Source organism: Anoplopoma fimbria, chromosome 8 (genome assembly GCF_027596085.1).
Source record: "Anoplopoma fimbria isolate UVic2021 breed Golden Eagle Sablefish chromosome 8, Afim_UVic_2022, whole genome shotgun sequence".
Lineage (NCBI taxonomy): Eukaryota > Metazoa > Chordata > Actinopteri > Perciformes > Anoplopomatidae > Anoplopoma > Anoplopoma fimbria.
Window position 1 is genome coordinate 5,557,464 of NC_072456.1, and position 144,179 is coordinate 5,701,642.

Sequence of the window (144,179 nt, forward strand, 5' to 3'; positions counted from 1 at the left end):
TTACTGAAAGTACAGAAACACATTCACTTCAGCGCTGACTGCACCCTGCAGGTGGCTTTGGTCATCTCCCGCAAGCATCACGTTGCTCTCTCTTTTCACCCGAAGGACCCCCAAGCTGCCCGAAGCGCCAGAATGAGCTCCACTCACTGCAACCCAACATTAACCCATTACTCACTGTAGTTGCCATGCCGGTGAACACATGCCCGGTGATGACCAACAAATCAATCAGCAAACAAAAGCAAAAATAATAAATACATCAGAATATGGGGGTGTCATGTCCAACATTACTGTGGGCCCCACACTAAGAATCATATTGTTTTATTTAGCTTAGAAATAGACATTTAAATCTAATTAGGAAGCAGGACCTTATCCACGTTAACGCTTGTTAATGTTACTGCAACAAAACATTAGCAAGTAAAAAGCCAATATTTTATCGAAACATCTGTTCAACAACCACTAACATGTAAACAAAAGTGAAACCTAATTCAATTGGGCGCTAATATTATATCAAAATTATAAGTGACTTCGAATCCTGTTCTGAATTTATCTGTTTTTAAAATTCTATATATGTTTTAAAAGCAATAGTTTGTCATGAAATAGAACTTTAAAGAGTATTGATAAAAGTAGCTCCTTGCAGTAATAAAATCCTTAAGGTACATATCCCTACCTGAAGGCAACCATAGCCCTGATTGGTCAGCCAGCCCGCTCTGTTGTGATTGGTTAACGTTTCACATTTAAAAAAAAAAAACTCTCCCTACACAGAATGACAAATAAACAACAGTTCACAGCAGGATATGAACTCAGGCCTCCCAGGTGAGAGACTGCTGTCTTAACCACTACACCATGGTAGATGTGATATTTAGCTCTATCTTTTTCTTTTATGTTTGAGGGCGGGCCAAACTAGCCAGAGAGTTTTACGACACTTCTGTTACATTGTGACCTCATAAAGTTACAGAAGTGAAGGAGAGAATTCAATGAAGCCGTTTCAGGCAGCTCAGGAGCAACGCTTCTGTACAAGACTGGGACTCAGATGCAGAAGGAAGCAACGGAGACAAAATAAGGTTCAAAATAAAACTTTACTTAAACTCCAGATGTCATACAAGGCAGTCAGAGAAAGCGACAAAGTCCATTCATGGAAAAGGCACAAAATCCATAATCCAGGCAGAGTCAAAAACCAGGCAAGCAAACACAAGGAAATTAAGACAAGAAAGCATGTGCACACTAAGGAGACAACGACAATGTGGCAGAGGGTAAGTGCACACACAGGGTATAAATAGGGCAAGCTTAATTACAAACAAGGTACAGGTGTGTGGGGAAACCTACAGGAAGTGAAACTAGACCCCCTACACAAGAACCGTGAAAACAAAATAAAACAGGAAGTGAATACAAAAATATATTAAAACAAAAATATATTAAAACACATCACTAGGTCAATATAATATGCTCTAATAATAGTAATGATTGTTAAGAATAAGGAATAATAAGAAGGAAATATTATTTTTAACCCTGTGGCGCTGACTGAAAGGGAAGAAGGAAGAAACAAAGGAGATATAAAAGTAGTATTGCCTGAAGACTGGAAAAGGAAGGACCCAAAATCAGACTGAACAGCAGAGTTTGAATACATCATCAATGACTTGAAGATCCATATTGTTAATAATGTTTGGCTCTAGGACACAGTGATGAGATATTAAATAAATCATAATGATACTAATTATTTACTCCAACAAAAATATGAAATGCAGAAACAGCTACTCACCTCATCATTCAGCTGTTTCCTCAACTCTGTAGTTCTCTAAGTTAGGGTTGGTTTTTGCTGCTGCTTTGTCTTCGCTGGCATATAAATGATATGACGTTGTTGAGCACGCAGCTTTAAATGTTCATTATCAAGTCGAGGCGTGGCACTTCTGTATAAAATCTTGTGTTCCTTGACTTTCGTTTCCCGTGAATGGAAACCTACAGCCATGTCTGATAAAACTAAAACAGATTTTATTCTCTCTTAAATTGATGTTGAGTATGAAACTGTTTTTGTTTTCTTCTTCTAGCATAACATGAAGCCCCACTGAGTGAAATATTCACATCCAAGATAGCACATTATTATGGCTGCACCTTCCCGTCCGACTGAAATATTGACGCGTTGAGAAAGCTTTTTTGAGCTTTCACTTTCGTTTCCCACGATTGAAAACCTAAAGCCACATCTGATAAAACTGAGGCATAACTCATCAACAGAGGTGACTCAACTTATAAGTTGTGCGATACTTCTTCTCGCATAACATGAGGCCCCACTGAGTGAAATATTCACATCCAAGATAGCACAAGACAAATATAAGATAACAATCTGAAAATACTGCAGTAATAGCAGCTTGAATCTGATTAACTGTATCTGAAATTGCATTAATGAATTGATAGCATTCCATTTTTTTTCCATTTCATTTTCAGATCTAATTTTAAAAATAGTGTTAAGATCCTTCTTTGTTGACTGGAACCGTTTGGTGTAACCCAGTTAGTTACTGTTAGGGGACCATCCAGCAGAAAAACACCAATTAAAAGCTCATATGAGATTTTCACACATTCACCCATCACCGTGGCGATATTGTTGTACAGTTGTATTTGTATAATCAATTGATTTGAAAGTTTATTTTATCTATAAACGGTTTTATTTTGATATTTATTTTATTCTAATCTAAGCATGTATATCAAGGCTACTGTATGATGCATGTGTGTGTAGTTTTTGCTTCAACTTATATTTCATTGTCGAAACCTATGTTGTAAAATGACAAATAAATGAACCTTTTAACTTTGTATATGAGTCGATTTTGTTAACTCAAACCGCAATCTACGTTGACAACCTGCGCATCTTACGTAAACCACGTACGACAGAACATATCCTGCGTATGTTGCTGTAGTTAGCAATGGCGGAGCTCAAAGAAGCAGACGCTGCTCAGCTTCACCAGGAGGACGTCGATATCAAACGTAAGTAAGCTGCGCCCGTTTGTTGTTTGAACGCCAAATTTTGGACCGTAAAGTGGAGAATAAACTAAAGCACAGTCATCATCAGTGCTGTGCAGTGAATTCACAGAGAATCTGAGTTTGTAACTGCTTAACTAAACGAGGGCCTCACCACGGAGCTCCGCCATAGGACCTAAACAGTCAACAATAACAGCGTCAAAGGCGCTGGAGCTAACATGAGCTAACCTGTTGTCGTTAACAATAACTTCCAATAGTGTGTCTCTTCGCAGAGGCCTCGTTAGAGTGTGGGTTTGGGGTTGTACTACAGTTTACGATGACACGGTCTCATCATGGAGCTGCACTCCAGGACCGCTCAGTTTGGACATCAGCTGTCCGGTTGTTATCCTCTTATTGACGGGTGGATGTCCAGCGAGCCGTTGTGGCCCAAGACGTTGGTTCTGGTTCCAGAACAGAGAAAACAACTCCACTCAATTAGCGTTAGATACATTTAAGAGGATGGCACGATATAGAGATTACGAGAATGTGCTGTTTGGTTACAATTTATGTTGTGTCAACAAAGAGTGGGGTCATATCTGTAGCAACTATATAAGACATATAATATAGGCCTAGCGTTATATATCATAAGTATATTAGAAATACTGAGGGCATGAGACAAATGAGACTCAGAAGTTGACATGCATACATAGTTTAAGACTATAGTCTTGGCCTTAGACTGGTCTTAGATGGTCTGTTGCATTAATAATAGTTTGGGGAGGAATGTTATCCATGTAACTAATGGTTACCCCCTCTCCCCCCTGGCTAAACCTGAAGGGATAACTCTGTTACTATGGCAACGATCTGTTAAAAGGTCAGTTAAGTGAGCTGGATAACTATTTCAACTGTTTATCCATTACTTGTAGCTAACTTTAAGCAAACATTACGGTTTTTGCTTACTATTTCAACTGTTTTTACATTACTTTTCGGTAACTATTTAAAACGTTTATCCATGACCTTTACTTGTAACAATTTTTTAGAGTATACTGTTTTAGCCGGTTTACATAAAACATTTTGGATACTTGTTTCGTTAACATATTCTTAAATAGTTTTTGAACATCTTTAACGCTTCCAACGACTATAGAGCTGTTTTCCTTTTCTGTTATTCTCTCCCATATCTGGAGCCTGTCGTGGTGTCGCTGTTGCATTCGCATTAATTAGTATGTCTGTTTTTTTTTTTATGAACAGTGTACCTCCCAATTCCAGCTGGTGCACTCAAAGAAATAATTGAAATAGCTAAAAGAAACATTTTCTTTCCCTTTCCGTCTGTCTGTGAAGGTGGAGATTGTGGAGATGCACCGTCAGTTGGTGACCAACCTGCAGAACAGGCAGTGAAGACTGAATCTGCTGAAGACAACGATGCCAAACCCTCAACCACAACACCTGGTGAATTAATAAAAGCTCTTCTTGTGATTTGATTGGTTGACTTCAGTGATGGCTTCATAGCATCTATATTCACTGACATTAAGGATGAAACTTTATTGTCATGAACTAAAACATTATGGAGGTTTTCTGACTCAAAACCTCAAATATTGTCCTTTTCTACAAACAGAGAGACACATCTCCATCCAAACTAAATTGGAGGGACTAGAGGTGCTGGTTGACCTCAATGGTGGTAAGTTCAGTTCTCCAATAATCTGCATCATCCCTCTCTTTTCCCCTGTTTATCTTATTTTTATAAAAGAAATCAGGTAACATAAAGAAGAATTGGATACAGTTATTTGACATTCATAGAGCAAAAAATCAAGCAGCCCTGCTTATTGATTTTGTGTTTTCGCTCCTCAGCGGGACGTAAATCGTGTCCTCTGTGTCCTGAGGAGAAGTTTAAAGCCTGCTACAGCCACAAGCTCCGCCGACATCTGCAGAACCTCCACTGGAAAGTCTATGTGGAGTTTGAAGGTAGGAATGTAATCAGGTCTGGCTCACAGTCGGCATCCCAGAGATGTTGGATGGGGTTGGAGTCATTGCTCTCTACAGGCCAGTCCAGTTCTTCTACATGGAGCTGGCTATTTGTATGAGGACATTGTCATGTGGAAATAGGAAAGAGACAAACACAAACATTTTTGACACAAAGTTGCAAGAACACTGTTGTCCAAAGGTTTTGTACATTTTCTGTTTTAAAAAAAAAAAAGAGAACGACAATTAACAACACCTGTATCCAACAAATTCTGTCAGTGGCAGTTAGTGTTGAAATATCGAGTAAAAATATATTTATTGTATTTTGTGCTTTTAATTGTTTCACATTGTTCTGAATGTAATTCCATTGGCAGTTTTTCATTTTTTATTTCCATAGATTTTAGAACAGATAACAGCTCACGAAAAACATCACCATATATTGTTAAGTGTTTGCCCAGGTCTGGAATATCTGAAAAAGTAAACAAAGCAAAGAAACTTTAATGATTTCCAGAAACATACATAACATTTGTGCGAAAGTGACATCTGATATCTTGGTCTCAGGAAATCATCAAGTCGTAATTCCTTGTAGTTGACATTTGACCCTTTGACCTTTAACAGGCCAGAGAATGTGCATCTGCCACCTGCCCTGCAGAAACCTGAAGCCCAGCCTCAGCGGAGATCAGGTGAGAACTAAGACACACGAACTGTCTGCGGCTCAAGTTCCCTTCAGTTTGGAACAATAGAAACACGGTGGCTTGAAACTGCAACACCACAGATCGACTCATTCATGTCCATCACTTTATACTTCTCACCTAACTCATAGTGGCTCTTTATGTTAAGAGTTCTGTAATTTCTTTTTTTTTTTTTTATGTAAATGAGCAGACCGAGCAGACACCTTTGTGAGCTCGGTTTTGTTTTGGCAAAATTGTATGAAATGTCTTGCGCCATTACTCGCAGTAAATTGCCTGCATACATCGCTGCTTGTTTTTGAGTTTGAACGCCTAGCAGCCCATTGGTGTCTGAAGAGGGGTTAGCCAGTTGTTGGTTTTATTCATTCACTCACACAATACTGCAGTGGTTGTTGCCCCTGGCGGAGATCTGCACTCTACTGAGTGCACCTTTAGTTACCTAGTTACTTAAGAGTTTCAGAGGTAATTGGGTGCAAATTTTGAATCAGTAATTAATCAATTGATGGCCACTTCCCTTATTCCTCCTGCCACTTGGCAATACAATTAAGTATCAGCAGTTATTTTCTTCTTTCACCTCTAAATTTAAAATCCTTTGACCGACACTTTGTGTCCAGGCATCGGGCAGACACGTGGCTCACTACCACTGTGTGGTGTGTTCTGTGACCATCGCCCGCAAGACGGACATGATCAGCCACCTGAAGCGACACGTCAACAAAGGAGAGACGGAAGCCAGCTACTCCGGGAGCTCAGACGTCCCGTTTGAGGAGCCGGGTAATAAGCACTGATACCATCTCGGCACGACGTGCTCCATTGGGTGGACTTGGGGCGACGTTGGGACTCGCAAGAGACAGATTAAAAATTATTTGAAGCACACATTTAGTCCCCCTTTTTGGGTAAAGCTCCAAAAATACTGGATCCTACACTTCCCATAATGCAGCTCTTTATTGTGTCTTTGTTGGACCTTCCCTTGCTGGCTTTAACGCCCAGATCATTCAAACTCCTTGCATATCTCCAGCCAATGCCATGTTGCTTCATGATATATATATATATCATAGAAATCACCAAACTTGCAAGGAAACAATGTTTAAAAATAAATGAAAACAAAAATGTTTACTTCACATATGTGCTGTGGCATAAACCAGAACATTCCATCCTATAAGAGACAGCCATTAGATTTGTGCAGGTGTTTCAACATCTACACTGCCACTGTCTCCTTCTTGCCCTTTGATAAAAAGCTCATATTATAATCACATGCTTTAGATCTCTTATTCCAGGTCCTGCCTCAGTGGTCCTCTTGTTCCCGGTCCCAGTTTGAGTTTTTATTCCCAAGCGATTACGTTATCCTTACTGTATGAAACAAAACTCTTTCTGCCTGAACTTAATGTGTTAAATGTGTCCGGCAGCTCCGTCTGGTCAGGCATATGAAATCATGAAAGAACTTGGAACCAACGTCCAGCTCCTCCCAAACCACACCACCCCTCAGAAGAGCGACACCTACTTCAACCGCAAGATGAAGACCAACAGGTCGGCACGCGCATGAGACATGATGCCTTACAAAAATACACATGCAGCTTTTTTTGCTTTACAGCGTTGTGAAAACTCTGATTATGATCATCCATTAAAGCAGAGCTTGTTTGTGTGTTTCAGGCAGCTGGTGTTTTGTTCCCTTGCGGTTCTGGCGGAGGAGAGAAACCCTCTCGAGTGTCTGGATGCTTTTGGGGCCACAGGTGAGACTGTGAAGAAAAGATAAAATAAGATAATCCTTTATTAGTCCCATAGCGGGGACATTTACAGGATTACAGCAGCAGAGAGGATAGTGCAAAAAGAGACAGAAGTAAAAAAACAAGATCAAAACAAATATAAGAAATTACACAGTAGAGAATAATAAATAAGTAAAAAAACATTAAAATCAACAATAACTAAAATATTATATAAACAGACAGAATGATTGTTAGTATTGCACAATGGATTGCACAGATTATATTTATATATTTAAATTTGCACGGTGGGAACAGCGTTAAATCCAAAAGGTAATACCACAAAACATCTCTTTTTTTAAATCTTATTTTGAAGTGCGTTTTGGAAAAAATAGTTTTAGCAAAATGGGGGCTGCTTTTTATATGTAAAATCTCATGCTTAAGTTTGTGCAGGTTGTCTGATGTTCCTCCACTTTTTCGCATCTCCCGTGTCACAGTTAGGGCTGTACTCAAACCTACTGTGACACAAATGACAGCTGGGTTTTGCAGTAATTAAACCTGTTTCATAAAATGAAAAAGACTTAAGCTGTTAAGAGATCATTTCATCCATTTCCACCACAAATTTAATTATAGTGGAGTGATATACTGTTTCAAAAATCTGTTAATAAGACGAATTATTTTAAGCTATTGGCTGAGTTTGGAGCTGAAACAAAGGGATTAGTCAATCAGTCAATCAACATTTTTTAAACAGAAATAATCACCAGTTTAATTTTCTCACATGAGACTATTTCCTGCTTTTTTTAGTCGTCCTTGAAAGTAAACTATTTGTCTTTGCTTTTTAGACTGTAGTTCGGACCAGGCAAGTAATCTGTATATGTATAGTACAATATATTATATTTTGGAAATTGACTTTGACATTTTTTTCCTATTCATTTCTGAAATTTAAGGAGCAAAAGAGTAACTGATTATTGAGAAAAGTGAAAATACTTTTGTCGCAGCCTTAGTTTAAAACATGAATCTGAGACTGATCAGGATTGATTATCAAGTTTAAACACATCAGAATCAGCATGTGGTTAATTACAGAATAGGTTTTCAATATGAAAGGATGTTACGGTGAATAATGTTCACCATAAACATTATAAGAGAAATGACAAAGGAACAAGCACTGCAAGTCAAGAATCTTATATATGAAATAGAAACAATTAGAATTATGTCAAATATAACTGTCTTAAAATTAAAATCGATGTGCAAGAAGCAGATTATCCTAATTTACATGATGCCATGGAAGTATTTGTCGATAAATTGTTCCCAGTCCGTCGCTTTAACATTAAACCTCTGTATGTTTGCTCTCTCTCAGGGATTATGGGCCTCCAGTGGGCGAAGCACCTCCGAAACGCCGTCAAAGTCACCATAACCGATATCAGCGACACGTGCATCAAAATGATCAAGGAGAACTGCGAGCTAAACCACATCCGGGTCGATGGCAGCCCCAGAGGCTCACGAGGCCCCCGGGGGCCCGACGGGGCCAGCAGCGAAGTCGAGGGAGCGCCCATCGCTACGGTGGAGGTCGTCAAGATGGACGCCAACGTCACTATGCACCTGTGGCCTTTTGACTACATGTGAGTAGGAAGGGTTTGATCAAGTTGGTGATTGATTTAGCTTATTGGTCAGATTATTATATGCAGTCATGTATTAATACTTTCAGAAAATAGTTTAGAAGACAGTTAATTAGCCTTTAGTCTGCAAGAACTTGTAACATGTTCCCTTATTACCCAATAAATGCACTATTTCCTACAGTTTTTTTGATAAAAAGTACATTGACCAGCTGTCCAAGGAAATTACTGAACCTTTTTTTTAATGCAGCGTTATATTTGTGAGGTTTTTTTAAAGATGTACGTCTCCAGTATGAACCAATGGGCTTGGAGCTAGAAGGCACAGACAGGAAGTCAGTCAGTACTGAGAGGTGGACGAACACGTTGTTGGTTTGATGTTGAACGTGACTTTGTTTTTTTACGAATATAAGACAAGTATAAGATAACAATCTGAAAATACTGCAGTAATAGCAGCTTGAATCTGATTAACTGTATCTGAAATTGCATTAATGAATTGATAGCATTCCATTTTTTTTACATTTCATTTTCAGATGTAATGTTAAAAATAGTGTTAAGATCCTTCTTTGTTGACTGGAACCATCAACTCTTTCATTTTTAAATTGAAATTACTTAAAGTGTTTAGACACAGCTCAGGAGCAGTGATTCTGAGGGGGAGGGTAACTCCTTTTAGGCGAGGACTTCAGGTTTTACTCTCTACGGACCTTTCACTTGTATAAAAAATAACACACTAAAGGAGAGGGAAAAAGTGGAAAAGCATAATAGGGCCACTTTTACACTAACAGGGTTCGGTTTAACTGAAATATTATATTCAATATGGCAGTAGCATTCAAGAGCTGTAGTTTGATTTACATCCACCAGCGCCCTGTGTAGAGTACTGCAAGATTCAAGAATTTCTTGTATAGTAACCAGCAAAAAAAAATACAACTTGAAAATCATGGTATATTTAATAGTATAAGTAGGCAATACTCAGTACTACTGATACACAGTTTGAAATACTTTCGATACATACAATCAGTTGCATCTGGCTGTTACAGGCTCCATCAAATTAACTATAACATTATTACATAATTTTATATTTCCATACACTACTCGATTTAATATAGTGCCTTATGTTCTTACATAAACTTAAAAATAATGTGCTTAGAGGAGAGAAACACACAACAGGAATATAATAAAAAGAACATCTCATACAAATCTAATGTAATAAACAAGTGATTTTGAATTATGGTAATGACATTTAGACATGTCCACAGTGGATGTTATTCAAAAGACCAGCGTTATTGAATGGCTCAGCCTGTCATGCTAATTGAGTTTACTTATTCAGAAAGATATATAGATTTTTAGATATTATTTTTATTAAAGCCTTTGTCTTCCATTAACTACTTAAGTGTAAAAACTGGCAGACAACCTCCCTTTAAAGGATAAAGCTCAATTAATAAGTATTTACAGTTTTTTTAAGGTAATGCAATACCTTTAATTTTTTTACAGATTTAAGACAAGTAGGAGTTCAAACCCACTATGGCTCTTGAAGGTTTTCCAGAAACACCTCTATTTCTTTACACATTTGGTTGCTGCTTCTACTTTTAATCTTCTCCAGAACTTTGATGCTGTTCCCACGATAGAAGGATTTTAGCGGTATCGCTGCCGCCTTCATGTGATATTGTACTGACTTGTTGCGATCCTGTAGATCAAAGTTTAAATATTTTGCGTAGTTGTTGTACAGCAGCTGTTTCTCTGCCGGTTCCAGATCACTTTTTAGCAGTTCCTGGTACATCTGCTGAGCTTTAGCCTGGCTGTGATTGGACTTTGCGTACATATTTGCGAGGTCTACTTTTTTCATAAGCGAAGAATTAGGGTAAAGAGAAATCACCTCCTTGTGGAGAACGATCGCTCTGTCAACAGTGCTTTGCTTTGGGCGATTGTCGCTGAAAAAAAGGATTTTCCATTTGAGACAGAGTGCAACACATCTCTTCAGATAACGCTCATCTGGATGGTTTTTCAGAGCCTGCTCTGCCAAATCAATGGCGTCATCAACAGATACGTAGTTTCTGTAAACACATAGTATTGCTTTCATACCACTGTAGCTGCTGACGGGATTTCTCATAATCTTCCCGGCTAACTCACGTGCTTCATACTGAACTACTTCTCCTTTCTTTGCACGTTGCTCAAGGTAGAAAGCAGCGAGGTACAAGTCCTCTGGATCCTGTTCCTTGGCGGCTCTCATTTTCTCCAAGATGTCGGCCTCCAGCCCTGTGTTGCTGTGCTTAAAAGCACTCACTAACCCTATGACGTGACTGGTGTTCCACTCCACCATGTCCGGCTGCATCCTGATGGCTTTCTGGAAGTAATCTGCAACCAGCTCTCTGTCTGTGCTGAAGTTCCTCTGGGTCCAGGCTTTTTCAGCGTAGATCTCTGCATGGAGCTCGTCCTGAGATGGAGCCGGGTATTTCTTCATCAGGGCGTTGACCTTTGACAGTTAAGCCTCGCTCTCTGCTTGGTCTCCCAGGTGGTGGTGCAGCCAAGCCAGGTTCCCGTAGTTCACCACTAGCCAGGGACCGTCATCTGCTTTTCTCATCTGGCGGAAGGCCTCTGCAGCCTTTTTGAAGAAACTCTGGGCGTCTTCATTGGCCCCGAGCTGGTACTGAATGAAGCCCCGCAGGTTGTAAATGGAACCCAGCCAGCTGTTACCCTCCTCCGTGCCGATATCCACCAGCTTGTCCCTGAGATGTAAGAGTTTGGTCTTGCTGGGGTCCAGACCCCAGGTGAAGTGGCACTGCAGGGCCTCCAGTTTTGACATCAGTGTTGTTTGACTCTTAGCAGCACTGATGGAGAGTAAAAATGACAAATATTAAAACACATCACTAGGTCAATATAATATGCTCTACGGTGTGCTATGTTTGGATAATAACTGTTCATTTCATGTGGAGGAAGAGAGGAAGATTTAAATGGAGGAAGAGCATTTAATTCCCAGGAAAGGAAATAATTTTATCTGTTAGTTGTTTCCTTGATCTAGGCACAAAATAATTGAATTACACGCACTGTGTATGGTTGTGTATGTGACAAACAAACATGGTTTGATGTGAAAGGCAACAAGGAAAAGTAAGGGGAAAGTAAGGAAGTTAGGAAGGATGGGAGGGGGAAATGAAAAATGGAGTAGGGAGCATTGAACGGACAGGAAGGAAATAAGAAAGGAGTTATGGAAGAAGGAATGGATAAGGAAAGAGGTATGAGAGGATAGGAAGATGAGGATATAAGGAAGGCAAATGAGTGGACAGAGAGGAAGGAATTAAGGAAATGGGACAATGGAGGAAAGGAATGGTATGAAAACTTAAAAATATAAAACCAGAGAGGGCAAGGATAAACAAAGGCTGAACGAAAACACAAAAGGTGAAAGAAGTGTGCAATAAATAAATACATTGGTAAAGAAAGATGGCATGATGCCTGTGAGGAAGGAAGAAACAGTGTAAGGCAGGAAGAGAGGGGGGGCAGAAGGAAAGAAGGGAGAAAGAAAAGAAGGCTGAAAGAGGTAAGGAAGGGGAGGCACATAAGGAAGAAAGGAAAGGAACGTGTGAGCCACAGAGGAGAACAAGTAAGAGAAATGGAGGAGGTATGGTAGCATTTCTCCACCAGAATTATATTCCAGAAAGTCTGGGATCAAACTGAAATAAAACTGATCATTAATAATTGTTAAAAATAAGGAATAATAATAAGGAAAATATTATTTTTAACCCTGTGGCGCTGACTGAAAGGGAAGAAGGAAGAAACATAGGAGATATTAAAGTAGTCTTGCCTGAAGAAAGAAAGGAGGGATTGGAAAAGGAAGGACCCAAAATCAGACTGAACAGCAGAGTTTGAATACATCATCAATGACTTGAAGATCCATATTGTTAATAATGTTTGGCTCTAGGACACAGTGATCTATTAAATAAATCATAATGATACTAATTATTTACTCCAACAAAAATATGAAACGCAGAAACAGCTACTCACCTCATCATTCAGCTGTTTCCTCAACTCTGTAGTTCTCTAAGTTAGGGTTGGTTTTTGCTGCTGCTTTGTCTTCGCTGGCATATAAATGACATGACGTTGTTGAGCACGCAGCTTTAAATGTTCACAATCATGTGGAAGCAGATTGTGGAGGCGTGGCACTTGTTTATAAAATCTTTTGTTCCTTGACTTTCGTTTCCTGGGAATGAAATCCTACAGCCACGTCTGATAACACTAAAACATGACTCGTCAAATGTGATTTTATTCTCTCTCAAGATGATGTTGAGTATGCAGCTGTTTTTGTTTTCTTCTTCTCGCATAACATGAGGCCCCATTGAGTGAAATATTCACATCCAAGATAGCACATTATTATGGCTGCACCTTCCCGTCCGACTGAAATATTGACGCGTTGAGAAAGCTTTTTTGATCTTTCACCTAAAGCCACATCTGATAAAACTGAATCATAACTCATGAACAGTGGTGACTCAACTTATAAATTGTGCGTTACTGTATTGTGATAACAAGATAAGGACTCAAAATATGAGATTACGAGATCCAGATTTCATAATTATGAGAAAAGTTAAGGTAGCCTTGTTCGGTAAAGTCGGAAGACATTCATATTCGGATTTCCCAGAACAGTAACTCATCTGGGAAGCGAAACGTATTTCAAACAATAAGAAAAGAGCACACGAGTGCGCAGTGATGATCTACAAGGTGCAATGGTTAAAAAAAAGATATATCACAAAAATATTCAATAACAGTGACCAAAAACCCTTCATACAGCAATGCTCCCAGCCTGTACTGTCGTTTCACAGGAATGGAAAACCTTCAGCAACATCTTAAAGAACTCAAGCATGACTCATCATATTTTCTCCTAATATTTTCTCTCAAATCGTTGGTTAGAAAATTATCTATTTTTTTCTCCTTGAAGATATAATAGCCTATGATAATGCAACACTGAGATAAATATTCAAACTCAATATGCCACATTTTTATGGCTGCACCTTCTCATCAAATAAACATATTAAGATATAATGGGCATTATCTTAAACACATTGACATACAGAGTAAATGTGTTTACACTCTGAGCAGCTACCGTCAGCTGAGTGTCGGTATGAGCAGAGAATGTCTAATATGAGGAGAACTGGCACTCGCGGGTTAGTTCCGGGTTTCCGGACTGGTTGCAGTAATAATCTTTGACCATGCGGGGCGCTCGTAGGCGAGTCCAGAATGAATGGGAGCCAACGGGGTTTTATCCTCAGAATCCACTTTTCTCACGATGTAATTTTTTGTCAAGTAATTTGAAAGTTGCTATCAAAGGGTGGGGCTAAAATAATAAACTCAGCTGAATATTGCATTTTTTAAGGTCACGTATCTGTTCTAAAAAGGTGTTCAAAAAATGCGATGACGTCACACTGTCAGAGGTACTGCTTTACGGCAGTTTCTGAATCACTTCGGCACTTCCTTTTATTAACATATAATAGTATAATATATATATATATATAATATAAATACAGTACGCAAAAATAACTTCGACGGAAAGTCCTCCTTAAGATAATGTTTCCGATGCGCTTCAGCTTCAGATGCCGTCAAGAGGGGTCTCTGGTCGTAATCAGTCGCAAGTCCGTCCCTGACCAATCAGCATTCATTAGCAGAATGCTAGCGTATACGGCCAACAACGGCCCAAACTGTAAGAAATCGAAAGGACATAAGTACTCACTCATTTGACTTTTGAACCATAATCTATATTGAACTTGCGGAATCTACAATAAAATTTGCGATATTTCAACGACAAGCAGGTGAAAGAGGCATAATTAGCCGTTTAGCCCGATAGACTCCCATTCAATCTGGACTCGCCCGCGATCACCCCCAGTGGATGTCTCATGGAACTACAACCAAAATCGGTACAATGGGGCGTATAGGGAGTGCCCAGGCTCTTCGTAGACGGGCTCTGGTATGAGGAGCTGTTCCACTGGTCACCATGAAACACCTTCATTACGACGCTCTGCTGCCACCTCCTGGTTTAACCCAGAACCGTTTGGTGTAACCCAGTTAGCTACTGTTAGGGGACCATCCAGCAGAAAAACACCAATTAAAAGCTCATATGACATTGTCACACATTCACCCATCACCGTGGCGATATTGTTTTACAGTTGTATTTGTTTATTCAATTAATTTGAAAGAAACAAAGGGATTAGTCAATCAGTCAATCATCTTTTTTTAAACTTAGAGTTAAAAAAACATCCCCAGTTTGAGTTTCTCACATGTGAATATTTCCTGCTTTTTTTAGTCGTCGTTGATAGTAAACTATTTGTCTTTGTTTTTTAGACTGTACTTCGGACCAGGCAATAAATCTGTATATTTACAGTACAATATGTACAATTTTGGGAATTTCCATTGACATTTTTTCCCACTCATTTCTGTCATTTTAAAAAGCGAAAGAGTAATTGATTATTGAGAAAAGTGAAAATACTTTTGTCGCAGGCTTAGTTTAAAACATGAATCTGAGACTGATCAGGATCAGGATTGATTATCAAGTTTAAACACATCAGAATCAGCATGTGGTTAATTACAGAATAGGTTTTCAATATGAAAGGATGTTACGGTGAATAATGTTCACAATGAACATTATAAGAGAAATGACAAAGGAACAAGCACTACAAGTCAAGAATCCTGTATATGAAATAGAAACATTAGAAATATGTCAAATATAACTGTCTTTATTTAAAATTGATGTGCAAGAAACAGATTATCCTAATTTACATGATGCCATGGAAGTATTTGTCGATAAATTGTTCCCAGTCCGTCGCTTTAACATTAAACCTCTGTATGTTTGCTCTCTCTCAGGGATTATGGGCCTCCAGTGGGCGAAGCACCTCCGTAACGCCGTCAAAGTCACCATAACCGATATCAGCGACACGTGCATCAAAATGATCAAGGAGAACTGCGAGCTAAACCACATCCGGGACGATGGCAGCCCCAGAGGCTCACGAGGCCCCCGGGGGCCCTACGGGGCCAGCAGCGAATTCGAGGGAGAGCCCATCGCTACGGTGGAGGTCGTCAAGATGGACGCCAACGTCACTATGGACCTGTGGCCTTTTGACTACATGTGAGTAGGAAGGGTTTGATCAAGTTGGTGATTGATTTAGCTTATTGGTCAGATTATTATATGCAGTCATGTATTAATACTTTCAGAAAATAGTTTGGGTGGAAAAGAGTGAAGACAGTTAATTAGCCTTTAGTCTGCAAAAAACTTGCAACATGTTCCCTTATTACTCAATAAATGCACTATTTCCTACAGTTGGTTTGATAAAAAAGTACATTGACCAGCTGTCCAAGGAAATTACTGAAACTTTTTTTTAATGCAGCGTTATATTTCTGAGGTTTTTTTTAAAGATGTACGCCTCCAGTATGAACCAATGGGCTTGGAGCTAGAAGGCACAGACAGGAAGTTAGTCAGTACTGAGAGGTGGACGAACACGTTGTTGGTTTGATGCTGAACATGAATTTGTTTTTTTACGAATATAAGACAAATATAAGATAACAATCTGAAAATACTGCAGTAATAGCAGCTTGAATCTGATTAACTGTATCTGAAATTGCATTAATGAATTGATAGCATTCCATTTTTTTTACATTTCATTTTCAGATCTAATGTTAAAAATAGTGTTAACATCCTTCTTTGTTGACCGGAACCATCAACTCTTTCATTTTTAAATTGAAATTACTTAAAGTGTTTAGACACAGCTCAGGAGCAGTGATTCTGAGGGGGAGGGTAACTCCTTTTAGTCGAGGACTTCAGGTTTTACTCTCTACGGACCTTTCACTTGTAAAAAAATAACACACTAAAGGAGAGGGAAAAAGTGGAAAAGCATAATAGGACCACTTTTACACTGACAGGGTTCGGTTTAACTGAAAACCAAACATTAAATATGGCAGTAGCATTCAAGAGCTGTAGTTTGATTTACATCCATCAGCGCCCTGTGTAGAGTACTGCAAGATTCTGTAGAGTACAAGAATTTCTTGTATAGTAACCAGCAAAAAAAAAACACAACTTGAAAATCATGGTATATTTAATAGTATAAGTAGGCAATACTCAGTACTACTGATACACAGTTTGAAATACTTTCGATACATACAATCAGTTGCATCTGGCTGTTACAGGCTCCATCAAATTAACTATAACATCATTACATAATTTTATATTTCCATACACTACTCGATTTAATATAGTGCCTTATGTTCTTACATAAACTTAAAAATAATGTGCTTAGAGGAGAGAAACACACAACAGGAATATAATAAAAAGAACATCTAATACAAATCTAACGTAATAAACAAGTGATTTTGAATTATGGTAATGACATTTAGACATGTCCACAGTGGATGTTATTTAAAAGACCAGCGTTATTGAATGGCTCAGCCTGTCATACAAATTGAGTTTACTTATTCAGACAAATATATAGGTTTTTAGATATAATTTTTTTTACAAGCCTTTATCTTCCATTAACTACTTAAGTGTAAAAACTGGCAGACAATCTCCCTTTAAAGGATAAAGTTAAATTAATAAGTATTTACAATTTTCTTAAGGTAATGCAATACCTTTATTTTTTTCCAGATTAAGGATAAGTAGGAGTCCAAACCCACTATGGCTCTTGAAGGTTTTCCAGAAACACCTCTATCTTTCTACACATTTGGTTCCTGCTTCTACTTTTAATCTTCTCCAGAACTTTGATGCTGTTCCCACGACATAAGGATTTTAGCGGTATCTCTGCCGCCTTCATGTGATATTGTACTGACTTGATGCGATCATGTAGATCAAAGTTTAAATATTTTGCGTAGTTGTTGTACAGCAGCTGTTTCTCTGCAGGTTCCAGATCACTATTTAACAGTTCCTGGTACATCTGCTGAGCTTTAGCCTGGCTGTGATTGGACTTTGCGTATATATTTGCGAGGTCTATTTTCTTTACAAATGAAGAATGCGGGTAAAGAGAAATCACCTCTTGGTGGTGAACAATCGCTCTGTCAACAGTGCTTTGCTTTGGGCGATTGTCGCTGAAAAAAAAGATTTTCCATTTGAGACAGAGTGCAACACATCTCTTCAGATAACGCTCATCTGGATGGTTTTTCAGAGCCTGCTCTGCCAAATCAATGGCCACATCAATAGAAACGTAGTTTCTGTAAACCCTTAGTATTGCTTTCATACCACTGTAGCTGCTGACGGGATTTCATAGCCCTGATTGGTCAGCCAGCCCGCTCTGTTGTGATTGGTTAACGTTTCACATTTAAAAAAAAAAAAAAAACTCTCCCTACACAGAATGACAAATGAACAACAGTTCACAGCAGGATATCAACTCAGGCCTCCCAGGTGAGAGACTGCTGTCTTAACCACTACACCATGGTAGATGTGATATTTAGCTCTATCTTTTTCTTTTATGTTTGAGGGCGGGCCAAACTAGCCAGAGAGTTTTACGACACTTCTGTTACATTGTGACCTCATAAAGTTACAGAAGTTAAGGAGAGAATTCAATGAAGCCGTTTCAGGCAGCTCAGGAGCAACGCTTCTGTACAAGACTGGGACTCAGACGCAGAAGGAAGCAACAGAGACAAAATAAGGTTCAAAATAAAACTTTACTTAAACTCCAGATGTCATACAAGGCAGTCAGAGAAAGCGACAAAGTCCATTCATGGAAAAGGCACAAAATCCAAAATCCGTAAACCAGGCAAGCAAACACAAGGAAATTAAGACAAGAAAGCATGTGCACACTAAGGAGACGACAACAATCTGGCAGAGGGTAAGTGCAAACACAGGGTATAAATAGGGCAAGCTTAATTACAAACAAGGTACAGGTGTGTGGGGAAACCTACAGGAAGTGAAACTAGACCCCCTACACAAGAACCGTGAAAACAAAATAAAACAGGAAGTGAATACAAACAAAAACAGACTGAACAGATTATCACAGAGAAAAACTCCTTTTAGGCGTGGACTTCAGGTTTTACTCTCTACGGACCTTTCACATGTAAAAAAAATAATATATAAAACACACTAAAGGAGAGGGAAAAAGTGGAAAAGCATAATACTGAAAACCAAACTGAAAACCAAACATTCAATATGGCAGTTGCATTGAGTTTACTTATTCAGACAAATATATAGGTTTTTAAAAGCCTTTGTCTTCCATTAACTACTTAAGTGTAAAAACTGGCAGACAACTGCCTTTTAAAGGATAAAGCTCAATTAATAAGTACTTACAGTTTTCTTAGGGTAATGCAATACCTTTATGTTTTTTCTCCAGATTTAGGACAAGTAGGAGTCCAAACCCACTATGGCTCTTGAAGGTTTTCCAGAAACACCTCTATTTCTCTAGACATTCGGTCCCTGCCTCTACTTTTAATCTTCTCCAGAACTTTGATGCTGTTCCCACGACAGAAGGATTTTAGCGGTATCGCTACCGCCTTCATGTGATATTGTACTGACTTGTTGCGATCCTTTAGATCAAAGTTTGAATATCTTGCGTAGTTGTTGTACAGCAGCTGTTTCTCTATAGGTTCCAGATCACTTTTTAGCAGTTCCTGGTACATCTGCTGAGCTTTAGCCTGGCTGTGATTGGACTTTGCGTACATATTTGCGAGGTCTATTTTCTTTACAAATGAAGAATGAGGGTAAAGAGAAATCACCTCCTTGTGGAGACTGATAGCTCTGTCAACAGTGCTTTGCTTTGGGCGATTGTCGCTGAAAATAATTATTTTCCATTTGAGACAGACTGCAACACATCTCTTCAGATAACGCACATCTGGATGTTTTTTCAGAGCCTGCTCTGCCAAATCAATGGCCTCATCAATAGAAACATAGTTTCTGTAAACCCTTAGTATTGTTCTCATACCACTGTAGCTGCTGACGGGATTTCTCATAATCTTCCCGGCTAATTCACGTGCTTCATCCTTAACTTCTTCTCCTTTCTTTGCACGTTGATCAAGGTAGAAAGCAGCGAGGTACAAGTTCTCAGGATCCTGTTCCTTGGCAGCTCTCACTTTCTCCAAGATGTCGGCCTCCAGCCCTGTGTCGCTGTGCTTAAAAGTACTCACTAACACTATGACGTGAGTGGTGTTCCACTCCACCATGTCCGGCTGCATCCTGATGGCTTTCTGGAAGTAATCTGCAACCAGCTCTTTGTCTGTGCTGAAGTTCATCAGGGTCCAGGCTTTTTCAGCATAGATCTCTGCATGGAGCTCATCCTGAGATGGAGCCGGGTATTTCTTCATCAGGGCGTCGACCTTTGACAGGTAAACCTCGCTCTCTGCTTGGTCTCCCAGGTGGTGGTGCAGCCAAGCCAGGTTCCCGTAGTTCACCACTAGCCAGGGACCGTCATCTGCTTTTCTCATCTGGCGGAAGACCTCTGCAGCCTTGTTGAAGAAACTCTGGGCGTCTTCATTGGCCCCGAGCTGGTACTGAATGAAGCCCCGCAGGTTGTAAATGGAACCCAGCCAGCTGTTACCCTCCTCCGTGCCGATGTCCACCAGCTTGTCCCTGAGACATAAGAGTTTGGTCTTGCTGGGGTCAAGACCCCAGGTGAAGTGGCACTGCAGGGCTTCCAGTTTTGACACCAGTGTTGTTTGACTCGTAGCAGCACTGATGGAGAGTAAAAATATTATAGAATATATTAATATATATCAAAACACATCACTAGGTCAATATAATATGCTCTAATAACAGTAATAATTGTTAAGAATAATGAATAATAATAAGGAAATATTATTTTTAACCCGGTGGCGCTGACTGAAAGGGAAGAAGGAAGAAATAGGAGATATTAAAGTAGTATTGCCTGAAGAAAGAAAGGAGGGACTGGAAAAGGAAGGACCCAAAATCAGACTGAACAGCAGAGATTGAATACATCATCAATGACTTGAAGATCCATATTGTTAATAATGTTTGGCTCTAGGACACAGTGATGATCTATTAAATAAATCATAATGATACTAATTATTTACTCCAACAAAAATATGAAATGCAGAAACAGCTACTCACCTCATCATCCAGCTGTTTCCTCAACTCTGTAGTTCTCTAAGTTAGGGTTGGTTTTTGCTGCTGCTTTGTCTTCGCTGGCATATAAATGATATGACGTTGTTGAGCACACAGCTTTAAATGTTCACAATCACGTGGAAGCAGATTCCCGGAAATAGAAACCTACAGCCAGGTCTGATAAAACTAAAACAGATTTTATTCTCTCTTAAATTGATGTTGAGTATGAAACTGTTTTTGTTTTCTTCTTCTAGCATAACATGAAGCCCCACTGAGTGAAATATTCACATCCAAGATAGCAAATTATTATGGCTGCACCTTCCCGTCCGACTGAAATATTGACGCGTTGAGAAAGCTTTTTTGAGCTTTCACTTTCGTTTCCCACGATTGAAAACCTAAAGCCACATCTGATAAAACTGAAGCATAACTCATCAACAGTGGTGACTCAACTTATGAGTTGTGCGATACTTCTTCTCGCATAACATGAGGCCCCACTGAGTGAAATATTCACATCCAAGATAGCACAAGACAAATATAAGATAACAATCTGAAAATACTGCAGTAATAGCAGCTTGAATCTGATTAACTGTATCTGAAATTGCATTAATGAATTGATAGCATTCCATTATTTTTCCATTTCATTTTCAGATCTAATTTTAAAAATAGTGTTAAGATCCTTCTTTGTTGACTGGAACCATCAACTCTTTCATTTTTAAATCGAAATTACTTAAAGTGTTTTAGACACAGCTCAGGAGCAGTGATTCTGAGGGGGAGGGTAACTCCACCATGAAACACCTTCATTACGACGCTCTGCTGCCACCTCCTGGTTTAACCCAGAACCGTTTGGTGTAACCCAGTTAGTTACTGTTAGGGGACCATCCAGCAGAAAAACACCAATTAAAAGCTCATATGAGATTTTCACACATTCACCCATCACCGTGGCGACATTGTTGTACAGTTGTATTTGTATAATCAATTAATTTGAAAGTTTATTTTATCTATAAACGGTTTTATTTTGATATTTATTTTATTCTAATCTAAGCATGTATATCAAGGCTACTGTATGATGCATGTGTGTGTAGTTTTTGCTTCAACTTATATTTCATTGTCGAAACCTATGTTGTAAAATGACAAATAAATGAACCTTTTAACTTTGTATATGAGTCGATTTTGTTAACTCAAACCGCAATCTACGTTGACAACCTGCGCATCTTACGTAAACCACGTACGACAGAACATATCCTGCGTATGTTGCTGTAGTTAGCAATGGCGGAGCTCAAAGAAGCAGACGCTGCTCAGCTTCACCAGGAGGACGTCGATATCAAACGTAAGTAAGCTGCGCCCGTTTGTTGTTTGAACGCCAAATTTTGGACCGTAAAGTGGAGAATAAACTAAAGCACAGTCATCATCAGTGCTGTGCAGTGAATTCACAGAGAATTTGAGTTTGTAACTGCTTAACTAAACGAGGGCCTCACCACGGAGCTCCGCCATAGGACCTAAACAGTCAACAATAACAGCGTCAAAGGCGCTGGAGCTAACATGAGCTAACCTGTTGTCGTTAACAATAACTTCCAATAGTGTGTCTCTTCGCAGAGGCCTCGTTAGAGTGTGGGTTTGGGGTTGTACTACAGTTTACGATGACACGGTCTCATCATGGAGCTGCACTCCAGGACCGCTCAGTTTGGACATCAGCTGTCCGGTTGTTATCCTCTTATTGACGGGTGGATGTCCAGCGAGCCGTTGTGGCCCAAGACGTTGGTTCTGGTTCCAGAACAGAGAAAACAACTCCACTCAATTAGCGTTAGATACATTTAAGAGGATGGCACGATATAGAGATTACGAGAATGTGCTGTTTGGTTACAATTTATGTTGTGTCAACAAAGAGTGGGGTCATATCTGTAGCAACTATATAAGACATATAATATAGGCCTAGCGTTATATATCATAAGTATATTAGAAATACTGAGGGCATGAGACAAATGAGACTCAGAAGTTGACATGCATACATAGTTTAAGACTATAGTCTTGGCCTTAGACTGGTCTTAGATGGTCTGTTGCATTAATAATAGTTTGGGGGAGGAATGTTATCCATGTAACTAATGGTTACCCCCTCTCCCCCCTGGCTAAACCTGAAGGGATAACTCTGTTACTATGGCAACGATCTGTTAAAAGGTCAGTTAAGTGAGCTGGATAACTATTTCAACTGTTTATCCATTACTTGTAGCTAACTTTAAGCAAACATTACGGTTTTTGCTTACTATTTCAACTGTTTTTACATTACTTTTCGGTAACTATTTAAAACGTTTATCCATGACCTTTACTTGTAACAATTTTTTAGAGTATACTGTTTTAGCCGGTTTACATAAAACATTTTGGATACTTGTTTCGTTAACATATTCTTAAATAGTTTTTGAACATCTTTAACGCTTCCAACGACTATAGAGCTGTTTTCCTTTTCTGTTATTCTCTCCCATATCTGGAGCCTGTCGTGGTGTCGCTGTTGCATTCGCATTAATTAGTATGTCTGTTTTTTTTTTTATGAACAGTGTACCTCCCAATTCCAGCTGGTGCACTCAAAGAAATAATTGAAATAGCTAAAAGAAACATTTTCTTTCCCTTTCCGTCTGTCTGTGAAGGTGGAGATTGTGGAGATGCACCGTCAGTTGGTGACCAACCTGCAGAACAGGCAGTGAAGACTGAATCTGCTGAAGACAACGATGCCAAACCCTCAACCACAACACCTGGTGAATTAATAAAAGCTCTTCTTGTGATTTGATTGGTTGACTTCAGTGATGGCTTCATAGCATCTATATTCACTGACATTAAGGATGAAACTTTATTGTCATGAACTAAAACATTATGGAGGTTTTCTGACTCAAAACCTCAAATATTGTCCTTTTCTACAAACAGAGAGACACATCTCCATCCAAACTAAATTGGAGGGACTAGAGGTGCTGGTTGACCTCAATGGTGGTAAGTTCAGTTCTCCAATAATCTGCATCATCCCTCTCTTTTCCCCTGTTTATCTTATTTTTATAAAAGAAATCAGGTAACATAAAGAAGAATTGGATACAGTTATTTGACATTCATAGAGCAAAAAATCAAGCAGCCCTGCTTATTGATTTTGTGTTTTCGCTCCTCAGCGGGACGTAAATCGTGTCCTCTGTGTCCTGAGGAGAAGTTTAAAGCCTGCTACAGCCACAAGCTCCGCCGACATCTGCAGAACCTCCACTGGAAAGTCTATGTGGAGTTTGAAGGTAGGAATGTAATCAGGTCTGGCTCACAGTCGGCATCCCAGAGATGTTGGATGGGGTTGGAGTCATTGCTCTCTACAGGCCAGTCCAGTTCTTCTACATGGAGCTGGCTATTTGTATGAGGACATTGTCATGTGGAAATAGGAAAGAGACAAACACAAACATTTTTGACACAAAGTTGCAAGAACACTGTTGTCCAAAGGTTTTGTACATTTTCTGTTTTAAAAAAAAAAAGAGAACGACAATTAACAACACCTGTATCCAACAAATTCTGTCAGTGGCAGTTAGTGTTGAAATATCGAGTAAAAATATATTTATTGTATTTTGTGCTTTTAATTGTTTCACATTGTTCTGAATGTAATTCCATTGGCAGTTTTTCATTTTTTATTTCCATAGATTTTAGAACAGATAACAGCTCACGAAAAACATCACCATATATTGTTAAGTGTTTGCCCAGGTCTGGAATATCTGAAAAAGTAAACAAAGCAAAGAAACTTTAATGATTTCCAGAAACATACATAACATTTGTGCGAAAGTGACATCTGATATCTTGGTCTCAGGAAATCATCAAGTCGTAATTCCTTGTAGTTGACATTTGACCCTTTGACCTTTAACAGGCCAGAGAATGTGCATCTGCCACCTGCCCTGCAGAAACCTGAAGCCCAGCCTCAGCGGAGATCAGGTGAGAACTAAGACACACGAACTGTCTGCGGCTCAAGTTCCCTTCAGTTTGGAACAATAGAAACACGGTGGCTTGAAACTGCAACACCACAGATCGACTCATTCATGTCCATCACTTTATACTTCTCACCTAACTCATAGTGGCTCTTTATGTTAAGAGTTCTGTAATTTCCGTTTTTTTTTTTATGTAAATGAGCAGACCGAGCAGACACCTTTGTGAGCTCGGTTTTGTTTTTGGCAAAATTGTATGAAATGTCTTGCGCCATTACTCGCAGTAAATTGCCTGCATACATCGCTGCTTGTTTTTGAGTTTGAACGCCTAGCAGCCCATTGGTGTCTGAAGAGGGGTTAGCCAGTTGTTGGTTTTATTCATTCACTCACACAATACTGCAGTGGTTGTTGCCCCTGGCGGAGATCTGCACTCTACTGAGTGCACCTTTAGTTACCTAGTTACTTAAGAGTTTCAGAGGTAATTGGGTGCAAATTTTGAATCAGTAATTAATCAATTGATGGCCACTTCCCTTATTCCTCCTGCCACTTGGCAATACAATTAAGTATCAGCAGTTATTTTCTTCTTTCACCTCTAAATTTAAAATCCTTTGACCGACACTTTGTGTCCAGGCATCGGGCAGACACGTGGCTCACTACCACTGTGTGGTGTGTTCTGTGACCATCGCCCGCAAGACGGACATGATCAGCCACCTGAAGCGACACGTCAACAAAGGAGAGACGGAAGCCAGCTACTCCGGGAGCTCAGACGTCCCGTTTGAGGAGCCGGGTAATAAGCACTGATACCATCTCGGCACGACGTGCTCCATTGGGTGGACTTGGGGCGACGTTGGGACTCGCAAGAGACAGATTAAAAATTATTTGAAGCACACATTTAGTCCCCCTTTTTGGGTAAAGCTCCAAAAATACTGGATCCTACACTTCCCATAATGCAGCTCTTTATTGTGTCTTTGTTGGACCTTCCCTTGCTGGCTTTAACGCCCAGATCATTCAAACTCCTTGCATATCTCCAGCCAATGCCATGTTGCTTCATGATATATATATATATCATAGAAATCACCAAACTTGCAAGGAAACAATGTTTAAAAATAAATGAAAACAAAAATGTTTACTTCACATATGTGCTGTGGCATAAACCAGAACATTCCATCCTATAAGAGACAGCCATTAGATTTGTGCAGGTGTTTCAACATCTACACTGCCACTGTCTCCTTCTTGCCCTTTGATAAAAAGCTCATATTATAATCACATGCTTTAGATCTCTTATTCCAGGTCCTGCCTCAGTGGTCCTCTTGTTCCCGGTCCCAGTTTGAGTTTTTATTCCCAAGCGATTACGTTATCCTTACTGTATGAAACAAAACTCTTTCTGCCTGAACTTAATGTGTTAAATGTGTCCGGCAGCTCCGTCTGGTCAGGCATATGAAATCATGAAAGAACTTGGAACCAACGTCCAGCTCCTCCCAAACCACACCACCCCTCAGAAGAGCGACACCTACTTCAACCGCAAGATGAAGACCAACAGGTCGGCACGCGCATGAGACATGATGCCTTACAAAAATACACATGCAGCTTTTTTGCTTTACAGCGTTGTGAAAACTCTGATTATGATCATCCATTAAAGCAGAGCTTGTTTGTGTGTTTCAGGCAGCTGGTGTTTTGTTCCCTTGCGGTTCTGGCGGAGGAGAGAAACCCTCTCGAGTGTCTGGATGCTTTTGGGGCCACAGGTGAGACTGTGAAGAAAAGATAAAATAAGATAATCCTTTATTAGTCCCATAGCGGGGACATTTACAGGATTACAGCAGCAGAGAGGATAGTGCAAAAAGAGACAGAAGTAAAAAAACAAGATCAAAACAAATATAAGAAATAAGAAATTACACAGTAGAGAATAATAAATAAGTAAAAAAACATTAAAATCAACAATAACTAAAATATTATATAAACAGACAGAATGATTGTTAGTATTGCACAATGGATTGCACAGATATATTTATATATTTAAATTTGCACGGTGGGAACAGCGTTAAATCCAAAAGGTAATACCACAAAACATCTCTTTTTTTAAATCTTATTTTGAAGTGCGTTTTGGAAAAAATAGTTTTAGCAAAATGGGGGCTGCTTTTTATATGTAAAATCTCATGCTTAAGTTTGTGCAGGTTGTCTGATGTTCCTCCACTTTTTCGCATCTCCCGTGTCACAGTTAGGGCTGTACTCAAACCTACTGTGACACAAATGACAGCTGGGTTTTGCAGTAATTAAACCTGTTTCATAAAATGAAAAAGACTTAAGCTGTTAAGAGATCATTTCATCCATTTCCACCACAAATTTAATTATAGTGGAGTGATATACTGTTTCAAAAATCTGTTAATAAGACGAATTATTTTAAGCTATTGGCTGAGTTTGGAGCTGAAACAAAGGGATTAGTCAATCAGTCAATCAACATTTTTTAAACAGAAATAATCACCAGTTTAATTTTCTCACATGAGAATATTTCCTGCTTTTTTTAGTCGTCCTTGAAAGTAAACTATTTGTCTTTGCTTTTTAGACTGTAGTTCGGACCAGGCAAGTAATCTGTATATGTATAGTACAATATATTATATTTTGGAAATTGACTTTGACATTTTTTTCCTATTCATTTCTGAAATTTAAGGAGCAAAAGAGTAACTGATTATTGAGAAAAGTGAAAATACTTTTGTCGCAGCCTTAGTTTAAAACATGAATCTGAGACTGATCAGGATTGATTATCAAGTTTAAACACATCAGAATCAGCATGTGGTTAATTACAGAATAGGTTTTCAATATGAAAGGATGTTACGGTGAATAATGTTCACCATAAACATTATAAGAGAAATGACAAAGGAACAAGCACTGCAAGTCAAGAATCTTATATATGAAATAGAAACAATTAGAATTATGTCAAATATAACTGTCTTAAAATTAAAATCGATGTGCAAGAAGCAGATTATCCTAATTTACATGATGCCATGGAAGTATTTGTCGATAAATTGTTCCCAGTCCGTCGCTTTAACATTAAACCTCTGTATGTTTGCTCTCTCTCAGGGATTATGGGCCTCCAGTGGGCGAAGCACCTCCGAAACGCCGTCAAAGTCACCATAACCGATATCAGCGACACGTGCATCAAAATGATCAAGGAGAACTGCGAGCTAAACCACATCCGGGTCGATGGCAGCCCCAGAGGCTCACGAGGCCCCCGGGGCCCGACGGGGCCAGCAGCGAAGTCGAGGAGCGCCCATCGCTACGGTGGAGGTCGTCAAGATGGACGCCAACGTCACTATGCACCTGTGGCCTTTTGACTACATGTGAGTAGGAAGGGTTTGATCAAGTTGGTGATTGATTTAGCTTATTGGTCAGATTATTATATGCAGTCATGTATTAATACTTTCAGAAAATAGTTTGGGTGGAAAACAGTGAAGACAGTTAATTAGCCTTTAGTCTGCAAGAACTTGTAACATGTTCCCTTATTACCCAATAAATGCACTATTTCCTACAGTTTTTTTGATAAAAAGTACATTGACCAGCTGTCCAAGGAAATTACTGAACCTTTTTTTTAATGCAGCGTTATATTTGTGAGGTTTTTTTAAAGATGTACGTCTCCAGTATGAACCAATGGGCTTGGAGCTAGAAGGCACAGACAGGAAGTCAGTCAGTACTGAGAGGTGGACGAACACGTTGGTGTGTTTTACAATAAGACAAATATAAGATAAAAACCTGAAAATACTGCAATAATAGCAGCTTGAATCTGATTAACTGTATCTGAAATTGAATTAATTAATTGATAACATCCATTTCAGTGTTTTTTATTTATTTTTATTCAAGAAAACCAAATCACCTGCTGAGGCTGCCGATGTGGATCTAATGTTCAGATCCTTTTTTGTAGACCAGACCCATCAACTCTTTCATTTTGAAGTTGAAATTACTTAAAGTGTTTTGACACATTTTCTTGTCTATAAAAGGGGATGAGCCTGGATGCATGAAAGTTGTATTTCTAAAAACTGCAGAGTTAAAGAAAGTAATGCTTCCTAAATATAAAGACTCAGTCACTGTATGCCTTGAATGTTTCAGTCACTTGGATCCGTTCGGGACAGCAGTGAACTACCTGGACGCCGCCTTCAGAAACGTCCGAAACCTTGGCATCATCTCTGTGACGTCCACAGACACGGGCTCCCTGTACTCCATGTCCCCCAACGTCACCCTGCGTCACTACGGCTGTCACATCGTACGCACCGAGTACTACAAAGAGCTGGCCGCACGCATGGTGGTGGCCACTATGGCCAGGTAGGACTTTGACTCGTAGTGTGTTTGTCTGTCCCTGATGTCAAACTTGGGCTGAAGAAAAAAACGTAATCCTCACTTTTCTTTTGTAGAGCGGCGGCCCGCTGTAACAAAGGCATCGAGGTCCTGCTGGCGGTGGCGTTGGAGCACTTCGTCCTAGTGGTGGTGAGAGTCCTCAGAGGTCCCACGCAAGCTGACGAGTCGACGAAAAAGTTGCGGAAACTGGTCCACTGTCAGTGGTGTGAGGAGAGAGTCTTCCTCAAACAGGGAAACATGGTGGACGGTGAGTTCAAGAACAGAGCTGCCTGTTTATAGAATGCTGAGTATTTCTGTGTTATGCAACTAAATACTTCATACTACTCCATGACCTCTCAGAGGGAAATATGGAATTTTTTTACTGCACTACATTTGGCTTAAGTTACTTTTCAGATTACACTTTTTCATCACCTTGCTGTCCAGTAAAAGCCATGTATCTCCAGGTGTGGTGATGATAAACTTTAGGATGACGTGTCACTTTATGTGTTGAGCGAATTACCACGGATGGTGTGTTCACTTCTAGTTTCACAGTATAGTGTTAAAAATTGCTTTCACATTAAAATACATATATTATGAAGGACATGCAGGAAGTAGAGAGTAACAGCAGTAGCTTCATGCATTAAAGGGTCCGGCCGACACCCAAACCACTTATAAAGGTCAGTATCAGGGTGCATCGTCAGTTCTTGTATCGCGGTCGCCATGATTGTAATTATAACTTCTAACTTATTGACAATGTTTCTGGTTTCCTCACCATCTATTAAGACAGCTGTCTCTGGCTTTAGGCAACTGTCGGTCATTGTTGGCCTAAATCGGATTGCATCTATTGGCTGTTGTCTGCTCAATATGTTTTTTGTCCTGCTGTTGTTATGAGTACAGGAAGCTGCAGTAGATATAGAAAGTAAATCATTTCCTTTTTTGTATTTCCTCCAGACACGCTGCCCTGTAACTGTCATGGAAGTCTGCCGGGAAAGACAGCAGTGCAGCTGGGACCGTTATGGTAAACCTCCCTCAGCATCCCTGCACAAAGCAGCATTAGTCACAGACAGACACATAAACCTCCCTGAGCTGTATGAAAGGTCACTTGATACTGCATCTTCTCCAGATATCCTCATTTTGGCACCATCTGTTGCGAACAACAAACGAAAATTAAGATATTGAGATACACTCACGTTGAAAAATGTAATCCCCGGCCACAAAAAAATGATTAGGTCCAGTCTGATGTGTGAGAGTACTACTTTATATGTTTGAATGGTCTTTCATGCTTTTAGCTGAAGAAAGAGTTCTTTACAAGTAGATGTTATTTTCTATGAAGGGTGTGTTTGTACATAGAGAACAAATCGCTGTACAATGGTTCAACCAGGCTGACAATTGAACGGGCAGAAAGAGACAAAGATCCCTCTGAGCAACAGTTGAATAAGAATCACCAGTTATACTGGTAAAAGTAATGTGCACAATAATGCAGCCTATAACAAGTTGAACTAAAATGGAAGTCCAGCTTGGTTAGATAAAACATTTGGTGTCTGAATTATGCTGTTCTTATCTCTGTTGAAATATTGTCATATTATTGAAGGAAAGAAGAAGAATTTATTCCAAGGTTTTCAATGGTTGTGTTTGTTTGTGTGTCTGTGTGTCTGTGTGCGTCCAGGTCTGGTCCTCTGTTTAACACGGGCTTCCTGAGGAGGATGCTGTCAGCGGCGGTGCACCACAGCATGGACGACATCCAGACGCTCGTCAAGAATCTCATCTGCGAGTCCGAATGCACCACCCTCAAGTCTTTAGTCCACGGGCCGTCCGCTCTCGCCAACCAGGGTGAAGCATTCCCACCTCTCATTTGTTACGCGTGTCTCATGTTTGCATGACGAAACCCCTCGCTTACAGAACATTGTGTGTCTCCTCTCTGCAGTGGAGTGTGGAGTCGTCATCAAGACCTTACAGAGCGGAGAGGAGTCGGGTCCTGCTGAGCAGTCTGGTGAGTCATGCACAGGTTTATTTACCTCTGTGAGGCAAGTTTTTACCCATTGGACTCCGCATCAGATCATTTATTTCCGTTGTAAATATTATCACATAGATTCTTGGATTTTTTCCCCCAACATCACATATCGTGTGCAAAACCAGATTTTAGCTGTTGCTCAAAACTGGCTTGTGTGTGTCTCTTTTGGAGTGGAAAGACAAGATAAGAAAGAACTTAAGTTATCGCAAGGGAAATAGTTTTGCAGCAAACCAACTGTAAACAATGCCTGGGACAAAAACGGTTTAAACAGTAAGAATGATACATATGAATCAGAAGTGGCATATAGCTATGCTTGTACAATATCTAAGTACAGGTAAGTGTTTACAGTTCATTCAGAATATTCAGTGGCTATGGCCATGATATATGCAAAACGTCAATTGAGCCAAATACCTTGACCCCTCTTCTACAGTGATGTAATATCCAAGACGGTAAGGTTAATTTTGTTGAATCCCTCGACTGCTGCAGCTTCCACATCAAGTATAAAAAGCAGAAAACCAGCTAACGCGCTCTTTTCCACAAAGAATGTAAAGCTTAAATTGTTTCTATTGTCACAGCAGCATCACCACAAATGGAAATATTCTAGATGTCTAGTGCATGAAGTAAAACCATTGCCCAAATTCAGTCTGGCAGATTTGATATCTTTGGAAACTTTGAGATCTCCACTACAATTATAGAATAAAGCTATGATGGTTTGACAAAGTCTGGCCAAGCAACATGAGTTTGTGAAGACGGAGTCACTGCTGGGTTTAGCACATTCTCTCATTAATCTTTCTCAGTTTAGTTTTCAGTTCAGATCCCATTTTCTTTTTTGCTTTCTGCAGGTAAAAGGAAGACGGGAGAAGAGTCGGGGAATGTATTGAAGAAGTTGAAGTCCGATGGGTCTCTGGATCACCCGCCCTTCTACTACAGCATCCACCGCCACAGCATCAGAGGCATGAACATGCCCAAGTAAGGAGCTGTGATATCAGATGTTTTATAGTGTCATTTATCATGTCCACACTCAAACCAACAATGAATGTTTTGGCTAACAAGTATTGTGTTTGTATATATGCCGGATATATCTTCTTCCTCTGTGCCATAGAGCTCCATTGTTGTCCGAAACTATTAAAAACACATCAGTGAGCCAAATGTTGATTAATCCGCCACTGAAAATAGTCCCTAACAAATGCACTCTTTCTTCCTGTTTGATAAAAATTAAAGTGTCCAGCTGTTTCAGAAAATGAAGCCTAAAATTATTAAACTATATATTTGTGAGGTGTTTTCAGAGACGTACTTTTTCAGTAGGAACCAATGGGCTTGGAGCTAAGAGCCACAGACAGGAAGTCAGACAGGAACTTTTATTTATGTTTATTGTTATTATTAAGTATATTTCTCTTCACAGACTGAACAAGTTCCTTCAGTACCTGACGGAGGCTGGCTTCAGAGTGAGTCGGACTCATTTCGACCCGACGGGGGTTCGAACCGACGCCACGCTGGAGCAGTTTAAGTCTGTCCTCACAAAGTACAGCGTCCCCACGTACACCAACGCCACCTCCACGCAGACTTGTGTGAGCACGGAGAAGACTGTGTGAGAGAAACGAGCAGGAATGAGGTTGATTCACACGCAGCTTTCCACGCTTTGATGAACAGAATAGATCTGCTCGTCTCGTTTCTATTCCACATGGTCTGTTTCTATCAACCTAAACAAAGTTCTGACTGCACTGATATCTAAAACAAACCCACCAACTGCTCTCTATATCGACGTGCATATACCAGAACAAAGTAGTAATCTGATGTAATCAAACCAAAACTTTATTAAAACTGCAAACCAAACTTATCCTGCTGCACAAATGAGCCCAACTGATCTACTGTTTCTCTATTTATTTCAGACTTCTCTTGAAAATTCACAAGTTACATAATTTTTTTTCTTCTTTTCTAGATGGTTTTTAGCATCTGTTTTTTGTTTCTCCTGTCTTATAAAGAAAAAATAAAGTTTATCTGCCCAAGCCTGAATTTGCTGAATTCTCATTTATGTGATGTCCTGCATTTCTTTATTGAGTCTGAGAAAGACAAAACACGCACAGATGCATTTCTAAGACTTCTAAGTCTTCTTGGAACTTTAAGGAGAGTACTTCATTAATCCCAATGAGAAATACGGTTTTAATAGCAGGCTAAGACACAATTAAATAAAATCAATTACAAAACAGACATCATAAAGCAAAGCAAGATGATTTGTATAGCACCTTTCAAAAAGGCAATTGAAAGTTATTCAAGATATAAAAGGCATTAAGAAAAGATAGAAGAAACACAAGATAATACAGAAAGACATTATAGTAAGACAGATCTGGCAGAATAAAGTCACAGTGCTGTGCAAGATATGAACAAATAGTCCCAAGTTTAATTTCATCAAATGGCCCTTATTTCAAAGAACAGAGTGTCTGTGAGTGTGTTTCAGATAAGGCCATCATACAAAGTGCAGTGCTGCTTCCGTGTGTTTAGCATGGACTTAATAGTGACGGAAAGCAGACCTGAACCCAGACCATCTGAGACCTGAACCTGAGAGGTCTGGACGGTTTCATAATGGAGCAGCAGATCAGACAAAAGGACACTTAAGAGGTAGAAAATAAACAAATTAACAAATAAGAAAATATGTGAGAGCAAAATGAATTAAGACAAGGACTGTATTGTGGAAACAACCGCTGTATTAAAGTCTTTGTCCTTGTTGTGAAGTGGCATTCAGTTTAACTGTGTTTTTGTTTAGCTGTGTGTGAATGTGTCTCTGTTGGTGCTGGGGATTGATTTTCATTGGTTCTTGCCCTGTTGCCCTGGGTGATACTGGACTTGTCAGTTGGTTCTCAACCTCACAAGAGCATCAACATATACTTTAAGTACTAAAAGCCAAAGTACTCATTATGGAGATTGTCTCAATTCTGTATAATATCAATTATATTATTGGATTATAACCTTTGAGGCTCTTTAAAGTTGCACCTGGTAATGTTGTAGCTCATTTTAATTACTGCTGGCTAACCTAGAACTAAACATCATAATTAATAAGTTACTTTATGATTTGTATTAATAATCTGAGTCAGTAAAGTAGCTAACCTAAAAGTACAATATTTCCCTCTGAGATGAACTGGAGTAGAATATAAAGTAACATGAAATGGAAATACACAAGTTAAGTACAGTACTTTAGTAAATGCACTTAGCTACTTTCCACCACTGCAAAATTATGAATATTTGCCATTAAAAGTGGCCTGATGTCAGAATGTATCGTTCTCAAGCACTTAATGATATTTTATTTGAATGAAATTGAATGGCGTCAAATCCACACGTCGTCATAAGAGCATCATGGGTGACGATCAGGGGGTGAAAAATGTGAGCTGGCTTTTCTGTCTGCGCGTCACTGAATGGCACTGTGTTAGGAGGAGGAACACGCCCGCCTCCCACTTCTCCTCCTCCTCCTCCTCCTCCTCCTCCTCCCTCACTCCCTCACTGCCGCTGCGGATCGATGTGACGGTGCTTGTAGGCTACCTGAGGACTGAACCCTAACCTGTGGATCCTCTACCAGCAGCAGCACCATGGGGATCACCACATCCAGTCTGCTGGATGAGACCAAATCCAACTACATCAAAGGTAAATACACATATATGTATTTGATTAGCATAGTAAATAACAACACAGACGTTCAGGGTTTGGAGCGAGTTTCCTTTAAACACACATCGGGGTCGCCTCCGTTGATTTCTACGGGAAACTTCCACTTCTGTTATCGTTGTGTTCATGTGGAGCTTAATGTCTGAGTGTTAGGGATAGTTGAAATAGGCAAATCAATCAAACAAGTGCGCTTTATTTATTATTTTCATTTGCGCTTCGGGGGAAATCTGTGTATTTCATCTTCTCTCCAGGAATCTGAGTCTCATTCAAATGTGTTAAGGTGTTACTCAGCAGAGAGTTTCCGTGGAAACAAACAGGTGATTAATTTCCCTTGAACTTATTTCCATATATATGAATCTGTCATTCAGGCTGCTGGAACCCGTCTGTCTGGTTTTCTTGAATGTTTCCACAGAAATCTTCTCCTAGACTTAAATCCAACCCTCCTCCGTGCACTCAGTCTTGTCTGACTCTGACAGATGATAAACTCGGGGGGGTTAATGCTGCTGTCAGTGTTTTCAGATCAGTTATCTTAGGGGCTGATCAGGTCAGTCCTGCATTTCCAGTCCTGCAGGCAGAAAAGAAAAGTGAGATGGTACAGAGTGCCAAGCCCTTTTTCCCCCTTTTGTCTTCTGTGTCCTCTGCTGCTGGGTGTGTCCCTGGGTGGATATGTGGAGGTGAACAAAAGGTGCCTCTGTTGTTGTCATTGTTTGTGAATGACAAACAGCGTACGATAAAGAGGCATGGATGCTAACAGGTGTTCATGAAGGGATGCTGCATGTGCCAACATCAAGAGACCAAATATGCTTTTTAATGACGATGATGATGATATTTTAATGCTGCTGATTTATTGGTGACGCCAGTGTTTAAATATGCTTACATAAGATGAATCAGGAGGAGGTTTAGCTGAAGATCTTTCCTACTTTAACAAATGAAAAAATACAGTTGCCTTATTGATTTTGCTCCAAACAAGAACAATATTATTGGGTTTTTTTAATATAACTGATTAGGGCTGTAACTGAGGAATAATTGAAAACATCTTCAAATGTCAATCCTCTCTCAGTTACAAAAGACATCTGCAGAGTTGTTGATGCAGCTCAATGTTGTGTGCAGGTTCTGGTGCTGTGTCAGTGTCAACTGAACATGTTGGCATAACAGAGAGAGGATAGGACAGCCAGCATGTCCCCAGCTGTCCAGCAGAGAACAGCTGAATGGAGACATTTATGTACTTGTATGTTTTTACAGGGGTGAATATAGATCAGGGCTGTAACTGATGATTATTCTCATCAATTTAAATCTCATTTTCTGAATTAATTGGTTAGTCTATATAACATGAGGAAAGGGTAAAACCCATCCAAATTTTCTTGAGCTACGGCAATGTCTAAACATGTCTTGTTTTGTCCAGAAAATGTTAGATTTACTCGAATGTAAGAGAAGTAAAAATAAATCTTCACAGCTGAGCAGCCAAATGTTTGACAGTTATGCTTGAGGAATGACATCATCGATTATCCAAACAGTTGCCAATGAATGTTTTATGAATCGTTGAGTTGTTGCAGCTCTGGTATGGATGCACCTGTGTTCTGTAGGGATGGATGATCCACTCGCTGCGGAGATAAATTTCCCCCCTGGGGCTCGGTAAAGTGGATCATCTGTGTGGCTGAGTGTTGGATGTGCTCTGGCGCATACTGTGCCCTCAGGAGGACTAGAACCTGCTTCTCCAGCTCATGTGCAAGGGCGTTGTTTCAAGACGCTCATAACACATTGAGGTGTGGATCGAGTGTTTGTGTTGAGATGCATCAGGATTTCTCTGGTCCAGCTCAGCAGGCGACAATGACCAGAATGTACGTTCATTTTGTGGAGGGAATCATGAGGCACAGTCAGGTGGAGTTATGAGAGGAAAAAATCACAACTGCAGGTCAGACGGGTCATGTTTTACCCAGCATTCTACATCCAGTTGAAGTCTATGGTTAGATATCAAACAGCTGGACTTGTGTCAGCGTCTTTGTTTGCAACGCTGACTGTGATCAGAGAGTTCCAGCGCTTCATTCACAAGTCTGGAAACTCGGTGTGCAGGCATCGAGGCCATTTTGGCTTCTTGGGTCACATGAACAACAGGCAGGGTCAACGCTCAGTGAAACCGGGTGGTTGTAAACGAACAAAATAAAGGTGAAAAGTCAGGGAAAGCTGAGGAAAAAGGCTGAAGCATAAACAAAAGAGAACAAAGACTTAAATGGCAACAATGATTGTAAAATGGGGAATAATCTGGTCACTCTTTTTAGATATTATTGTACTCAGAAAACAAAAATAATCGTCTGTAATAAACGCCTCCGTGTCTGTTGTTGATATTGACACCGGTTGCCTCTGCTGTTGCCATGGTTACAGAGTATGTTGAAACAGGGGATGGAAAAGTAAAAATATTGATCCTGTGCCACAGTGCCGAGAACAGAAAAACACGGAGGTTGTGTTTTGTATATTTCGTTGTCACTGTTAAGATCCCTTTCTCTGCCTGCTGGGTCTCTCGTGTATGTATGTGGTCAAGGTTGGAGGAAGCCAGCTCTCAGACTCTTGTTTAATGGGGTCCTTCGGGTGCTGTTTGTCTCCTGCAGCCCAGATAGTCTTCTGTGTAGACGCAGCCCAGTCTGCTTGCGCTCCGGGACGAGCCATGTGTTCTCATGGTTACCTCGTCAGTTTTTCCTGGCTGGGCGGTTTAGTGGAGGGCGAACTCAGAGCGGTGACACCGTGCATCCATTTCTCATGGCGAAAAACAATCCTCTCTCTCAGTCTGCAGCAGTGAGATGTGTGTGCGTGTGTGTGTGTGTGTGTGTGTGTGTGTGTGTGTGTGTGTGTGTGTGTGTGTGTGTGTGTGTGTGTGTGTGTGTGTGTGTGTGTGTGTGTGTGTGTGTGTGTGGAGGGTGGGGTGGGTGTGTACGGAATAATTTGTGTTGAATATTTGGTGGCAGTGTACTGGGTTGGGTTGTATGTCTGGTTTTGCTGGGCAGGCTACATGTCATTCATGGGGCCGAATACTCCCAACATTTGTCCTCTTTGAGTTTGGGCTGTGTGATGTTGTAACATGGAACTATTCTCTGATTTCTGACTCTACTCTCTGAAGGTATTCCTCCATCTTCTATACAATACCCGATGGCCTAAACAATGTATTTGGCAAACATAGACTTGCAGTCCTGACTGGATATAAAGATATGAGGAGAGAAAGAGGCCTTGCAATTGTGAAAGACTTGTGCTTGAAATCAAATCTGCAACTCCCACTTTAAATACATGATAATGAGGTTGTGGAGGCCATATTTCACTAATTGCTCCAACATGTGTCTGTGCTTCATGGATTCATGGATATTTTCCATACTTAAATCTCTCAGCAGCAACAGAGTATGCGAGACGAAGTTCAACACTGTTGGACCACAAACATACGGATCCTCAGCAGAGAAATATACCAAACCACTGGTACAGATGTTATGCACAATGATGACGCTTACCAGCATCCTAAACATCTGGCAGAGCGGTGACGCATGTTTATCCCCCACATATTTCACCAAAGAGGAAAAAACAGAGGAGCTCAACAGGGGCGCAACATCTTTCATCTGCTCTGAGGAGGTTCTGCGTTACTCAACAGTTTGAACTGTTTCCCTTAAAACCATTGCTCATCTCATCATGACCACTCAGTGACTCATGTTGTGTTGGGATGGGTGTAGGAGACCAGCCTTGAGCTGGTTCTGGTTCCTGGCTGGTCTGACGAGCCGCTGCAGTGGTCGAGATTGTGAATGCCATTCATTTATTAAACATTCAGTATTTCCAGGTTGTGTATTGCATGATAAACTTATTCTCCTAGCGATGGTAGTGCATCTACTCTGTGGCTGTGTTTACATTCTGTGGAAACTATAGCACGCAGATTGAAACACTCTGCTGGTACTTACTATGTCAAATTGTATGAAAACACTATGTGTATAATAGTTGTATATAAAAGTAATGCTTACATTCAGTGTCGCTCATCGAAACACATTGTGTGTAATGAGCTTTAACAAACACATTGAATGCATTCCCTTCTTCCATTAAACATCTTTCCTCCATTAAGCTTTTTAAATCCAAAATAGTTTACATCAATGTTTACTACGATTCAGTTCAGTTCTTCTCTGCCTTTGTTGGTGCATTGTTGTGTTTCATGGCGTGTTACTGCCACCTGTAATGTAAAACTATTGGTAGGAATGAGCACATGCGTATGCAAACCCATGCTTGTGCATTCAAATAAACAAAATTGGGACCCACTTGTACATAGTGCCAATAAACTTTAACTAAATTTAGTGTCCTGCTGGCAAATATAAGCAGCTCTCTGCTCTTAAATACCATACATTTTCACTTTCACATCTGATGTGTTTCTTTGTTTTTGAAGTAGCTAACTTCCTATGTACAGAGAGTTTATTGAATCACTGTAGATGTTCTGCTGCTGGTGGTCGTCTTATGAGTCTGATGGAAGGGATTCTTTAGTGGAGTAAAACTGTCAAAGTTTTTCTGCCACATGGCTTAAAAAAAAGTCAGCCCAGCTCTATGTGCAGTATTACATCATATGTCAACCAGAAAAAAAGCTCATCATGTGTAATAAAATGTAAGAAAGTTTAGTTCAAGTAAGAAAACATTATTGTAACTTAGAGTTCACTAACATGGCTGAAGTAGTTGTAGAGAGTCTTTGGTTTTGTCGTCAGGCTGCAGTTCTTCATGCTGTGTCACTCCAGCTGCCATTACACAATCCCTCAGATATTCAGAGGATCTGAATTCACTGCTCTCCACAAAGAGAGGAAGCTGCTCTCTGCTGGAAACCCACCTGTTGTTTGCTCGTTCTGACTGAGTGTCCACTGAACACAATGCAAATACTGCAAATCTGCTGTTATTCAAACAACGTTTCACCTTGAAACCAGCGTTGAGTAGCCAAGAAAGTATGTGCTTGTGTATCTGTATGAAAGTAAAGGACAACACCGTAGCCAGAAACTATAAAATAATTGGAGATTGCAGCATCATTATATACAACTTTCATTTATCTAATAATTATTTAGTAAAGGGATTGTTCACCCAAACTACAAAAAAAACACATTTTCTCACTTAAAGAAATGGCTGTTAATATCATGTCTGTGTGTTAAGTATGGAGCTAGAGTCAGGACATGTTTAGCCTAGCCTAGCATAAAGACTGTAAGTAAGGAGGAAACAGCTATAGCTCCAAAACAAAAACAAAATACAGTTAGCAACCACTCTAAAGCTCACTAATTAACAGGTTCTATCTTGTTTGATTAACTCATTAAAAAAATGAAATATATAAATACAGTTTGTGGTTTAAGGGGGAGTTACGTGCTGGAACTATTTCTTGACGGATAACAGTGTATCCATCCATGCAATGCCACCGTGCAAGCTACAGGTTGTCAGATATAGTGGGATATTGTGATTTTTAACAAATGAGATACAATGAGTTAATCAGTGAGCTTTAAAGGTGTTGATGTCTGTAGTTTTCTAACTTTGGAGCAGTCTTTATGCTAAGCTAAGATAACCGCATCCTCCAGCTCAGTCCTTAGCACACACACTGATTCTCATCTCACTCTCGTTTTCCAAAATGTTGCTCTGCCTCATTATGTAAAGCGTCATGGTTGAATGGGGAAGCTCAGGTGTGAAGATTGCTGTCAGTTTTTCTGGTGTTAAATGCAGTTTCATATCAGGCTCTTTTTATCTCGATCTCAGTGCAGATGGAGCTTTTTTCCGTCATTCAGTTCCAGTTTGTATGCATCTTATTTTGAGTGTAAACACGAGGAATGGAGGCAGGGCTGGGCGTCAAGACCTTGACACTCCTACTCCACATCACCCAGGTATGACGGTATGCAAACGCCAAACAGGCTCTGCAGCTCGTGAAGTCGCTAATGGACAGATGAGTTTATTATTGTTTCAGAAAAAGCTCTCACATGGCGACGCCCATCTGATGCTGCTCCGCTGTTCTGATAATAAGGGCAGTAAAACCCTAAGGCTCTGTGAGGGATGATTATTGAGGTAACATTTCCAAGCGCAGCTATCTATCATTATTAACTATTCCCCCTCTGTGCTGTGTTTCTGATGTGATCTCACTGCAAAACAATGCACGAAGCAAAGCATCCATTTGTCTGAGAGATGAATCCCTGACCAGCTGCAAAAAAACAACAAGGTCCTTTTAACAACACTATACACTGAATCATTCTAGAGTCCTCAAAGGCTCTTTAAACTATCAGAAAATATTCTGCTGCACAAACAAAAAGAATTACAACCCTTTCCCCTAACAAACATGGAAGCTTGATTATTTTAGAGCTTTATGAACAATAAATATGTTTATTTTGTTCTACGAAATAAGAAGGGAGTCATGCCCGGGAGAGGACATCCTCTGGTTAACAGATTTGAATGTGTCCAAGACTTTGGTTTATGACCAAATACCTGCAGAACTTAAGGCATTCCCACCAGTCTCGGCTGCAAGCTACTACTAACTAGCTAATGTTAGCATGCTAACACAGTGAACATTTAACTTACTAAACATCAACCTGCTAGCATCGTCACTTGGAGCATGTTAGCATGCTGACATTAAGCTCAAAGCACCACTGTGCATAGCAGGATGTATACTTTTGTAGCTTAATAAATGATATCCTTTGTTGATCGGCTAATTGATTAATTGACTTATCTTTTCAGCTTTTTAATTTGCGGTTGAAAGAGGTTAGTTTGTATACCTGGTATTTCTGGTCATTTTTATACAAAAACAGTAGTAGTCACATGAGTAAAATATGTGCTATGAGCTAACCCGGAGAGGAGATGTGTTTTCCATTTCATGGACATGTATTAAAACTCTCTCTGCTGTTAAAATTAGAAGACCAAAAAGCTAACAAATGCACACACACTCATATTTCTGTCACCGACTCACTGCCCCCTCCTCCTAACACACACACACACACACACACACACACACACACACACACACACACACACACACACACACACACACACACACACACACACACACACACACATTGTGTCTTTGTCCAACATTTTTCTGCCTTGCAGCAACTTGCTTGGTGTCTCGGGTATTTCCTGACTGACAACACAAAGAGTCTCTTCTCTGAGCTCCACAGTTTCATCAACTCCTCTGAGCAGCAGGAGCAGCATCATAATGCCCTCGCACCTACAAAATACATTAATAATTTCTAAGCATTTTATTGATTTCGTTGTACTTCAAACTGCACTTTAAAGCACTTTGGGCCTTTATTAAATATGCTTTATTAGTGAGATCTGACATGTAGTGTTGAGTTCTCGAACTTTAAACTGTTGAAAAGACGTCAGCATCGGTTGTGCATACTTGTTCACTTAGTCATCATGTGTGTTTGCATGTTAGTGTGTGTGAATACATATGACCTGTGCTGACATGTCAATGTCACACACACCCTAGACAACCAAAGGAACTTTCTACCGTTGGGCCTCATGTGATTTACCTGTTGGACATATCAATCTCAGATTTGAATTTGTCTTCTTAATGCAAAAATCATTTTCATAATTTTTTCATAATATTTACATCTAAATCTTACAAAATCCTCAAAGAGTGATATTAATCTTAGAACTATAATATAGAAATACTATATTTCTGTACATCACAATGAAGACACTTTAGAATAGATCTTAACTACATATTAGTGGAAGTTTAATCAGGTGAGATGATTGTATGTGTGTGTATGTGTGATTTTGTGTTTTCGCATCTTACTTGTTTGGCAGTGCCACATCTGCCTTGCATGTGTTCCATATGTTTGCAATGTCTCTCCAAAAATCCCGGATAAGTCAGATAAATGGAGGACATTGAAGTAGAGCTCAGTCCACTTTTTGGGGGGGATATAGATCTTAATGAGACGCTGCCTTCCATCGTCATTTAGTTCATGCTTATCACATGAGCTGTCACCCAGATCAGGTCTTGAAATTCATTTAGTTAGTATGTGATGGCCTGAACAATATATGCATTCATTCAATGTAAAGACATTTCCTGTGTGAAATAACAACTAACCTCTTTCTGGCCTTAAGGTTAAAGGGGTCCACCTCTGTGATAAAACACTGCCTTGGTGGAAGACTTGGCTCTTATGCTTTCTAACATTCACTGATTAAATTGACCTAATTTTTTACTTAAATTCTAAGGCACAGTTTAAGCTTCTCTAGAAGACTCAAACATGAGGTAATGAAACCTGCAGGAGCTCTTGTGTTTCAGTGCATCAACCGTTTTATCTTCTGTGGCATTGTAAATGTTGAAGGTGGGAGAGCAGGTCTCTCCAGTGAACGGGGGGTTTGTTAGTCGCGCTCCTGCTGAATCACTTCACACAACTCTCACTCATTGCTCACATACCAAACACTCGCATACCAGCACGGGTTTCTGTTAGAGGACAGGCTGGCATGTTTTCAAGACTCACATGTCGGTATGTTTGTTTAGAGAGTTACTGGTCAAATTTTGCAGCATTCAAATGCAGCTTTGCAAGATGTAAATCTATTATCAACCATTTTTTAAACAACTATATTCTTACACGGATTCAACAGCATTTATTCTCTGACAAAAGTTGTACAAATCTATTTAGAAAGTAAATCCTTTACGCACCGCAGGATTATTCTGTGTTCACAGTTAAGATGCGCCTTCATCATGGATTAGTCTGCAGGTGTGGCTCTTCATGTTCTTGTTAAAGTGCCAACAGGTGTAACATACTGTGCTGCAGTATTTTAAGTATTCAGTACTCAGTGTGACAAGGTTCCCCCATAGATAAAAGAACCACATATCTGACCAGCAGACTGTCTTTGCACCATCAAGCACTTAGATTGATGTGCAAGTCCCAAAATGTGATAAACTTTATTAACAGAGTCATAGTTGGACGTTTAATACCAGGGATGAATCCCTGACTATATATATTTCTGCAAGTCTGCTGAGAGTGGGGTGTTATGGGATTTCAGCTTCTAAATCTCTACATTGGCAGTGGTGTAGCGGTTACCAATTCCCATGCTAGACCGCCTTCTGTGTGGAGTTTGCATGTTCTCTATGTGTCAGCGTGGGTTCTCTCCGGGTTCTCTCGGCTTCCTCCCACAGTCCAAAGACATGCAGCTAAGTTTCATTGAAGACTCTAAATTGCCCGTAGGTGTGAATGTGAGTGTGAATGGTTGTTTGTCTATATATGTCAGCCCTGTGACAGACTGGCGACCTGTCCAGGGTGTACCCTGCCTTCGCCCATTGACAGCTGAGATCGGCTCCAGCACCCCTGCGACCCTTAACTGGATAAGCAGGTTTATGGAAAATGAATGAATGAATGAATCTCTACATTGTACGGACGTAAGCATCAAGCAAGCTGATTGGTTGATTCCTTTCATGTTATCAGGACTTAAAATAATACAGTATGTAGCGTTAATTGTTTGCCTTCCAATCAAGTTTGAGAGATTTTTTTTTTTTTCTCAATAAGGATAATAAGAATATTTATAACTAAAATCTGGACTGTTGATGTAGCTTTCTTGGGAGAAGATGTCAGAAACTGTTTGGAAACAGCGTAAAGTAGCATTGCGTGCAGCGAGTGAGAATGCGTTCGTGTCTCATCTGAACTCTTGAACTGGTTTCTTTCTCTGCACAGATGGCAGCATTAATTAACAATGCAAACCGTTTTTGATGGATTCCAATTTGCAGCTTGCGAAAAGTTGGGTTCTTCTTGATTGTAGTCTACCTGTCCCTCATTGTGTTTCCCTCAGTCAGTCAACATGTGCTCTTTTCTGACCGTCAAGCCTCAAATACATCTGTCAATGCTGATGAAAATAGGAATTATGTGAGGGGAGTTTAGTCTTTTAGATTTTAGATATGAGAGTGAATGATTCTTTATATATGTTAGGCCTGGGTGTGCTCCAGTGCATGCTGGGATAGGCTCGTGCACGTGATAAGTGACGTACAGACCATGGATCAATGTAATACTAAAGTGGTAAATAATAATAACATCACCATTTGATGCTTCGCTCTGGTTAAAAAGCACCACGTATCAGAAAGAAAGTCACTCCGCATCAATCTGAGCTTTCAAATTATGCTGATATAATGATAATACAACTTCCCACTCCTATGTCTGACTCCAACTGTGAGCATCATATCATCAATTTATAATCACAGTCTGTGGTTAACTTGGCTCCACCACTATATCACTAATGTGTCAGTTGCTGTTGTGTCTGTACACAACACAGTATGTTTAGAGGCGATGTCTGTCTTCTGTGGTTCATTTGCTCTGAATGGCCCAATTAAGTTGCTTTTATGACACTTTTCTCTGTGTCTGTTTTGCTTTATTTTACTGTGTTTTACAGTGGGTGTTCGCCACTTTGCATAATATCCGGTTTAATCTGTGTTGAGGTTGTTCTACTCGTGCCAGGACTTCTGGATAATTTCTACACAGTCCCTAATGAGTGCTTATTTTGTCTGAGCAGCAGTGACTAAAGCCAAAGTTATTAACTTTACTTTATAAAACTCCTCACCTTTAAGAAGCCATAATCAACAGATCTTCTACATTTTAACTTTTTTAAGGCAGTGTGAAGGTTGGTCTGAATATTTCGTCTTTCCTCTGGCCACCTCTCTGTGTTTGCATAACCTCTGTACCTGGAAAAAAAAGGAACATTTTAAACAAACAGCGGCTTGAGCTGTTTTGCATGAACGGCAGCCGTGCAATCAGATGAGGGCCAACTTCACAGCCATTCAAATCAACTCGGGAGCAGCGTGGACCGAGATGAACTCAGAGGTGGAAGAGTCACAGAAGCAGATGTTCATCCTCCACTATGAATGTGTGCTGAAGCGTTCTCAAATTGCAGATAATGAGTCAATTATATCTGGAAACGTGTATGTGTCTCACGGCTGGCAGCCTGAGCAGCTCAAACCTCTAAAGGACTGGACCAGCTCACAAATAAAATAAATTCCTCTCAGGATTTGGAGAATAAAACTACACTTGTGTCTCTAAGACTTTCAGATTTTCTCCCTGGGTGACTCACAGCTTCTCTCTATTGGAAAAAAGGTTAACCTCCAACCTGACAAGATGCTGTTGTGCAGAAGTAGAAGAGCAGGCTGCATTGACAGTCACATAAGCAGAGTCTGTCCTTTCTTGCCAGTACAGTGTGTGAGCTGCCAGGATTTTTACCTTTTCAGAGCTGAATGGACTTTTTCTTGCAGCACATTTTTTTTAGATCCAAACCTCTAACCGAACTGAAAAATATAAAGTTTGTGGTGCTAGACGAGAGGCTTTTAGGGATTATTAATGTGAAAGGGAAAAGTTAGCTTTGCACCAAAACCTTTTATTGTTAATGATGTCCCAACAGGTATTTCATCAAAAATTGCAGCACATTAGACCATACATCCTCCACCCGCATGTCAGCAAGTGTGCATTGGTGACATTCAGAAACATCCCTGTTTCACTTTCATAAAGATTTAGATTATATGACATCATCGTGTCTATTTCGCACCTGGATCAGCCACCTTTTGAGTTAGAGTTAGATATCTCCTGTATAAAGTTGATATTTTGCCCTGACAGAAAGGGTTCATCCTCTGGGCAGCTCTTTGTTTGTACCAATGATGTCGCTACAGAAGAGACCAGGGGTTCAGCAAAACATTTTCATTCTGCCCCCAAATATCCACAATTACTTCCACCATCACTTCCACCATTACTTCCACCAATTACTTCCACCATCCACCAATAAAGGTTGAATCCCTAAATGGAGTGTTCCTAGCCAGGAGATGGAAAAGGCCCACGTCTGGGAGCAGGATATCCACTCTGACTAGCTGATCAGTGGAGGGATAAGCGGGAGGCTGGTCGGGGTCAATGGGGAGATGAGACACAGGGCTAACCTTTTTACATGCTGCATTGTTAAGGACTGAGGAAAAAACAAGGAGGTCCCCTGAGATCCTCCATCCACAGCTCCAAACTGCCGCTTATGATGAAGAAACAGCCTCTGCTCTACTGTGAAGAACCTTTAAAATCCCCGTCATTAATCCTTTACTAAACACTAATCTATCAGAATCTAAATGTGTGACTAAATGTTTGGTCTGGTGGCCAGAAATATGTCTTAAAAACACCTTCATCTCAAGGCTTTCCACAGGTCATAACCTTTATTTACACAATTTGAAACATTTGACATCAATTCAAGATGTTTTTAAGTTGGGAGTTTTGGTTTACATTTGGGCTCTGAAATATTTTCAAATTTAATTTAAGGATACTTTTTTAATGGCGTAATCTGCATTTTTTAGGCGGTTTAAAGAGCTAACGACCCTTACAGTATATGCAATATAAAAATTACAGCTACCCAAAATTTGGACCTTAAAGATAAACTTAATGGAAAATATTTTACTTTTTTTGTTTGTAACATATTAAGGGGTTTTATTGAATTAGCTCCATAGTTAAAGATGTTTTTAAGATTGAAAAATGGAGGTCACTTTAATGTTGAAGGCGCTTAACGAAATTATATATTAATAATAGCTACAAATGTATCCAATAATTATCCTCTTTATCATATCTGGATGTATAATGTGTATAACTAGCCTCTCAAATACCCTAATTACATTTTTGTGATTGAAGAATTGTTTTTCTGCCCTGTAACTGAGCCACGGAAACCCCACTTGTGTTTTAATTTCCTGCGTCTGTTTACTGAATTCATCTCTAACCCAGACATACGGTGTGATGGAGCGCCACAGCTACTGTTACCATAGTGATGTGGAGCCGGGTTGTCGTGGCGCCGTGCCATCATGCTTGCTGTAAAACATCCCATTGAGATAATGACAGAGCACACCGACCATGACATTAACACTGACTGTACAGCGAGGGAGACAATACACAGCAGCCGCCTGTTCAGGCATGTTTATCCATTAAGTGGAGGATGTGTCACTGGGAATTACTGTTAATAGTTTGTGGATATTGAGCATTTGAGGCAGCGTAAATACTCATTGAATGTTTTTTTTGTGTGATGTGGTTTGCAGCCGCGCAGAGAGACGACAGAAAATGGTGAACGCTCTACCGTGACTTTGACAGAGCTTTATTCTTTGTTTTGTTTTTTCCTAAGAAACTGAATCCCTCCGCGCCAGGAATCTGGCCTGGTTCTAACAGGAACGGAGTGAAATCGGAGAGTTTTCCCTTTTTTGTCTCAGTAATCCTGTGCATGTACTGCCAGCTAGTCGTAGGTTGACAGACCACAGGAGGGACCGAGTGAAAAGGCCTCTGGTTGATGTGGTGAGAAACGCCTCAGAGATTTGGACAGAGACACAGAGTCTGATTGGAAGCTTGAAATCTAGATAGAAGTTACTCACACGATCCAGAGAGACACCAACAGCAGCCTCAGCGTCCTGATTACAGTATTCTGCTGAGATCACCTCGGGTACAGCGTGATATCATCTGGTGTTTGTTATCCAGGCTGGAGGAAGACTTTGGCACGTCTAAGCACTGAGGAAGAGATGGAAAATGAGCGTAAAGATGAGCTCAGGATTTGTTTTTAAGAAAGCTCTGTTGTGTGTGTGTGTGTGTGTGTGTGTGTGTGTGTGTGTGTGTGTGTGTGTGTGAAGTTCTTTGGCAAACGCAACACTGCACAAACGTCCAAAACGTTTTGAGCAGTTCTGACAAATGAAGTTCCAACTTCATGTGGTTTGTTTTTAGTTTCAGTTGACTGTCCTTCTTTATATCTAATAAATCTTAGAGAAATATTTCAATGTTTTTTTTTTGGATAGAAAGATGTTTGGATGTCTGTGTTCAGGGCAGAGCTGGAGTCAGGACGTGGTTAGCCTAGCTTAGCATAAAGACTTGAAACAGGTATTCATTAATTGTTCAATGTATGTAAGGTCAAATATAGGGCTGCAACTAATTGATTAATCAACATAACCATTTACAGTAGTCTATAAAATGTCAAGTATTTTATTTTAAGTTCTGAGAAAGAAAAAAAGGGACATCCTTGTATTATGGATTTGAGTGGTGTGTTTTTCTATTCTTCCTGGTCATGCATGACGACAGTTTGTTAATCACTTCTCTGTAGAATCTGGTCTGAGGTGAGTAAAGATATGGCGTCTTTGTCTTTGAGAAGTCTTCACACAGGACTTCCTGGTTCATATTTCATCCTCTACATGAAACAACATGCCCACAGCCGAGCAGCCTCGTTCTTATTGTCTGGCTGAAACCTGACCAGGACTCCAACTATAATGCTCTCGCTCAGTATTCAAAAGCCATCCTCAAATGTAATCTGTGCTTAATTTCCCACCAAAACCAGTCAGTAACCGTTGTTTCTCTCTCTTCCTCTCTTTGTGTTCCTGCAGGCCAGGCCGAGGCCGAGTTGAAGGAGTTCACTCCGTACTACAGGAAGCAATTCTCTCTGGCTCGTTTCGCAGAGGTAGAAGATGACCTGGAGCAGCACAAAGAGAAGATCACACAGCTGCTCAAACAGAGGGTACTTGTCTGCACTGGTGCCAGACCCCCGAGTCAGCATTCACTCTTTAAGAAAGGGTCTCATGAATCAGACGTTTGCTTACGGGTTGGCTGAGTAACTGCAGCAGTGAGCACATGTGCAGGTGTGACTAACAGCTGTGATGTCATCCAGCTGTGTGAGACAGAGAGGAGTCAACTGAATTACAGAGACAGGTCTAGGGATCAGTCTGAAAGCTGTGATGAAAAGCCAACAACTTTATTATATCCAGACGCAATAATGAAAGGACTGATAGAAAAACAATCATCCAGAAATAAGGATCAGAAATTAAAAGTAAACAAAGGTAATTAGCCGCTTTTTGTCCAAGTTATCACCTGGTGAGGAGTTTATAAAATGGTCAAGCTGATGTATTTCAACACAATTATTCTTTAAGAGCAACAGCGTCTTAAGACTTCATGTTTGGGCACAAAACAATCTTTCAGGACTTAAGTTGGAATTATGCCTCTCCGAAGATGCACGTGATCGCCGATTGGTTGATTCAACTTCTGCCGGTTTCCAATGAAGACTAATGTAAATGTACTATAAAGAAGTATAAAAGAAACAGCCACGCAAACATATCCTGGCGTGCACGTTAACCGTCATGCAGCCCTTCACTCTTGCAATATTTCACCGGGCAGCTTTGATTCATCTGTCCAGGTTTTGAGGTATCTGCCTCATTAATGTTCTGCACAAAGTATTGAGAAATTAAATATATATAAAAAAAAAATCAACAACAGCAACTCTCTTACGGTAGAGGTTGGGTCGGAAATCAGAAGTGTTTATAGCTGTTCATAATGGTCACACTCAAATGTACGTATGAGACGTTCCCTGCAGAGAGAATTCCAAGGACAAAATCCAATTCTTGCCACGTTTTGTGTTCATTGTATGTGTGTGTTGACCAGGAGTCTCCGGAGGAGGGCGAGGTGCTGTATGAGGAAAGTGTCCTTTTCTTTGACGAGACCAGGAAGTGGAAGGAGAGATACGTGGTGGTGAGAGCCAACTACTGCCTGGAGTGTCATGATGGCCTGGAGGTGAGCGTGACAGTCAGACATTGATCTATATACACACTCCCATGCAAAAGGACACATCTCATCTCTGTTTTTGTTGTCCCCTTGCCCTCTTTTTTTCCCTTTATCTTCTCTCCTCTTCCACCAGACTTTTGTTAAAGGGATCCCTCCCCGTCAGAAGCTGCTGCCTACAGGGGGCACCGTTCTGACCACAGAGGAGAAGTACATGACCATGGTGGACCAGTGTTTCCCTGATGACACCAGTGAGTAAAATATCTGATACCTATGAGTAACAGATAAAGTGAAATAAAACAATACAGAGCATCAATTACTTGTATGCATAAGATGGAGCAATGCAATTATTCTATTCTAATTCAATCCATATTAAACTAGAAAAGTACATACCGTACATATATACAAGCAATTGAAAGAGGAACCATTCGTAATCCGTAGCAGGAACAAGAGTCCAAACTGAAGCAGTTGTTGATGACGGACCCCTATGGGCCAGATAAGAATAGTCAGAAGTCAGCAGTTATATCAATGAAAATATATCTCCAAAAAGTGTGAATCACTGCAACCTTGAGCACAACCGAATATTACATGATCTTCCGTGGAAAATGATAATGAATATGTTGTCTATTCAGTGTTCCTGTTAGCATCAGCTGTGGTTTAATTAAAGCTTAACCGTATGCAACGTAATGCTACACAACATATATGCTAAAGATAGCCAGTGGTGGAATTTTACCAGGTACATTTTACTACAGTACTGTACTTAAGTACAATTTGTATATACTTGTACTTTACTTGAGTATTTATATGTTGTGCTACTTTATTTATTTCAAAGTTTAACTTGGAATGGAATAATTTTTACACTGTGGTATTTCTACTTTTACTTAATTAAAGGATGTGAGTTCTTCTTACACCACTGATATAAAGCATATTAGATCCTTACAATATCAATGTCAACTAACAGAAATTGCAAAAATTGCCAATTACTTTCAATTTATCCAATAATTGAGTGTGTTGGGTTGCAGTGGACATCACAGTTTCAAAGTGCTAATAATGTGTCTGCAGTCTTCCTGACTATCTGTCCAGAGACATGTATTGGCTTGGAATCAGCAGGTTAATATTTTATAAATTATTCCACATATAGATTTCCAATCTCTCAGACCCAGAGTTTTCTATCTTAATCATCACCTTCCATCAGAAATATTTAAAATACATATCACTTTCCATTCAATAAGGGTATTATTGTTCACGCATTGGAGAAAAAGCAGCTCTTAAACTGGAGCTCACTGTTTTCGCTCCAGATATTTGATCTGATTATATTTTTTAAGCCTTTCTATCTTAATGGAAGAGCAGAGAAACCTGTTTTCCACTGTGATCTTGAAACAACAACCTCCCACCCACGGGTGCTCAACAAAGCTAAAAGCAGCTCAGGTGGGAGTTTGGGGAGCCAAGAAGGATTGAAGAAGTTTAGGAAGAACATTGTTAAAGACACGCAGGCACAAAGCAGCACTTTGATCATGATCACTGATTTAGTTTACTCTAGTTTATACATTTATTTTAAAAAACAAATTGCAGTTTGACTGTGTATTTATTTTAATTATGTAGACTCCCTGGGAATAGTGTCCTCTGGCAGCAGCAAACAGCTGTTATAAGCCATAAAATCAAGTTTAAATTGTTTTGGACAAAAGTGGTGATATTGAACTAAAAAAAATAAATGATGAGCATTAAAGAAATAATGCACCAAAAGAAAAAGCCTGCAGGAATCGACTGTTTGATAACCTGAGTTTACAGTTGAATACTACAGTTGATACTTTAACGGTATCCATCAGTGTGCTGAGTATCCAGCTGTACAACTGATCTCCTGTGTAGAAGCAGGCAGGTTTGGACAGGCTCTGTTCCAGACTGTTTCCAAAGTATTTACTGGGCAGCTTTCCCTAAATAAACAGCCACATAGTGAAGAACTCGATGGCTGACGGAACAGACTCAGAGTACTGCTGCCCTCAGACCACAGGGCTCACCTGGATTGACCTGTGTGGGATCCTAACCGGTTTCACTCGCCTGTTTCTAAACAGTGTGTAACACTCAACTAAAGCCAGCAGGTCTTTAAAAAACACTAATTATCATCCAGTAAAATGTTTTATCGACTAGATAATTTAATAATTATCCATACCCACAATATACTGAGCTCAATTAACTATATAAAATAGGCACAATTTATGTATTTTATGGCTTATACTGAACGGACCAGGCAAATATATTATAAGACAATTAGAGGCTAATGATTGACAAAATGATTCCCCAAATAACATATTGTTATGTTTAAAAAATATTCAAATTGAAAATAGATTAATCATTGTCAACACTGTTTTATTCTCCGTATGTGTTGAAGCTTTTACTGTTGTTGATTTAACTGGAATCTGACTGAATAAACCTTCAGTATAAATGGTGATTTCTTTGACTCAAGTCTCCCTGACTTAAATAGAGCAGGAAGAGATTTTTTTGTTGTTTGGGAAGCTCATACTGTGTGCTGCCATCTGACCTGAGGGCCTTTTATTCTACTCGAAGGAGGTCAAAGTCTCATCTGGTTTAGTGGTTTACAACGTAGAGCAGTCACTGAACCCGTAAGAGCCTAAAACATTATATATGAGGGCTGAGGAGTCATTCATGCATCTTTTTCTTCTCAGTCTGTAACAGGCCTTTGAGGAACAATGATGCGTGATGAAGTGTTGATGCTTAAATGAGCTGAAGACGCGGAGAGCAGGAGTGAAATAACACATTTAATTTCCACACTGCTCCCTTATAAACTCAACCCACAATATCAATACGTATACTTATGTAGTGTAGAAATACCGACAGACCAATTGTACAGCTGCTAGTGCGGCTAAAACAACGGCTTTCTGTTTATTTTTGCTGATCCCCATCAGCTGATCTCCATGTTCTCTGTTTCAGGTGTGAAGGAGGACTTTGCTCCTCCTCTGTCGGGGATGCCGGGACAGTTCCCCGTCTACCTGCGTCTGCCCTACAGGAGAGACTCCTACTTCTGCTTCAGACAGGAGGCCAAACAAGCTGGCTTCCTCTCCATCCTGTCAGACTGCATCAGACACCAGAACCAAGGTGAGACGCTGTGAGAAGATAAGGTTGATCTGAATACTTCAAAGAAGGTTTACCGTCCTCTGTTACAACACAGCCATGGCAGCTGGCTTGTTCTTGTTTAGGGCTGGGTTTTGTTTCTCATTACAGGATTTGATCTTACATTTGAGGATTATAAACTTGTTTTTCCACAAAATCCTTTCTTATTCTAACAAAAGAAGCCAAAGTAATGAAGAACTTCACTAAATTAAATTGAGTCTAACAAACAACAATAGAAACCAAACGAGACACTAGATGACATCTTTCAGTTCTTTAGCGTTTCTGATATTTGGTACTAATGATACATGACAGTCTGTATCAAAGAAGTAATGAGGTTGAAGACTCAGCCACCTTCTCCTTAGTTTGAGTCATACTTGTCAAAAACACATAAAAGGTCCTATTTGCATTTTGATAACATATTACTATTGAGTGATCTGGAATTAAGCTGAAGCAATCTGATTAGTCGATTTACAGAAAATGATTCAGTCACTGTTTTGATTGTCAATTAACTGTTTCAGTAAATTTTTTTACTTTCATTTGCTCCAGATTTTCCTTACACTTATCAAGTATGATAGTAGATTAAATATGTTTGGACTTTCAGACATTGTGATGGACAGTTTCAGTATTATTTGACATTTAACAGCCTATGACTCGACGATGATGATAATAGTTAGTTGCCCTGATATGGAATAAAATGGTTCTACCTACAGTAACATATTGATTAAAAATGTCTAACATTCATTTTTCAACAAATGGTCTCTAATGATCCATTTTACACTCTGCATAAATGTTTTTGAGAAGTAACGGCACTGTATCATCATCGGCAGCATCTGATTGTTCGAGAGATGGATTTAGGTTGCATGGTATTACTTAAACCACTTTCAGCAGTTACCATGGCAACAGACTTGCCACACCACCTCCAAGGAGAAGAGACGGGCCTTTTCATAATCGAGTTGAAGCAGAACATCTCTGCTCTGTGCTGCCGAGCGAGTTGATGAGGCATTTAAGTCACGTCTCGTTTTAGAATGAAGCGAACACACTAGAGACTGATGAAACATTATTTATGTAGGTTTTTGTTAATCTCTCCATCCCTCCCCTCTCTGTCAGACTTCCTGAAGAAGAAGACCTGTGAAGTGCAGGCCTTCCTCAAAGCCATCCAGCTCTACAGACAGGGAAAAGGCAAATACGAGGCCTGGGACATGCTGATAGGAAGTGATGTCAGGGTACGTCCCAAAATTCAAATGTTTTGGTGTTTTCAGATCCTCAGTAGAATTAACATTGGCAACAACTGCTCCTCCTCCGGTCAACAAATGCTTACTGGATTAATCTCCACCAAAGGAAAATCTTAACAATTTGGTCTATTGGTTAAACAAATGAGAAACGAGAATATGTAAATCAGCGAGTTTTAACCATGTCCATTGTTTCCAGGCTTTATGCTAAGCTAGGCTAACCACGCCTTGACTCTGTACTGAACAAACAGACGTGACATTGATATTGCATCTAAATTGCAAAGACACAAAACAAATAATAATTCAGAAACTATAATAGCGCAAAATTACTTTGAAACTCAACACAAGTGTCAGGCATCAAGTCTACAGAGAAGCTTTCTGAGATTGGAAAAGACAAATAGAAGAGAGAAATACTTTAATTTTTCTCTCGTTTCATCTACCCCTCCACCTGCAGTGGAAGTCTCATTGTGAGACTAGAACATTTGTCTGTGGAGCAGCACACTCTGGCTGAACTGTGTCAGTGTTGTTGTAATGATGATGATGATGATGATGATGATGACGATGATGTCTTCGTGTAGACAGAACCACACATTTGTTCCTCCATCAGTTCCTACAGCAGGGGTCAGATGTACTAAACAACACAAAAAAACTTATATTTCCCACACATAACATGACATTTTTCTAAAGCAATCTGGAACTCATACAATATGTGATAGATATTATCTAATACACAAATATTAATCCATGAATATATGAATCCCTTTTTGTAAAAAGATGTATTTCTTGTGCCTGTCAATGACAGTTCTTAAGATTGTGTGTCTCAGTATTGATATGCATAGCAGTCATTAGTAAGTAAGTAGATTTATTTACACAGCACGTTTCAAGAGCAAATTGTCACAATGCGTTTCACCAAAAAAAGTTATCCAACATAAATGCAGACTTAATAAGAATAAAACACCAACAAATAGAAATAAATTTAAATAAGAGTAGGCTAAATAGAAAGTAGAAAAATTGCTCCCCCTTAACTAATCACTGTTCGCTTTTTCAGTACTGTTGCTTACACTGTTAGCACGTTTAGCTTCTAGCTGCCAGCTCAGTTGTCGCCATGTTGAGAGCCGTGGGGAGGCAATACCCCTGCTCTGAATATCAAATTTAGCTTTAAAAGTGTCCTCAGATATTAAGTCAGGTCCGCATCCAAGAAAATGAATGTGTGTATATTTCTGTCTTTGTGCGTGCAAACTTCTTGGGATATCATCTTTAGCTTCCATGTCTTTAAAGGTGAAAGACAGCCCTAAAAACCTCATTGTCACTGTTTCATTTGTGACTGGAGCTCAGAGACACAACGATAAAAAGCTCTCACTGTTTCCTGTTTACAGACTGCAGTGTATCTGCATGAATGAAGGATTCAGGGCGTGTACTCCTCAGAGGCAAGGCTCATTTGAATCCTCTCACTCAGTTTGCTGTAATCTTCCAGTAGCAGAGAAAACACTGAGATCACATGGGAGGAGAGAAGCTTTGGTTCACTCGGACCGTCCTCCTTACTCTCTTTTTCCCTTCCTTCCTCCTCTGTTCCCGAGCTCTCTGCTCTGCCGTTGTGCTTCCTGCTGTTTTCCTCTCCGTTCTCTTTAAAGCAGTGCAGGAATCCTCCCTCATTATAACTGTGTAAAAGTGTAAATGCTCCATTGTGTTGCTGTTCGCTCACATTGTGTTTAGCCACAATTAGTTGGAGGTGAGAGGAAGTGTGACTTGCTGCAGGAAACACACACACACACGCATGCACGCATGCACGCACGCACGCACGCACGCACGCACACACACACACACACACCATTTAAAGTAAATTTGCTTTAGCAATAGGTCATACATTTCCTGTTATCTCTTCTCCGAGTGTGCAGTGTACACGAATAAAGTAAAAATACACACCAAAGTACACAGGCTGGCACTCACTCACCAGCATTTTTTCTTCTTGCACATAGCTCTCGTCTGATGCGCGCGCACACACACACTCACAGAAACACACACAAATGCATTCACAGCCACCAGTAAGAGCTAAGACATGAGAAGAATGAATGAAATGTTCGCAGCAGGAACACGAATAGTTTCACTGAGTTTTATGGCCACAGCATCAAAATCATAAATCAGTCAAGGTCTCAGACTTTATAGTTATTTGGATAGAGAGAGTGTGTGTGTGCATGCGTGAAGACTCACTGTTCACTCATGTTTAGTGATCATGTAAGTCATTTATAAAAAGACTTGAAACTAAGTCAACAGTGAGGTATATAATTTGATTTTATTAATTAAATATGGTTTACGTTGCCTCATCAGGTTTCATACACAGGATATGCCAGAGTGGAGGCATGTTGGCAAAAAGACATGTCCTCAGTGGCGACTACAGCCCTGCCTGCTTGTTCTTCGTATGTTTACTTAGCAGTTAATCTCAGAAACTGTGTGAGGAGATTTCAATGACACTTTGTTGAGATTGAGGATTGGATTTGGTGTGCAGGATTTCTTCACATGAATATTTTCTCATGAACTTCTGCACTTTTGAATGAAGGAAATCTGGCAAATGTATCTCATCGCCATCCGTCTCGATGTGTATTTTGATGTGGATCCAGCTCTTAGTTCTCTCTAGTTTGTGTTTTTTGACCGAGGCTGGATTACCAACTGGGCGAAGCTATTTCAAATATTTAAATGGCAAAAATTTCAGCAGCAAGCACCCATGAAATTTTGGCAGAAAATGTAGCCTTTTCTCGTAAAAATGCATTTTGTAATGTGCACCGCTAAAGAACAATATCAAAGGAAATAATTAGAGTGTTTTAAGGCTCTGCTTGAAGCTGTTTGAAGTCCTTTGATATTTCAAACGTATGCTTACATCGTGCATATTCACAGAGAGAGTGCATAAACGGCTCATTTTTAACCCCCGGCCGCCCCCGAATTTTTGAGGCCGATAAAAAAAATATACAAAATACAAGTATGACACATCTGTGGATAGTGTGTTTTTTTAAAATAAACAAAAACTTTGGATATAGATCCCCTAGATTTTTCTTTACAAGATGTGTGACCAAGATACATTCTAGGTGGGACATTTCATTGTCAAAATGAACATCGTCAGTGCTGTGTGATGAATGCACTGTTTTAAAATGTCTTACAACCTAGTTTGGCTTATCTACAATAACCTGATGGATCTTTTTCTATTTTATTGTGCATATTCTTTATTAAAATGTGTGTTTTATGGCCAAACTAACAAACTAGCGCATAAATAAAGGAACCTCTAGTGGTTGCCGTAAATGGATAATCTTTTTTACCAGATTATGCAAGTTATTGGCCATCACTTTGGGTTTTGGTAACCTGATCTATTTTTAAAAGGCTTAAAGTTTTTTAAAGGCAGTTTAAATGCTTTATGATGTGTTGTGAAAAATCATAATTTCAGTCCCGTTTGTGTGTTTGCAGGTGATGGCCAACGTGGTGATGGAGCAGCTGCTGCCCTCTCTTGAGAAGGACATGCTGCCTTGCCTCAAAGCCAAGAAGACTGAGAAGAAGAGAGTCTGGTTTGCTGTGAGTCACACTGTTAACCTGATACCTTTTATATCCTCTGTGAATGATGATGCAGCTGGTTCCTCGTCAATGCAGATGAAAAAAAATCTGTTTTTATTTGAAAAATTGGCACGAAGAGCATTTTTATCCGTGTAAATTTATGTTTCAGTGTCGTCTTTGAAAGTGTCTGATCACAAATTTAACCCAGTTAAATCTGAAATGATAAATCATGCATTCATGCTAGGAGCTATTCCCTGCATTATACTTCCTCTCTGTAAATCTTCATATGGAGCAATTTCATTTTGTCAAGCAGTAAGAGATGAAGTGAGCTGAAAACTTGGAAAGAATTGACTCTATTTATGTGACCTGTGTTTGATTTATTGACTGATTGCACCCAGACGGTGGAGGCGGCTTACATCCTGGTCCAGGAGCATCTGTTGGAGGGACTCTCAGCACTAAAGGAGGAATGTCGAACGTCGTTCCGGCAGCAGGAGGTGCTCATCCACTCCGACATGGACCAGATCCTCAACTCCAGGAGGCAGCTGGAGGAAAAAGTCCGAGGTAGGATTAAGTCAAACACAGGACGAACTGCATTACTCTGTGATGAATGTGAATGAAACTGGCTCTGGTTGTTTTCTGAGAATAAACATTTGAATTTCCTCCTCCAGCCATAGTGTCGGAGCGAGCAGAGAAGCTGTGCTCCAAGTCCGTCCAGCCGTACCTGGCCTCGGTCCTGGAGGAGCTGATGGAGCCGGTCAGCTCTGGCTTCCAGGAGGGACGGCAGTTGAGCCAACAGGCCATGGACCAGGTGTTTCAGGACGTCCTGCTGCTGGCAGACAACGAGGAACTGAAGAAGGTTTGTCAGTCATCAATATCATCTTTTGCATTTTCTCTCCGTTATAAAAGATGGAAACCTGACTCCATCAGAAATAAATAAGAAATGAGTATATAAACAGGATGGTCATATGAACGGAAACTCTTACTTTCACCTCCAGATTTAGTTTTCTAGTTGCAGAATATATAGCAGAGTTTTACTCATGGGCATGGCCTGGTTTATTTTTCCATAAATGATCTGAAGGTGCAACATATTTTTTCTTGAATTTATAATTTCTGCCCATAAATCACCAGAGCACAACGTTTCAACAATTCTGTTAACGTTGTTTAGAAAAGATGATTAGAAACACAAAACAAAATTACACCACTCTAAAGTATATCCACATTTATAAACAAACCAAAACTGTGGAGCTGAAAGGACTTTTGTAGACTCATTGGTCGGACAAAACAATCTATTTCAGGACGTCGCCCTTAGCTTTAGAAGATAAACGGACATGTGGATAGATAATGAAATTGATTGTTACCTGCAGCACTACAAAATCCAGCCAGCTCATTTAAATCAGATTGTCCACAGTCTGACAACATACACTTTTTATTTTCACTGCATTAGGCTCCAAGCTGCTGTATGTATACTGATAGCCGCCAAAGCTGGCTAATATCGCTGAAACAACACTCCAACATTGCATCACAACTGTATACAAAAGACTGTGAGGGGAAAGAGAGAAACGTAATAACTTTCAGTATTGATTTCAGTATTTTTAGGCACCTCAGTACTCTTTGGGTGTTCTCCCCTTATTGACTAGAAAAAAACATAGAAACATGTAACTTTAGTTACATTTTCTTGACACTAATTTGAACGTAATACCAAATATGTAATTTTTAGGTACATATTTGGTTAGTTTCCCTTTTCTGCAAACCCCTTCAAAATAAGTGTTACCCATAGCTACATGAGCTAAATAGACTGTTCTTTAACCCCCCCCCCCCCGTCTCTCAGACTCTGGCAAACATGGCCAGACCGAACCTGCAGTGCTGCTACCAGAAGATCGGCTCCCTGCAGGAGAAGCTTCAGCACCTGCAGGAAAGATTTGGTTTCTCCAACATCTCAAGAGTGATCCACAGTGCTCAGATCGACCTGCAGCAGGTATACACACACACACACACGCACGCACGCACGCACGCACGCACGCACGCACGCACGCACGCACGCACGCACACACGCACACACGCACACACACAACTGAGTGCACTGAGTATTTTACAAACTTCTTGCTTCTATACTTCCCTCCATTACATTTATTAATGGAGTGTTTAGCCTTAGTTACTGGTTTCTTCTCAGGTCAATTTTTACAGAAAAAAACCCAATGAAAAGGTTACAAAATATACATTGAAAACACATTATTAAAGATTAAACCAGTGGTTCCCAATCCTTTGTTTTGCTTGTGACCTCTTACAACAGCAGTTTGGGCCTCTTGTCATATTTAAGATGTCTCTGAGTTTTCAATTCCACCACACAAAAGCACATTTTAGAGAAAATAAAACACAAATTTGTTTATCACAGATGCATTTGTACTTACTTTACTGCTAATACTTCTGGACTTTAACTAAGAAGGGTTATGAATACATTACTTGTGAGTATGATTACATTGTATTGATGCTTTTAATTAAAGGGACTTAATACTTCTTCACACACAGTATGTTTCATTCGCTCCCCCTCCTTCAGACCACTCAGCTCTCATTTTTCTGCTCAGACAGAGTGGGCGGAGGGTTTTTTGAGTCGTTTTATTGGCCAACATTTATGACACAATTGTGATAGTAATGTATGTTTCTTCAATACATTGACTCAGCACTTCAGTGTGTGAACACAATATGAGTCTGCTGATGATATTTCACACTGATGGGAATTCCAGCTGCTTTTTTCCGCGCTGTGTTTGGGGCATTAAACTGCTGTCTGATCTGATCTCATCCTGTGTGTGTGTGCGTGTGCGTGTGCGTGTGTGTTTTTAGCTAACTGAGAATGCAGCCTACACCTTCGAGCAGCTGCTCCACAAAGCCGTCCAGGACAACCCCGACAACCCCAGCTCTGCCATCGAGAAGGCCAAACACAGAGTTCTCAAGGTCAGATTGTAATTTAAAATACGCATCTCCCATGTTTCTGAACGATTCTTTGTAACAGACTTTTACTGAATTAAGAAACGCATAACTGCCATTACAAATCCAGTTAGAGCGAAAAAGATAAACAAGAGTGGAGAGAGAGATAGACACATAGGACTACAGATGGGGGAGAAGGGACGAGAGAGGGACAAGAGATACTATAGACGGGAGAAAGAGAGGAGATAGAGGGGAGAGGGACAAAAAGGGAGGGAGAGAGGAGGGGAGAAAGGGTAGAGAGAGAGGGACAAGAGACAGGAGGGTTGAGAGAGGCATGGGGTGTAAAAGAGAGTGAGAGAGGGGGATATGCCGGGGGTCCCAGAGAGACAAGGGAGGAAAGGGTGAGAGAGAGAGGGAGAGGAGGGGAGAGAGTGGCGGATGAGAGGAAGAGAGAAGAAAGTGAGAGACATGAGAAGGGGGGAGAGAGAGAGAAGAGAGAGGCTAGACGGGAGTGAGAGATGAAAGTGAAGGAGAGGAAGGGACGGTGAGATGTGAGAGGGAGAGGGGATGAGGGAGGGACTAGCGAGAGAAGAATGAAAAAAGGGAGAGGGAGAGAAGCGAGAGGGAGCAAGAGACAGGGACGAGATGGGAAGGGGGAGATGTGAGATGTGTGAGAAAGATGAAAGAGAGGGAGGGCAGAGGGAGAGATGGGAGAGCGAGAGAGGGAGAGAGGGACGAGAGAGCAAGGGACACGAGAGGAAGGGCAGGGGTTAGAGAGAGGAAGAGACGAGAGAAGGGGGCAAGTAGGAGAAAGACGAGAGAGGGGCAGACATGAGAGAGAGAGAGAGAGAGAGAGAGAGAGAGAGAGAGAGAGAGAGAGAGAGAGAGAAAACAATTAAACCAGACCTCCCCTTTGTGTCCTGCAGCAATACGATTATGATAGCAGCACAGTGAGGAAGAGGATCTCCGGGGAGGCCCTCGTCTCCATCACTCTGCCCTTCATCAAGAAAAATCTGGCCGCCACCTGCAAAACTGTGAGTTTCACACACACGTACACACATACATAGACTTACTAAACTCTCCAAAAACAGCGTCCTCTAACTGTCTGAAATGTAAAAATGTTAAAGCATTTTAAATGATCCACCATTATTCTAAAATCTGGGATGGTTTCAGATCACGACCCATGTGTGTCTCTCTATCTGTACAGGAGCTTCAGGGTCTCGAGCAGTCGGTCTACGCCGACCACTCCAACTACATCGATGTTGAGAACATTTATGAGAGCATCCTCCTGCAATCTCTGGACAAGGAGGTAACCAAAGGTAAGATGCAAGCTACACAGGCGGTGACACACGCACATCCTCCCTCACAGAGACGCCTCTAATCCTGCCCATTTTTCTCCTGCAGTGGTGAAGGAGGCGGCCAGCCTGATGAAGTACAACCTGTTCAACGACAGCAGAGACCTACTCAGTCAGTCCAGCCGCTCCAGCCTCTCCTCCCCGCCCGTCTCCACTCCGGGCAGCCCCGCCCTGGTGCTCGCCTCCCCCTCTAAAACCCCCGTTGAGGCCCAGCCCTTGTCTCCTCTTGTGATCAACGGTCTGTCGTCCAGCCCCGAGAAGGAAGGGCAGCCGGAGAACAGCGTAGACTCGACGGATGCGACCACTATTGAGACGCCCCTGGGGAAAGTGGAACAAAAAGATGCGGCTCAGAGTGTCGCTGTCAATGAGGAGGTGGAGGCATCGGCACTTATAGCAGATGAAGTCTTCCAAACTGTGAACGCAGAAGCAGATACCCATCCTTTAACGGATACATCCAGCCCGAGTGAGACACAGGAAGTTAACCTAGAAGTGTCTCCAGAAGCTGTGATCAAAAAGGAAGAGATTCCTGTCGAAACAGAAACAGTGGAGACGGCCGCTGAGCCTCAGGTGCAGAAGACAGAAGCTCCAAAAGAGGCAGAAATCACTTTGTCAGAAATCCCCACTGTTGTAGAAAGCATAAAGACAGATGTGGAAGAAGCAGCACAGATAGAAGCTCCTGTACCAAGTTCTGATCCTACAAATGAACCAGTAAACACAGCAGAAGAGAGCACTGGTTGCCAAACTGTCGCCAGCTATGAAGGAGAGACAAACTGTGGAGGTTCAGATATTAAGTTAGAGGTGCCCTCTAGCGGTGAAACAGCTGAACTCACATCTGCAGACATCAGCTTGGACATGAAGCAACAGGAGGAAGAACCAGTGACCGTCTCAGAACCCAATTCTCTGGACGTGTCGGTGGGAAGTGAGTCGGCCCCGTCAGATGTGGAGTCCATAGAGGATGTGAAACCAACACAGAGCAGCGAGGACGAAGTCTCAATGACCTCTGACGTCTTGGAGGACAAGGCCAACGTCAGCCAATCACCGGTGAGCTCGGGTGAACTCGCTGGGGACAAAACCACGAGCGAAAAGCCGTCTCCTCAGGCACAGACCGAAGCTGTGACGGGCGGGGTTGAGGCAAGCGTGGAGCCATCAGTGGAGGCGGAAGATGCTACAGCCTCTCAGCCTTCTGAGACCACTGAAGAAGAAGAAAGCCCTGAAGCACAGCCCATCGGCTGCATCAAGGAGATCCGTGACCTGGTGATGGAGGTGATCGAGGTGGAGGAGCTGGTGCAGCGCTACCCCAGCGGAATTCCAAAAGATGAGGAATGAGGCCTCATGACCTATCACAACTGCATTACTGTTTTTTCAGCAAGACGACAGACAAAAATGTATTCACGATGTTCTGCTGAAGGGAACCGAATCATTGGCAGAATAGAACGTTAAGCCTCAAACCTGGAGTCAAAACATTTGTTCTCAAAGCAGAAGCAGGAAAAGACTCCCGAGAAACATTCACAAAAGCTTCCATGAACTAAAAAAAAACCAAAAAACATATGCATGAAATTTTGGTAAATTATTTATACAAATCAATATATCAGTTGGGTCGGGTGTATAAACCAATTTGTCGGTTTCAGTGAACTCCTTTTAACACTACAATTATTTTAGCGCCAAATGTTCTAGATTGAGAACTTTTATGTGAAGTTTGGGAAAAAGTTGCTTTATGCTGTGGTAGATTACAAATCTATTTCAAAGGAATAAACATTTTAAAGAATATTCTCTCTGAGCGTAGGATGTGAAGATGGATATCGATCTCTGTATATAATGTCTGTGTATAAATTGGAGTCAGGACATTGTTAGCTTAGCTTAGCAGGGGAAATAGCTAGCTTGGTTCTGTCAAATACAAAAACACTCCTACAATCACACCGCTGTTTAAACCGTCAGCTCTGTATTACAGGCAGACATGAGATTTGTATCCATCAGAATATCTTATCCGGAAAAAAAGCTAATGAATGAATTCCCTAAAATGCCAAACTATTGCTTCAAACAATAGTTTGAGTTTTTAATCGTTTAGAAATTACTATAACAGATATTTAAATATATTAGACCACATGCCCTCCCACCATGTCCAAATTTCATATACACAAAGGTCTAATTTAAAAGGTGCAAGATACGACATTATGAGCATTTCCATTGCCTCTCAACATGGCGAAGGCGAGCAGGGCGGCACACGGCTAATGTTGCTAACAACGCTAACAGTGCAAACTGCGGCGAAAGTGCTGACAGAGCTGATAGTGTTTACCTAAGAGGGAACTGGGAGGTTTGTGCTATGCTTCCACGACGACGCCGTCGGCCTATACGGCGTTATCTGCATTTTTGAGAGCAGTTCAGAGTGGCGGCTGTTAGCTAGCCAGTGGGGGGCGCTCACATGCACTGAAAGCCACTTAGCAGGAAAACACAGAGAAGCTCAGACAACAACACATACATAGAGGGAGAGGGGCTTCATTCTCTGCTCCAGTAGACTTTCATCCTCCATTTCTTTACATCGCTGTTTGCGTCCCGATTAATGCTCTGAATGTTAAATGCAGCTTCTTTAATGTGATAAATTTTTTACCTACTGAAGGACTTTCTTTTAGCTAAAAAGGAAACTAAAGAAGTAGCTCATCAAAATGCCTTTAACAGTACCTCCATGTTGCCACCTCGTGCCTTACGTCACAAAATGAAGGAAACCAGCTTCTGTCATGTAGAAGCGGTTGCCGTGGAGACTGGTCCGAGTCTCTATACATGTGCCTTTACCTGTGTAAAGCATCTTACACAGACATGGTTAGTGGGACAGTTTACATTGCGAGCACAGGGAGAAACATTTGACCATTTACTGTCAACCAGATGACTGTTTGTTAATGGAAACATTGTGTGGAAATATTAATAAAATCAGATTCTAAAAAACAAACACGCCCTCAAACTATTTCTGTGTGAACTCGACACAAACAATAAATGGTTTTATTTGCCAATAAAACAAATACAGCATGAGGTTTTGATTATTTATTCATGGTCCACAATCACATACACACTGTGCTGAGAAATATCAAAAAACCTGCAAGTTATCCAACATCTGTGACGGATTAAATACTAAATACAGTTTGACTACAATAATACGCCTTCCATTTATGTGATATATTGCACCAAATATTTCAGCGGGCCAGCAGCGCTCCAGGCACATCAACGACAAGATAAAGAATAAAAATAAATTATTTAACAGTTGTTTGTATTTTTCAAGATAAGACATTAAAGGCTGTTCATTTTTCTTCTTAAATTACATTCACATAAATATAGATAAATACCATCTTAATCCAGCGCCTGTATTTTTTTTCTTTTACAGTCTACTGCAGAGCTTCCAGTGAGAGAACAGTGTGTACAAATAGAAGAAAATACAAATACATTTTCTAATATTTTTCTAGGACGTTTCCTGGAAAGAACTGTGTAATTTGGTCCTGATTATAGAGACAATGCTCTGAGACAGTTATATGAAATTTTTGAGTCGTGTGGAGTTTATAATAGGTTGCTGATTTATGGTAAAGCAAATCCATCTGACATGCTGGGCACAGACTGAAAGACTCTCCAGGTTCTACTTCAAATGAAAGCTCAACAACTGAACACTTTGTCTGTCTACAGTATTTTCCCTTTAGCGTGTACAAAATTACACAGCGATTTTCAGCAAACATCCTAGAAAATCAAGAAAATACAGAACCGCAACTTAAAGTGCTACCAAACAGCATGACTCACTGGTTCCAGACATACTTTACTATGTCCCAGTGGACCAAAGTTAAAACTGAGAGGTCACAATATGATTAAAGGGATAAGATAGAGTGAGTTTTCTCAGTTTCTTTATTTTTTCCACTTCCAACTCTTTGGGCCTCAAAAGCCAAAAAACAAACTACGCCAGCCAGTTAACCAGACTGTTTTTAAGTCTATAAGTGTATTATCTCTGTTAAAGGACAGGTCTGGTGAAATTCTGTAAATTTTTCTCTTGTAAATAAATCCAACCAACAGTGAATGCATCTCCTAACAAGTATTGTGTGTGTGTGTGTGTGTGTGTGTGTGTGTGTGTGTGTGTGTGTGTGTGTGTGTGTGTGTGTGTGTGTGTGTGTGTGTGTGTGTGTGTGTGCTCCATTAAAAACACATCAATGAGTCACATTGTTGCACTGGGTGACATGTTCCTTCATTACTATGAAAACACACTGTAGTTTATTTTGACTCAATCCCACATGCACCGTCCCGCTGCCACAAATACTCAGTAGAGCCCCAAATATGGATAAATCTGCCACTGAAAATAGTCCTCAACAAATACACTATTTCCTCTTGTTTATTTGATTAAAAACTACAGTGACTGGTGTTTACTGGGTCTTTTTTATTATTTTTATTAAAATCGTGAGGTGATTTTTAAGAATCATTGGATTTCTTTGGCTCTCAGCTGAGAGCCACAGACAGGAAGTCTAAACGTGACACACCAACACATTGGATGTTTGAGTCTGCACATGAGATTTGTTGACACGAGAAAAAAATAAGAATAACACCAGATTAATCTTTTAAAACGTACTCATTTCTTTCTATGTATTCTCTGAGGTCTTTATGAACGATCACATTAGGCAGGCTGCGGTTACAGAAGAAACATTAAATTGTGTCAAACATGACAGTAAATAATAAAGAAAATGCAGTTCAGTGTTAGATCAACAGCTGCCTAGTTTATCACAATACAGACGTATTAAGCTTTGAATCACAGCATGTGTTCTTAAATCACATAAGCAACATTTAAATATTTACAAATGAATCTGAATAAAAGTTAAATGAAATTTAAGACTGACCTTAATATTTAGGTTTGTTAGGTTTTAAGTGTATAATATTTATATAATAACAATAAATCACATTCTTTCATTTGGAGTCTTTAGGATTTTGTGGGTGGGTTAACTCAACTTATTCTCTGTGCAGTTGCTTGTTTCAGCAGTTTTCCCTGAATGGGTGTCAGTATATTCAACTAAGACAGATTACTTTTTGGTGCTCTAACATCAAGAAAATGCCACTTCTGATTGTTTGCCTCATTAACAGACTGACTGATCGTTATGATGACAACTATTTTGTGGTGACGACTTGTCGAGCACTGAGCAGTTCAAAAAGAAAAGACACGTGTCGATGCTATTCCTCCACAAACGAGATGCAGCTTCAGTGGCACACAGTGGGTATCAGGGGCACAACGCTTGTACAGTATTTACGTGTGAGAGGTTCCAGGTTTACCGGGAGGCAGTGTACAAAAACTGCTCATCGGGGCGGAAGCCGTAGGCGCTGACTGGTCGATCTGCTGGGACAAACTGCTCCGACAAACTGAAAGAATAAACAAAAGAAGGAGGAGATGGGAGAAATTAATACAATCTGATACACAATTACGATAAAGGAATATACTTTCTTTTTTCAAATTACCCTCAACAATAAAACAGCCTTTCACATGGATATGACAGAGATACACACAATTCCTAAACCTTTGACTTGACTATGATAATTACTTGCAAAGTAGGACACAAGCATGAAATTGTCTCAATTAGTGATGCAATTCACTATCCGAGATAATCAGAGAGCAGAGAAGGGAGAGATAGAAACATGCAGTGCTGGTTCTTTTGAGAACCAGGAGTGAGCACCAATGGCCAAGATATGAACTAAAATAAGCCCCTTCGAGTTTTGTGGGCAAAGATAAGAGATAGGACTTTAACCGACAACAAGTACTTTTAAAAGACAAAATAAAATTTAACAAGTTTAAAACTAGTTAAAAAACAACTTCAGATATCTAAAATAGATCATTGTAATTCGTTGTTTTTATATTTGTTATATTTTTTGCAGAGATCCAGATACTTTGTTATTCACAGCCACATTTTATAAGCTTGTGTAAAATCTAAGTTTGTGAAAAGTAACTACAAGTGTCAGATTTATGTAGTGGAGTAAAACGTACAGAGCACAGTGTAACTAAGAGAAAATGAGAATACAGCGATAAAGTGATGGTACCTCAAAACTGTACTTCAGTAAGTCACGACATGTGTTTTCAGTGTGGACACCACTGTCCACATGTCCTTCAGTAGTGAGCCTCCACCATTGTGTCACCAGTTTGTGTTAGTCTCTTTCCTGTTTCGACATGACAAAGCCCCCGTTCACAAAGCCAGCTCCATAGAGAAATAGCTTCCCCAGTTTGATGTGGAAGAACTTGAATGGTCTGCAACCGAGTCCTGAACTCAACCCCATCCAACACTTTTGGGATGAACTGGATCATAGACCGAAAGTCAGACCTGATCAACCAACATCAGCGTTAGACCTTACTGCTGCTCTTGTTTCTAAATGTGAGCGAAGCTTCAAAACATCTGGATGAAAGACTGAAACCAGAAAGCACCAGCACCACCACCAGGTGGAGCTCTGACACCAGACATTTCTATGGAAACCCCCCCCCTCACTCCCACCCCAGGGGCCCGACCAATCACTCAGGGTGAAGAAAAAAGGAAGAAAAAAAAATACTCATAAAAAGTTAATGTAATATTCATCTGCCCTGATGCAGGTGTTGGACATCTACAACGAGTGTGTGAGTTACAGACTGCTAATAGCTGGAGGGGTAAACAGCAGAGCAGCCAAGCCGTAAAAAAGACCCAGAAAAAACGGGGAGATGTCAAAACACAGCGCCGTGACGAGGGCCGAGGCTGACGGCCAAACCTGGAGGACCTGGCTGCCCCTCCGCCTGGCAACAGAGGCCTGTTAAGGGTGGATGATAAAAGGCCTGTATCTGCACCGTATAAATCAGTTACTACGGGGATGTGGATACGGAGGGTGGGGGCCCATTTCACGCTCCATCTTCTGACCAGCTGCTGGGAGTTTGTGTCTGGTGGTGGTGGGGTCACCACGAACAGACCCTGGGCCACCTTGTCGGGATGCAGCGGTTGATGGATAAACTGGGCTCTGATGGATGACACCACATCTCACACGTATCCCCGTCTCTCTCTCTCTCTCTCTCTTCGCTGGCCGGCCCTCCGTCCTCCCTCGGCCTGCTAAAATACGAGCTGTTTGCTTTGCCCCTGCAAGCGCCTATAATGACGTGTTGTTTTTAGCCAAATCACTTCCAGCGATCAGTTACACAGCTTGCAGCATATCCCCACTCTCCCTCCTCTTCCTCCTCCTCCACCTCCTCTCCATTTTGCCTTCGCCCCCTGCCGCCTCCCCCCTTCCCTCTCCACCCCATAACCACCATCTCCTCTCCCTCCTCTCTGGGCAGAAATATGTCTTTTTCCTCTCCGCACGCTACGGCTGTCAGGGGGGATTTGAGAGCCCGGCTAAAGGAGGCTGTAGGAACACTGGAGCTCTGAGTCACACCATCCGCCCGCCTGCCTGCCTGCATGTCTGCCTGTTTCTGTGGCTGACTGACTGGTCACGCCCCAGCCGGGACTTCCAGGATCTGTTCATGACCTGTATGAGTTCTGATGTCCAGACAGGACAGCTTTGATGGTGAATAACAAACTCTGAGCAAATAGTAGATCTTGATCAGGGGCTGATCAAAATAAGTTATTTACCTCCACTGCAATTCATAATCATAAATTATTTCTTATAAATTAAATTAAATTTGAAGATGTGACCTCAGGCCCTGGGAACTTATGGACAAGTGGACTACTTCTGACCTCTGTAAGTCTACTGCTTCTGACCAGTTGAACCACATCGTGACTCTTCCTCTTCAGATTGTTTTATTTCAATATTTTAAGTGGGCTACAGAGGCAACATTATCCAATGTTTCACATGAAAAAGGAGAGGTAAAAGCAAAGCCTAAAAAAACAATGATGTGCCATTTAAGTGTGTTTTTCACACTTAAGTTGCATTCTGTTAGATTTATCCTGCAACCCTTAAAGGGGGTTTGAACGGGTAGATGGCAAATCCTGAGCAAATCATCAACTGTCTGATTGAATAATAATTAGTTCAACTTAAACTGCAAACATCGGCTCAAGACCGGAACATACACCGAGTTTGTTTTCATGTAGAACTTCAGTTACAGTAAAAAAGTAACAGATGTTTTTTCTGGACAAGATATATATATTTAAATATCATTCGACTGCCAATAAATTACAGGGATTTGCTGTTTTTGATACCTTACAGGTGAGTGCTGCGTTGCCTCAAACAACTGTAATAATATGAAGTTCACATTTGAGCCAAACAGTCGGTCGGGAAAGAATAACTGTTTTTCCTTTGTTAAAAAAAAAAGTGCATTTTAACGTCTCTACTATTCTATTTATTTTGGATGTTTGTCAGACTCCTGTTGAAGCTAGCAGTTCAAAAGAGCTAATGATTTATTACAGATAAGGCTTTTCTCGAAAGACATGTAATAAAACTAAACAAATACAATGAAACCCTGTCATCTATTTCCAAAAGAAAGGCTGGAAAATTATTTTAATTTCTATCTTAATTTCACTGGCCCTCAACTAAAACTTGTAAGCAAATCTTGATTTTGGTGTCGACCCAAAAGCTCCAGTCCCAGCTAGAAGCTGATTTAAAAACACTGTAGCTTAGGAAATCGAATTCATCCTGCCGGCAAGTGATGCTTTTTAATCACGCTTTGAATATATTTTTTAAAGCCCAGCAGGTCTCGACGTCAGAAACGACGCCCGAGACAGTTGCTGATATTTCTCATTATGAAACATGCAAATCAACCTGTCTGCCCCTCTTATTCCCTTCATGTGTGTCAGTGTGCGTTGTGACACGCCGGCAAAATGAGGAGAGGGTGGTCAGGGGTCGTCGAGACAAGGGGGCCCGGTGTTCCCATAGATGCCAGTTTGGCCCCAGAGGAGCGTCTGCAGGAGGCGGCGGGGACACGTCCCATCCCGCAGAGAACATTCCTTGGTAGTGAACAGGAAAGGGGGAATCAGGCCTTTTTCCTCCTTTGGCGTGACCCTTCGCCCCCCCCCCAACCTCTACCTCTACATCTGTCTCTTCCAGGGCCCCTGCTTTGATCTCACCTCGCTGTCACTGCTCAGGTTACAGCTAACCAACACGCCGGTAGAGGAACCAGGTCTCGCCCCCGCCACCTCCGTCCTCCCCGCCTATCTCAACGTCTCACCTGATTGCGACGAAGTTCTGCTTCTCTCTGCCGCACCCCGTCACATCCTGACAGCCTCTCAAAGCGCTCAATGCTCCTGCTGTTGGTGTGTCCGTGCTCACAGTTGCACACTGTCTGTCACGACTCTCTCTCTATTGGACAGCTCTCTTTACCTGACTAAAGCCTATTAACACTTGTGAGACATCTGTCCATCCATCCTTATAGGATCCATCCTTGAAGTACAAAATTAAATGAAATCAGAGCAGATACATAACATACGACCAAAACATCCCTAGGTTCATGACATCCCATCTCTTTCCCTTTATTTCCTGTTTTGTCTCTATAATATCAATTGTCCAATAAAAGGCAAAAATGTCATTATAACAAACCTTTTAAAGTAAACTTCACTAGAACGTCACTTAATTAGCATCATAAACAACACGAATATAAGACTGAATATATATGAAGAAACATACTGAAGTCTTATAAACATGAAATGATGAGTAGTATAAACATTAAATACATTTTTGATAGTTAAAATGGCCTGTCACCAATATAGCAAGATTGATATGCGAGTTTAAGAAATCTGATAATGATGTATTGAAAATGTAGATTTTTAAATAAAACACACTCTGCTCTAACTACCGAGCAGCAGCTGCGCTCTTTCTATACAAGGACGACGTATTGGTCAGATCGATGGATCCCCCTGGCCAGTAATGAATAATTTGTCTCGAGGTATTTATTTAAAACCCTTTTTACGGTTTGTTTCGGAAGAAAATCCTCCACTGCAGTTTCTTCACATATCAGCACACATACTGTATACATCTATATGAAATCAACTGGTAATCCTCATCGTATGTAGTTGGTATAAAAGCTAATTCTGATATTCATACTAATATCAGTGATTGTACAGTATTACGTCCATTTTAAAAAAGGCCTCATTCACACCATGTTTCACACATGGTTTAAAATAAGCGGCGGAGCTGGCTTTGATTATTATGTTAACCTGGATCGCTCAGAGTACAGCGGCAAAATTAAAACAGTCTCACAGACGCCGATTCCCCCGGCGCTTTCAGTATATTTAAAAGGTATCAGTTACAAAGCTGAGAGAGGGAGAGAGTGACAGAAGGAGAAAAGAAACAGACAATAAAGAAATGAGTGAAGGGAAGTGAGATTGGGATTTCTCTCTCGTTGGACTGACTGACTGACTGTGTCGTGGATTCAGCCGCTCACAGTCAGCCTCTCAACAGCAGCCAAATTAAACATTCCTGCCGGCGAGGGGGGAGGAAAAAAAAAAGAAAACATCGACACAAGCCTTATCGCACGCAAGGATAAGTTTGATAATAAATAAGACAAATTACTCACAATAAACTCTCTATTTCCTCAACTATTCTGAGCGGCGTATCGAATTAGCTGCCGCTCGATATTAGGGCCCAAAAAAATGGATTCTCAGTCCATCTTAGTGATAACAGGACTGATTTTTTTAATTCCCAGGCTTCAGTTTCATGTTTCGCTGTGGAATGTCAGCGGCGTATTGGGACTAAAGTAGCTGATATACTGGAGCCACAGAGGAGTTAGAAACACGGAGACAGACGGAAAGCCGGAGAGTGTTTGTTCTCAAAGCTGGAGTACTGCTGTTCAGGGTGGAGCGATGCCTTCTGGGATCGGTGAGGCCTGTTGACTCAGGGCTGGCCTGGTTCAATAACACAGATCAGCGAATAATGATTCAGAAAAACAATACGCGAGGGCAGAGCGCTGGCTGGTGGACGAGCCGACTGAAGGTAAACACTCACAGTTTAGTGTTTCCTCTCTGACACAGCCAGTGTTTCTGGACAAAGACAGCCTGGCCTGCTGACAGACCTTTTTAATGTGTGTGTCGGAGTGCAGGGTTTGGGGTCCCACAGTTGGGCTCTGCACTGCATCCAGTCCCAAGTTCGCTAAATATCCATATTGGCTCAGCTCCGAGGCTAACAAATGTCTTCTTTCTCTTTTATTAGCAAAGAGCAACATTCAAAAACATTCAGGAATCAAGATTCTCCTTTTTTAGCTGGCCGTTGCCTACACCACATGAATTGCCAAAGACTACATCAGCAATTAATCAGCAACTGATCTGTTTTTGGTTAATATGCTATATGTAAGCTTGTGTTCACACAGATTCTTTATAGAGAAAGAGAAAATAAGCAGCCCTCTCCAACATCACTCTGTTACTAACCTGTTTTTGGCATTGCATATATTTCGGATTTGCACATAACTGTATTTTGGATGTTCATAAACATTTTTTTTCCTACTTTTTATAACAACTTCTGCACAGCACTTTCCCTCTGAAAAATATAAAGTTATAATTTGTGATATTGAAATTAAATTAAACTGTTTTTTTGGTCGAAAGTTCGACGGACTGCCAAAACAAACTGAACCAAAATGTAAAATGTATTCACTTACTAATGTTGAAGGTAGACGATTTTAAAATGATTACTGTTCCCTAACTGGGTTTGAAACTAGAATTAGTTTTGGTGAAGTGCTTTTATTATAAGTTGAACGTAGAGCTCCATACCTGCTCATGTATCCAGTCCGTCCCAGCTCTCCATCCTGGTAGTCGGTGTAGTACTCAGGACTGATGGCACCGTCTACTGAGATGATCCCATCTGGATGAAACAACACAAACACCACTGATTATGGATGTAACTCAGCGTTGACAATCAATCTTCTCATCTCACTCTCAAGATACAAAATAAATGACCTATTCCTTCAAAGCCCTCCGTACCGGCGCTGTAGAACAGATCGGGTCTCTCCAGGATGTCTCTGTCCCCGATGAAGGATTCTCCGTCCTCCCCGTACAGGTAGGGCTCTCCCCCCTCATCCATGGGACGGTTCTCCACCATCTCCAACCACTGACAATTGTACCAGCGGAACTTCTCATTCTGGATCTTCTTTCCCCACTCCTCGTCATACTCCTGAAGCGATGTTGGAGGGCAGAGAGGTTCGGGTGCAGGGAGACCAAAAAAAAAGAAGAGAGAAATGTGTTCGTGAATTTTTGTTATAATGCTGCCAATGAATTTGTATTTTGAGAACTTGACACTGTTATAAACTTGTGACCTTTGGTTAAAAGGCCCATTTCACATTTGTTATGCCTTTTAGCAGAGTTTATGGATTAAATGCAACAAGACCTTCCTTCTTGAATCAAACCCATATTCTACCTTTTTTACTCATAATTTCTAGTCTTTGGTAACGAAGAGTGGCAGTTGGGCGTGAGTGTTTTGGCTACACTAGTAAAGGGAGTTATTGCCATGTAAAGGCATATTTGGAAAATCAGCCTTTAATGCATCTTCTCATTCTAAATGCAACAACTTTTACATCTCAGCCAAGCATAAAAAACCTTTTCTGTTATTTAATACAGCCCATACAAGTAAGATCAACAGCTCCATATCAGGCACATGCGTGCGTGTATGACTGTGTCTTCTCCTCCCTCCGTCCTCACTGCAGCTAATAAAAACCTCTGTTTGCGTGCGTAGCTCGGGCGGAGGACGACCACAGAGCTCTGTTTTCTTTTACCAGCGGGGGCTGAAGGGGCAGCGATAAAGGCGGCCTTTGAGACTGCGGCCCGAAAGATTAATCACTCGGATGCAAACCAGAGGGCCGCAGGGGCACTGACAGCCGGCCGACACCCCGGAGTCAAATGGGCGTATTGACCGTCACGCAGAGGAACCCTGCCAAAACCCCTGGAGGTGACAGTGACACATTTTTGTCGCTGTGCTGATTCATCACAGGCTGAAATAGCATCAAGTTTTTTATTAGTTTATTATGACTAATCAGTTATTAGCAGCTGAGCTCACGACAGCATGAACTCATCACAGCAGGGGTGAGGAAGTGCATCTAAGTTTTGCAAGCTTTTCAACGTATTCCTCTGGAAAACGTGGCCACTGTGAATTAGGCCTCTGTCCCACTTGGAGCATCTACAAAGTTCCTTGTGAAGCCGCGCGTGTGTGTGTGTGTGTGTGTGTTTGTACATGAGCAGGGCCACAATGATCAAAGTCGAACATCTCAGGACTGCACAGTTATGGCGTGTGCTGCCAAAAGGAACCCGCACAGCCGAGCGGTAATGATTGTGTGTGTGTGTGTGTGTGTGTGTGTGTGTGTGTGTGTGTGTGTGTGTGTGTGTGTGTCCGTGTGTGTGTGTGTGTGTGTGTGTGTGTGTGTGTGTGTGTGTGTGTCCGTGTCCGCAGCTCTGCTTTCTCTCTCACCTCTGCTGTCCAGCCGCTGACACACTCCAGAGCCCACCGGCTGCCTTTCATGTGGTTCACAGCTTAATAGGTCTCACTGATAAGTTCAATGAAACACTTCCTTCGCCCCGCTACACTGCCTGGCTGTAATCTACAGCTAATTACGCTGATCTGAGGTCTGGCAGCGATCACGCACTGACTGGGAGCTGACCACACCTGTCAGTCACAAGGTGATTCAGGAGTTCATCGGTTTGTTAATCGCCAATGTCAAATTTGACACATCAGGAGAAGGGGAGAGTTGTTTGACTGGCAGACTGGAATAAGGTCAAAACGTTTCATGTTCGTATGGAAATGGAAATGAGTTGTATAAAACAGTATACTGGAATACCCATCTATTTTAATCTGAATAGAATTGAAAATCTTAAATTTTATCTCACATTCCATTTAATTTCATGACTTGCAGCAGTGTCATTTTCAGGGTGAGTGCAAACGAATAGCTTCAAAAAGGTTTTTGAACACTTCCTATCAAAGGCTGTATTAAAACATCATAAAACCACATTTACGTTGGCTTCCTCTTGATTTTATATAAACTAAATATTCGGGTATATTCACCTTGTTTTTTAGACCGCCTTCTGTTTTTTTTTTAAATTTAATTTCCATTTTATGTATTCTTCTTCTTCTGAAAACTTTGTGATTTTGGTTTTGAAAGGTGTTTAGAAAAATTCTAATGAGTTAAAAAATTTTTTACTATTTCCTTAAGCCCTGCAACCTTTGGAGCTAAGTAAAAAAAATAATGCTGACTTTTAAATTAAGCATCAAATCACCTCAGTTTCTAGTTGTGTGAAAGTTTTGAAATGTTATTTATGAGGCATCGTCAGTTACTCACTGTAATGATATCCAGCGTGTTGTCGCAGACTTTGCGGATCTCGGCGTTGTTATCGTGCATCAGATCGATGAGGTACGCAGGCGCTTCTGGGATTAGGACTCAAGGAAAGAAAACATTTCATCCTTTCTGGGACGTTTTGACACTGAATCAATTATTTGTCTGTCCCTAATCAATCGCAGGCGGAATGATGGGGATGTGGTGGTACTGTGGGAAGGAACCACCACTCGTCATTTGAAGACAAAGAGACCGGAGACAGGTGCCCTGCGGCTGAAGGAACCGCTGTCTACATTTCCTGTGATGAAGAGAACACTTTCCTCCCACGGCAGTGCTTAAATCAGATATTCCCGTTATATTCTTCACGCAGAAAGAAAAACATCAATCAGAACGTTCTGACAGAGAGCATATTTGTAATTTGACACAAGCAGCCACCGAGCACAACTGTGTGCAATTACAGGCCGCTTAAAATACCCACAGGGTTAAAAAAAAAAATGAGAGGTTAAAAGAGGTTGCTATGGAGATTGGGGACCAAACAGGATACATACAGGGCAGTACAAGGGACAAACACTTAAGACTGAAAATAAAGTATTTTCTGGAGAGCCCCAGAGAATGGAGGAAACATACAGCCAGGGTACATGACTGTGTTGGAAGCTAATCATAACAGTCTTGTAGTCTCATGTCGTCTCTTAACATGTATTTCATCTAGTGGGATAGAAATGTCCACGATACTTTGCAAAGAGGATACGAGTGTCTTTGACGATGACGTCCCTGGTAGCTTTGTGAAAGACCATCTGGTAGAAGACGTAGACAATCTGACACACAAACTCATCGTCCTCTTGTCGGGCTAAGATGGAAAGAGGTAGGGAGGGGAAAGAAATGAAAAATGATTCATTTTCAGATTCATGTGTTAAAGTTAGGGGACATGCAAGGGACAGATTAAAAAAGAAAGAGAATATCTGTGTCGAAGAGGGCTAGTTATCCTGACTTTTAGTCGCCAGAATAAAAATAATTGAAATAAAAAAATACTAGATGGTACACTTCATAATGCTTTGGAAAGCTGTAGTAGGATTTGGTTCTTACCGTTTAGCAGCTCAATAAGAGCAGGAATGATCCCAGACTTTGCCAGCATGGCTGCACACGAGTCATCCATGGACACGGTGCCGATCATGATCACCACCTCCAGAATTAAGTCATCCTCAGCAGAACCTGACATCAGGAAAAAATACAAGTTGAGTGGATGACCGGCAAAGAAACCTTATTGATCCTTTGAAACATCTGGCCTCCGATGTGCAGAACAGAGTGCTGAACAAGCGAAACCACAGTCTTTTGACTGCTGTGTCTTATTAGCAATGCAGCCTAGAAAACTATGCCTGGGGAACATAAGGTTGTAAATAAAATCCATTTGTTATCCATTTGTGTCTGAGGACATCTATTTAGTTGTAAAGGATCCCAAGAGGCAAATTTTAAGATCAATAAATGACTCATGGATGGTTCAGTGGTGGATAATATCGGGATGGAAGTTACTGAGGATCGCTCGGATCTCTTTGTCAATTATTACATTCTTAGATTGTTAGAAATATGATAAGTCATCACCGTGGGCGATGAAACTCAATGTACTTTTACCACCGACTGACATGTGGCCATAGCACCTGATATCAAAGACAATTTCTGAAATCTAAATTCTGAAAAAAAAAACTTCTTCTTAAATAACATTAATATAAAGCGATAGACTTTTAATTCTGCCTCAATAAAGACCAAAACTGAGGGTTAGGAGGTCACTGGCCATCAAAGGTAAAGATAAGGCCCAGACCATAATGAGGGTCCTCTGTTCTCATATCATCCATGACCAGTGACACTTCACTGATAGTGTGATGCAGGGGGAGTAGTTAGAGGTTAAGACAGGTCATGGGAGAGACCTGGACTCTGGTTTTAAAGGGAGATAGAGGACGGAACCGTGTCTGTATGGATGCACTGCTGCGTGTCCTGCACCAGTGGGTATCACAACAACATTGAACATGTAATGCAAACACATTGCAGCTTATGAAGACCATGGATGTCCAAATAGTCAGTCAAATGGTCCTCACACACACTCACACTCACACCCACACCCACACACACCTGGTTTGAGTCCGTCTTTCAGGTAGGGCACCAAGTTGTACTCCTTGAGGACCATCGCCCAGTCCAGGTCGGTGATGGTCAGATTTGCCAGCGTGCCCAGACACTCGATCACAAACTCCTCCGCCTCCTCCTCACTGATCTGAGCTGCTAGGTCACCGACATAGTCCTACCAGCAGACAGACAAAATCTGAGAGTTTAGTATTGGCTAATTTTCATGGATTTTGTCACTCCTATTGTTATTCTTTTTTGTAATATGTATTGAATTAATACATTTTGTGATTTTACCATCAGGGTTCCCATCATTCCTTTGGTAATAAAAGAGGAAGTGCAATGTTGCCATGGAGACACTGAGTTAGCCATGGGCGCATGTATTTCTTCATACTTTGGTAAATCTCAAAAGGTAATTGACTAAAATGTGTTACTTTTGATCAAAACACTCTTTTCTTTAAAAGGTCATGACTAAAGTACCACTGTACAAATTATGAAACATTTGATGAATACATTCCTTTATCAGCCTTAACGTCTTAACATTGATCTTCATTTTAGAACACAGGATAGGTTTAAAAGGCAAAGTACTCACCAGGAAGAGGCTCTTGGTGGGTCCTTTGTGCTGAGAAAGGTTTCTGATCATCTTCATCACCAGAACATCCTTCAGCTTCACAGCACGCTTCATCAGCATCTTCAGACCGTTGCCTAGGTGAACGAGAAGGAAAAGAACATTTTAGAACTTAAGGACATAATAGTGGGATTTTCCATATGTTGCGTTTATCCTTTTTTTTTTGAAGCTCATACCTTCACAGATGACCTTTGCGTTACTCTTATTAGCAGCCAGGTTGATGCAGAGCGAGATGAGCTCAACATCCAGCTTCTCCTCCCCACAGTCAAACACCATCTTCATAAGCTGTCAATCACAGGTTTCAAATGTCAGTTAACCACTTAAGTGATTGATCACTGAAATTCACGACAAACTAGTCCATATCAAACAAAAGTAGTAGTGTGTCCGTTGTGTTGGAATAACATGGCTATATGTAAGCGTTTCAGTGTTTTTATGTAATGTGCTCCCAAGTATTTATTTTTCTGCTGTGAGCTAAAAAAGGAGCAGAAGGTAGTTCCCAGTGTGTTTGTGTTTCTGGTGATGAATGTACTTTTGTTGATTTTATGACGAGGTTTGAGCAAAGGAGGGTGAGGTAAATAAATCAGATTTTTTTCTTTTTTAGTTAGAGAGAGAAAGAGAGTGTTCTGAGATAAAGGCAAGCGTCATTCCTAACCTCACAAACACCCACCACCTCCTTCCCTCCCTCTATCTGTCTGTCTGTCTGTCTGGCTGTCTGTCTCTCCAGCACTGATTTAACATTAAACAGGAAAAGCTTTGAGCAGAGAGGTGGGGAGGCGGGGAGGCTGGAGGGGGGGCAGAGGTGCACTGCTTCCCTGTGAGGAGTCAGGAGTCAAAGAAAGGCTGGGCCGGGCCTGGGTTAGGTATCACATACCAGGGGCCCCGGACCCCAAATCAGCCCCGTCTAGACTCTCTGGCACCTGCCTCTGCTTATTTACCACAGACAGCCACCGGAGGCCCAGTCAGGGCCCAACGCCACGCTGCAGTACGTCCAACACAGTCAACCCCCCACCCACCCACACCTCCACCTCTCTCCTCCCTCACCCCTTGCATCCCTGCTCTGGAAACCCCACATTCAGCACCAAACGGTGACCCCATTAAAAGCTGGGGAAGGGGAAAGGGGCAGGTCAGCTACTAGCCTGGGAAAGTGATAAAAGAGAGGGGTCTTAGAAGTGCAAACCAGGTAGAGAGGATAAAAAGGTGGGAAATGGGCTGAGGCAGTTTGTTTAGGATGGCGAGACATGTAAATATCATATGGAACAAAAAAAGGTTTTGGTGTTGGGAGTTGGACTTTAGGGAAAATATAAAATAAAACGTATATGAACCACTGAAACTGATGTCTACACAAAGCTGGCTAAAGTGTAAAGACATTTTTGAAAAGTGTGAATATGATGCTCATTCATGGTGTTTTGCAAAGATCTGCATCCACACGCTAACACCTAAACAATGTCTTCCTAGTCAAAACAACTAACTACTGATCACAGCAAACATCTGGTGAGCAGTGGGACAGACAGTCATCACCAACACTTAATTACAGACAATTTACCTGTTGTCATCACAGAGAAGAACAAAATAATGATCTAACCTCTGCTTATTAAATAGATGCTACCTGTTCATCAATTGAACAGTAGCTCCTGTTGTACTGCACTAAGACGCCAGTCAGTATCACTATTTTAGGATCATCTCACTGTCTGATGACATCAATATTAATACAAGTTGATGTTTCATCAGCTGCATTTGCAATTCAAATGAGTGCTGGCAGGCAGGGCTGCTACTAGGATTTTAGAAACACCTATTTAGAAATCACAAGAAAAAAACCCAACAGGAACATTTTTCAATTATATCTTTCTTTTGCGCTCTACATTATTATGGTGGAAGGTACTTTATGCAATTCTGGTGGAAAAAAATAACTCCTATTAACACTTTTTTAATCATGTGTGCTAAAAACTGTCCAATGTAGTATTTTTTTTAATTAGAATCAGCCTTAAAACACACGTTTATGTGTTTGTGTGTAGAATGCAACTCCTCGTGTTATTGAATTCCCCAAAGAAAGTGAGTAATCTTCTTTATTACTTTCAAACCTCTGAACCTCGATTGGGCAGGCATACTTTTTCTTCCTCATCGACCATTAAAACACAACACCAGATTTTGATATTTATTCACACCCGATTAGCGGGATAAATGGTAGAAGAGGGTAGTGAGGGGAGAGTTAGCGGGCCTCGGGGCGGGGTCGGCGGTCACATCCTGGTCATGCTGCTAGCCAGCCTCCTTTCTACCACGCAGGGGAGCCTGGGGTTCAGAGCTGCCGCTGACGTGACCTTCTGAACAAACAGCCGACTCCCGCGGCCACATCTGGCCGGCATTTACACCCAATCTCAACAAACAAACACAACGCACATTTAGCTAATCGCAGATGATGAGAGGAGCGACTGACCGGGTCAACTCAATCAGGAGGGAGTGTAACTCAACAAAAATGTTGTGATCGAAAGTTGAAAGAAACAAGCCTGAGGGGGTTTTGAACTTGGGCGGTAAACTTAATTTTCATGATCACAAATCCTGTCTCTGCAGTCCCAGTGTACTAATGCTATTTAAGAGTCGAATATGTGGAGAAGATACAGAAAAGGATGAAATGGCGAGGGGATGTTTTCAGGAAAGAGAAGGAAAGAAGCCAAAAAAGAGTTGTCATCACAGCGAGAGCGAAGACTGAGCAGCAGTCCTCTGGTGGTTTATGGTTCCAGATGTGGCGTGCGTCCCTCCCTCTCGCTCCGTTTCTCATGCATTAACTCCCGGGTAACGTTAGCGGCTGATGCCAATGTGTCTGTCTTGGTCTGCTGGCGTTGTACATTAGCCAGTCTTACCTGCGGTATGCAGTCTGTGTCGGCAAACATGGACTTGAATCTGTCGTCCATGCTGATGTGGTACAGAATGCACATGCTGAGCTGTCTCTGGGCCTCGTCAGCTGCAACATAAACAGGGGGAGGAGGAAAGTCAATGGATGAATGACTGGTTGTGCCGTAACGCTCCGCGGGATGCCAATGACCACATCTAGGAGAGTGGTGTGTTTTTTCAAAGTATTAATGAGCTGAATGGAGAATCAGCATCAGTTGACTGTAGTTTCTCAGTTTGTTGCGTCTCATGGGCAGCTCAACATGAGGAAAACAATATTAAAAAGGCAAGCTTTTCATGCTGCTTAAATGGACAGTTTAGCCAAAGTACTATCATTTAATAATGAATATATTTTTTCCTCACTTAATTTATTTGCGCAGCTTTTAAGATGTCCAGATCTCTGTCCCAAAATAATGGAAGTGACTTTTTGGTGTTACTCACTGTATCTGTGGATGTCTGACATATCAAGTATTTTCTTACTGTCAACAAATTCCATGTGCAGACCAACAGTGAATGTATCTACTAACAAGAAATATATATTCTTCCTCTGTGCCATTGAGCTCCATTTTTGTCCAGAACTATTAAAAACGCACACTGTAGTTCATTTTGACTTAATCCCACATACACTGTCCTACTGCACCAAATGTGGATTTATCTGCCAATGAAAATGGTACCCAAATTGACTATTTCCTCCTGTTTGAGTAATTATTTTTTTTCTAATGAAACCATATAATTCTGAAATGTTTCTAAAGATTAAATCTTCAGGAAGCACCAATGAGCTTTGAGCTGAGAGCCACAGACAGGAAGTCAGACAGTATTGAGAATCCAACTTGGTTGGGCTCTGCACACAGGATGTGTTGACAATAAGAACCTTAAAAAATATGCAGGCGTTGAAATACAAATAAAAATTCTCTCCCCCCTCCAGAAATAGTGACCCAGTTACTAGTAGGGATACTCCACAGACCTCACTGGGACCATTTCTTTGGTTGAAAGCAGTTCCAATGAAAACTGTGGATTATCCGTGTAACTGTGACACTGGAAAGACGCATTCATGCTGAGTTTTTTTTTTTTTTTTTAAAGCTGCATTAATAATTGTTCTGCCACTTAGAGGCAGTGGAACAAGCCGAAAACCTGACACTACAATTTATAATAATAATCACATCCATTGCATTGTGGTGTATCCAGAGATCTAAGGGACTCTCAAAACCTGGACATATAAAACCAAAACTATCGGCATGGATAGATACTGCTAGAGGTTAAGAAAGAAAATAGTTTTTTTTTGTAATATTGGTGAACTGACCCTTTAGTATTTTGTCCAATAAAATGAGTACATTCCCGGTCGCTACACTTTTGTGAGCTTATCAAGCCTCGGCAGCAGCATGGAGGAGATAAAGACAGAATGGATTGAGTGTTAGACTGTCAGTGAGCCCAGGACCTTTATGAGTTTGACCTCTGACCAGAGCTGTGGGGCTGGAGGCCTGGAGGAGGAGCCAGCCAGGGGGGATTAATAGAGTTCAGACCAGAGTTTGACCCGGGAACTTTTCATTAAGAGACGTGTTAAGAGAGAGGCTCCTCACTGGACCAGAACCACCGACAGACCTCCTGTAATGCCCACCAGCCTCCAAATCCCCAACCAGGTCCAGTTAAAACTGGTCCCAGCCGTGTTCGGTCACTGGCCGTACGGGGAGCCTTATTGCTGAGTATTGGATCCAGATGTGCTCAGTGAAGCCCTCGAATCACAGGAGGGAGAGACGGCTTCTAGCTTTAATTGGCAAAACAGGAGGAAGCATCAATTTTACTGCCTTTAATAAGTTAAAGCTCCGCCGCTTGCTGCTCTGGACCTTCCAGCGCAGCCAGCGATTGGCCAGAACATGTGCTTCTCATTAGCGATCCTTTACCTCCACCAATACCTTGAAATGCACATGAAAACAACCAAGCATGCCCAAACTGAGGCAATAAGCTCCTGCAGACCTCGCAGACTCCCTCACTTTACTGGTAGGAACATGGAGGATCCTTTATGGGGGACGAGAGAGATCCCATTAAATGTTCAAAACACTGGTCTGGTTGGGGCAAGAAAGAGGAGAAAAAAAAAAAGGTGAGTGGGAGCTGTTAAGAATTAACTAGACTGTTCAGGGGCAGTTAGTGGGCGAGCTAAACTCCAATTACACCCCAGCCTGATTTAAAACCGCCTAACCTTCGTAAAATTACACCCGCACACATTAAGAGGAGTCTGGGCGCGCTTTGCCGACAGCACCGCGCCGTTGTTATTGTATTTTCTGGATAAATAAGCAAGCTGGGTTTGGTCTTCGGAGACATCACGCACCACTTAACAGGGTAAAATGCTCTTAAAGAGGTCCACACCCCCACTCATGTCTCCTAGTTTGTTTTTGCAAAAGTATTAACAGTCAACAAGCGGTTGGGGTGAGAGGCAATGCTGGGGCTGCAACAAATGATTGTGTTTCATTGTTCATACATTTATGGATTATTACTTTTGATTAACAGATTATTTATATTTTATTTATAAAATGTTGATGTGACATTTTCAAATTATTTGTAATATGGGTCCAACAGTCAAACCCAAAGACTCAGTTTACAACAATTTTAAGCTGACTAAAGGCAACACGTTTCAAGAGCTGAAACCAGAGAATGTTTGGTATTTCTGATAAATGGACTTAATTTTTATTCAGACAATGTTTGGCATTTTTGCTCAATAAATGAATAGAACAATTAACTGATGTACAAAATTATCGATTCACTTCTGTTGATCGACAAATTGTCTCGCAAATGGAAAAAAATGAACGTGCAGCTGACAAAGAGGAATCTTCTACTTCCTGTTGAGTTCAGGTGGTGGTGGGATGGTTTGAGTGGGAGTTGATGATGACAAGTGGAGGTTCCCCCTCTACTTTCATCTTATCATCAGAGGTTTCGACCTCAGGTCAGGTCTGGATGGAGAGAGTGGAGGCTTACAGACACCCCCCCTTCGCTGTCTTCTCTCTTTAGAGATAAGACCTCAAGAGTCCTCATGCAGAGTGCGTAGATTGAAAAGAGGACAGTCTCCAGTCAAAGCGGATGATTAATGACACACCGGCTCACATGCAGAGCGCATTAAACACATGCGCAAACATACAAATACAGGCAAACTCAACAGTGTCAAGACTGTGAGCAGGCGTAATATTTCAGTGTTAACTTATATTATGTGTGCGCCTCGCTTCCTGTATGAGCAACCCCCACCCGCCACTTCCCAAAAAAACAGCTCTCTCTAAATCTCTGAAGACCTCTCCACCTCTCCTGCCTGCTCCTGCAAAAACAACATTTGTGCAGAGGCTCTGGCATGTTATTCTAACAAATATATTATATTAATTATGCGCCGTTACCCGAGCCTCCCCCTGAGAGGCTTCAAAAGGGCCCGTCAGAGATGCTTCTGACCGTGTCGCACGACCTCGCGGATGAGACGACGCAGCTATCGCACGCTCTGGAGCTTTCAGGAAGTCCGTGCTCTCATGGTCACCGGAGGCTTTCTCGAGGCCTGGGTGCTGTGTAAAAAGCTGCACCTGCACATACGCCTCAGTTTTAATAAATTAAAGGCTCCAACGCCGGCTTGGGATGTGTCTGAATACAACCTCAGTCATAAACACACAATGAGACCAGTGTAAACGCATTCACAGGAACAAACACAAACACACAATCAGTACGCAGTCAGATTGATTACCGAGCAGTGAGGAGACTTTGGGAAGGAGTCCTGTCTGGACCATCTGGCTGCGCAGCGACGTGTCGAAGGAGAGGTTGAGCAGGAGGCGTAAGTTGGTGCTCAGGAGCTCCTCGTGATTGCAGGGAACCAGCCGAGCCAGCTTCTCCACGGCAAATGTTTCAGCCTGTAGACAAAAGACAAAAAAAAAAATTAACTTTTGTGATATTACAAACTACAAAAAAAAAAACAGCTCTACATTACTTAACAGTGCCCCATGTGGTTAATTTTGGTTGTATTCTGCATAATGAATAATTTAGCTTTTGACAACTCAGTACATTTAGCTGATGAAACATCTATACTTTTACTGAAGTAAAACATTTAAATGTATTATGAGTATTTTTTAATTCCTCTTTAGGAGAAGGATTGAAGTACTTTTTCCACTAACCGCTGTATGTTTGTAGGTACATACAAGTATATTTGATTATAATTCACAGCATCAAGTTTTATTTCCATTTTAACATTAAATGATTATGAAGATACTGTAAAGTAATGGGATACTTTTGTCAAAAGTTAATATATAATTTATACTTTATTTTCTACCGGAACATGCAGCCCTAAAGGAAATACATAAGCAGAATAAATGCGTGAAATTATCACACATAATGTCATGATTTCTTTCCTTACTGGATTACATTATCTGTCAGTTTAAACTGTACCATGCTACCACGCTGAAAAACACTCCTGTATGAGTATACAGGGATTTTACATAACTATAACAAATGATAACTGTTATTTTTCCTTTGATATGATAGTTACTAAACATAAAACACAAAAATCTTGCCTTTTTCATTTTTTTAAGTCGTTGTGTCCAGCTTGGAGAAGTTTCACATGCCCTACAGGCAGGTGGAGGTGTCGAGCTGATGACACTGAACACAAACTCATGACTGCCGACTCTTTAGGGGATCACTGTTGTGTGAAAATGTGACCAGCATGGTAGCCGTTGGACAACATGCTGCCACTGTGAGAGTGTGACAGGGCGGTGCTCGTCAGTCCGGTGCTGCCTGTTAACATGTCCGTCTCCCCTCTCCTGTGGTCTCCCCACAGCCTGATATCACGGTGACGCAACCTGCTCCCAGTTAAAAAAACGCACTCACTGCTACTGTGTGTGAAACCAGCTCCAGTCGCACCATCACAAACCAGACCACGAGCAGCATAATCAAGTGCAGCCCGTGTCAATTACCACTGACATTCCCCTTCCATTAGTGACAGGAAAAAAAATGATCAGACTGGTTTGAAGTCTTATCTGATTTATAAAAATAAAAAAAATCACAACATGTTTGCTGAATAAATAAAACCTGATAACACACAGCATCATTAAGTGATTATGTCTTCTTCTTTTTTTTTTAAATCAATTAAACATCCATGTCATTAAATGAAAACCCTTTTCCCTTGTGTAAACTGATATACTCAACCGAGTCAAAGTGTTGAAACCACTATTTTCCTGCTGGACACGTTGAGTTGGTCTAAACCCCCTGAAGAGTTCTTTAATCTGAATAAAAGATACACTGAGGGGGAAACAAGGAGATAAAACCAGTTCCTAACAGGGTCTGGCTTTGATAAAGACCCACAAACTGAGTGAGATTAGAACCAGGTGGGGATGGATTAGGGGAAAGTCGGTGCCTGTACGAGCGCTGTGGGACACGTGGCCAAAAGCGGACCTTCTAAGCATTTATTACATTGAAATTTGATAAGCGTGGTTTCAAATGGCATTTCTACAGCGGAACAGCCATTTGTCAACATGACTTTGGGAGTGTTTAACAGAACAAATGAAGAATGATGGTTTCCTCTAAATTTCACTAATTGAGTTTAAATATCTCAAAACAACCTTGTAAAGGAGCACATCCATTAGAGAAGTAAAGGTCAAATTAAGGAGATTGACTATGCTGGTCGTAAAAAAAATAATTGAAAAACAACACACAAATGCCATGAATTTAAAACAATGAAAAGTTTGGCGGAGCTGCTCCTACAAACACTTAATTGTCTCCAGAATTATTTGATGCAAGCGTAGTTTAACATGTTGCAGGATAATTTTCTTATTTTCCTTAACAAATTCATGATTAATGTCATACTTGCCATTTCTCTAAATCAGAGAAAAAGCAAAAGCGGCCGCAAGCTCTAATAGTTTCTTTGTAAAACTTTCCACCTTAACTGTCTGCACCGTTCATGAGCTTAAGCGTTAATTTGTGATATTGGGCTGTATAGATAAGATTGACTTGACAAGTGCATCTTTTTGGATGTGGAGGACATGAAGAAGTAGAGCTCTGAGGGAACACAGGGTACATGGAGACGCAATCATTCACATGCGAGCACAGTCTTATTCAGGTACAGTGGCTATCAAAAGTATTCACCACATTTGCTGTTTTTTGTTTCATTACAACCTTGAATTTAGGTGGATTTTTATTTGGTTTTTATGTAGCGGACATAAGGTAATACATTTTTTGTAAAGGAAAAAAATACCTTTAAAAAATAAAAATAGACTGAAAAGTGGTGCATAGATATGTATTCACCCATCTGCTATGAATCACCTAAATAAGATCTGGTGCTACCAATTACCTTAAGACGTCACATAGTTAGATTGCACACAGATGGACTTTATTTAACTGTGTGTCACATGATGTCAGTATACATGCACCAGTTCTAAAAAAAGCCCCAGATTCCATAAACCCCCTAAACAAGCGGCACAATGAAGACCAAGGAGCTCACCAAACTGGTCAGGGACAAAGTTCTGGAGAAGTTAAGGGGGTTGGGGTATTAAAAAAAACATATTCTCTCCATTTTCTAATAATGGTATTAAAGGTTCTTTGTGGCATGTTCAAAGACTTTATTTTACTAATGATGTGATTTCTGTAGCACTTAATCTTATCTAGGGGCATCATAGCAAAGGGGCTGCACTACTTTTCAGTTTTAATTTGTAGAATTAAAAAAAAAAAAATATTCACCCCTCCAATATTGATTATATGTTGTTGGTCCAGAACATAAAATCCACACTAAAAATCTCATTTAAATTCCAGGTTGTAATGCAACAAAATAGGAACTAAGAAGGATTAAAACTTTTGCGAGGCACTGTGTATAATAGCGCTTCAGATTCAAGGAAAATGAGGAAAGCTTTAACTTTCACTCCACCCCTCCTCTGTCTCACCATGTCATTCTTGTTCTCCAGGAAGATGGAGAGCTTCTTGAGGAAGGAGACCACCACCAGCAGCAGCTCCTCGTCATCCCGGTCCAGGATCTTCACCAGCATGTGGACGATGTTTTTGTTCCTGATCTTCAGCTCTGTGCGGGTGTCTTCAGCCAGGTTCAGCAGCAGACACAGACAAACTACGGGGTCAAACACGTCAGAGATTTAAGGGTCAGACTGGCAGATACAAGTTGTTTCTAGTAGTCATTTAGCTCGAACGTTGATTGCCCAACTGGCACAATGAGTGGCTACAGAGGTTAAACAGAACAGACCTAGAGTAGTAGTGAGTAGACTGGTGTTTGCAGTCTGGGATAACTGGGCTTAAAAGAGACTACACTGATCCTCACGACTACAGTACCTACAACAGCCTGGTGGACACTGCAGATCAGATAGGTTTGACATCGTCATGGGGTAAAAAGGTTCCACAGTTACCTCTGAGAAGCTGCTCCTGCTTGGTCAGAAGGCTCTGGTACTTTTTGAAAGACTTCTCATGTTCCTTCTTCAGATTTTGGTTCTCAGAGAATTCCTCATGTGAGATCAGTCAAGGAAATCAAATGTACACAGAAAACATTAAAACTTTACCATGATAACCAAGCTACTTAAAGTATTGTGCTCATCTAAGGTTACATACAAGAAAACATTATTTTCGTACAGCTATCATCTATGCTATTAAGTAAAAACTGACTTTTAGTGGAAAGATTTTCCAGATGCATGACTCTTAGAAAAGGATATAGGCCTTCTTCTTCTTCTGTAGTTCGTCTTGCCAGAGGTCGTACCTCTTCAGCTCATGCTCAATGATGTTCATGCAAAGGGCCCCAATCTTGAAATGTGTGACCAGGCCATGGAACTGGGAGAAACTAGATGAGAAAATTAAGAGGCGAAGAGGGAGAGAAAGAAAAAGACTTCCATTTATCCAAAAGTGTATTTTCAAAACTGAATTGGGGATTCCAGCTGGGAGCTGTCATTAAAATGACCCAATCCGTCACCCCTGAAGTAGTTTACAAAGTAAACTGTCGAAGTCAAAACACATTCAGTCAAACAGTATGTCCTGGTCCGACTTATAATCAGTCCAACTTGAACCGTTTCACAATCCAAACAGCATAACATGGAGATGGACAGGAGCCAAGAGCGACGATCGGTTTTCAGACGTACACGTCCTCTCGCTGCCTAAATCAGCTCTGACAGACGTTTATGTATTATTCTAGCGAGGGCTAATTTTAGGGTTTCCTAACCCCCAGTTGGAGAGTGAAACTTCAGTACTAGGTACGCTGCCAAAGGTGGATGACTACTGTAAGTAAAGCAGAGAGCAGAGAAAAGAGCCGAGTCAGGGGGGTCAATGATGTTACAACTGAAATTTAGAAAATACTGCAAACAAGGACGCAACAATACTGCTGGTAAAATGTTATGACTGCCTTAATCTGGTATATCTGGGTTTATGCCTTAAATGCAAAGGAATGCAGACTTTATTATGTTAATGCAATATAGACATCAAGGTATTTGGTAGTCCATATCTAGTTTAGTTAATTATAGCAAATTAAAAGGCATGGATTTTTGGGCTGCATGTAGACCCTAATTGCAGGCATGGGCATCGGGGCACATGACGGAATTTACATCATGCAACAGACCCTTTCAGCCTTAGAGAAGTGGAGACTATAAATAAAGTTTAAAACTCCCCAAGAGACATCACCCTGAACCTGAATCCTCAAAATACTTGGCCACATTGCAGTCATTACCAACAAAACTTCCATGTTGGAATAGCAGACTCTGATTTCATGCTACAAAAGCAAGGGCTTTGACAAAGTCCGAGACCAAAGCTTTAAATAAAAAACAGAAGCAAAGGCTCCCAAAAGACTGGAATTAAAACCACATGTAAATGGACAAAGGGACACAGTCAGATTCTTGCAGCCCTCTGCATATGTTTGAAATGTCGGTTTACCTGGAGAAGCAGAAGAAGACATAGATGATGGTTGTTGCCAGGTCCACGCTCTGCTTCCAGTCCTCCCTCAAAACTCTGGCCAGGGCTCCAAGGGCTGTCTCTATCCACAGACACGCAAACACATGTCATTAAAGACACACACACAAACACGCACACAAACACGCTATTAAAAAAAACAGTCATAGAAAAAGAAGGGAAGACAAGAATGAAGGACTGCAGATGTCAAAAAGAAAAGCCAAATGCAAAGCGTCTGTGTGTGGAATTCAATCAGAGTCAGACTGAACAGTGCAGCTGGAGGTTAATTTAAAGAAGCGTGGGGGAATGCGATGAGGTCGGAGGCTCCTGAGGATTTTGAGCTATGGATGCTTCTCAGCGCAAAAGACGTGCGTCCCAGGGTCCGTCTCCTCTTTCCACGTCGACCCCAGGCCTCTCGGTTCACACGAACACTCGGCTCTTATCAACATCGGACCGGCTGATGTGGCGCGGCAGATGGAGTGAGCTGACGACGCATTATGACAGATACAAATGAAGCCGTGCCATCTCCCCACGGCTGCAGAGGATGATGGCTCCGTGCTGTTGCGGAAGAAACAGCGCGGTTGTCACGGAAGGGAGCAGAGCTGAAGCCGAGCTTTGTTTTCTTTGAAAAGGGGAGCAGAGAGGACGAGATGATGAAAGTCAATGGATTCTGCACTGAAGCAATATTCTAGTTATCAAAACTCCCTTTTCATCCAAATCCGGCTTTTTGATGAGAATTTGGAATATGAGTGAGGTTTGCACTTTTGAACTTAAGCGACTTTGCCAGGAAAAAGATTATTTACAGAAAATGAATACGCTGTGAATAATTGAGAATGAAAGTTTATCATTGACCTTGATCCTGTTCTTCATCTGCAGATGAAATTTTCTTAGTTATCACAAAGATATTATAATACTGTCATATCATAACAGGGGTTACCATCTTTCCCTCCACCCTAGCAAACTCCATCTACCGAGGAAGAATGTGAGATGCTATTGAAGGTTTGTAGCAAAAGATATATACAGCTAAAGTATGTTAAGGGACAAACATGGTACAAAAAGGGACATGGACAGCGGACGTCGTTCTGTTTGTTTTACATTGGGTATCTGTTGCGGACACGGGCAGATGATTAAATGTATATCACATGGACCCTTTTGGACCTTCATGGTCACCTGGATCAGCAAACTTAAAAACGTGCTTACCTAATCCTTCTATCATTCGTAACTGGAATGTGAATGAATCTTTTGATACAGACTTCAGTCACGTTATCATGTGCCATTTTTTGTTTATTGAGCGCTCTTTTGAATGCTTATGTTTAGCCTAAAAAACAAAGTCCACAATTGGCTAAATTTTGATTGAAGTCTAGAATTCTGTGATCAAATAAAGAAAAGAGAACTATAAAGCTGAGCAGACTTGTGATGGCAATTTTTGACTATGACAGACACCAGATACCCATCTGTAGCATACAAGTATTAAGGTTTGATTAATACCCAGCCCTTGGAGCCAATTGAGGGATGGAAACTTGGAATGTGATTTTGAGAACTACATACTTTTGTATACATTGAAAAACTAGCTTACATGTTTGTTTTTTATGAAAAAATAATTGGCAACTGAATCACACTAACATGGTCTTCAAAAAAATGAATACAAAAAGAAGTGCTTCATTATTTGATGCAGGAGATACCTAGAAACATCTTTTTAACAACCATTTGTACCATGAATTGAGAAAAGGCAAATATATATCAATGGAAGTATGGAAATCAACACATTGGTGATGGCTGTAAGCATCTTTTTAGATTGCTACTTTGGTTCTGTAATTTTGCAAGAATAGAGAGAAACGAAGAATTATGTTTTTTTCCCCTTAAGCTGAATAAAGTAATTCTTTATGTGCCAGAGCAGGGTACCGTTCTGTATGAGCTCCTCCAGGTTATCTGGGTTGCGTGCCAGTTGGAAGATGAGTGTGGCTCCTCTGATCTTCTCCTGGATGTCCTCATACAGCAGCTCCACATACTCATCGATGCAGCTAATGCTCGCCACCTCATCCAGCTGAAGGGAAATAAAAGAGTTCAGCCTTGGGACTGCAAAATGTCCTCAGACTGCATATTCATACACACACAGACACACACATATTGTACTGTATACTGTACAGTTCAGTTCCTACCTCCACTCCTGTGTAAGGTGTGAAATCTCGAGGTGAGATGTGTTTCTTCTCTTGGTTATCTGTGAAAGGCAATATTCAGCATCGACAAAAAGGCCTCTTGAGATTTTTACTCTGAGGAATACTGACTCTAACTATAAACACATATGTAGTCATGATGAAACTCCTCAATACCATTTGATTGTTTGCGGTTTTGCAGATAGAAGAGCAGCTGCTCCACCTCGTGGAGTTTGGACGAGTGAATCAGCCGACATTCCTCAACGACTTTCCGGGCCAAAGAGGACGTATCTGTGTGGGCGTTCAGGCTTTTCAGGCGAATACTGAAGGACAAATATACAAATTACAGCTTTTGAGAGAAACATTGAGCACCTGGTTCCCAGATGTAAGGTATAAAAGGAAATAAGGAGACACAATATCATAATTTCTCTTAAAAAAAAAAGTAAGCCTCTTACAGTGTCATTCTCATCTTACAAATCACCGTAACTAAAGTGTACGCAGTTTTAAGAAACTCAGTAAGATTGAATCCTAAATTTGTTAACAGTGTTAATTTCTCACATTTTCTGACACTCTTTGCGTTCTCCAACCATTGGGTTCCCCAGCTCTCCCAAGACAGTTGCCTCCACCTCATACTGAACCACAAGGGCTCTCTCAGTGGGGTGGACCTCAAGAGTACATCCCTTCACTCTCCTGTGTCATACAGAGACAAAGTAAGCATTATCTCAAGATAAAACACATAATCCAACAGTGAATAGTACAGTAATAGTATAGTAAGATGTAGTAGATTCTCATTATTGTTTTATTCACATTAATTTGCCTTATTGAGATACAGTGCTTTTAAATCAGCCACAACTCTTCTGTATGTTTAGATATTAAAGTGTAATTAATCGGATTCAGTAAACAATAACTACATATATTATAGCCAAATTCATTTATACTGCTGACAGGACTTGTATAGCAGCCAGGCATGTGTATACAGGATTATATGGCAGCTGATGGAGCAATAGTGACGCTCAGTGAAAATGTATAAATATACAGACTCTTGGATGTGAGTCATTTCATTGTGTTGGAGTCAAGATTTATAAGGGTTTACCAGATGATGTCAGAATGTATTAAGATTATTAAAAACAGCTTAAAAGATTTATGCAAGGAAATTGAATGATGTGGGAATGAAAGTAACATTTTAATATATGTACTGTTTGTGTTATGTGTAAAACCTATGAACCTATGAATTATGTTGTCTTTTATTGATTAAAGTTACGTACATCACGGTCCATCGATTTCTCTTGACGTAACATTACCGTTACACACCCAAGACAACATTTGGTTAACTAATATCATGCTGTCGGTACTACTGTTAGCTACTAGCAGAAACATACACATCTATAACTATTTGTAACAACAGCCTGTCCTGCTTCAGTGACAGCCGAGCATCCCGCTGCTCCACAGACCTGCCCGCTGTCGGGGACATCACACACGTAAACCAGCTTTGCCTCGTCAGCTGTTACCTTTTCAGATACCGCGGATCTCCTGCTTGCAAACTGTCCATTTTTTTTTAGATTTGTAAGAAAGCCCGCATTAAAATGGTCTGCGTCCCACACGGGGCCAGCTGATGCTGATGAAGACAGGGCGGATGTTTTTGGTATCTCTGCAGCTTGTTGCCAGGGCGGCGACTCAGCCGGCTCCCAGCATGCAACGCGGTTATCTAAAGCAACCAGCACTGCTGCCACCTGTAGTCACGGAGGACGAGTTGATGCAAACCAGCAGTACAGCTAAGATAAGATAAGATAAGATAAGATAAGATAATATAATCCTTTATTAGTCCCGCAGCGGGGACATTTACAGGATTACAGCAGCATAGATGTAGTGCAAACAAGGTACATAGTAGAAAAAAACAAACAAGTATTTTAAACAAGTAAGAAAAATAAAAAATCCACAATAACTAAAAAAAAAATCTTATAAATACAGACAGAATAATTATAGTTATAGTATTTCACAAGGCAAAGCTTTGCATAATGTGTATTAACGGGAAGGAAATGTACTCAAATGTACTGTAGTTAAGTAAAGATTTTGAGGAGCTTGTACTTTATGTGAGTGTTTTTTCTAGAGCTGAGAATATTGTACGTTTAAGGCATAAAATATGTTTTGTTATAAATGAAATTGAGTTGAGCGTTACCCAACTGTTTAAGTAACCTTACAGCTAAAAAGATTAGCCTAACGTTAGTGCATTTATCAGTAGGCCATTTTTCCCAGCAGCCATGCCATTGCAGGGTTAACACAGGTGTAATTTATAACATTAATTGAGCACTGAAATAGCTGTGCCACTCTAAATGGAATGGGGCCCTAATTAACTTCATCAATTAGCTACACCTGTGTTAAAATGTTCCCTGCTATGACATGTCAAAATTGCTGCTGTGAAAAGGGCCTATTAGTCGATTGACAGATAATCAAAACACATTTTGAATTAATAATTCAAACTGAGCTCCACCTCAACCAACTACAACAGTAAAATCCTGCTTTTACATTGATTAAAGAGTAGCCTAATAATTAGTAACAGTCACAGGGGACATTTTTTCAACATTTTATACTTTCAGTAAAGTTTCCTGATTATAATTGCATACTTGTAGTCAAGTAACATTTTTAATGCAGGACTTTTACTTGTAACAGGGTATTTTTACAGTGTAGTATCAGTACCTGCTCTGAAGCTGAACAGTAGCATCAGGGGTTGTAATTTTGGATTTAAGAGGTCGTTGTGATATTTCACTCAAAACCACGCATGGGTTCCTCATGGTGGCACTAGAAGAAAAGTCAGAGGATTACTTAAGTCATTAGGACACAACATCTGGGAACCAGGAATGTAGTAGATGTGCTACCCGCTAGTTCAGACCCTATTTTTAAAGCAATACCTCAACAGACAAAGAAGGCATTATGCAAATCTAACAGAGATAGAACGAGAATTAAATCTTCAAAACCAGATGTATAAAATATTAAACACACACTCACTTTAATAATACATGTGCAACTCATAATTACAAAAACATTACCTGAGGTAAAGTAAAAAAGGATCTGTGAAGTTCTGATGTGTTTCACTGCTTATTAGGAAACCTTCAGTCCACCTTCAGTTAAAATTAAAATTTTCTATGACTGTTTTGTCATTACTTAAGGCTCACATTAACAACAGTAAGTGTTTTCTAATATACTCTATTATTAAATTAACTCTTGAATGAAGACACAATAAGGCAGTTCACTACACCAGATACAACAGAAATAACACTTGATTATAGAACATCTATTAAACAAGTTTATTTTTTTTGCACTTTCTGCACACAGATTCTTTTAATGTTTTAAAGAAATTATTCTTTTGAGAAATAATTTAATAAGATAAAATATTTTTCATGCCATGTATTTAGTTTATTTAAGTTACAAGTGAGGATAAAAACAGATGGCGTTAGGTGTAATCAATACTGTAACATGGTAAATCTGCTCCCCTGAATGTATTCGCTTGTCTCAGCACCAGTGACAGCTGATGTCACTGCACTAAATTTAGTCTGTAGCTGGTGATGAATATATCTGAATATTATTTGTGTTAGGGGTCAAATATATTTGGTTTTGTATTTCCTGGTGACTGACTGATTTATGTTGCTACAAGGACATAAAAGGGTTGTTTGTTTTTGTTTTACAGTATAAGATTTGCATGCAGTTTTTGAGATGCCCTATCCCACTCATCAAAACAGACAGCTGCTGCCTTTGTGGTTTAAACATGCTGTCTGCAAAGCTCTCCATTTATATGAAAAGTCAAGAATGGGGACTACAAACAGCTACTTAAACCCCTGAACTACGATAACTCATCCTGAGGTCAGATTTCAAGGTGTCAACCTAAAAGAAGTCAGTAAGAGTGGCACACATAGCAGGTGGGACTCAGAAGTGTACAGACCACATAACTAAGACACTCAAACAAAGTGAGAGTACATGCTTAACCAAAATTTACCACAAAGCAGCAGTTTTTCCTCTCATGTATTGTCATTGCATTTGATTGGAGCTCAGCATCCTTTTTCTGAAAGATGGTGAATATAATGACCTGCAACTAAACTTGACAAAATCACCAAATGAGTCAAGACTTCACTTGGACTTTAGCCTTTTGACTCGGAATGATTCGATATCCTCCCCAAGCCAAAAATATAACTATATAGGTTGTGAGTATGATAAGTAAAAAATAAAAGCTTGCAGCGAATCAACACTTCATTCACCTGACATTCAGAATCAGTCCAACATCAGGCAATCACAATGTACAAACAATTGGGAAATGTGTGTTGGATTTACATCAGAGTATCACATTGAGATGTAAAGACTCTGCAGCAGCATGTAAATAATTCAGCTCAGAAATGATCAATTATTGCAATTGCATCAAAGTAATAACTACACAAACGATTATTATCCTTTTAAGTACAATTGTTTTTAAATGAAGCATTACTTTTGACTATACCAACTGTTAACCCCGTTTAAAAAACATGCACTTGGTTTTAAATTTGGATAAGGGTGCATAAGGAATCCAAATACAAAATTTAGACTTGGACTTGACCTGGGACTTGTTGGATTGGAGTTGATAATTGACTTTGGACTTGCAAAACAAAAGTTTTGTCCCACCTCACCATCATTTTGAAGTAAGTTAGATTCGCTACTTATCAGTCTCGCTGTCGTTTTTTGTTTGGATCAAAGACAGTTGTGTTTGTGTGTATGTATATATGTATATATATATATTATTTGCAAGTAAATTAATTATTTGTGTGTGTCTGCAGTTGACAAGATATTAACCCTTACCCTTATCCAAGTGACTGTTTGAGTCTTTGAGAATTCTGGGGAACACACAGTTACTAAGCGGCACAGAGCTTTTTTTTTGTTTCACTTTGTCTGTTGAGAATCCAGATGCCTTCATTCTACATTTTTAATATACAAAGAGGTAAAATCACAGTTTCAGTTTGATCTGTGTACTAAGAGAATAAGATGACCTGGAGCCTAAATTGTACTCTTTATTTTCTGGCGTCTTTGTCGCTGTGCCAGTACAAAACAAGAGTCATGTATACAAACATGAGAAGACATTGCTCATTTTAGGACCACATTATATGGCAGCAGGGCCTTGAGGTCAGACGCATGGACTCGTGTGCTGCTGAAAAATGCAGGCTGAAATTCAGTCGCCTCTGTGTTGTCCTGAGAGCCCCCCCACACACACACACTCCTCCCAAGTCAGTGTCCCAAGCACGTGATCTGTAAATCTGGCAGGGCGTCCTGAGCACCATCCCTTGAAAATGATCTCCGCCGATCATTTGAACCGTGGCTGAGATGTGTTGAACACTCAGCTAGACAGATATAGCAGCAGCTGGAGTAGCAGCAGCGTAACACACTGAGTTTTACTCTCCTATACTATCGCTCAGTCAAACAGCTTCTGGATAACACCACCGCTCGGTGAGGTGCACGTACAGCCAAAATGGAGATTTCACTTGAAGATACGACTGGCAGCTCAACGCCAAACTTAGAGTACAAGGCCGCGCACCAGGCGTTCAGGGATCGCTGGAAAGAGACGGATGAAACCATGTGTCGCCACAGCATGTCCTTCCACCTGCACCACTCACTGAGTAGTGAGTTCTTCGCCAGCTACCTGTACCTGATGGAGAAGACTCCTGTGGGTAAGAAGAAGGGCCACACAAAGATCCAACCACACACCGGTTTCACAGTTAAGAGGTCAAGATTTACAACCATTACTTGACCCTTGATTCCATTAAGGATTGGGCAGAGCTGAAGAAGCATGCCGGATGTTTTGCATGTTTTGGTTGAGTACAAATCACTGCACATCTTTTTGCCAAAGTATACAATATGCAGTACACATTATTTCTTTCCAATGGTTTTTCATAGTTTCCATTCATTAAAAATAACTTGGCAAAATTTGCTTAGTTAAAGTCACATATTCATCACAAGGTAATGCATTTGAAAATGCCCATTGATTGGAAGACCAATAATAAAGCCAAAATGACCAAGAAATATTAAAGCAGATCTGATATTCACTCTGATTGATCACCTATCTAAAGTTGATTTAGATATTATAGATACATTTATAAAAACATTGGCTACCTGTAAGGTAGGGGAAAAAAACATGATGCACTTTAAAAAGTGGTCAGCAGTGATGTTGAGTGTATAGTATTAATACTAAACAGGATAAAACACAAAAATACACTAGGAATTAATAGGAGCTTTCAGGTTTTCCACAACAGACAGTCTTTAAAATAGCCAACCAATAATAGTCTGACTAAGTCACATTAAATATAATCTTACATTATTATACATTTAAAGGGTTTACCACATGCTTGTTTTGCAGACACACATCAAAATATGTGTAGGGGTTTAATGAAGCTGTCTCCACCTATCCACGGTTTATCTGCTTTGTTGATAAATTAATATCTATAAAGAGTGTGGATGGAGAATTGCATACAGATCTTTAAAATGCAAATATCTAAGTATATGTTCATGCACTTGTGATTAGTCCCAAGGAATAACAGCTAGTCGGACTTTGTTATGTGCCTACCTTTTTTTATTTTTTACACGAACAGTTATATAAAAACCACAGTTTGTGGTTTTGCAGGGAGTTACAATGCTGGAACTATTTCTTGATAAACAACAATGTATCCATCCACCCAGCACTTCAGTGTTTCTTGTATAGCGCTGTCTATCAGATACGGTCAGTGAACACAGATTATGGTTTCTTCACAGACACAATGGTACTTAACCTGGCAACCTCACTGGGATGGCAAGTCTTCAACAAGCTACAAACAATCACAGCGCAAATTGTTATACGTAACTCACTGTTTCAGTGTCAAAGGCACAATAATGCAGTTTATAACAAACTTGAATTAACGGGCGTGTTTCTATCAAAATAGCCATTAATAAAAAAAAAAACAGGTGATCCCAAACTTTTTAATGGTGCATAATAAAACAACCTCTCCATCTCTCTCCCTAATTTCATACTGAATGACTAATTTCCAAGAAACTTACATCCCTTAATGCGACAGCAGGCTGCTCTTCATTGTTGAAGGTCTAATCTAATCCTCTACAGGATGTGCACTTGTCCATCAGACAACAAGTTGCAGAAAGAGGAGATCCTGACCTTCAGGCCATTCTGACTCAAATATCCCATATTTTCTTACCACTAACTTGATACAAAGACCATTAATGGCATGGTATGTCAGGCATGAAAGCATTTACTCATGTCAGTCAGTGCTATTCATGACAGTCAGAAGGCTGCAGTCGGCTTATTTGCCAACAGCCGTGACAGTTTGACAGCAGATGGACTGATTTAAATATTTATTTTGTCCTTTTTTATGTCTTAATATAGAAAATGTCAGGCAAAAGGAGTAAACCCTAAATAAGTATGCTGTGTACTGGATGGAAGGGTATCACTATATTTAAATTTAGGCCTAAAATATTGGAAATAAACATTAATCTTTAGACCACGTAACGTTTAATCAGATGTCTCATTCTGTCGCGATCTTCTTCTGTATCCAGTACCAAAACAGATCATAGTAAATAATGTTTGTGTTTGTGTGTTCAATTATGTGTTGTACTACAACATCTATTATATGATTTAATGACTGTGATATTGAGAAACTTAACTGGCTTCTTAGACAATCCCATCCCTTCACTGCTTCACTTCTGCTGAGCTGAAGTAAATCCTGCTGAATGAAAGCAACATTTCCGAAGGCTTAGATGACACGTTCCTGGCGTAGAAGGGCCGGGAGTGGATGGGAGAGTGTCCGTCCGCTTGTCAAGGACCTCCAGTGACAGAATTCATGACACCACAGTGAAATATTAAGAGGGGGGATTTATTTCCAGCTGGACTCCCTCCTCCATGCCAGAAACAAGGAGCCAAGAAAGGGACCCAGTAACTCCTGGAGGTCACGTTTAAAACAAGGTGTAAAAACAGACAATGCCTGGACCTTTCTGTCAAGTGCCAACTTGGTTTGAGATGTTTAACGATTTTGACCTGATCAGAGCATCTAAAGCTGGTAGTTACATGTGTCAATCCGGTGCCACCATGTTCTTCTATCTCGCAACTTCAAAATGGAGCTGCTAATTAGAAGTTAACCTTCAATGAAACAGAATGAGCCATCTGATTAAACAATAAGTGGTCTAAAGATTAATGTTTATTTCCAATATTTTAGGCCTAAATTTAAATATAGCTATACTCTTCCATCCAGTACACAGCATACGTATTTAAGGTTTATTACTTTTGCTTGACATTTTGTATATTAAGACATAAAAAAGGACAAAATAAATATATTTTCAAAGTTTCACAGAAATATTAACTTTTTGGTAATTGTTAACCCACAAAGCGTGTGAATGCACATCAGAAATAAATCTACCGGCTTGTTATTTTATATCATGTAACAGCTGAGCAGTGTGTAAGCAGTATGTCCTTATTTATAGTCTTCTGGTAATCAAATCATCATTCTACATTTCCTTTGAGATTGTAAACAGTGATCCTCTCCATACAGAGCAGTACAATGTCATGACGTGTTGGAAATAATTCCATACCACAAACTGTAGTCAAATCTAATCCGTAATACACTTTAGATTTGGGAATCATACACCATTTCATGCAGTTGATGTTAATTTGTCCCACACATTCAATGAATGACTGGCCTCAAACATGAATCAATAAACACATTTCTTTCTGTTTTTATCTTCCATATTAACCCTTACCCTTCTTCTAATTCCATATTTAAAAGATTGAGTCATAAATACTGGAGATAAGTTGATGCAGGCCTCAGTTTTTTCAGTCCAGGGTGAATTCATGTCTGTTAGCATGACATCCACTAACTATGCAATTACACCACCTGTCGCCATTTGGGTTTTTGAGTGTCATCATCTTGGCTTTCTGCAACCAGAAGTGACATGAGAGGGTGGAGCTAAGTTAAACTAAACACTGAATAAGACATTTTTAGGCGACCAAAAAGGTTACAATTACCTTCCATGAACTGAAAACACATTAAAAGGATTAAAGGGTAAAGTTTGTAAGCCGAAAACACAGACAGCTACCAAGACCGGCCAACGCCATGGTAGCTTAGGTTGCAGCCTGGTAAAAGGCCTTTAGGTCCTCCAGCGGGAGTTGTGTGAACTCTGTTAAAGGTCCTCAAGTGATGTCACTTGGGTCAGTGTCGGTTAGGGCTGAAAACTACCAGCTTGAAGATGGAAGAAAAAATTAGGTGGTGCGAAGTGAAAAAGAAGTGAGCTTACCAGACCTCAGTACCCAGCTACTAATATCTGCTTCCAGATCAGGTCTACATTAGCATCAGAATACATTATAATTAACGACCAAACTGCCAGCAGCATTTGCATTGTTGGTAATGTCGTTGCCAGTAATCTTATTTTTGCTAACCTCCAGTGGTTCGACTTCTCATATTACTCCAGTGATGTACAGGTTTACTTTAGGACACTGTGACATCACTGCTAGGGGGTTAGCGGTACAAGCTTGAAACTTAAAACCAAAGAGGACAGTGAAACATACTTTTTCATCTTGGTGTTAAGTTGCTCTTTAAAGAGTCATAAATCATCCAACAAGAACCAACCAGTTTTAAGAATCTGTCTTTAAAGCTGTTCTCTTAATGTCTGTCCATGTGCCCTAACAGTGAAGCTGTTTCCAGTCACCTGTGAGTACATTAAAGGAGAGAAACAGTTCTACTACAGAGCTCAGCAGTTCTACGAGGACGTCCCAGCCTCGGAGGAAGGCATGCTGGGAGATTTTGTGGAGATATGCAACGTTGATCTGGAGGGTTCCCGGCAGTTTCTGAAGAGGTTTGTGGTGAGTCACGCGATACCAACTCACATTAAAGTTCAGATCAAAGGCTCAATCAGGCCTGGAAACCTGATACGGTTACATTTGAGAAGCTGTTCGTCCATCATTTACACACTTTACTGTGGCTTCTGAGTAGAGTCTACCAGTATATCAATTTACACTGGTATAGCTATCCCTGGATATACATGTCAGAATCTATTTTGGGTGAGGCATTCATCTTCCTGACTCGACATGAAAAGAATTCCACCTTGTTTCAAGTGGGAGGAGGCTTCAGTGCAGTTTCTAATATTAGCTCAGTCTTGATGTTAGCCTCATTATCACCTGTTCAGAACAAGCTGAGATAACAGCTGCTAATCAGTTTGTACTATAGTCAGTTTTTACTTAGGCTACTTTGTTCACAGTGAAGAAGGAAGAGATATTTATAAGTTGTTTACGTTGAGAAATATCTATAATTTCATAAACCGCAATGTGGAGTATAATTGAAGGGGATGCACTTTAAAGGACACGTTTGACATTTTGAGAAATAGGCCTATCTGCTTTCTTGCTGAAAGTTAGATGAGGAGATTTTAATATGGAGTATGAAGCTAAAGGCAGCAGACCGCTAACTTAGCATATAGACTGAAAACAGGGGGAAACGGCTTGCCTGACTCTCTCCAAAGGTAACAAAGTCTGCCTTCAAGAACCTCTAAAGCTCACTAGTTTTAGCGTGTTATATCTTGTTTGTGTAAAATGCCCCAAAAATACGTAAACACAACAGTTTGGAGTTTTATGGGATGTTATGTACTGGACTATTGTTTGGTTCAAACCAGTCTGCAATCACCAGTTCTGAAAAGTGAAGCCAATGCGGAATTCTCTAAAAAATCTCTATAAATTCTCTCTACTGGCCAGCAAGAGTTGTATGAAAGTGTATGAGAAAATGACTCTACTTCCCACTTGATTTATTAGTAAACATTGTAAACATGAGTTTATGGTCTCAATCAGTAGTTTAGAGGCTTCTTCAAAAAAGCATTATGTTCATTCAGGAAATTATGGTCACATTTAGATTAAAATAGACAACAAAGCAGGGTATGCTTTATGGGGGGATAGCTTGTGATTGACAGGTCATTGCACCTACCAGAGCCGGATACGGTGTCTCTATGTTACTCACCTACAGTTCTAATATGGTCACTTCCGTTAACTGGTTACAAATAGCCAAAATGGCTACGGCCGTAATCCAAGATGGCGATGGCCAAAACGCCAAACTCGAGGCCTCAAAACAGCACTCCAAAAACCAATGGGTGATGTCACGTGACTATCTCAACTTCTTATATACAGTGTATGGTCCAACCCAGTATCTTCTTGAGGTCTCTGCTGGTTGCCTGGCATCTGGTCTTAGTAAATAAATACTCCGGCATAAGTTAAAACAGTGGATTTGTTGTTTTGGGTTTTTCTTTGGATTAAGCAACCAAGACTTAACGTGTTAATTACTATGCTTTAGAGGTGCTGTTAGGTTGTTTTTTAACCTTTGGACAGAGCTAGGCTAATTGAGAATACGCTTATGTCCCAAAATGCCCTTCCTTTAAAATATGTCATAATTTTCAAAATTTTACCAATCTTAGTTTGATTTGTCGTAACATTTTTGAATGCGTGCACTAAAGCATCTTTGTATGTTATTGGGAATGCATGTCAGAATGGACTAGAGGTTTTTTTTTAGATGTTGGAAGAGCCCAAGTGCTATTTCAGGGGGATGGGTTTGGCCCAGAGACGGTGTTATTTAGAGGATCAGTTTAACAGGAGCTCCAATTATAAAGTGCTAAGATTGGATGCGTGTAAAGGGATTGCAGACAACTAAATGGCTACTTTTCCACTAGTGCTAATGTAAACACAACAAGGTATTAACCACTACTGGTTAATACAATACAATATAATAATGATAGCACTCAGTTCTTTCTGTCATGAGATTATCAATTACAGGGTATGCTTTGTTACTTCATATTGTATGTCAGCTCACTAAGCTATTATTGCAGAAAACATGATTAAGCTGCAACTATCGATTATTTTCATTAAACTGTTATTTTATGACGTGTGTGAACCTACAGATCACAGTAATTAAACAGCAAATTCTAACATTTGAGAATTCAGAATCAGAAAGTGTTTGCTTTGTAGATGACTTCAACAGTTCAGTTGACTAAGTAATCGATTAACCAGCTCAGCTTCTTTTAATAGAACTGAATTCAGTAAAAAGCATGTCATCCTTTCTAAAATATAATGTATTTATGTTCTCCACTCCACTATACTTGTTAAAGCCAGTGAGAAGCAGCGCTGACAGATGCTGGAAACCAGATAATCATAGAAAGACAATGGGTCTTACCATATTTCAGGACAAACTATCATACATTGAAATTCATACTGCAGTTGTGCATCAAGAACTGAGAACATTATACATGACTCTGTTGAGCAGTTCACAATTCATCCACGAGCTGTCCACCTTGACTGCAGTGGGCTCGACTACAGGCCAGTGTTTATTATGCCGGCTGCAGAACTATGCCTCCTAATGCATAAGTTAAGTAGCCACAAGGAGCAATTTTGTAAGGATACCAAGCTTAAGCCAAACAAAAGTTGTGAAACACAAAGAGTTTATACAGTCATGTATAAGAAGCTGTGAGTGGTGACAATAACTGTCTCACGTGATCTGAGAAGAGATGTGAATAGATCATTCATCCAGATTCAGGGTCAGTTTTGTATAATACATTATAGATATGTTTGACGTGATTATGCTGTGCACGAATATAGATTACTGGAACATTGTATTACCAAGTCTGGGTTAAAAAACAGCAAACCTTTCCTTTAAATAATCCTCACAGCCATGTGACACAGTGTAACAGAATACCATCCCAATGGACCTTTGAAATGTTGCACGGCATTACATAATCAAGTTCCAAAGGTGTTCAGAACATCGTATACTTGTGCACTGCATGTCTCTTTAGAGGGATAAACTGCATTTAGTGCTCTTTAAATAGTTGCTTTCTGAGTTAAGGTCGGGGATGTTTGCTTCAATTTGTTTGTGTCCAGAAATTCCCATTCAATTCCATACTTCAAAGCATAGACCCTGAATGTTAGGTTTCTCTCTCATTCACCATGTCTTATACAAACGTGTGCTCAGTTACACATCCTGCTCCCCTGGCTGTGAACAGCTCCTGTTTAAACCGGACATCTCCATTAAAAACAAGTCGGGGAAGGAAAAGATTTAGAACACATCCAGATTAAACTGAGCTACATACGGGTGGAGCAATATGGCAGTAATTCACCAAAACCAGGAAGCCTCCTGTAACAAGCACAGAGCTCCTCGGGGCCCCATCTTTCATACAATCACACACCGGGGCCCCTGACGCTGAGGGGTTGGAGTGAGGTCAGAATACCAAATGAAAAGGAAGAAAAACCAGCATGATTCAAGTGAGGTGACTTTTTGTTCCCTCGTGGTAAAGTTCATAGTTCTGTTGCCCTGAGGAACTGAGGTCGACTTGTTTGTGCTGTCGGTGCTTTTGAGGTACAGAGGCCTGACATCTGGCAACTCAGAAAATAAAGTATAGATTTCTGACTTATAGATATGGTAATAACATGCTGCAGGGACACTGACATTTAAATGTACATTTTGTTTTCTATGGAACATAAATCCAGCTGTTATGTTTTTAGAGTTGCCTTACAAATGATCTTTAGTTTAGAAGTTTAACAGATTTAATCCTCTAGATAAACCTTTAAATAATATTTACTTTAAGTGTTTTATCCACTTTTTCTCCACCCACAGGGTCCTGGTAAGGCCGGCACACACTGTGCCCTGGACTGTGGCTCCGGGATCGGCCGTGTGAGCAAAGGTGTCCTCCTTCCTGTGTTTGAGAAAATGGAGTTGGCGGACATGATGGAGCACTTCCTGCTCCACGCACATGAGGAGTACCTTGGCGACGATGCCGACCGCATCGAGACCTACTACTGCTTCAACCTGCAAGACTTCACACCTCCAAAAAACAAGTACGACGTCATCTGGATGCAGTGGGTGGCATGTAAGTAAGAGAGAGAGCTCACTCTATCGTCTGTTCATTACATTTTTACTTAACGAGCACACAGCTCATTGGCATTTGACGTGAATTGCTGCAATATAGTCAAATGTGAACATAATTCCAAGTGATACCGAGCTTCTTTCTTTTTAAGGTGAGACTAGTATTGTTTTCCAATTTCCTGAGAGGAGACAGAATATTTTAGGTACAGCGTTGGTTGTCATTGACGATTATCCAAAGTCCAGGTTCGTAACTGAGTTGCTGCACCAAATGAAGTTCATGTTCAATTCTATCGGGATCTTGTCAGTGAGGGTAAGATGGAGCTTGAGATCAATAGGCAGACCGTTGCAGCGCCAGCAGTGACGTGGGCCTTATACCAGACTGTCAGTTGAGTCTTAAGGTGCAGTTTATAATTTACAATTCAAACTACGTTTCAACCCTCTAATAAAGAGCTTCAGACAGTGTCCGAAAAACAACAACATTGCATAAAAACAGGCAAAATACATTTCCTTGGGAGGTTGTCTGAGCTCAGTTTAAGGGGCTAGATGAGGTTGTACAACCACTGTAACCACTGCGGGGAACCTTCTAGATGCCTCCCTGTGGAAGTATACAGCATTAGGCCTTAATAACTCGTCAGGTTCCTCAAGGTTGAGCTGGGGACGACCATTTCTAAGCTTGTTTGGAGAATAAATTGAAAGATAACCTATCTTTTTTTATGTCAGCGTCTGTCTTGATAACTAGGCAGTGGGTCAACTGATGCATGAAGCAGTGTAAATTGATTTGTCTCCATCTGGGCAGGTTTTGGCGTACACCTGTAGAAAAACTTAAGGAAACAATGATGTTGTTGTTGTTGTTTTTGCTTCACTCCTTAACCGTTGTCTCTTCAGGCCACTTAACAGACAAGGACCTGATGAACTTCCTGATGCGCTGTAAGAAGAGCCTGCGTCCAAACGGCGTCATCATAATAAAAGACAATATGGCGCGTCAGGGCTGCAAGCTGGATCCCATCGACAGCAGCATCAGCCGCCACCTGGACATCATGAAGTGCATCATCGCCAAGGCCGGCCTGGAGGTCCTGGCTGTGGAAAAGCAGGAAGGCTTCCCTGAGGTCATGATGCCTGTCTGGATGATTGCGATGAAATAGAACTGACATTATTACCTTTGAAAGATTGTCGTTGCTCCATTTGACAAAAGCTAGGAGGAATTTCCAATCTAGAGGTGAATTCACGTGTTATTCCCCTTTTGTCAAAGCCTAGATAAGTGATCAAGTCTCTAAAAAAAAACGACGACACAGCAAGAAATCTTCACGATGTCATCAGGAGATAAATTGTGAAACGGCGATGTGGACGGCTGGTGGCACCCGGGGTGATTTTATGGAGAGAGTTATTTTTCCGCTCAGCCCAGGAATGAAATAAAGCTTTTACGTGGACATTAACCTTGTTCAGACGCCATCTATACGTCCACAAAACCAGACTGTAATTTATTGTCAGCCGACCCCCTCCAGGGTTTGTATCTCGATGACATCAAAGATCGACCCTCGGTTCTCTGAAGTGTAACTGTCGGAGAAGCTTGTTCCCGTCTGAACCACAAGGATCATTGGGATAACATGTGGATTCAGATGGTTTCTCCTCTTGAAGTGAATGATTTGTATCCATTTTTTACTAAATCCAACATGTTACAGCACAAGTACAACAAACTATCATCAGCAAAATATATAATGATAGATTTCTTGAAGTATCTATTTTGATTTCTATTTTAGAACATGATTGTCATGCGATCTGTATCTGGATCTGTTCTCTTGATAATGACATCTGATCGCAGGCTTTGGAATCAACACTTGGTATTTATATGCGTTCTTGATTCTCACATTGGGATCGGATCTCAATCTGCAAGTTAGGCAGGAGCAGCTGGACCTGTCCCTAAAGAAGCAACATGCATCCCAGGTCAAAGGTGCAAGGCGGGAGGCTCTCAAGAGAGAGCCAACACATGCAAAGCAAGGATCACATGACAGATGGAGACAAGACATCCGTAGGCTACAGCACATATCAGTAGCCTTGCTAACTTGGCTTAGTCTTACTGAAACCTTTAAGGCGGCAGAATGCAGAGATGCACAGAATCCTACAAAGCAGCTAACTATGGATGCTGCATCAGAATGTTACTTAAAGGGACCCCACTGATTTAACACACCAAGTCTGTTTCTAGGTGTTAGGAATTTCTACTTAAATTTGAAAAAAGTAACTGTTCAAAGTTCAGTCAAGTTAAATTGGATGTCAAATTTAAGTAGCGTGAGATGCTATGGTTTGCGCGGCTGCTTGAAAGAGCGCAATGTTGAACTTCCACTTTTGGTGTGAAAGCCATTAACCTGTAATAATCAGGGCCAGTGGAGAAGCTTACTAGCATTAGTGTTGGCTCAGCTACCCCCCTTCGTTATGTGACCCTTGTCTTGCAGGTCGTTGCAGACCCTTGAGAGTCTCCTGAAGCAATGCTGCGTTATGGATGGTTTGTTTCCACATCGTGCGGCCCACGGCACATGCACTCCCGCTGTTCTCTTTGGTAAACCTTGGGAAGTATTTACACATAAAAAACCTTCATGGATTATAAATTAATTTAACAAAGAGCTTGAAGTTTTAGCTCTCCTGTCAACAGTTTTACAGATTTCTCTTTTATGATGGTGGTCTCCTGGATTAATGCATTTTGGACGGCAGAGGCCATCCAGAGGTTATGGGCTCATGAAGAGCTCGTCTGTAGTTTCTTGAATCGCACCTGGAGCAGGAGGAGTGGTAACCAACATGTTTCTTAAGAATACAGCCATAGAAAATGTATTTACACTACTCTAATTCGATATTCCAATTGCGATGCTGTGTGCATCTACATCTGCATTAAGATGCAGATGTATCTACTTTTCCTAATTCAGGGAATATATCCAGACACAGATCACATGTTAATGTATCTAACCAGGTGCAGACAAGGTCTTAATTATTAGGTTGTCTTTGAGTACAGCATGTAGCTCCCCACTTTTATATTCCAGGAGAAATAATGTCCAGTACACTTAGTACAGGTTGGTCAGGTGTAAATAATTATTTGTTTTTATGTTAATATGTGTTTTATACTTTTGCTTGTAATATTGCAGATTCATAACACTCTTTTTTTTATTGATTTCTTCTGTGCAATGCTTTCTGTATAATGCTTTAATTTGACTAAGGCAACACATTTTTAGTGCATTTTACTGACTATGTTTGCTCGAATTCAGCTGAAGACATTTAGCTGCATTGTTTTCCAAAAATAAACGTGCCAAACTTGGAAAGCATATGGATATAGTTTTATGATTTCTGAATGCTCTTTTCATATATAATGTTTTTCATCCCATGTTCCAAACAACGGCTAATAGGATTAGTGATGGGTAATCACTGCTGGCTATTATAATCAAGGCTGGAACATAAATGCTGACCAATTTTCCCTAAATATTCCTACAGTGTAGCCCGTCCACACCCCGACAGTGACCGCGCTGCAATCTTCCAGAGTGGGCTGAAAACACACCAGATAATTGAGATCCTCTCAGATCATTATGGTAACTCTCCTAAGTATTATTACTATTATTTTTTTCAGAGTAACAGTAGAAGCAGCACATTGTTTTGGGCTAATGACTTTCAGCTGGGCCCCTGAGGCGGATCGGGGGGGCTTGATTATTTCCTGGTTTTGACAGACAGTGCTGGCTTTCATATCTGCCCTGGCTTCATTTCAAGCCTGTCAGATGTTGTCTGCATAAAACACATCCAGGAGTCGCCTCAAATATTCAGCATTTACGTGCGTAAGGGCTCAACGGGAGTGGTGCAGAGTTGTTCCTCACTGAGCTTTTTTATGAAAGGATAGTTTGTCAATGAGTCGGCTGGCACTGGGAAAGTACAAAATCATCAAAGCGTTGAAGGCACGATAGCGTGAGATTATCTCCCCGGCATGTTGCTCTCATCAGAATGACTCTTTTGAGACGTGAATGGACCAAACACATTTTCCACATCCCGTATGAATTAAAGATCAAAATGCCCCAAAGTTAAACTTTTAAGGTATTTCTCTCTCCCCGCAGCAAATAGCAGCCAAATGTGCTGTCACCTTTTCAGGAGTGGTTAGCGTCCCTGACAGTCAAGGCTATCATTTCTAATACTTCTCAATGTCCTCCGCAGCCGCTCGGCAGCAGTTTGAATATATTAGCTGGAGTTACACTAATTTGTCCAGTCATGTCAGCAGAGCAGGGCTTTTTGGGCCTGATTCCAGACAGAATATATGTCAGCTCGCACAGACAGGAGGAAGATCGAGACCACAGAGGGATGTAGTGACCAACGCTAAGTGTGATCGCCTCAACATGCAAAACACTGCTTGAACCCATTCGACTCAAAGCCACAGCTCTAACTATAGGAAAATTATCCCGATAAATACTTTATCACTGTGGTTTGCTTGAAATCCTTAGATCCATTGTACATGGAACAAAGACGGTTGATAACAAACCATAACTCTTGGAATGGTAGCTAAAAAAGACAAGTGGTTCCCAATTATCATAACTGTCTCGGGGGATGGTTCCTTCCAATCATACATAATTTCTTATGTTGCAGTGCATTATGCTCCCAGGGCCTTAATGTTGTCCCTATGGATACCGAAGACATTTTAACATCCAGCACCACAAGAAATCTGCTTATCAGTTATTTTTTTCCGTATTTTTTATTCAGAAAGTCCCCTGAAGGAAGTAATAATACATTTTTAGTTTATATTAAGTTATATTTTTATGCTAGCCCACTCTGCTAATTTCTAACTAGGCAAATAGGGGGTTATTTCTATGTGGGGATCACAAAAAGAAAGAGCAACACGATGCCTTAACCCAAAAAAATGCAATACTCTTGAAGTGAACCGACAAAGAAACTGCATGCGGGTGTGAAGAGGAGGATTTTGCTCACTGAATGAGGAATAGTGTCCTACAAATCATTATAAAATGTTTGTCTGTAGCCTCAATCAGTCCACTAGCAGATTCTGGCTTCTCAAAAACAAGTTGTTACAGTAACAAGAAATACAGCAACAAGAAAATAAACAAAAATGGTATATCTTCAGTACTTTTTTTATTGTGGGATGTAATGAACGATGCAGTCTGTAGGAGGTGCTAACAGTGCTTTAGCCTTTTTAGTCTTGTGGTAAAGATGGGAAGATGCACAGAGGAATGGTCACACTACAACTTCCACCCTCATGTAAGGATAGTAAACACCCCCAGGATGCAGCAGAAGGGTCATTTTCTGAAGCAGAGCCATCGACCCAGACAGCCTGAAGCCTTCATCCTGAACACACTGAGTCTTTGTGGAATCTGCAGTAGAGAGAAACCTCAGCCAGTCTCTGGAGCCGGGACGGTTTCATCGAGACAGAGAGGAGTAGGCCTATAACCTCCTTTCCCTGGGAGAATCCCCACCAGAGGAATGTGCTTTCTCTTCATCTCCAGTTCTCATAGTAAATCATGTCACTGAAAAAAAAGAAAAGAAATAGACCTGATGATTTTTGGGCTGCTTTTTCTTTGGCTGCCAGCACACTCTCCCAGCATGTCGTCAAGGGGCTGAGAGTGTGTTTTTTTTTTTTTTTTTTTTTGCCTCACTCAGCTTCTCTCAGCTCAGAGGGCAGGGATTAGTTACACAGACTTTTAACAAGCCCGACCCCCGAAACATGTAATAATTCATGCAGCAATGTGGGTTTGGAACCTGAATCAGGTGCTGCTGACTGTAAGGGTATAATCTGTGAGGATGACAAATGACGACAGCCATACAGTAGGTCTCACCTTCAGCTTAATATACCCAAAGACTTCCAAATCTTCAGTCATTGGAGAAAAAAAAATTGCAATACCAAGAGGAGGAATCATTTCTCTTCCCAAAAATGACCTTCCTGCTGAGCAGTGTGTGACGGAAAGCATTGCTCACAACACAAAAAAAAAGGAGGAATTTATCCCCATCTGGAGCCGGAGTGTGCGTGCGTGTGTGTGTATGATTCACCAAGACCACGATGGAGTAATGTAGGGCCAGTACGTTCTTGGCTTTATGTGCAGAGCCAGACCCTGAGGCCTGTACACATGTTAAATAATGGTGATACATGTCTGCCTTGTATGTGTGATTATCTGTCTGTCTTCCAAATATACTGCAAAACACAAACACAAAATAATTCTTTCGTGTGAATGTGTTTTTTGTTTCAAATACTGTATGTCACATTGAAAAAGGGCTAAAAACTACATGAAATTAAAGTGACAGTTGTGTTTTTTTTCAAAGATATAACTTAAGATAAATATACAAGAACAGTTTCCTTCCTTAACTTTTTTTATGTTCTCCTTCCTTTTTGCCTCATTGCTTTCCTTAAGTTCCATCATTCCTTTTCCCCCTCTGAATTTCTTCTTTCCTTCTTCATCTCATCCTAAATCATAACTGGAGATTTCGGAGAACTTTCAACTGAACTGGGAAAGTAAACTTCACACTTACACACAAAGGCCAAAAGTATGCAGCTACGCCTGTCACCTTAGCTTTTGGAGCTTTTGGTTTGTTTATTCAGGGTTCATTGGTTTCAATGAGATATTGGGGAGTGCTGAATAAACATATTCACCCATTCGGAAACTGCAGGTGGGTGCAGGGGCTGAAAGAGGAGGCAACCATTAGGAAATGTCAGAAATACTCTTCGTTTCACTCTATTCATTTCAGCTGGCTAGAGGGGCGTGTCCCTGTCTGTGTTTGACTGACAGCAGCTAGTAGGCTGACAAAGTCAGTGTTACACCTTTGGAAAACAAGGGAGTAGTGAAAAGGAGACAAAGTAAAGTAACTAGTGCTTTAGCCTGCATGTCATGGGCAGACAGCGTGTTGTTAGGGCCACACCAGCATCTAACCAGCCCCAAGTCATATTTGGAGCTACCTTTACATGCTGTTCAATGTGCAGCTTAGCAGTTAATAAGCTAACTAGCTTGCAAACTGATGTTAGCAGTGCACTTTTGCCAGAGGAGAATTTAAAGGGGAAGGGCAAGACGTGTGTTCAGGTTTGTAAGATAGGAGACTTTAGCAGGGAAGCTAATGTGGTTGTTGTGTTGTGTAGCTGTTATATCCCCGTCTGCTCTGACTATGACACACCCATAGACTGAAAACATCGCTGATGTAATGGGAAGTGGTCTGTGTGCTGACTGCAAGAGAGGGGCGGGGCTAAAAGTTGAAGCTGCGTCTGGCTAGTTAGCTAGCTAGCTTGCTAATTCTTCTCCTGAATTTTAATGGCTTTAATGGTTGAAAATGTGATTTGCAGAGCAGATATATATGCTTTTTTAAAATTATATATATTACTAAGAATTGAATTTCAATTGGAATTTAAGGTTAGTAAAAGATTGAAGGATAACTTCACTGTCCTGCACAGAGCCCTGACCTCGAACCCATTCAACAAACTCAACCTGTACAGGTACAGGCAACATTTTATTTATTTTTTTCAAGCAGGAGAACAGACAAACATAAACCACTGGTTATTATTGAAACCATGATGACTTTACTTTGCATAGTACTTATTTAAACCCAAACCAACCCTTAATAATCGAGTTGTCAAATCAAACAACAGAATAATTTTTTAACGGCATATGACATGAGTCATCTTGAAGACAAACGATATATGTTTGATTTTGAGGATTTGTTGTTCCATAATCTGGTGGAAAGCCTGAAACCAATAGGGTGGATGCGGCACATTAATGTCCATGATGTTACAATCACATGTTCAAATATAACATGAGTGGAATGTTTCGAGTGTGCTTATACTTTTGGCCACATGTTTTCCTGTAAACAAACACACAGAATATCACAGCTGGAAACAAACACCACAGATGTTGGCATCTGTGTGTGTGTGTGTGTGTGTGTGTGTGTGTGTGTGTGTGTGTGTGTGTGTGTGTGTGTGTGTGTGTGTATGTGGTAAGTGAAAGTGTATACATTAATTCAGCGTAATTTGGAACAACAAACACCTCATTTCATTCCTCTGACTGAGGTTACAAGAGCAGAGCCACCCAATTAGATTTACCCACAATTCATGCCCCCCCTACCCAGTGTTGCCGTGGTAGCGTGTTGTCTGACAACATGTGGAGGCGCTCTCGGGGCCCGGCGCTCTCGGTGCCCTTGGAAGCCTCGTCCCTCATGCTGGTTTCAATTCCATAACCTTTCAGATCACGGCGTAATGAGTCGAAATGGCTCGCACATGCACATTATGCCCCGACGAATCATTTTTCCACCGAGCCAATTTACCCCCATGATTAAATCTTTTTTTCCTACTTGAGTCAGTGCAGAGAGCCAGGCCAGGCAGAGGTTTGGAGCGTGTTGTGTGTCTACAGGGAGTCAAGTGTGTGTGGGGAGTCAAGTGTGTGTGTATGAGTGTTGAATGACCGAGCATCAGAGGTGGAAACTATCTCGCTACATTTACTCAGGTCCCGAAGTCTCATTGCAGTTCTGCAAGTTCTAGTACTTGAATTGAATATATTTGAATTTTTCTTCCTTCAAATTTTAGAGAGAAATATTGCATATATTGCATATATTGCAAATATAATGGCATTTTTTACCATTATATATCTAATATCTGGAGATTGTTTGGATAAACAACAAAAGTTACCTTGCTTCTTTTTTGTCTCGACTCGACTTCTTTTCATCTTTTCTTCTCTTTCCTTTCGTTTTCTTCTTATGTTTCTATTCTATTTTCCTTCCTCAACTGAATTAAGGGAACAGAAATCCCCCAAACTGGCAATAGGACTATAATCTGACAGCAAACTAAACAACAACTTTTTGTTTGATATTTGAAATATGGCACAACAAAATGCATCAAAAGTGAACTTGCAAGATAATTTATGTTGCCTGTCAAATCCATGCACATTTATTGAAAGATTGCTCTGTAACGTGATCGGCTTATTTCTGCTGTTTACCTCACGATTGTCATGATAATAGATAAAATAATTGCCTCCATAATAACTCTCCAGAGGGTTATAAACCGCCTTCCTGTGCTTTGGCATAAACCTTAAAACTCACAGATCACAGTTACTCAAACTGGAGTTCCTGGATTGAATTTCATTGTTTTATTGATACCTGGTACAACAGGCCCCCACCTATGCAGCCCCTTGTGTATTTCGCACACAGTGATTTTTAGTCTAAATGCCTGTTAACTCTTTGTTTACTTTTATTTATTAAAATTAAGTTGTTTTTGTAGAACGTTTCTTGGAAATGAATACCTGTGTGTACTATATACATTTGTATATATGCCCTTGTGTGCGTGTGTGATGTGATGTATTCATGAGGAGCAGGGCAGAGAAACAGGCCCCCGCTGCTGGAGCCATTAGCTGCTCCAGTAAATCTGCTGGGACCTGAGAGAGTCGGCCCTTCAGCGGCAGGTATTTCCTGTCTCTTGATCTTGGGAGGCAGAGCTCATTTCTGCCGGTGGGGGTTCGGGCTTTATAATAAGTTGCGGTTTGATGCCAAACAGTTTATTATTCAATTTCATTCTGTGGAGCCTAATGTGTGTGTGTGTGTGTGTGTGTGTGTGTGTGTGTGTGTGTGTGTGTGTGTGTGTGTGTGTGTGTGTGTGTGTGTGTGTGTGTGTGTGTGTGTGTGTGTGTGTGTGTGTGTGTGAATACCATTCACAGTGAGAGCATGCAGCACACTCGCCAACTGTTGTAATTGGACAATTCTGTAAAACTCCACATTGGCAAAGTTTTTGAATGTTTATTGCCAATTCTTTCACATCAAGTATTCCCACAATATTCCTGCAAGGTGTGGTTATTATAAAGCAAAACACTTTGTTAAACCCCCACTAATCAAATCTTTTATATCAGCAATGAACAAAATGACTGTGTGTTATGTGAAAGGGCTCGGTTGCGGTGTCGAACTCACAAAGAAAAAAATGTTTTTGGTTTTCATCAAACAGGGCCTGATAAACTCAATTCTGATGAATAGAAATGGACACGGTTGTGAAACTCCAGTTTCATTACCTGGCTCAAGTGCCCACAACAAAAGAGGAGACACCATGATCGAATAATAACAAAAGTTATTTTATTCAATCAAATCAAACTGAACCAAATCGAATAAATGTAAGTGCAAAAAAAGTATTATCAAGATGTGGGTTCTGTAAATCAGTGGTGTTAGTGTGCATGAGGGATGGATGTGTGTTTGCTGTAAGGTGCAAAACAAGGCTTTAACTTAATGTTAAAATTGGCCCTGACCATCCCCTGACGCTAGGTATCTGGAGGGCCATCATGACCAATGACAGATTGGCAGGGGAGTTAAGGTTGGCATGTGGACCTTTTGTTGGGACTGATTTGTCAGACAAAACAGCTTCTTTGTCGTTGCCGCCAAAACGACCAGAATGAGCGTTTTCGAATCTGATGCCACTATTTGTCATGGCGCCATCAGTTCCTTCCAAACCATGTTACATGTGACAGACATGATTACAAAATGATTCATGTTACAGGTTTCTGAACTACCACCTTCATGGTTGATATTTGGCTCTCCTCAAAGCTACTACACCATTGAAAAACAGCAATTTTGGTTGGAATAGTCTTTCCACCTCCAGATGAAGATTTGGTGGCTCTCCTGTGCTGTTTCTCTCTGCTATTGCCTCAGTGCTAATAATAGCTCGCTGAACTAGTCTGCCGCTGTGTGTCGAAAGTCGGAACAAACTTAAATAGGGCTGTGTAGATATAATGTGAGTGAAATCTCAATGTTTCTGATGCATCAGTTACACTAAAAGTGAGACAGAGGAAGAGACAGTGAACGCCTCTTTCAGTCTGAAATGACTCTTTATTCTCTTCCCACACAGGAAAGAGCAGGAGCATCTTTTAGTTTCCTTGTTTCAAGCCACTCGGAAATCCTCAACCTCAAGCAGGGTGTTTGCATTTGGAGGAAAACAGGATGTGAACTTTTAAGACCACACTAAAGGAGTTTATGACGGAGGGAGACATTGTTCAGTCGTGTTCCTGGGCTTGTATACAAGGGGAACATTGAAACACGCCGGTGGTTAAGATGTGAGGGGGGAAATTTATTGGACTCACATGGGCGACATTTTTAGTCAAACCTTATAGCAATTTGGCCCTCATATGGGCCGACTGTTCCAGGGAAGGAGGATAGTTAGAAGTAATTTGGTTAGAACTGCCATGATTAGTGCTGCTAAGTTAATGATCAAGTAAAGGTATGCATCAAAGTGTTTCACAGTTGAAATCAAATATTTAGACTGATGTGGAAAGCAAGTACTTTTCTTTTCAATTTTATCACTGTTTACTTCTTGAAACAGTCACTAGAGGTTTATTTGTTTGTTTGCTTTTGAGAGGATTAAAGGGAAAATCCAGTGCTATTAAAAAAGGGGAATGCGCGGGAGAATCATAAAAAACCCAGTGGGTTTACAAAGGACGTGAACGTTAATTTATGCAACACCTCTAAAGAGCAGCAGCAGCAATACGTTATGTGTGTAAAATCGAGGAAAACAATAAGACAGATGCAGAAATGTACAGACATGATACAAAACATGGAAGAACTACTAACCCCTAACCCTAACTTGCTGAGGAAAGTCTAATTAAAATCATCACAAGACCCAGCTGCAGCATCGACTTTGTTCAGCTGCGCACAATTAATGATGATGAACGTTGATACCTAAAAGCTGTATTCATTGATTTTGTTTTAGCCACTTGGGGGGAGCGTAGCAAGCTGACAATACCACATAGACCTTCAGTTTACATGGTGAACTTGTTAGGTGGTGTTTATGTCCCCCTTGATGAGTTTGAGATCAATTTGCGGTCTGTCATAGCTCTGTTTTGGTCTCCTCCAACTCCTGAGGGGAATATGTAGCTCCTTTGCTGCTAGATGTTCTACTTTCTTCATCATCTGGTCTTTATTGGTGTCTGTCTGCTGTTTGGTACTTAGCAGGTAGTGTACGGTAGGATTATAAGGACACGGTGCTGCTGCTGGAAAAACCATAGACCTGTGGAATAGCTGACCAATGCTAAAAAGCTAAATGCTAAAATTGTAAAATACACCAACAGATTGATCCTATCTTGAAAATGACTTGAACATGATGCAGTTAATTGAATAAGCTGAACTTCTGAACAGACTGACCTATAGATGATGACTGCATGCATATAAAACTCCACTATACTTTACATTTATTTAATGAAGATTTAATACAGCATATGAGTTTGGACAAAAGTCTTCTGCAGGAAAACCCCCCTAAAAATGATATGAAGTGCAGGATATATTCATGTAAATACATTTTCCAACATGCAGCAGGTCAAAGACTCTGTCGCACTTACAGTCTCAATCTTCACAGTATTTATGGTGTGAGGAAATTTGCTGCCATGTGTACAGGAGCCAAGATTCAAACCTGAACCTGATGTGAGTCGAGAGATCTCGGCCCCGAGATGGCAGAAAGTGTGAAATCCAGCGCTAACAGATCGTTCTCTCTCTGACGCTTTGCAGGGGGAGCCATGAGTGAACAGAGGAGGAGCGGGAGAGAGAGGGGGGGGAGGGTGAGCAATCCTCCTAATTTGAAGCAAGTTGAGTGATTTTATGAACTAAGCTGTGAAATATGACTTTAATAATGTTTGCAAATGGCAGCGCCGGCGTCTGGGAGCGTGGGAGGGAGCGGAATACGGCGGAGTGAAAGTGTGGAAAAGAAAGAAGTCAGAATTCCACTGCTGGGATCAACACCAGCCTCCGCCGCCACCCTGGCAAAGCCCACCAGCTAATGAAATGTGAAAATACTTGTGGGCGCGGCGACTATGGGCTCAGCGAAATCCAGCTCCATAAACTGATGATTAAATCGATGTCCCTGCGGCGGGGCCTTAATTCTGTGTAGACGCTCCACTTTGCTTTGGCGGCTTGCAGGGTGAACTTGAAGAAGAGGAGCAGACTGAGACAACCAACGTCTGACGAGAGGGGTTTAACGGGTACCGCGGCACGGTTTAATGGGGCACCGCGGCAACACCCTGGCTTCACCCCTGCCCTGTGGTTGGACTTTTAAAACCATGATGGAGTCTCTTTTTATAGCTTTTTTTTCCTAAATTTAGAAAGTGTGGAACAAACTGAAAATAATGATTCGGCAAAGTTGTGCAAACAAGCTTTTAATCAACTCAGCCAGTGTTCTTGTTTTGAGGCTGAAGTAATGTGAGGCATTTATCAACATTATAGGAGAGACACCTCCCTGACAACATAAAACGCACATGTTGGGAAAGTCCCTGGTTCAGCGCTGCCTAACGATCCTCCTCTTCCTGAGGACAGGAACCGTTTTTCTGTATGCGCACACAAACACACGATGCCCGGCGCATTTGGTTCTGGGTAGAAAAACATGCCTGCTGCACACATTTCCCTAGGAGAAATGAGGAATTAACGACCGCATCACAGCGGGCTGCGCCGATCGGCCGGACGATCCTTGGAAAGAGTTAAGGGATGTTGTTCATTGTCACATGACATTAGGAGCACTGACAGAAACTCTCCACCTCCTCCTCTGAACCGCCTCCTCACTCCACCCCCCGAAACCCCCAGCCCCGTACACACATCTTGCCTGCAGATGTGGCGAAACCACAAACACTTCAAAGTGCCTCTCCTCAGACCAACAGCGTACCCTGACGCCAACTGTAAACGTCCTGGACACAGTGCACGGAAAATATTAAACCCCCCATCAAACTGGCAATGAACAGCCGGGCCGGACCGGGCAGAGAGGGAGAGAGGGGTGGGAGGGCAGATATCTGAAAAGGCCTCCTAAAAACACTTAATGACTCATCATTCAGCTGCGCAACAACACAGGAGAGTCATCTTCTGCTGTCTGTCTGCCGGCCAGGAACACAGGACCGCTGCGGCTTCTGCTGCCGCTGATGGACACATCTGCAGCCCTCTCATCGCTGTGTCAGATGCTTACCTGGCATCACATGGAGTTGTGTTCATCAAAACATCTCCGGTATGAAAAAAAGGAAAGATTTGGAAGGGGGAAAGAAAGCGGCCTTCGTGATGAATGTTGCTCTGATTGTGTTTGGAGAAAAAAGGTCTCAAGGCCTCTCCTCAGTCAGCTTGGTTAAGATAATGATGTAATTGGCCTGGGGCCCCTAAAGAGCTCCATCACGTCCACCCAGAGACTTACATAAAAAGCTGGGCCTTTTTTGTGTGGTTTTTAGCCATTATTCTTATTGGTTATGATAACATTTTACACAGCAGCTTAATTGCAGAGACACAGGAACACAGTGACAGCTTTACAACGTCGACAGAACATGGCTACATGATCAAAAGACCAATTTAACACAATTACATAAACCGCTGATATTAATAGTTCAAAGGAAGGTAGACTGTTAATTATTACTCAAGCTGTCTGGCGTAGCGTCCATTGGATTTTAAAGAAATGGCTCAACACTAACAACCGTACTTACCATAGTTTTGCACAACTATAATGGACAGTGATGTTTCTGACAGAAGCTTTGGATAACAGGGTTAAAAATGACATTTAAAGAATGTCAACTGTATTGCATCATGACTTTTTTTTCTTTACTCTGAAACTGAGGTGTGAAAATATTCCATAACTGATACAAATTCTGACTAAAACGACAGAAATATCACCGAGGATGTCAAGAAATAAAGAGTGAGCATTGAGCAATGTCTAAGTGTCTGGGTGTGTTTGTGTGTGAAATCATCTGCAGCAGCACATGTGCTCGCTCGCATGCTTGCATACACACATCATACGTGGGATTGCGTGCCTGCACAGACCTCTGCACGCCGCGTGATCACGCAGCTCCACCGTGCAGCTCGCTGCCGTTTTCTCATGGAAGATGAAATGGCTGCTTGCTATCCCGGAGGGACTGCTGGGAAGGGTCGAGAAATGAGGGGGAAACATGGCAACGTCTTCTCTGATTCCACATCCCAAGGAACTCTGACCTCCAGCAGAGAAAACCAAAATAAAAAATCCCCTCCTCGCTGCCAAGCCAGCACAACAGGAAGATGGGGTCGTGGAGGAGAGGTGGAGGGAGGGAGAACAATGAGGCCTCTCTCTTTGGCTCCAGATGGGTGCTTTTTGACAGCTCCAAGCTTTTGTTCTGCTTAAATAAGGGGGGCACCGCTGCGCTTTGCGAGGTTGCCAGACAATGTAGGGTTCTCATGATGACGCACCGCACCGGGGTTTAATATCACTGAGTGGAGGATCCTCCACCACAGAGGAGATGTGGTGAGGAATAGACTCCCACCACTGAGATCTGATGGGGCAGCTGTGGCTCAGGAAGTGGAGTGGGTCGTTTTTAAGGACGAGGATGGCGGTTCGATCCCCAGCTTCTTCTGTTTGTACGTTGAAATGTCGTTGAGGGAGACATTGAATCCAAAGTTGCTCGTGATGGGCAGGCCAGCGCCTTGCATGGCAACTCCGCCAACATTGTTTAAATGTGTGTGTGAATGTATGTTGAATGATGTCCGGTAAGGTAGAAAGGCTTTGGCGTAGTGGAGAGCAAGGTAGTTCTCCATTCAGAGGGTCGGTGGTTCGATACCCGGCTTCGGCAGTCGATGTGTCCTTAGGCAAGACACTTAACCCCAAGTTGCTCCTGAAGGCTTGCCATCGGTGTGGACTGGATGTTGCATGAATGTTAGTTAGAGTCTGATGGTGGCACCTTGCATGGTAGCCTGTCATCAGTGTGTGAATGGGTGAATGATATGTAATATACTACTGATTGTAAGTCGCTTTGGATAAAAGCGTCTGCTAAATGACTGTAATGTAACATAAATGCAGTATATGTTTTACCATATAGGCTTTTATTCCAGCTAACACACAACGCATGCACTCAACTACTGTACATACATGCACACACAACATGAAAACAAGTTAGTGTGTAAATATACTGTACATGCAGGTTCAAGCCACCAGGGCCCCCCTAAAGAAATTACAAATGTAAACACTCTCTTTTGGCCCCCTTTTTTCCTGGTACATTTTTTTACATTTTGATAAGGCTTATTGTGATATTTTAAATCAGATTTTTATTCGGTGAGATATTTTGCGATGATATGTAAAACACAAAAACTATTTTAAGTGGGCAGTACCAGATTTTGGGATCACTATTTGACATTTCAGAAATAAATAAATAACAAATAATTAATTTAAGGTAGGCTTCTTTGTGGTTATAAGAAATATTCCACATATTTTTATTTGGAGCTGCCAAAAAAGTTAGTGATTATTCAAAATAAATTTAGGTTTGTAACAAGTAACAAATTTGGATTAAAAAAACTGGGTATTTTGGAGCACGATATAATAACTTGAGGATAATAACTTTTTTGTAGGAACTGGCGTCACTTTGTTGCCACAACAGGGACTATGTACAGTACCAGTCAAAAGTTTGGACACACCTTCTCATTCAACTACTTTGAAGAATCTAAAATATAAATTTTCTGGTTTGTTGAGCATTTGTTTGTTTACCACATAATTCCATATGTGTTCCTTCATAGTTTGGATGTCTTCAATATTAATCTACAATATAGAAAAAAAAAAAAAAAAAGAAAGAAAGAAAAACCATTGAATGAGAAGGTGTGTCCAAACTTTCGACTGATACTGTATATATATCATGTATTTATTATTTTAATGTTCTTGTTAATTTGCACTTTCAATAAAAATGAGACTGTATCAGACACATATTTCTGAAGTTTATATCAGGTCTGCACAGGGCCTCAAAAAGGCCAGTCTGTGCGTGTGTGTGCGTGTGTGTGTATATTGGAGTGGGGAGGGGTTTCCAAATTAGACTGTAATTGAAAACAAATCCACATAGTATTTTTTTTTTTGGAGCTGTAATGAGGTTAAGTCACTATTTGCCTCCTCCACTCCGTCAGTCAGAGTGAGGAATCATGTGAGACGGAGACATGGGAGTCGCTGCCCTGCTCTTTGGCTGCTCCTCTGTCATGGGAGAATAAAGCCAGCATCACACCTCATCCATCCAACTGCTGGACAACTGCCATACACACAAACACACACACACACACACACACACACACACACACACACACACACACACACTAATCTACACTTTTCTCACACTGGATACGAAACGTATGTGTGTGCAATCATAAATATTTTATTGCACACATGGGATTTAAATATAGCCTTCGAGAATGTCTGTGTGTGTGTGTGTTTGTGTGTGTGTGCTTATGTGTATGTTCTGCATGTCACGACCTTGGACACCATTAAGCCAAAAGATCCTCCATTTATAAAATCAAAGTGGATCCATGTGTTTTTGTTTTCCCTTGTCCTCATGAAGTGTATCATACATTTGACTCACAGAGGATGCTGTAATCTCCGTTGCAAGTAATTCTTCCTGTGATGGCTTAATGTGTGTGTGTCTGTTTTCATTAAGCCGAATTCTTGTAATAATCTGCCTTCTGCAGGCCAGAAGTTAGTTGCAGAACTTGTTGTACAAAGCTCGGTGGTGTAGGCGGTGGTGGTGGTGGTGGGAAATTGTTTCTTTTCACTATGATTCAGGCCCTGATCACGCACAGTAACAGATGTGACTGTTAACAGGTGTCGTAGTTTGGTGTATATATTATTTCATGGAGGAGCTCATGTGTGCCTTCTGTGTGTGTTTGTGTGTGTTAAGGGGAGCAGTGATTAGAGCACAGCTTGTTTCCCATAAAAGAGATCATGGTAAAAGCTAATGAGCCTTTTGTTTTTGAAAGTCTCTTTGCCATAATGGGACATGCTCATTCTTTTCCCAAATTGCCACTAACATCGTTAGAAAGACCCCTACTTGACCTTTGACTGGACAAAGTGTCCTTCTAGGTGGCTCACATGCCTCACTTATTGTCCCACATTGAACTATGATTGGCTATACTCCTGATGGCCCATATGTCCCATTGGTTGGCTCAAAAGGCCCTTCTGAGTGGCTCCAATGTCCCTTTGGTCTCCCTAACTACGTACTAATGCTGTTCAGCCCCATTGCCCCTCCTCAAATACCCCACCTGGATAAACCACGACTAGGTGGCCCTGTATTTGGCTCCTTTTTTCAGCCCTGTTGGCCCGCTTATCATCCCAAGTGTCCCTTCGATTCACCAAAGATAACCAAGTGCCCCTCTTGATGGTTCATGTAAACCTTTGGTTAACCTTTGCAATATTAGTTGGCCCAAGTGTCCTTCTGGAATGGCCAAAGTGCCAATTTGGTCTTCCTGGGAGACCCTCTGTTTCCCCCTAGTGCTCCACTGTTTGGCCCAATTGCACCCTATATTCCATAAGTGCCGTTCTGCTTGTCTCTGGTACCCTTCTGGTTGGCTCAAGGTCCCCATCGGATGTACGTAGTCACCAAGTTCTCCTTTATGGTAGCCGTTTGATTGGGAAAAGTGCTACTGTGTTCACCCCTCGTGCCTCTCTAATCTGCCCACGACTCTTCTGGAAGACCCAAGAGCCGCATCTATCTATTACCAAAGTGCACCCAAAGCCACTCCTCCTAGATGTAGCAGGGCCCCTCTGATTAGCCCAAGTGCCCCCTTTATCAGTCCAAGTACCCTTCACAGGTGCCCCTCTGGTGTGACCTCAGGGTACAAATGAACCCTTACCCTGAGCCTGTGTTCATAAGGGGTGTCCCTTCTCCAATTTTGCCCGTGACCCGTAGAGAATCTGTAGACACCTCTGCAGTTGACACACACACACACACACACACACACACACACACACACACACACACACACACACACACACACACACACACACACACACACACACACACACACACACACACACAGACACACCCACACACAGTGATTGTCAGCCATATCTATTACCAATTCTCTGACCATGGATTTGATTTGCAGCAATAAGACAGTACGTGTAATGACAGCATTAAGGCTTGTTCTGCATATATAGAGTTTCAAGGAAAAACGAAGACAGATGCTTCTCCCTCGCTGCTCTCACACGTCAACAGAAATAAGGCAAAAACACATTCCTGGTGGCTACGCTGGCTGTGCTTAGCCCTGTCTGTGTGTGTTCTGCCCCGGCACTTGAAGGGCCCAAATAGCAGGCGATGCTGGATGTCTTGACTCGGAGCCGAGGCTCCTTGCCATCGTCAGCCGGTAACGTGAGTAATGAGCTCTGTCAGACGCTGGCGGCTGACTGATGTTTTCCACCGCAGACGAACCTCCCTGAGCTCAGACGACCGCATGCTAACGACAGATCCATGCTTGCAAATGGCGGCGTTTCTGACCGGCCCCTATAGAGAAAGGTGATGAGAAGACTGACGGATACACCCACTAACTTCTCAGCTTGGAGTCACGACCCGGCGCAGTACTGAGATTTGGTACTGTGTTCTTTGGTAAAGATTACAACGCAAGGGACAGAGTACACCTTCAGGACAAACACTTTTTTTTGTACTAGTAAGACTTTGGTGTCTGAACTTATTCAGCAATTTCAACTTTTAACTGTCAAACCCTGTTGTAATATCATTATGCGTTAATGTGATTTGAGTGGCTAGGAATGGCAATTTGGGGGAAACAAGGAACGAGTTAAAAGCTCTGAGGGAGTACAGTAGTGTGTCTGAACGTTTTTAAATCAAGAAAACGGGGCTTGTTTTTGTCAAATGACTTGACAAGAGCAGGGCCTCGACTCCATTTGCAAAACGTGTTACGCAAAACTATATCAAGTCTTAACACCAATGTGTTTTCAATTTATCATTGAAGTTCTGACGTTCACACAAAAGTTGCATTCTTGGCTCTAGATTGGAGTCTCCTAAGCAGTTCTTAAACTTTGCATGGGATTTAGCATGAAGAACCAATTAGTCAGCGACTAAATAAATCTCCTAAAGCAAAGTTAATGTCCTGAAGTAGCCATGGTTGCATTGGCAAACAGCTCTTCTGGGTTGCTGCATTGTTTTATGGTTTGTCATGCAGCTTGCATCCTGGTTGAGCAACAATGTTGATAATTTTTCTCCTTCAGGGACAAAACTTTCATCTCTCAGTCTGCTGTTAACCGAGCTAACACTGCTTCTTTTTTACCCTCGCCATGTGGAAAGTCGTCTGACACAGACTTATGGCTCATTTTGCATGATCAGCATTTTAAGAAATGATGACACAATGGAGCGAAAAGCAGATCCTCATGATTCAGTGTGAAGGCCCGGCATTGTCTCTTAAACGTTTTCTTTTTGACAGACAGCTTGAGTTTAGCATATTAAATAGAAAAAAATGCTTCCCTATTTGTTTTACAGTGAGTGATTGTTTCCCTCGTTGTGTTGGAGGAAATTTAAAGAGAAGAAACCAAACAAACAGCAAGAGCTTTTAAAATCTGCTTTACAGAACACACCCTTTGTGTTTTCAACACATTAAGGAAACCTTGAGGGCCGCTCGTAAAATAAAACAACATCTTTCTCTCTCGGGCATAAAATAAAAACTAGATTGTCTACCTCTGCAAAAAAACACGCAGGCAGCACTTTTCTTCCCTGTTTTCCTCCGAGAAGAATGATTGTAAAAGTGTAATTAAATTAATAAAATAGTCCCGGGTAGTAAATCAACGCCCCCGAGGATGCCTGATTGCCCAGCTGTGTGTTTGTGCATAAATGTGTTTTTGCGTGCAAGCGAGATGTGTGCAGAAGTAGGTGCGTGCAGCAGTGTGTGGTTAAGGGTGAGCACATTAAAAACAAAATGGTAACACAGGCTTTAAATGTCCCCCCCCCCAATCCGGAGGGCAAGGCGCTCACACAGTATTACCTCCGGCGGTTAGTTAGCGAGCCGGGGTGAGGGCGGCGTGGCATTAGGCTTCAGTGCATGGTGCCAGTTTCTGCCATAATAAAGGCATTAAAAAGCTGCTCATTAAACTATTTTGGGCACAGGGGCTGGCGTGGCGGGGTGCTGAGGAGTGGGAGGGGGCACGGACATTAAGGCAGAGGCAGTGGCTGCCAGTGATTCTGTGCCAGGGCACCTCTATGTCACTGGTGGCTGGAGGGTTTGTAATTACGAACACATGCTCGTTAATGGGGCTCCAGGGGACCTGTGTGATGAGAGAAAAAGAGGCTGGAAAGGGTGTTCGCAGTTCGCAAATAAGGCCATGTTCACACTAATGCATGTAAATGTAGGAATGCATCTTTCTCTCTCTGCTCGTCACTGTAAAGACGCTGACGCTCCTTGGAAATGGAGCTTTTCAAAGCTGCCATTCCCCAAAAAGAGGTTTGTTCAAGTGGATTAAATGCCCCACTGTATTCTACTGCACTCTATAATGTTAAAGAGCAAAAAAGACGTAGTATGACATCCTTACACCCCCGTGAAAGGTCTTACGAAGCCACAAAGTACAATTCAAAGGCTCACTTCCCGTCTTCAACAGTCAATGCTAAATTCCTTTAACCATTTAAATCTTTTCCCAGAATGAACTTATCAACAACTTAACTCTGCACATCTGTTATACTACTGTGAATCACCAAAAACAATCATCTTGTCCACAGTGGTGATGATTGCCAGGTTAACAGTAGAATCAATTTATTCAAGTTACAATGGGAATGTGGACTCTGGCAGAGTGCCCGCTGTGATGACCTTGTTAGCTCAGAGAATTCACATTGTAAACATTTGTTATTTACCATTTAAAGCTGTTTCCCATTTTAACATGCAGAAGAGAATAAATAAAAACTATAACAGTGGTTCTGGCCCTGATATTGCCTCCTATTGGATGGAAACCAAATTTTCACAGATGGCGGCAAAAGATCAGCAAAATACTCATATGGGTTGGTCTTACTATGCATTTTGCAACGTATGATGTATGATAGTCACCCAGGGACGATTGAGAAGTTATCGACAACACCTGTATTGTGTGATTGGCTGCATTTCAAATCTAAATAATAGTTATAATAAGATCACAGAGAGAGTCGGAGGAGACAGAACAAAGCCTCATCCTGCTGAGAGACCAAGAAGAGGAACGTAACCATGTTTGGACCAGATGCTGGTGAAAGATTTTGTTGTTTGCGACTTCTTCTAGAAAACAATGTGAAAATGCAAAGCGTGGAAAATAACTGTGACACATAAAAGACATTTTTAAATGCAGTGTGGACAGGTCCTAATGAGTGAAAGCATGAGATGGAGTCAGCTCAGGTCACATCGGCACGAAGAGTGACTCTTTCCACAAAAAGGGACAAGAACATACCAGAACCGATTTGACATTCTGGAAGTTTGGGACCCACTGGTTTCGTGAAAAGTTGTAGTGATTGACATAAATATTAAGTAAGGGTTGTCTAGCGGGCACTGCGGCGGAAAGCATAGTGTTGCGTAACGTTTGAGGTGCCTGATAATGATGATGATGATGATGATAGGAAAGAAAGTGGGCACCAACAGGCAGCCCAGCCAGCCTCCCCATGGCAACCCCTGGTGTTTACATTAAATGTGGGCCGTATAACAGCGGTGGGGCTCTGATGTGGTGCCGTGGTAATCATGTCACCAAGAGACAGAGACAGAGAGAGAGAAGCTCTTTGAGAAACGATCAACACCAACAAACGCGCTGATGAAAGAGTTTGGCTGCAGATTTCAAACGCCTCGTTTCGTGAATAAATTTAGACGGGCGTTCAGAAAAACTGCTGTGGTGGCGACAGCAGATACATTTATGGGGCTGTAAGTCAAATTAGATAAACAAACGGCAGAAATCAAATTACTCGGCTGGCTATTGTGCTCGACTGCAGAGACTGTTTAAAGCTGTTCACACGGAGAGGGACTTCTCATTTTATAATTTTATTTTATTATAACTGAACCACATCAGTTGACTTTACATCATAGGTGTCGAGTACATAACTGCTTCCGAGCAACCACGTTTTCACTTTCACAACCCTCCTCTTTGTTCTTAAGGTCAATTTCTTCTAACCCGACAAGCAGAGGGAATATCCTTTTTTTTACCTACTTTGTTTAGTCTGTCATTGTGTTCGTGTTGGCTGTCATTTGTTTGGCGGAAGGGTTGCAGCTAAAACCAAATGGCAAGTACCTTCCTAAATACTTTCTACAATAAAAACAATTGTGAAATGCAGCACAAAATTCAACCACAACGTCACATTTCACTTTCATTCTGTTGCCTTGTTTGTCCTCTGAGCTTTGCCACAAATTGATCTTAGCATCCAACACTTAAAGCAAAGATAGTAAAAGGAAGTTGAATAAAGGTAAACACTTACAGTAAGCACACATACTGTATTTTAAAGTGTGTTGTCAGCCCATCTTACATAAGTTTGTGAGTTTGCATTAGTATACATGATTTGTGCTTGGAGTGATATCAACAAATGAGTCCTGGTGCTGTTTGTTTGTTGTCATTGTATGCCTGTGCACCAGTGAGAATATGTGTGTGCGTGTGTGCGCTGATCTATGTAACTGGTTCCCATGGCATCATGGCATCAGACCACCATGTTCCCAGTCCCGCAGTATCAGCTGGCCTGTTGTGGTTCGATGCTACAGCTCAGGAATCCATCACCCAGAGTCAAAAACGTTGAATGTTTAGAATCAGGCCCACAAAATATGGAGGTGGTTTCTGGGGGGAATAGCTCGACGAGTCAGTCCCTGGTTCTGATTAACTGTGTGTTTGTGGGAGGATGTCTTGATCAGTGTATATGTGTGTGATAGAGAGAGAGAGACAATTCACATCGTACCCTCCAGTTTACCATCTCCTCAAGATACCATGTTCTGATTGTTGTTCAGCAAGTAGAGGCAGTGAAAGAAATACTCCTTTATGGATGCTACAAGCAGCAATACGACAATATGAAAAATATTCAATTAAGTTTCGATTAAAACACTTTCAGTTCTTCCAACTAAGTAAAACTTTTAGCAGTTAAATGTGTAAAAATAAAATTACTTACAGTGAAAATGTTTTTGGTTGACAATGATTTAAAGGATCGAAAAGAAAATGAAATGTACTTATGACTCGAGAAAAGATATACAGTTCTATTTTTAATTTTGCTTTTCATTTACGTTGCATCCATCTGGCTTTTGTCTAATGTGACCTGCAGGTTTGCATGTACACATATTTTTAGAGGACATTTTCGGAAAGTCAGGACACCGTAGGAATGTGAAGCCAAAGAGAGGACGTTTAAGGAAATAAAGACCTTTTTCTAATGTCAGGATGTTTAAGCTAAGTAAAGGCATTGTTGGAGTCTTTGAAAGTGAGGCCCGTTTTGGGGAAAGGAAGGACATTTCCGAAAAGTGAGGACATAGTGGGTATATTTTTGTAAATAAGGACAATTTCTGTAAATTAAGGTCATATAAGAAAATTAGGGTATTTTGGAAAACACATTGACAAAGTTACGATTTTCCCAAAAGGGAAGAAATTGAAGACAGTTTTGCAAAGTAAAGGATTTTATTTTTTTAAATACAACATTTTTTTGAAATGTGGGGACATTTACTGGTACAGACAATCTGAAAAGTGAGGGCAACATGGATATATTTAATTTATATAATTATTATTGTCATTTCGGGAGATGAAGGACACTTTCTCTAGTCCTCTAAGGGTTAGCAGGAATTAATTACTTGTGTGATGGTGGTTGTGGTTTTGGTCACGGTGGTGTTAGGGCGGTCTAGAGTTCATCACCATCAAAACTTTCATTCGGTTGGACTCACTTCATGATGTAACTCATCATTTATTTGAAATCTTTCCACCCTGCTGATTCTCTCTACAAGAAATCAAAACAAGTTAAAACACTTTCAAATCCTGACAGATGTTTCTAAGACAAAACAACATCGGGGATCTTTTACCAACTGGCTGCTACTTTTAATAAAAGCTTGTTTACAGGAATGCTTTCTATTCATCTATTTAGAGTCAAGCATGACATCTTGTCTCAACCTATTGTATTGTTTTTACATCTTCAATCCATTGATCCTAATAAAATCAGATTTTAAAAATAATCTAATCAGTTTTATGTAATTGTTTATGAACAACTTAAAAAGGCTTAACAAGGGAAGGTCATGAATTACCGTAATTATCACAGCTTTTTTTGTTTTGGAACAATGACTCATTATTGTTTTGCATATCCACAAACACGACACATACTTGGGTTTAATGTGATTAACTCTGCATTTCTGTGTCTGCTCTCAGTGGGGGCTCCTTACCTCAAGCGCTGCCCGAAAAAGCCCAAATCCACGACTCCTGTTAATTCTGTTTCCCTCCTAATGAAATCAGGTAATAAGGGCGTGGCAAAAGGAGCTGAGTGAGAGCTTGTATACAGCTCAGGACTACCAGAAACTCCAGGGGACATGGGGCACCACTGTTCACGATCTACCTATGCCAGAGGCTGCTTATAGGCATTCTCTCCCTCCCCGTGATCGGGACCAGATGTGTGTGTGTTACACTCTGGGAAATAGCTGAGATGAGAGACTGCGAGGCCGCCAGAGCCACAATAAAATCATGGAACGGCTAATGAATAAAACAACAGCGGATTAAATGTGCCATGGCTAAAAATAATTTGATTAAGAATCTGATTCGGCGGCCAAATTGTTCAAGGCCATGCTGGAGACAGCTGTGTCTTTATTTGAGCTCTGGTGTGCGAGACCACATTTTCCCTCCTAACGAGCTTTAAGGAGACTTCGATCGAGGTCTTTTTATGGGGATTTTCTGGGCAAAGCTCGAGGCCTAATGAATCAGTTGTCATCACGTGTGATTGCCTGTTTAAAAAGTCCCAATCTTTCTGACTTGGTTTAGTCAGGTTCAGCCAGGGTCAATCCAAAGTCAAAACACTCCCGCTCTTCGGCCAATAACCTGCCTTCATCAACAAGTGTCTCCAGCTCCCTGTCATTTTCATTAATCACAGATTTTGTGGAAGGCACAAGTCTTTTTGGGGGCTAAATAACTGATACCAAATATGTATAAGGCACCGTCAGAATTAAATACAGTGAAAATCGGAAAAAAACGTTGAGTAATATTGCATTTCTGTGTATGCAAATTGTCTTACAGTAATTGTCTGATAGTAAAAATCAATGTCAATCTCATGTCTGTGTGTTCAGCGCAGAGCTGGAGTCAGGACATGGTTAGCCTAGCTCAGCATAAAGACTGGAACCAAGGGGAAACAGCTAGCTTGGCTCTGTCCCAAGATAAAAAAAAGTACAAATATAAACACCTAAAGTAACTTATTTACATGTTATCTCTTGTTTGTTTGACTTGTACTTACAGGAACTATTTTATCTGGCAATCTTACTTCTGTTTAGCATAACCAGCTATAAAGCTACTGATGAGCACAGGTTTTGTTTTTTGCAGGCACAACGGTACCGAACCTGGCAAGAAATAGCAGTCCAAGATGTGTTGATCCTAGCTTAGCACAACGCTGGCAGCAGGAGGATGATAACTTGATTTAATTTGAACTCAAAAATGACTTTATTATAAGTTACATCTTGTTTGCTAGGACATTAGCCACCAATCCAACCGAGGACCAGCTGGGTTTGTTCGGAAGTATGTAAGACTGAAAAAACGTCAGAAGTGCCCCTTGGCTGGTTAGAGAGCTGTTCCCTAAATCACAATTTTTCATCGACTACTTCTACACCTGTTATATCAAGAAGTCCCCCAGACTAAACAGCATGTCAAAGTGTCCCATAGTTGGAGCACAGGATGTGAACAGTGATCTCTGGTGTAAAAGTTAGACACTTTATTTACCCAACATTTTTTCCCCGCCTCCTCCATTTGCAGAGGACCCTTCTGTGACTTTGCTTTTCCGTGACAGCAGTCATATATTGCACGAGTACAAGAGGCTGCTTCACATGAAACATAGTTTTATTTGGGAAATGAAGCAACATGTTTTTGGTTGAGAACAGGCATGTTAAATATACAAGATGCAACTGGGAGTTTATGAGAGAGACTTTGATCAAGTTAGGCTGCTTCTACGCTATGCTGGGATTGATCTTTATACAGGACCCCCAGAGATTAATTGTGTCCATCTTCTCATCTGACTCTTGGTAAGAAACCAAGGATCCCAAAGAGAGTTCACATTTGCAGTTTGTTTGAGAACCCTGTGATGGATGGAGGGGTCTGTGTGCCTCTAGGCTCCTTATTTCCACTTATAGTACTCAGCTTGTTTCCTTTTGTTTTACTCTTGCCCTCTTTTCTCTGTGTCTGAGTGTCTTATCTAACAATCTATCTCAACACAAACTGACAGCCCGACTCCAAACTGACTTCAACCCGTCCCCCCTGCCAGCTGCCCAGGCCTGAGCTGGGGCTCGGCTCCCGGGACAAGCCAGAACGTCTGGACGTCAGACTGTTGAAGGGCCTGTTGAAAAGCGTTGAAAGCCTTAAAAACTGTCCAAACAGCTCACCGGTGCGTACGAAAAGGGCCTGAACATCGAATGGACTGCCAGGGGAAATAGAGGAGTGGAGGCAGGTGGGACAGGGAGGCATTGTTTAGGCCTATTTCTCCCCCTTACAGGTGAGACTCCTCAGAGTCTGCAACACAGACTTCTGTTCAGATGGATCAGGGACACTCTCCAAGAACATTAAGAGAGCGTGGCGTGAGGTGGGCACAACACAGAGTGAAAGCCAAGTCTGGAGGAAATGGTGATGATGGTAAGGGAGGCCCTTATTCTGAGGTTTGATAGCCTTTAGCTTGAGCAGAATAACTGATGATATCTGTAGTTTTGTGTAAATGTTTACCTCATTAACACCAAAGATTGTTCGTGCTTGAGTTGAAGGTTTCCCTGTAATTTCCAGATTACCAGAACCGAGTAATGATCACTCTCTTCCTGGGATTTCTTGCCAATAATTAGGTTTGATTTAAAAAAACAAAATGGCATATTAATATTGTTATAAAATGATGTGTTTTCAAATGTTTCTAGGTTGCTCTTTTATTGAGGAAATGCGTTATTATTCATTTTACAGTAGCACAATACCTCAATGCTGACTAAAAGAAGTACTTTAATTAAAGTTAGGGGACTTTTGTCCTGGTGAAAATATCGCATGGTACTGAACTTTGGTGTAAATTGTAATCAAGATCCCACAGTTATCAAAAATACTAATATGCTCCCAAGAATTGACATTCTCACATGTGAGACTGTCAGAGTGAAAAGAGCAACCTAAAGGAATAGATAGATCCAAGATTGCGCCTAAGTGTTGCGCTCTCTTAATTATATAAGATAAAAATGGGAAAATCCAGGCGTGAGATCTTAATTATATCAATACGAACCCTGATGAAAGAAGAAGAAAAAAGAGATTACAAAGCAGCACTTTCTTTTCTAGAGTAAACAGGGAGGCGGAAGAAATAGACGGGACAATTGAGGGACATACGCTGAGGGTGAAGAGAGTTAGAGATAAACAGTGTGCATGATGTCAGGCCGCCGCTTGGCGCTGCAAACTGGCTGCAGATGGCTGGACGAGAGGTCAGGGATGGAAATTAAAGAACAAATTCAGAGCAGCAGCCGAGGGGGAGAGGAGGTGCTCTGACTGGGGCGGGGGTCAGCGTGGACCCGGCAGACAGAGTTTTTTTTTCTTTTTAAACAGCAATTAGAAGTTCCTCCAGCTTCCAGCTCAGAGCCACGGCGACGGCCTGACCCCTAATCATCCTCAATTTGGTTCAGGCTCTGACTCTCTGATGCATGTCTCCTCAGATTGGCTGTTTATTTTTCACAGCACTTCCTGTTTGATTGAGCACCACGGGCTTGGGGGCTTCGCGGATAGCATTGGGGGGGGGGCAAAGGGTACGTGCACGCTTACTGCTCGTATTAAATCATCCACCACCAAAACAGTCAATCCTCAAGAAGATATATCTCCTAAATTCCGATTAAATACACAGAATAGGGCCAAATGTATATCAGTGGGGTTATGATACAATCATATCATAATCTTATCATTATATTTGTGCCTGAGCACTGACGTATTTTGCATCAGATTAGGATTGCAAATTGATTTTGGATTGAAGTCCACTTCCTGTGTAACTGAGAGGGTGAATTTTCTCTGGTTCTTAGAAGACTCGCCTCGACACACGTGGACAACAGACCTGACACGCTGAACTTGTGAACTGAGCGCAGTCATCACGGTAACTTCCTCCACTCCTATCAGTTCCACCCATTCCTACGGGGGGGATTTATACACTCCTTCTAACCCCACCTCTCGCCCTGATGTGCCTCTGCAGGTCACCCCAGTAATGAGCCATGTGGTCCCCTCTGGCGCTCACTAATCAGGGATCCAAGGCCGTCCCATCCTCAGCCAAGGCGCCCCGGCAGCAAAACTCACTCTGAAACCAGAGTGGTTGTCTCCCTTCCATCTGGCCTCCATGCCTGGCCCTGTCTCCACTCTGCCGGCGATTTATGCCCTCTTGAGGTGTTTCGCCTTTTAACTTGCACATAATTGGCCCCCAGATGCAAAAAAAAGATGTGGGGGCCAGTTTTTATTAGTTGCCAAGCAGGGGTCATTGTTTTTGCATTGCTCTGACTCCTCAGTACTGCCAAGGTTAAAAAGACAAGCTTTATGTCTGTACCTTGACCAATTACTGAAAGAAACAAGGAGTCTGTGCAAAGTCAAATATAAATGACGCAATGATGTAATATAGAGCTGAATGAAGGCAGTGTGTGATGGTTTGTCCTGAATGACAGAGGTAAAGGAAGCTTTAAACAAAGATCATATTTACCCAGAAATACCTTCTGTCCTGTTTCCTGTCCATAGACTCCACCTCCACAACTGACTCACCAGACATAAAACGTCTGCTGTCAATTTGTATGAATTTATAGGTGATATTCACAAGGAAAGCACATGGCATAACAGGAATAAGAAACGTTACTGCTTTCTGGGTAGCTTGAAAAGTATGATTAAAAGTCAGACATCATTTTTAAGTGTAACCTAAACAAGTGATAAATGGTGGAACCTGTTTTAAGGGCATGTTAAGACTGACAATAGCACTGTTTGAAAACATGTAGCCCTCATACCTCTATTGGTGCAATATGGTGCAGAGACTATACAGCAAAAACATACAGGGTATTTGGGGAAAAAAGTTATTAAACATCTAAATACATGCAATCACACATTTATGAAGACTTACTATGTAATGAGAACTGTGTAACTCTACCGTTTACCTCATTTGCATGAAGATGGAGGATAAAATGATTGTCAGTGAGAGTTGTAAAATCCTGTATTACTCTGTAAACCTCTGTGTTGGAAATTGGCTTCTGATCAGACTTCAAGTTAATGGATGTAATCCTTAATCTTTACTGCTGTACCTGAAGCAACACCAACGCAATTTCTTGTATAGGACAGTGCTGTTTTGCTGGTCTGATCGTACACTAAATGTGTAAAAAGAATTTTCAACAGTATTCTCCTTTGAGGCAAGTTGGGTTGTCCTATCCTCTTCCTCATTCATATCATAATGAATATTTTTAATAATGCGGCATGAGATAATTTAATTTATTTGATGAGACAGCAAGTAGTCCAGAAATTGTAAATTGTCCTCCTCTGTTAAAAACTGTGCTCCAGGTAAACTTTTCTTTTCTATTACATCATGAGGCTGTTTGGTGTCAGGCACACCGAAGTAAATCTTGTGTGCACTTGGTCAGAGCTGAAGTGTGTATGTTGAAAGTTGCACAGCGAGGCACAGCATGCTAAATGTTAAATGTGAAATAAAAAAGCTATTTTAATGCCTTGATTTTGCAGTTGTGCTAGAAATTTGGGATTTGACAATATACTTTAAAAATGGGATGGCAAATGTGAAAGGATGGATAAATAGATGGATTAATTATTGAATTACTATTTAAAAAACATCAATATCTGTATTATAACAACAAGCCTGTTCACAAATAGCGATAACATTAAATAAGCCACACTCTGCTTTGCAGTACAACCACTTCAATTTCATGCTGCTTTCACATGAAACAGTTCCAAATTAACCTTTGACCCGTCTGACACACTGGCAGTCCACCTACAAGAAAAGAGATTGGCGAGCTAATGCATGAAACATTTCGCAGAATTTGGATGGAAATTTAAATCAACACCCTGCATGATTTGGAATATCAGAGGCCGGATACAGCCACAGTCAGCATATAAATACCAAATTATTCATTTCACAGAAACTTTCAAAAGAGTTTTGTGGCGCTAGTATGAGGCACACCACAAAAATGCCTTCTGCATTGTCCCTGCAAAGTAATGTTTATGTGCAAATAAGATAAATAAAAACTTAAATAAATGTGAAAAAACACCTATAATTATAAGAGATAAAATGGGTATTTATTCATTTATATTTCAAAATCGCGTCAAGCTTTTCTTTTTATTCAGGCAATATCCGGAACATCAACTTCACTGGGCTTTTGGGGTCCTTGACGTGGCATCAATAAACAAAGATGGCGGTGGTAGTTAGAGATTCTTAGAGTTTGTCTGTATATTTCGAAGTTTAGAATGATTATCATAACCCAGTGAGCACAACGTTTCCTGTGTGCATAGTTAGCGCTGTGCTTTGAAGCATTTTAGGTGTGACGCTGTAAAATGAGCGGCTGGGCCGGTTTTTCTGAGGAGGAGCTTCGGAAGATGCAGCAGAAAGGTAACATGTCTTACTGCTAATGTCAGCCGGACACGTTAGATAAGATAAGATAAGATAAGATAATCCTTTATTAGTCCCGCAGCGGGGAAATTTACAGGATTACAGCAGCAAAGAGGATAGTGCAAAACAAGAGACATAGTAAATAATTTTTTTTTTTTTTAAAAAACACGATCAAAATAAGTATTATAAATAAGCAAATGAGCAATAAAAACAGTAAAAAACAGTAAGAACAGTAGAGATCCACAGTAAAAATATATATACAGACATAAATTATTATAAATGTTGTATTGTACAGTGTATTGATGTATTAGTGTATTAGTGTATTAGTGTCATGTGGTCTGCTGGGAGCAGAGTTGGTTGTGCAGCCTGACAGCAGCAGGAAGGAAGGACCTGCGGTACCTCTCCTTCACACACCGGGGGTGAAGCAGCCGGTGGCTGAAGGAGCTGCACAGAGCTTCCAGGGTGTCCTGCATGGGGTGAGAGGTGTTGTCCATCAGGGATGACAGCTTGGCCATCATCCTCCTGTCTCCCACCACTTCCACCGTATCCAGTGGACACCCCAGCAGTTTGTTTATTCTCTTCCTGTCTGCTGTCGAGATGCTGCTGTTCCAGCAGACCACTGCATAAAAAATGGCTCTTGGTCAAACACCTTTTAAAGTACATATTTTAGCATCTTACCCTGCCCCAGTTGTTAGCTTGTTTTGAACACACTTCACATTAAGTCTGACTAGTTTTCTGTACCTTTGCACCATATGTATTAACAGACTCGGCGATGTCGGCAGCGGCAGCCCGCGGACGGAAACCGGTTCCAGCAAACCGGAATCGGCAGCAGTTACAGCGGGAGAGGGCCCTTCAGGTAACCGCACAGAAAAACGCTGGATCCGCATCTCTTTGCCTTTCACCGGAGCAACAGCTCACCAAACCGCCACCGCCGCCTCCGAAAGAAGATCCAGAGCCTCAGCCCACAGCCACTCAGTCCACAACCCCTCCAACAGGAGCTCCGGCTGTCAAACAGGGGGTTCAGCACAAACCCACAGAGATGAATCCAGCTCCGGAGGAGACCCCGGCCGTCAAAGAGCTGGAGAAACAAGAGGTGGCACTGTTAGTATATCTTTTTTTTTATATATCGTACTCACTATTGTGGTTTCTATGGATGTAAAACATATCTGGTCTGCTTTAGTTTTCCTATTCTTTATTCCAGCAGTTATGATCTCCCTGTCATTTTGCTGCTTTAATGTTCTTTAATGCTTAACCTCAGTTGAGACCGTACCACGCAATACGTTCCTCCGTGGTTTGGTTTCATAATGTCACCTGTGCAAACAATAAGAGAAACAGCCAGTGTCTTTCCCTTAAGTCTGTGACCAAATGTAGGTCACAGATGAAGAGGAATACACTGATGAGATGTTACAGAGTCAACGATCACATGAGTGACAGGCCAGCTCTAAAGGAAGGATTTATTTGAATCCAAATTAAATGAAGGTCACTATTATACGCTGAACCCAAATTTTTGTGATATTCTGAAATGTGGACATGCACAGATATTATGGAGATGCTGCTGACGCTTGAATCTTTGATGTCCCTTTTATTATGAGTGAAGCAGGTGTTTCACCAAAGATTTAACCATTTCCACGCAATTAGAGGTTCATGTTACATCTTGCCCTCATACGGTGAATGTTATGAGTTGTTATCATTTGATTGGCTCTTGGTCAAACACCCTTTTAAAGTACATATTTGTTTTGATGCATCTTTGGCATCAGACCCAAAACTCCTTTCATGGTGTGGCTTTTTTTATTCCCATATTAGCTAAGCATTTTTGTATGTTAAATTCTCACTGTGTTGGATCACAGACGGGACAAGACACGTCTGGAGCAACTGCAGCAGGAGCAGAAGATAATGGAAGAGAGGAATAAGCGCAAGAAAGCTCTGCTGACAAAAACGATCGCTGAGAAGTAAGCATGGCCGTCTTGGTACTGTAGTGAGCAACATGGTATCATGAAATAAAACCAAAAGGCCAGTTTAACCTCAGTAGTTTATTATTGTCCACAGGTCCAAACAGACTCAGGCCGAGGCCGTGAAGCTGAGGAGGATCCAGAAGGAGCTCCAGGCCCTCGATGACATGGTGTCCAATGATATCGGCATCCTGAGAGTAAAGATAGAACAGGCCAGCTGGGACTACTCCACTGCCAGGTAAAGGAAAGCGCATGTTCTTATCTTATGAATTAAAATTACAATCGATGAAGCAGCAGCTCCACTATCAAGCTATGGTCTTGCACATGGCAAAACTTGCAGAACGTGAATATTATGGAATATTTCGTGGCTGTAAACGTAGTCGAGGAGGAATGCAGTCAGACAAATACCAAACACCTGACTCCCCTGGCTGTGAGCTCCAATATAGGTCCTCATTGAAGCAAGTGTGAGAAACAGGTTTCTACTGAACTCCTGAAGTGTTACCTTGTAATAAACAGGCAGCTCTTTATCTAATAGCATTCCCAAAAGTCCCAATTTTGCGGGAGTTAAAGTTATGAGGCAAATGCCTGATAAATTGTAGCATTACAATGAAAATGTTTAAAAAAATACACTTCTTCATCTACTCATTAATCTGCACTGCTCTCATGTTTGAAATGTTTGATTTTGGAAATTGTTTGAGCACCATTTTGAATTGACAGCCAGATAATTCACCACGTTTCTCTAATGCTTTTGATCTCTCATTAGGGACAGACCAGAATCACACAGTGTGTAGCACTAACATAGCGTGAAGTAAAAGAGTTAACAACCTGTCACAGTTGGAATTTGAAAATGTTGATGGAGGAAACAACAGCTCCACTAATTGAGTTAATGTCAATATATGTTGAAATGCCTGAGGTTTATTGAGCAGAGTGTCTTGCTCAAAGACTCTTCAACACGTTGACAGATGAGTTGAGTGATTGCTGGGACATCAGCTACAATAAGATATATGTAAATGAAGGGCCACTAAGCTTCAGGATTTTATAAAATCCTATTCGTATTTGAAAGACAAACCAGTCAGTCTGATTTTAATTACTATAACTTAATTAAACAACACTGTGAGCACTTCATGTGTAACAAAACAAAGTGACCAGGTGATTATGTGTACATCCACTGTAAATGCTGCCCCCTGCAGCTTGTTACCAGAACTCATGTAACTCTTCTTTTAACACAACACTTGTAATCCACATGTGTTCTCAAACACTTTGAACCAGTTTCAGCAGACACATTCCTGCTCAAATGTTCTGGGGAGTCTTTCACTTTGCTTCAACATACAGAGACTAATAAAGCAGGACTACAACTAAAAGATGAATATAAAATGAAAATCATATATATATAATTAGCAACATCTTGAATCGTTTATTTTTCCTCACTTGTTAATAAGCAGCGTTAAACTTCCACAGCAGCCACAGGAGGTATAAAGACTGTGAATAGTTTTATAATGTGTGTTGTTTTTTTTCCCAACCAACATTGATCCAGAAAGTTGTGTTTGACCTTGTAGCTGTGATTTCCCCCTCGCAGCCTCTTGTGTAGTAAGATTACAGTCATGACATGAACACTGTTCATTACAGATGTTTGTATTACAGGAAGAGGACCTGACCTTCACACACTCATTACGCTGGATTCTGTTATGATTATGTTGATATAATCAATTGTTGAGGTTTTGCTGAGGTACAACGTAACCCCCCCCGAGGTGAAATGTTTGACATCATCTGTTTAGTTACCACAATTTTTATAAACAGCATGTGATGTTCTGTTCTACACAATTACAATTCAGACATTGTGGGAGGAGCTGCGGGGGGGTTGTGGCATTATAATACCTTAGTTTTAAAATAGACTGTAGTTATTTATACTCATATTTCAATTCATACCAAACAAGTTCAATGTTACAAAACCCAAACAGGGCAATTTAGACATTATCAATCAATCCGGACATTTTTTCCAATTAATTGTTCCGAAAATACTGATGAAAGATCTCAGAACCAACAGTATAATAATTAATATTTTAACGAATATAGAATAAATACTTAAAATCCTCCAATTTTAGAAGCTGGAAAAGAAGATTTTGCTTGCTGAATAATTTAAACAATTATTTGATAGTCAATTAAACTCATCAGTTCATTGACTAATCCTTTTCGCACTACAACTCACCGTGCTCCTCAGTGGACTTAATCAATATTCTCACCAGTGTTTTGGGTTTAATACGAGTCAAACATTTTGTCTTTAATATTGAAAACATTTGCTAGTTTTGACAAAAAGCAGGAGTTCGAAAAGGAATATGTTGCATGATGTGCACTCAGCATATTCAACAGGTCAGGAATGCAGACGGGAGTGCTTTGATTTGTTGCAACAAATATTGTAAATGAAATGCGTTTTTTTATGCAGCGTATGAATGAGAAATTGTGCTGCCCTGTTAATTAGTTTCTATTAACGTTTCCTTTCAAATTTTCCTCACATATTTGATCAGAAAGCGTTATGAGAAGGCAGAGACGGAGTACGTGACGGCCAAGCTGGACCTGCACAAGAAGACGGAGGTGAAGGAGCAGCTGACGGAGCACCTCTGCGCCATCATCCAGCAGAACGAGCTGCGTAAAGCCCACAAGCTGGAGGAGCTGATGCAGCAGCTGCAGCTTCAGGCCACTGAGGAAGAGATGGAGAAGCAGCAGAAGGAGGAGGAGGAGGAGGGAGAAGAAGAAGAAGAAGATGGAGAGCTGCGTGGAGAAACAGAGGGACGGGAAACAGGGGAACGGTTCAGTGGCGAATCAGGAGGGAACGGTGCAATCAACCAAAGACTGTAGACCCGGAGAGGAAGAAGAGGCTGTGATCATGGAGAAGGGAGGTGACGTCCCGCAAGAGCACCACCCGATGACTGAACCACAGAAGACTGAACAAGACTGTCAAACACTAGAAAACTCTGTTCAGAGTGGAGTTGCAGCCTCCTGATGCTCAGAAAACATTATCACGCATTCCGCACTGTAGAGATTCAAGTAATGCAGTAATGACTAATGTTTTCCAATAACAGTCTCAGCCAGATGAAGTGACGCTCGATGCTGTAACTTCCAGGACTGGGTGTCAAATGTTAATTCTTTTTTGGTATCCACCAAAATGAGTCAGATCAACAGTGTCTGACTGGAAGTAACGGAGTTTGCACCATCCAATGAGTTTATTTGAGATATTATGTGTTGGGAAGGACTGTTGTTTTGGTTATTGAGTATTGAGAAAGTAAGCACAAACCTGTGACCTTTTTGACTGAATTTCACTTCAATTTTTAACTAGGACGACATTGTGAGATATCGAGTTTTGTCGTATTTGTCCCCACAAGCTTCAACAGTGATGTAGCTTTCACATATTTTTAAATTAGGGGTTAAAAAGGAGCGTTTGCATTGGATTAGGATCGGAGGAGTAAGGTTGTATCAGTGCATCTCCTTTTGCGACGTAGCAGATTCTTACATACCAAATGTTTATTTAATATGTTTATAAAAATCTAATATGGGCGGTATTGCATGTGGGCAAAAAATATGGGCAAAAGGTATTTGCTTTTGGTGATTACTGGTAAAAAATATTGTTGACTA

At 40.9% G+C, this 144,179-nt stretch overlaps 7 protein-coding genes and 1 pseudogene across 8 annotated transcripts in view; 5 read left to right on the top strand and 3 right to left on the bottom strand.

The window, feature by feature from the left end:
* The first annotated feature begins 2,864 nt into the window (after window positions 1-2,864).
* LOC129095111 (TRMT1-like protein) lies at window positions 2,865-15,853 on the top strand. 2 transcript variants are annotated; one of them, XM_054603488.1, is made up of 10 exons: window positions 2,865-2,970; window positions 4,279-4,386; window positions 4,553-4,615; window positions 4,786-4,899; window positions 5,515-5,579; window positions 6,200-6,356; window positions 6,989-7,109; window positions 7,233-7,312; window positions 8,640-8,901; window positions 15,730-15,853. In XM_054603488.1, exons 1-10 carry the CDS (start codon window positions 2,910-2,912, stop codon window positions 15,764-15,766), a joined length of 1,068 nt encoding a protein of 355 aa, XP_054459463.1. In that variant the 5' UTR covers window positions 2,865-2,909; the 3' UTR covers window positions 15,767-15,853. The 2 variants fall into 2 exon arrangements, with proteins under 2 accessions (XP_054459463.1, XP_054459464.1); XM_054603489.1 differs by lacking the exon at window positions 15,730-15,853 and adding an exon at window positions 11,066-11,155.
* On the bottom strand, window positions 9,821-12,992 carry LOC129095109 (interferon-induced protein with tetratricopeptide repeats 1B-like; annotated as a pseudogene).
* Window positions 15,854-18,494: 2,641 nt separating the features above from the next.
* On the bottom strand, window positions 18,495-22,022 carry LOC129095110 (interferon-induced protein with tetratricopeptide repeats 1-like). The gene is made up of 2 exons (XM_054603487.1): window positions 20,906-22,022; window positions 18,495-20,509 (listed from the first exon to the last, which is right to left on the bottom strand). Exons 1-2 carry the CDS (start codon window positions 20,911-20,913, stop codon window positions 19,204-19,206), a joined length of 1,314 nt encoding a protein of 437 aa, XP_054459462.1. The 5' UTR covers window positions 20,914-22,022; the 3' UTR covers window positions 18,495-19,203.
* Window positions 22,023-22,120: 98 nt separating this feature from the next.
* On the top strand, window positions 22,121-33,162 carry trmt1l (tRNA methyltransferase 1-like). Its single transcript, XM_054603490.1, has 17 exons — window positions 22,121-22,226; window positions 23,536-23,643; window positions 23,810-23,872; window positions 24,043-24,156; window positions 24,771-24,835; window positions 25,456-25,612; window positions 26,245-26,365; window positions 26,488-26,567; window positions 27,901-28,056; window positions 28,088-28,160; window positions 28,924-29,136; window positions 29,226-29,416; window positions 30,100-30,166; window positions 30,815-30,978; window positions 31,073-31,138; window positions 32,002-32,128; window positions 32,562-33,162. The coding sequence occupies exons 1-17, from the start codon at window positions 22,166-22,168 to the stop codon at window positions 32,749-32,751; spliced, it is 2,016 nt and encodes a 671-aa protein (XP_054459465.1). The 5' UTR covers window positions 22,121-22,165; the 3' UTR covers window positions 32,752-33,162.
* Window positions 33,163-34,669: 1,507 nt separating this feature from the next.
* On the top strand, window positions 34,670-65,451 carry niban1a (niban apoptosis regulator 1a). Its single transcript, XM_054602615.1, has 14 exons — window positions 34,670-34,792; window positions 49,131-49,261; window positions 50,179-50,307; window positions 50,432-50,546; window positions 53,242-53,406; window positions 54,529-54,644; window positions 58,101-58,205; window positions 58,583-58,745; window positions 58,853-59,040; window positions 60,013-60,159; window positions 61,023-61,133; window positions 62,033-62,140; window positions 62,314-62,425; window positions 62,511-65,451. The coding sequence occupies exons 1-14, from the start codon at window positions 34,738-34,740 to the stop codon at window positions 63,785-63,787; spliced, it is 2,922 nt and encodes a 973-aa protein (XP_054458590.1). The 5' UTR covers window positions 34,670-34,737; the 3' UTR covers window positions 63,788-65,451.
* Window positions 65,452-65,453: 2 nt separating this feature from the next.
* Window positions 65,454-94,915, bottom strand: kifap3a (kinesin-associated protein 3a). Its single transcript, XM_054602616.1, has 20 exons — window positions 94,811-94,915; window positions 93,861-93,992; window positions 93,480-93,625; window positions 93,309-93,367; window positions 93,052-93,193; window positions 91,135-91,234; window positions 89,931-90,055; window positions 89,631-89,729; window positions 89,160-89,338; window positions 85,982-86,144; window positions 82,245-82,345; window positions 79,566-79,674; window positions 79,354-79,466; window positions 78,774-78,939; window positions 77,736-77,861; window positions 77,401-77,499; window positions 76,659-76,744; window positions 74,317-74,506; window positions 74,107-74,197; window positions 65,454-67,828 (listed from the first exon to the last, which is right to left on the bottom strand). Exons 1-20 carry the CDS (start codon window positions 94,849-94,851, stop codon window positions 67,738-67,740), a joined length of 2,358 nt encoding a protein of 785 aa, XP_054458591.1. The 5' UTR covers window positions 94,852-94,915; the 3' UTR covers window positions 65,454-67,737.
* Window positions 94,916-98,784: 3,869 nt separating this feature from the next.
* ntmt2 (N-terminal Xaa-Pro-Lys N-methyltransferase) lies at window positions 98,785-108,318 on the top strand. Its single transcript, XM_054603518.1, has 4 exons — window positions 98,785-98,983; window positions 102,977-103,149; window positions 106,928-107,180; window positions 108,062-108,318. Exons 1-4 carry the CDS (start codon window positions 98,785-98,787, stop codon window positions 108,316-108,318), a joined length of 882 nt encoding a protein of 293 aa, XP_054459493.1.
* Window positions 108,319-138,407: 30,089 nt separating this feature from the next.
* gorab (golgin, rab6-interacting) overlaps window positions 138,408-144,179 on the top strand; it is a 6,653-nt gene continuing 881 nt past the window's right edge. Inside the window, 6 exon segments of the mRNA XM_054603109.1 lie at window positions 138,408-138,603; window positions 139,368-139,704; window positions 140,451-140,552; window positions 140,650-140,790; window positions 143,075-143,291; window positions 143,293-144,179. The exon segment at window positions 143,293-144,179 is cut by the window's right edge and continues 881 nt beyond it. Coding sequence (XP_054459084.1) covers window positions 138,549-138,603; window positions 139,368-139,704; window positions 140,451-140,552; window positions 140,650-140,790; window positions 143,075-143,291; window positions 143,293-143,550 — 1,110 coding nt within the window. The 5' untranslated portion in view covers window positions 138,408-138,548 and the 3' untranslated portion in view covers window positions 143,551-144,179.

Coding starts and splice junctions, on each gene's coding strand:
- niban1a (XM_054602615.1), top strand. CDS start 34,738: ATGGGGATCACCACATCCAGTCTGCTGGATGAGACCAAATCCAACTAC. Junction 50,308..50,431: donor AGTGTCATGATGGCCTGGAG/GTGAGCGTGACA, acceptor CTCTTCCACCAG/ACTTTTGTTAAAGGGATCCC. Junction 59,041..60,012: donor ACAACGAGGAACTGAAGAAG/GTTTGTCAGTCA, acceptor CCCGTCTCTCAG/ACTCTGGCAAACATGGCCAG.
- trmt1l (XM_054603490.1), top strand. CDS start 22,166: ATGGCGGAGCTCAAAGAAGCAGACGCTGCTCAGCTTCACCAGGAGGAC. Junction 30,167..30,814: donor GTGCAGCTGGGACCGTTATG/GTAAACCTCCCT, acceptor GTGTGCGTCCAG/GTCTGGTCCTCTGTTTAACA. Junction 30,979..31,072: donor GTCCGCTCTCGCCAACCAGG/GTGAAGCATTCC, acceptor TCCTCTCTGCAG/TGGAGTGTGGAGTCGTCATC.
- ntmt2 (XM_054603518.1), top strand. CDS start 98,785: ATGGAGATTTCACTTGAAGATACGACTGGCAGCTCAACGCCAAACTTA. Junction 103,150..106,927: donor AGTTTCTGAAGAGGTTTGTG/GTGAGTCACGCG, acceptor CTCCACCCACAG/GGTCCTGGTAAGGCCGGCAC. Junction 107,181..108,061: donor CTGGATGCAGTGGGTGGCAT/GTAAGTAAGAGA, acceptor TTGTCTCTTCAG/GCCACTTAACAGACAAGGAC.
- kifap3a (XM_054602616.1), bottom strand. CDS start 94,851: ATGGACAGTTTGCAAGCAGGAGATCCGCGGTATCTGAAAAG. Junction 93,626..93,860: donor CGCAAAGAGTGTCAGAAAAT/GTGAGAAATTAA, acceptor TTTGTCCTTCAG/TATTCGCCTGAAAAGCCTGA. Junction 79,467..79,565: donor CGCAAAGGTCATCTGTGAAG/GTATGAGCTTCA, acceptor TCGTTCACCTAG/GCAACGGTCTGAAGATGCTG.
- LOC129095111 (XM_054603488.1), top strand. CDS start 2,910: ATGGCGGAGCTCAAAGAAGCAGACGCTGCTCAGCTTCACCAGGAGGAC. Junction 4,616..4,785: donor GCTGGTTGACCTCAATGGTG/GTAAGTTCAGTT, acceptor TTCGCTCCTCAG/CGGGACGTAAATCGTGTCCT. Junction 7,110..7,232: donor CGCAAGATGAAGACCAACAG/GTCGGCACGCGC, acceptor TGTGTGTTTCAG/GCAGCTGGTGTTTTGTTCCC.